Below are 131,246 nucleotides of genomic sequence, written 5' to 3'. Positions count from 1 at the left end.
TTCAGTGCTTGATGCAAATAATATTAATGGCATTCAAAACTAACAGGAACACGAAGGAGATCTTAGGAGTAACAGAGCAGAACACAACTATGCATTAACAATAACATAACCTTAAACAATACTGGTAATGAACTGAGGAAACTCGGGGCTTAAATACCAGAGGAACGAAATCAAGTTAGAAACAGATCGTCAGGTTTGTGGAATTAGGGACTATGGATAATAATTAGAAACTCAAGTAAATGCTAACACAGTGAAAACAAACTTAAAAAGAACATACACATTAAAATAATGGTAAATTATTCATTTATTTTGGTATTACAGTAGATTTTAAAGTGGATTTAGGGTAACTGCTAACTGTGCCGTTTTCTGCAGAATTATAGTTACAAGTTTTTAACGTTAAAGTTTTTGATGTTAAAGTTTACTTTTTCCAGTAAACCTCTTTATCTGCAGTCATCTACCATTTTTCACATCACAATGTTAAGTTGAAAGAACATGAATCTCTGAAAAGGGTTCTGAGGATTTAATTTAGAAAGACAATGTGCACCTACTTGATAAACAGCTAAATTAGCTAGCGTCTGTGTTCAGTCATGAATGTTTCAAAATACACTTCATTATGTGAAGCTATCAATTGCCATTAAGTATACCGACTGACTTGCTAAACACAAGCTGGCTCCATGAATATTTTAGGAGACTCTGCAATGGAGGATCTAACACTAAATGACCCGATCTCGAACAAGCTGATACGTCTTTAGACTTTGCAGGTGATGCATGAAAGAGAACACAGTGAAGAGAACAGGCGTAGCATACTTACTGAGCGCTAGTTTGTTGGATAAATCTTTTTGATGTGTGTTAACATGCGGGGCAGTACAGATACGAATGTGGACTTTCATTGATGGGTTCTACTAGCGCAGCACTGAGGACTCCTGGGAGATAAGGACAGTGGTAGATGAGTGTTGTTTTGTACCTACGTCGACTCTCAGCTGAATGCTAACAACAGGCACCGCAACAGAAGATGAAACGCAAACAATCAGCAGAGACCGGAAAATAACTCAAAGCACCACACAGCTACTCCTGGACCTCATCCACAAACAAGAATGCAAAGAAATTGAGCAAAAATCATGTCGCTGTAGTGTGGGTCGAAAAGTTGCATTTCCATATTTCGTCAGTTTTTTTTCATGAATAATTACTATTGGTCACCCTTTAAAGGTCACCTGACATGAAATTTTCACTTTCTGAGTTTTTTTTTAACATTAATATTATTTCCCCTAGCCTGTATTTGGTCCCCTCGTGTCTAGAAATTTCAGTCGGTGTAAACCGAGTTTTGGCTATCTTTCTCTGCTTGTGAGAAAATGAGATCTCAGACGGGCTGATCTTGAATCTCCCCTATATGACGTCATATAGTGGAAAGGTTACCTCCCCCCTCTCTGCTTTGCCCGCCCAGAGAATATGACCCGCCCATGAGAAAACGAGCTAGGAAGTACGAACGCGCGCGTGCGCGATCTTAGTTTATCCTCGAGAGATCATGGCGTGTGACCGATCGAAGCACACAAGTTGAATAGAGAGATATAATGGCTTGCAAAACGAGCGAAGCATGTCAGTTGATCAGTGTTCGGATGTACAAATGAACACGAAAGTATTTTTTAGTTCCTTCATCCGAGCCTCTGAAGAAACAATGGGTTCATTTTATTTTCTCTGGAAATGCGCCGATTCAACTTCCCAAAGTTTTGGATGGTCCAAACATTTCACCGACGACTGTTTCCTCAACTTGGGCCAATACAGAGCTGGCCTCGATCAACGTCTGAAAATAAATCGATCGAGCTACCAAGCAACAATTCAAGTTCAAGTTCAGAAAGGTAATCTTTCTCTCAAAATCGTTCAATACTGTTAATGCATCAGTAAGTCAAGCCAGTGACTAAAATATCACCTTCACATCGTTTGCTTGTGACCTTGTAACTCTATCTGATCTTGATTTTGGTAAAATGTTAAGATTATAATGACACATGCAAAAGAGTCTAACCAAAGCCACAATATCATCTTTGACATCACATTGTTTCGCCATTTCCTAAAAAGTATTAGTTTTGAACGTGATTTCCACCCAACAGCGAAGATTTGTGCTCATGTTTTGTTTTTATATAGAAGGAAAACAACTTAATGTAAAGAATAACATGTAAATATGGCAGATTTGTATATTTCCGTTAGAAATACGACTGTTTGTCCACAGAAAGCTTGCCACAATGATGCCGGAGCGTTATTGGTTGTTGCCATTCGTTACTATGTGGTTGATATGGTAATCTTGATGTTTGCTTACTGGCCAGGGTCAAAGAATACCCTGAAGTCTATATGATTTTCAGATTTTTTCCCCCTGGCAAAAATATAAAACGCAAATAAAAAGCGTTTTTTTGACGTGGACCAGTAAGCCACCTAGTAACGACCCTAGCAGCGGCTTAGTAAACACCTTTAACACCTTAGTATATCTCCTACAATCTAGTTAGACACCTTGGTAACTTCATACCTAAATCTTTCTTACCAACTTTTTTGGCCCATTTTATCTATTTTGAGTGAAAATATGATGGATTAAGAAAGCAATAGTGGAGTAAATGATGAAAGAACTTTCATTTTGGGTGAACTGTTAGGAGTCTGTTATATGAGTAATAGTGACGCTTGCATTGGCACCAGTAATTAACTTCTTTTAAGAGCAAAGTTGATGGGAAGTTCCAATTTTTACGTGCACATTACCCACATACGCTAATTTTTCAAGAGCAAGTGACTCATTAGAAGTGTGTTTGCTAATGAGGACACTTGACGAGTTCTCAGCACCAATAGCCCCCTGCTCTCCACAGTGAATGACATCAAAACTGCGGCCCACACGCTGACCTCCTGATGTCAAACTCTGAATGAGAGTGTGAGAACCAGAGAATGAGACAATCAATTGGCTTGTGTAACTGAATCCTCAGCTTAAGTGACTTAAACGGGGAGAATGGCTCAACAATTTAGCTCCTTCAAGTGTTTTCACACAAGTTTGAGTGTGCTTTTAGTACATAAGTGTGTGATATCTGCACACCAGACAAAATAAAGGTCACGCTCTCATGTAGCGATGTATTCACAGCTCACTGCACTTATCTTTTCATCTTCATGGGGGATGGGTTAAATGCAGAGGACAAATTCTGAGTATTGGTTACCATACTTGGCCTTTACATGTTGCTTATTTTTACAATTAATAGAATGCAGTAATTACAAAAAAGAGGGAACAAATTAGTAGAAAGGTGAATATAACAGGAGTAGGCCTATTTAAAGTAAAATAACATTCTGAAAATAAAAAGTACATCTGTGTCTACATCTGGACAGACTATCAAAAAAATCATTTTCCTGTAACATTGCTTGCTGAACTGTTAACTTACTTTTTGGTCTCATATTTGTAACCTTCTGTTGGGAACCATTTGTTCAAAGATGTTGACTTCCATGAGGGATGTGCAAAGTAGCAGTACATCAGACAGTCTTTCCTGTCCACAGAGACAATGACAAAACTTTGACAATGATCGATTTACTGTGGCTGTGGAAACTGGTAATGTAGCATATATTTTCACCAGCTGATATAAGGCTGGAAACACAAGATGAATGCTGTTGTCTTTGAAAATCTCCCACATTACCGTGGCACTTTTCACTGGGTATTTGTAGTTAGAATGAAACGCTCTGACTTTTGCTCAGCTTCTTACTCAACTCCATAAAAGCTGTAGAGAATATGAGCAGCTTCCTTGCCCTTATCATCCAACACACCTATCCATTTAGGTGCATCTGTCAGTGTATGGAGTGACGTCATGATCTTGCTAGTCTTCATCTGCATGTTTGGGTTCTCTTTCCCTTTAAAAAGAGGAGCTGGAGCTCTTGCAAACACACATCCAAGAATGTGAAGAAAAGTCTAACCCTGTAAAATTCATTGTGTGTGTAGCTCATGATCTTCAGTTGCTGATGTTGTGGATTGCATCAGCTTTGCAGGTATGTTTTGTCCATGCCCAGGAATGACATCAGGAACATCAATACCTGCTGCCTCAGCATACCTAGTGGCTCTTTCATCGATGCTCTTGAACTCCTCAGTCCTTAGACAATGCCACTCACTATGTCATATGCAGCTCCCAAATGAATCCTCCAAGTCTTCCCTTTGAAGGGCAATGGAGGCATATGCAGTTTCAAGGAATACAGGAGTTGTCATTTCCAAGCAAAGCAGAAAATCTAAGTGTATGGAATGCAGCAGTATCTTTGTTTCTCCAATTATCGCTGCATCAGGTGGATTTTGTTTTATTAATGTGGTCAGGAATTTCAGGAAGTTCTTCAAGGCTTTCTCCCTAGATCCCCACCAAATGTCAGAGAGCCTTTCTAGTTCCATTGGGAGCTGATCTGGATATGTTTCTTTCTGTCTTCACAAAAGAACATGCAGCTTTGCGGAGTTTGCAATGAAAGCATAAAGCTTTCCCACCAAAGAAAAAAAGGTTGCCAAAAGAATGCTTGACTGCAGATTCCACATGCCAAATTTAAGCAGTGTGCCTGGCAGTGGACATACAGTGCTTTATTTTTTTGTTGGATTCGCAACTGAAGTCCTTTTGTTGTGACCACTCAATTATCGGCACTGTGATATCGTTGGCCATTTATGTTTTCCACTTTGAGGTAGGCTTACTCTCGCTGTGAACTCTCATGACCCAGACAGCAACATAGTGTCGGCCCAGGTCCGGCCCACATCTGGGTCGTGTGGAATCCAAGTGTACCAGATGTGGGCTGGATCTGGGCCGACACTATGTTGATGTCTGGGGACCAATTTCTCAAGCTCTTCTCCTGTTGTGGAATCCACATGGCACAAGCCAATGAAGTGTTCTTTTATTTCCATATTATGGCAAATGATTCTTGTTCTGTATGGGAGATCAGTGGTTCCATCATATGAAATTGAATGATTGACGCATCTTAGATTTCACTGTGTATGACTTTTCAAAAGAATAAAGCAAGGGCTGATATGAAAGGAGAGACAGCTGTGGTTGTTTCTTTGACTTTTCTTCTTTGACTGACTCAAGATTGAGTTGTAATATGCTGTTATACTTCCCTAGTAGTTCAACCAACTCCAGAAAGTTTCCCTTACATAAATGACTTAAACTTTCATTGTCACCACGGAATGCAATTCCTTGGCTGCATCTGAAATAACATACTTCCCTTTTAAATAGTAGGCAAAAAAACAGTATGTGACAAAAGTATTTCCAAATTCGCAGTATGCAAAAAAGTACCCGGAAAACCTACTTCTTCCGGCGAGATTCTGAAGTGTGCATATGATGAACACTTTACTGTCTCATAGGGAGAGGATTGTGATTGGCAGTGAAGCGACAGTAACTGACGCTGGTGGGTCACATGATAATGACAACATGGTGAATGTAGTATGTCCAGATTACATTTATACTACACACATTCATACAATATAGAGCATACTTTTTTAGCGGTTGTGAAGTAATTACTTATTCGAAATAAGTACCTACTCAAGAGAGTATGCAATTTCAGACGCAGCCCTTGTCTTGCCAGCAACAGTGTTACATCAATTTAACGACACATTTACATTTAGTAATTTAGCAGACGCTTTTATCCAAAGCGACTTACAACTGAGGACTAAAGACAAGTCAAGTCAAGTCGTTGTGAAGAGGGAAAAACAACGGAAGAAGTGCTCAAAATACAAAGATCAGGCATTGCTCAGAGTAGCATAAGCCAGACAGAAGGGAAATATATATTTTTTTTTCACAACAGTCACCTGTTCATCTGGCTTTACTGTTCTCTGGAGACAAGCAGTTCTTGGTCTGCTCTTTCAAATGCTGCAATTAAAGCATTTCTCTCGAGTGCGTTCCATTTTATCATACTCAGCATATGAGACTCACTACCACTGTGCTCTTTGATCTTTTGTTTGGCATTCTTCCAGTTTTTAACACCAGCAGTCATCCATCCACTTTGGGGTTTGAACCTGTCTTCATGGCTTATAAATAATCGACAACTGAAACTGTGCATTCTGTTATTTTTCGGTGAATATTCAAGACAGGGATTGTCACTGTAACATTGCCCCCTTTCATCTTTTGGGAACTTGATGAGTTTACACTTACATCTAATTAAATAAAGGAAAGGTTATCCATATTTGGCGTGCTGTCCGGGGAGAGGGCTCCGAGCTCGAAATTTGGCCCGGACCCAGAGTACTACCCCAGGTTATGGTAGGAATAGTTAGAATTAGAAGTGTGGAGATTGGGTGGTGGAGGGATGCTGATAAATTGTCAATGAACAGAGGTAAGTCTGCTGTATGTATACCTCTTATCTCATTAATTGAGTTGATTAACTGAATGTGCTCCTCTTGTGTTAATTAGGTTAATTAATTATGTGCTCCTCCTAAACTTTGTTAATAAAACATCACTTCATATAAGGTCGCATGGTCCTTTTTTGATGGCAAACTTGATATAACCTTGTTTGGACTTGATGTCATTTTTCTGTAGTGAAACAGGATCTGTTGGATGTTTATGTTGTAAAAGACAAACCTATTCTGTGTTATTTGCTTCATCAAAGTCTGTATCTGATGCTTTCTTTTGAAATGTCCCATATCACATTTAGCCTATTCTCTTTCTCCCTCCTCCACATGCATCTCTGACTGTTTTCTGACTTCTGCCTCTTCTCTCTCCCTCCTCTACATGCATCTCTAGGTTTTGAAATTTGAAGGCAGGCGTCTATCAGCGGATCCCTAATATATCCACTGATAAACGGATCTGCCGATAGATGCCGCTTTCAAACGAACCTGTGGGTATCTGTGTAATTGCTCTATGAAGAGCGTCAAAGACATCATGTTTTTGAAGCGGTGATCATTGTAGCCAATCACAGATATACACTCACCTAAAGGATTATTAGGAACACCATACTAATACTGTGTTTGACCCCCTTTCGCCTTCAGAACTGCCTTAATTCTACGTGGCATTGATTCAACAAGGTGCTGAAAGCATTCTTTAGAAATGTTGGCCCATATTGATGGGATAGCAGCTTGCAGTTGATGGAGATTTGTGGGATGCACATCCAGGGCACGAAGCTCCCGTTCCACCACATCCCAAAGGTGCTCTATTGGGTTGAGATCTGTAGACTGTGGGGGCCATTTTAGTACAGTGAACTCATTGTCATGTTCAAGAAACCAATTAGAAGTGATTCGAGCTTTGTGAGATGGTGCATTATCCTTCTGGAAGTAGCCATCAGAGGATGGGTACATGCTGGCCATAAAGGGATGGACATGGTCAGAAACAACGCTCAGGTAGGCCGTGGCTTTTAAACAATGCCCAATTGGCACTAAGGAGCCTAAAGTGTGCCAAGAAAACATCCCCCACACCATTACACCACCACCACCAGCCTGCACAGTGGTAACAAGGCATGATGGATCCATGTTCTCATTCTGTTTACGCCAAATTCTGACTCTACCATCTGGATGTCTCAACAGAAATCAAGACTCATCAGATCAGGCAACATTTTTCCAATCTTCAACTGTCCAATTTTGGTGATTTTTTTCAAATTGTAGCCTCTTTTTCCTATTTTTAGTGGAGATGAGTGGTACCCGGTGGGGTCTTCTGCTGTTGTAGCCCACCCGCCTCAAGGTTGTGCATGTTGTGGCTTCACAAATGCTTTGCTGCATACCTCGGTTGTAACGAGTGGTTATTTCAGTCAAAGTTGCTCTTCTATCAGCTTGAATCAGTCGGCCCATTCTCCTCTGACCTCTAGCATCAACAAGGCATTTTCGCCCACAGGACTGCCGCATACTGGATGTTTTAAAATAAAAAAAACTTTTTTATCCATGCTGATAGAGAAACTGTCGCTTTCACTGTCCTTCATATTTTCTTTCATTTTCTGTCGTCTCTCTTTGTTTGGCATCTTGGCTTTACTCCCTTTATAGATTTTGCTTGCATGTAACAAGCATTTTCGTGTCTGGAAATGTAACAATTTGAAGTTGAAATGTGAAATGTACCATAAAAGTCCTATATTTTAAGTGTGATGGCAGAGGGGAAACGTCTCTAAGTCTAAATATTTCTTGAAGGGAGGCAGAAAAGAGCAGAAGAGATGAGAGAGAACAGACCTCAATGTGCTTTATTGATCTATTAATGCTATTAAATTTTAAAACATTTTCTCCCAAAGACGTCTGAGCCCTCTCGTGATTAAAATGGCATGTGGATAGCTTGAAAAACAAAAAAACAAAAAAACCTGTCACAAATGCAATATTGCTCAGTGGCGAATATGTAAAAGACATAATTAAAATACCTTTTTTATTAACTTCTCGATGTCGCCCTTTAAACACGGAGCCATGGTTCCGATTGCATGTGCTAATTGAACATAATATTGATCTCTCTTCTAGTAAACCTGTTCATAAATATTGAGAGCACAATAAAAGTAAAAATGCTCATCCAGCCCATCACACTCTCAATTTAGTATATTTAAAGGGTCACTCCACCCATTTGCATTAAGATTTCGATTGTTAGAAATCCAGTCATATTATTGAATGGTCGTGCAACACTCTTTCATTTTCCCCTGAGACGAGAGAAATCCTCTATTTACCTTTTTCACTTCCTCCTACAATGACGCAAAAATCGTCATTTTACGTCATTGTAGAAGGAAGTGTAAAAGGGGGGGATTTCTGTAAAGACTACAAGCACTAGTTTCCACCCTTTCTAACCCCCTCCATAGGGGGTTAGACCTAATACGCTAACAGACCTATCACAGATCAGTGCCAGTGCGTTTGATTTCACCGGCAGTTTTTGAAAATATGGACGAAGGTACTGAATACGCAGACGGATGCATTATGGAGGATCTGGATTTTGACGAAGTTATGGTGGAAACGGATGTTCGTGGCTACCTTTATGAGCCACAGTATAGCGACGAGCAGCTGAGGGCTATGGAGGAACCGGAGGCGGCTGAAACTACTGTCACCACAGCTGATGCAGACGATCTGCCTGCCGCGGACGAGGAGCCGGCAATGGGTCGAGCTGGGGCAGATTGGTGGTGCCTGTGCTCTCACTGTGCTCAAATGGACACAGAACAAGAGTCTGTCTGCTGCCGAGAATTCCAGCAGTGCCAATTTCTAATTGACGAAATTACGGAATCGGAGGGTGATACGGACGTGTGTGTTCTTGCTCACCCGAGTTTCGCACCCCATATGGATAGCGGCGTCCTGGAGACCTACTTTAGAATACCTAAGGTCAACTGGCAACGTCAGCCAAAGCTTACAGAGTCAAATGGTCGTCTTTCTGTAAAGTACGTTTATTTTCATTTTGTTAACACTCTAACGTGGCAGGTCCATTGCACAAATATCTTGCAGTTATCTTAGCTGCTGTGGCACGGAGTAGTGGGAGTGGCCTGCGGAGCTGAGCATTGCAATGCACTATGGGGATTGTTGTCTACAATCCACAAGCACTAAAAAGTCATTTTCTGCCTTTTATCGGCCAAGAAGGTCCCAAATTAGAAATTTATGATACTATTCTACTACATATATGACCCACTTTCAATACATATTCATGTCTCCACCGGTGGAATGACCCTTTAACAATGGAATCGATATTCACAAAAATAAGAAAAATACAGATACATCGCAAAATACACTGGTCATTCTCTTGAAATAGTGCCATTTGTGTACTGTCACCAACTAAGTTAATATTTTTTAATATTTTGCATTAAATTGATCATAAGTGACAGTAAAGACATTTATAATGTTACAAAAGATTTCTATTTATGAAAAATGCTGGTCTTTTTAATCAAAGAAAAAATGTATTGGTTTCCACAAAAATATTAATTAGCACAAGTGTTTTCAACCTTGATAATTCATAATTAACCTGATCAAATCAGCATATTAAAATGGTTTTGGAAGGATCATATGGCACTGAAGACTGGAGTAATGATGCTGAAAGTTTAGCTTTACATCACAGGAAGAAATTACATTTTAAAATATATTCAAATAGAAAGTAGTAGTACATAGGAAAGCACTATATAAATGCCCCATCCATCCATCCATCCATCGTTATTTAAAAAAAAAAATACAATGTGTAATTTAACTACCAGAAATGTATTGTATGGCTATGGTGCTTATACATTTAGCCTAAAGAAAATCTGAAATTTTTTAAATGATAAAAAGTTATTTTCTGGCACACATGACAGTAGATTAAGCCCCACACACACTAGTAGCCTACGGTTCCCAGCTGTGCTTGTCTCTGTCTCTAGTTATTACACCATACACACATCCGTCACTGCAGACTACCAGTCCTTTTTTCATTGGTTTTTGATAAGGTCTGGCTCATGCCTTTACTACTGTCCATCACTGGAGAGCATGATGGTGCAATACACACCCAAAAAATGAAAATTCTGTCATCATGTCGTTCCAAACACACACGACTTTTTTTTTTTCTTCAGTTGAACACAAAAAGTGATTTTATGACTGTTCTCGTCCATATCGTAGGCATTTGTCGGGTGGAAACGTATCTTCATATTTAGTCTTTTTTTTGTGCATTTTTGTGCATAAATCATTACAATTGGTCACCCTTTACGTCTCTCTGTGGGTTTTTGCAAATATTTAACCAAGGAAATCAAAAAGAGCTTTGACTAAACCCTGTAACTTTATTGGCTCCTAAAATAGGGTCAAACCTCATACCTCCAGCCACCTCGATCATGTATGAGGTGTCATTTTGTACCGTCTCTGCTTGTTTACAATGCAAGGGTAAATAAAGAACTGGTTGTTTGAATAAGTACAGCATTTTCTTTACTCAAGAAACACTATCTATGAAGACTTATGTTTATGGGCCTCATTTCTGAAATGTTGTGCGTAAACTGTCCTACATTTGATTACAATCATTTATTGCGAAGTGTGCATACGTGTGATTCAGAGAACAAACATACACATAAAAAACGTGCGTACACCTCTCTTCCAGAGATGTGAAATCTGTAAATCGCACATTCTAGAAATTGTGCGCAGCTACATGGTTTCAGATCTCCACCTTGTAAATGCCGCCTAAATTATGTCATTAACATACAGTATAATAGAGCACCAGTCAACATCCAAATCCTTTACTTGAGAATGGCGAGTGGCAAGAAATGCTTAGATTTTCAAATACCTGCAGTTCTCCGACTCTCTGCCACGAGGAAAAGTGTGTACGTCTACTTAGACCCTGATGTGGCGCTGAGCACTTTTCCACGTCAAAGACCTTTCTTATAAATATGAACATTGGCGTGGATTTAACTCTAAGTTCAAAGTTGTGCATACACAAGTTTTATAAGTGAGGCCCGAGGAGAGACTTAGTCTAGCATTTGTTATCGAGCCATAGCCAGTACTGTCTTAAATAGCCTGTGTGAAGCACTTCATCTTTAATAACATGAGGTTTTGGCATTACTTCAGTAAATGTTATAACCAGTGAGATGATGAACACGTAATGCAATGCAGTGACTGCCTCAGATGCGGCCGTTCTAGTGACGGACAAAAAAACAGCACAAAAACTCAGACATTCGCTGGTGAAAAACCTTATAACACCATTTGATCTTGATTTTGATCAAATGTTCATAATATAGTGAGTCATGCAAGTGTCTGACCAAAGCTACCCCAAACATCAACATAGTGTCGGCCCACATCTGGTACACTTGGATTCCACACGGCCCAGATGTGGGCCGGATCTGGGCCGACACTTTGTTGGTGTCTGGGACAATATCAACTTTGACAACATGGTGTTTAATTATTTAAAAATTACGGCATGTTTAACATTTCCTGAAAAGTAGCATTTTAGGAGATGCAAGGTTTCCTCCCAAAAGCAACGATTTAATGAAAATGATAAGCTCCAAAAATTTCAAAAAAATCACCAAGTTTTTGGGAGAGAAAGTTTCGTAAAAGACGTTTATTCACTGGAGATGCATCACATTTGGATCTTAAAGTGAAATCTTTGATATCTCAACTTGAAAAAGAGATATCAAAGATTGAGGATAAGAAGTGCATAGTTATATGTTATATAGTTATATAGAAAGAGCAGACCAAGAACTTCTTGCCTCCAGAGAAACAGTAAAGACAGACGAACACGTCACTGTTGTGTCGTTACGTTATATCGGCTGCTTTTATGAAACTTTTATAGTGTGTTTTTTGTGTCCTATTTCTTTTTTGTATGGAAAGAGAGTCCTGAATAACATGCCCCACAGAAGATAGAAAGTCATTTGGAACAACATGAGGGTAAATGAATATTGACAGTCCTTTCATTTTTGGCTGAGCTATTTCTTAACATCGACCACCCAATGTAAACACTTTGCCACGTTCCAGCAGGATCTTTAACTTTTGGCTCTGGAAGGAAAGCAGGCGTTATTATTTTTAACTGGAAGGTAATATCTATGTGTTTAGAGAGAGAGAGAGAGAGAGAGAGAGAGAGAGAGAGATAGCTGAAGTCAAAGAGGTCAATCATACAACTGTCTGAGACTGTAGTTCCAGCTGGCATTTGTGTCTCACACACACACACACACACACACACACACACACACACACACACACACACACACACACACACACACACACACACACACACACACACACACACACACACACACACACACACACACACACACACACACACACACACACACACACACACACAGTGTCACTAGGGTTCAGTAAGCCATCTGCCAAGACACTAGACTGATAAAGACACATCATCCAAACAAGTGTTACATCTCTCTCTGTCTGTCGCTCTCCCGCCAGTACACACACAACAAACAACTGCCATTTTTTGTCAGCTAAACACCAACGACAGTTTACGCAAAATAAATGTCCAATTATGTCTCCAAGTTGGAAGTAATGATTTTCTTTGTCAGCGTTTCCACATTGAATGATAGATCGGCACACTACGTTCAACGGGTTCATGCATTTGGTGGACTACAGCTCTCCGGACTGCTTTTCTGCATATAAAAGACATTACGCAAGACTAATGATGAACAAAAACTAGTGACTCCTTTCCTTTTTTTTTTTTTTTTTTGCAATGCAAACTATGTGTTTATTTACCGCTGTGAAGCCTGCAAAATGGAAAATCAAATAATCAATACATGAAACAAGAACAAATCTCCAGTTGCCGCATTAAAGGCAGACGTGCAGCTTAGTGCGGCTCTAGATTCAGTTGATCACAAAATCCTCTTTGACCGCGCGCAGTATTTTGCAGTCCGCCCTGGCACGGTTCCTAATTGCTTGCAGATTTACCTGTAGAACTGAGGAATTTCACCGCATGTGGGTATCTGCCTGAAGAATGAGCTGTTGAGGTGTTTCCTGAGGCTGCCTTCTGTCTGTGTCGGTCCTCTTTTATGTGACTGGTGGTGGAAGTGGAACAAGGGAGACTGAGCTCATCAAATATTTATTTGAAAGGAATGGAACATTAAAGTGTTAACTTATCTTATGGCTTAATCAATTTGCTCAGTAAAAATTGGTACTATTATTTTTATTTCATGCCCAGATGAGTTTTAATTTCTGAGGCAAAAAGCTCTAGATTACCTGCTAATAAGCTCATTTGTACTGATTTGCCGATGTCACCACAAGATATCACAGGCCCAGGATTCATTTTGGATTTTCTTTATCACTTTAGTGCATCATTATACCTGTTTGTGGTTAATAATGAAACGGGTTAAAAAAGACTTGAAAATTTAGCCCAAAAAATTTGAGGCAATATATATATATAAATCTGCCAAAATAAAAAGATGAAGAGCAGGGTTGTGTGCCATTCACAGTTGATTTGAGAAAACCATTTAAATTTCGAACAAATTCCTGAATTTTAATTGAGGTACCAAACATGATGCAGAATTGTAAATCTAATTTGAATGTAGGCTAAGTAGAACTAAAATTAGTTGAAATTTAAAGTAATTCATATAGCCTAATATATGCATTTTAAATAGAATAACTAAGCTTGTCAAAACATGGATGGATGGAACAGATATTAATAGATGGATGGATGGGAATCTATCTATTACTATCTGTTTCATCCATCCATTCATCAGAGTAATTCAGATAGATAGATAGAAAGATAGATAGATAGATAGATAGATAGATAGATAGATAGATAGATAGATAGATAGATAGATAGATAGATAGATAGATAGATAGATAGATAGATAGATAGATAGATAGATAGATAGATAGAGATAGATAGTGGATAGGTGGATAGGTAGATGGATGGATTGATAGCAATCATAGATGGATAGATATGTGGATGGATGGATATTTAGTAATCATTCAGATAGATTGATAGATGGATGGATGGACAGAGTAATCATTCAGATAGATAGATGGATGGATAGATTTTTGAGCTTCAATTATTAAAAAAAGACATCTGTGATTTGATGCACTAATTTGGGAGTGTGCATGATGTCTGCAGGTTTTAATAAAGAGTGTGCATCACAAGACACCCTGATGTTAATAATTATAACATAATGTATATAATTAAAGAAGGCACTTAGTTTTCTTAATTGATATAATTGTCTAAAGTGGCCACTCTCCTTTGATTGAATTCTCCTTGTATGTTGGATTTGATGCCAGCATTACTTAAACCACCAGCTGTTATTTTACCATAATGTTGGCAAAAAGGTCTAAATCCATATAATGAAGGTTCATCATGCAGAGTGATGGGAAATTTAGCATTAGTTTATGTATTTGACAAAAGTCAAAATAATTTAGGGCAAGCGTTGTGGAAAAAAATAATACAACAACCGCAGATAGTTCGCTCTTAATCTGCTCTGTACAAATATAGAGGTTATAGAGGTTTAAAAACATGATGTAGGAACAGTGGCGTGCACAGACCTCCGCAGGGGCAGAAGGACCAAAAAGAAAAAAAGAAGAGTTCCTTTGTTTTTCTTTTTATCCTTTATTTTCTTGACATTATATGAAAAGATGTTGATACAATTAGAATGCATAACACATCAAACGAAAATAGCGAAATTATTATTTAAAACACAGCTTTTATGAATTTTGAAGCGTATGAACAACCCCAGGGTTGCATGACGTTAACATCACCATCACTAAGCTTCCGACAACTCTTTCAGGGTACCTTTACATGACAACGATGTACTAAAAACAGAAGTTTCCGCAAACAGACAACATAAAAAAAGATCCCCTTTCACAAGGATTTGCGAAAATGCCTAAAAACGCTGTATATGCAAAGCAGGCCAGTAGTTGGCGATGTCACTTTGTGAAGAAACACTACACGCCTATAGATTGAACACGTAATACGCGTGTGCATAACGTCACAGTTTTCAAAATCCTGCACTTTGAAACCCGTTTTCAAAAGTTTGCATTTTCATGCCCCCAAAATGCCATTGTCATGTAAATGAACGGCCAAAACGCTTTAGTTGAAAACGGTGTCATGTAAACGCCCCCTCAGTCTTTGTTTAAAAACATTTTCCCTGAAAGTTAAAGTTAGAAATGTTTTCAAGAGCGTGATTATAAACACAACGAGGCTGTGAAAGCCAATTAGTGAGTAGATGAGTTTACCTGTTCGGCTAGTGACATTTAATGTCCACGACAACCTCTGGAGCCTTTTTTAGCAACTTGTTAGCAACCACCTTTTACAAGACAAGTGAAAGCTTAAAAAAAATCCCAAGAGAGTATTACTGATGTATTTTATAAGAAAAAGTGAAAATATCTTGAGCTTGTGCTCACCACAGACCTAATTTAAGGCATTTAACTAAAGACCCATTCAAAAAAAAACATTGACTTCAAGACAGTAGAACCAAAAGTACTAAAATGCTAACTCTTCTGTTTCTGGGTTTTGGACAACACGATTACGTCATCCCTGCACCACTCTATTGATTTTATTGAATTTCCTCAACAAGATTCTCTTCAAATTGTTGCAATCTCATCATGTACTTTACCAAACAAAACAGTAAGAATCAAGAAGGTAATTATGAGGAACTCATGTTTAGTTTTGTTGAGGTTTTAAATTTGATGTATGTATTATATGCATATAGTGTTAGCTATCATGAAATCAGTATCACTTTACAATAAGGTTTCATAGTTAAATTTGTTAACATGAACTAATAATGAACTGCACTTCCACAGCATTTATTAATCTTAGTTAATATTTATTTCAGCATTTACTAAAACATTATTAAAATCAAAAGTTGTATTTGTTAACATTAGTTAATGCACTGACTGTGACATAACATGGACAAACAATTAACAGGTGTATTATTATTAACTAAGATTAACAAATACAGTAACAAATGTGTTGCTCATGGTTAGTTCATGTTAGTTAATACATGAATAAACAAATTAACCTTATTGTCAAGTGTTACTATAAAATCAAAGATATAAATTCCCTACAATTTAGAGTTGGACATGGACTTAAGATTTCATTTCACTAGATGAAAGTGAGGTTAGGGTTAGGGTAGGTTAGGTTTAGGGTTACATGCATTTCCCCACCACTTTTTGAAACATTCCCCAAGCTAATAACACTTGCCTTGGATAAAAACGAATGACATTGTCAGACTCAGAATGCGGCTGAGATCGAGTTATACTTTTATTTTAGTTAAGCATAACTCGCATGCTGCTGCAACATTTACAGTAGCATTGTAGGATAAATGTAACTTTTCCATATTAGCTTACGTTACCTGCTGCTCCTGTAGTCTGAAGACTCGCGGCTGCTGATGCTGGAGCGCTGCAGAGGAAACTCCGCCTACTTCACCTCCGCCAAATGCCTCCACCAAAAAAATGTTTTATGTAATATTTTTTTAATTATTATTATTGTAAGTGCCAATAGTGTATAAGTGTATTGTTATTTATTATACTATTTATAATAATAATAATTATCAGAGAGGGGTACAATACTTTTTGAGAGTATGCGTTTTGAGAGTACCCCCGGTACTCTCAGTGGTTTGTTTCGAACATGCCACTGTGTAGGAATGCGAAACACATTTACCTGATTTACACTTGGCTGACTTGCGTTTTGTATGCGTTTCAAACCACCTCCTTCCGGATTGTCTTAAATGCTTTTTGGAGAGTGCGCTTGGTAACGATTTCAGAGATTTAAATTTTTGACTCCAACATTATTAACCAACTCTTTGAAACCAAATAATTAATTCTGTGCAATTCGAATGTAGCTCCCTAATTTGACAGTCAACAATTACATCTATTGTTTCTACTGTAGCCTATTTGGATTTGTCCTGAGGAATTTTAGGGGAAACATCTGAGATTGTTAACACTTAAATAAATCAATAATTCACTTTTCTGAGCTATGAAACAGCAACAGATTTTTTATTTGTGGGTATAAAAAGTGTCCTACTGAAGGCCTTTTTAACTGAGTACCAATTGAACATACCAGCAGGGCCGGATTAACATAAGGGCTAGGTGGGCCTGAAGCCCCAGGGCCCGCGGGATTAGGGCGCCCGTGATTGGCTGGAGGAAATGAGATTGTCAAATCATAGGTGGTTGAATTGTGTATAATAAAATAACAAGAAGTTATTGGAAAATGTGCCTGACTGATTTAATTCACCGCCCAATCAAATTAACTCTACAATCTGCGCCATGACGTTGGGAAACGCCTCTTTTCGATATGCTTTCATGTAGATAGAACATGGGTATAAATCACTCGCTAGAGTGCAAAAATGATGAAAAAAAGTGATAGTGGTGCACAAAAAAGGAAAAACAAACTCGAAAGACAGAAAAGGGATACAAAAATTCCTAAACTAACTAAATACTTTGGTTCACTTTCATCCGTGCCCGTGGAAGACCCCGAGTGCAGCGGCAGCAGCGACAGTTAGCTTCAGCCTCCTGCGTCGTCACCGATCTGCGTGTTTTATACGTCGAAGAAGGTAAGCAAGTAGCTGAAGTAAGTTAATGAGTTAAGCACTATTTGGATGGTAATTGTTTCTTGTGGAGTCGTAAGGTATTTTCAATATTTATAGGGGCTAGTCGGTGATTTTATTGTAGTCTGAATCCAGAATGTCAGTGTTTTTTCTCCCACCACTCACCCGTGTAAAAATCCCCGGGCGAATTACTGTTTTTTTGACGAACATCAAGGTCCAAAATCCAAGGTCTAACTTACAGAACAAATCGGTTGAATGAATGAATGACTCGCTTATTAAGACAGTGACTGGATTTTAATGATATCATAAAGGATTTCTGCTCTGCTAAAGCTAGAAAAAAATACTATTTAACTGTAAGACCCTATGTAAAAGGAAAGTTCACCCAAAAATAAAAAAAATCTGTCATTATTTACTCACCCTCGTGTTGTTCAAACTGAAATAATTTCTTTCTTATGCTGAACAAAAAAGATGATATTTTATATAGTGTTAGTAACCAGACAGTTAACGGTAGTCATTGACTTATATTTTTCCTACTATGGAATTCAATGGGTGTCGTCAACTGTCTGGTTACCAACACTATATAAAATATCTTCTTTTGTGTTCAGCAGAAGAAATACATTCATACAGGTTTTGAACAACATGAGGGTGATGTTGTTGAACTATCCCTTTAAATTATTCATGGTTAAGTACTTATTGAGGAAGTATGACTGAAGTATTAGTAATGTTTTTGCTGATTTTGGCAACCTTTATGTTTTTGAGTTCATATCTGGAGTAAATGCACTTATGGAAGGGGAGGGGGTAAAAATTGTTTCATCAATAAAATGTTCCCAAAATGAACCAAGAAATTATGTGGAGTAATTTTTATCATGATATTCCATATCAAAACTTTCCTGTCGTAAGATGTTTATATTATGTTATATTATAACACGTTTATACAGGGATTCTGTTCGTACAACGTTTATTTCATAGCACTATGATTGTTTTTTATTTACACATAATAAGATTTACTGCAATGCTTTTTTCCCCCTAAGTTAATTTTCCGTTGAAAATTTTAATATTGGTCATACTTCCAAAAAGTATAATGTGTGATTCTGAATGCCAGTATCCACACCGGCGCGGTAATTAACAGCCGCACACTCACCTCAAAACATTGGATTCATCCGCGCTGTTTCATGAGGATGTACAACCCACGTAAAGTTGATAATTCCGGACTGCAGCTTTAATAACAATAAAAAAAATATTTATTGCGGTAGAAGACTGTGGCAATCAGATGAAAGGGGGCCCTTGGTGTTGCTATAGCCCCAGGGCCCAAAGTCCTCTTAATCCGGGCTTGACTTATTTTGTCCAAACAGAAATGGAAGAGAAAAGCCTTAGATACTGAAATGACAAATTTGTAAAGAAAAATAAAAAAAAATACTTTGCAACATAACAGAAAACAAACATAAAAGATGTACAAGCATAATGTTAAAAAATAAAATAAGGAAAATCATGGTCCGTCCTTCTCACTGCAAAAGTTCACATACTGTATGCTTTAATTACCACCTGGCAAGAGCGCTAAAGCTCTTCTGAACCCAAAACATTATGCTTAATACAGAACTTAATACTCGCACCAGAGGCAAAAGTGAACCTCACACCAAATGCACTGGATTTCCAACTCAAAAACACTCATTTGCTTATTCGTCCCTGCATGACCTCAATCCTGGTATAATGTGGATGCAATATGGAGATTCATTCCCAGTTTCCCACAAGGTGTTCAAATTATCCATGTTCTCCCAAAACAAGATGAAATCATATGGTGAGGCAGCATTTCTTTTCTTTTTCTTTTTCTTTTTTACTTTGAAACTGTAAAAAGCCTCAGATTATCTGAGGACACCAGAATTGTTGAACACAGTGAATTTAGGTGAAAAGTAAAAGTCACAGAGGGATGTTTCACAAATACTTTAAATTCAAAAATGATTCTTAGTTTCTTAAATGTGATTATTGTGATTTTTATCTTGCCTTGTAAAGAAAATCATCAGGTAAGAACAAATGATCATATAAACTGAAAATATAAACGGATTTACACCCTAGACGTGCCATTTTTAGCTGGCACTTTCAATGCAACTTCCAAAACAAAATATATTGAATGTTAAAGGGGTACTCTACCACTAGCAAAATGGGCATTCAATAAAGCTTGTCTGCCAATGCAGTAGAAAGGAAAAAAAATAATTAAATCGGTGCTACCTGACTACAGAAAACAGAAAAATGCTTTTGTCTTCTTTTGCCAAATGGGTAGGAAAAACTTCAACATCCATAATGCACTGGGCATGTTGGTGTCCAAAGCCACTCCCACCAGTCTGCTATTGATACACTTGACCACAATCAAATATCACCTTGCTTTAGTAGGAAATACTTTTAGCAAACTTTGTCCTAATGGTATTGGCTTGTGTTGATTGTTTTTGGGTGCAAAAATTCAAAGAGTAAACGTTTAGCGGGAGTGAGTTACTTTCGGTTTCCAGTGAAGGATCCAGTGCGTTGTAGGCAGCGACTAAAGACTGCAAAGAGTCGCGAATAGGGAGAAAACAGTGGACGTCACGTATGTTTTATCTTTACAATGATACCAACATCATGTAGAAAGAAAGTTTTAATTGTAATGAACACATTGTGCAGGTTTTTCCCGAATTGACAAATCTGCAGCCGATCATTCACATCTGGTGCAAAGTCAAAGCCACTTGAAGGCAAGCCTGCAAAAAAAGCCTGCGAAAAACGCGTAACGCAACGCTGCTGTAAAGGAGACAAAAGGCCGGATAGGATTCAGTTTACGGCACTTCTCATTAATTTCTATGGTATCTATTAACAGTGATTGACTGTCGCACAACTCTGAACGAAATTCAATAATGTCAAGGCTGTAATGCGATTGGTTATCAAGCCACACGTTATCCAAGTTAGCTTTCTCCAATGCTAGAGCCATGGAACATCATATCTCCCAAAAATAAGACCATGTCTGATAAAGTCACCAGTTAAACAGTTCTGTCAGTTCTGCCTGAAGCAAAACGCCACCTTGTATAGGCTAGGTAAGAAAGCTGTTGCAATAGTGTTCCATTTTTACCATAATGCTGTTTAAAGAGGAGACATAGAGCTTACTGCAAATTGAAAATACAAATTTCAGTAATAAACCTACCCTTAAAATCATAGGTGCAATTTGCAGGTGGGACATGTCCCCATAGATATATACACGCATGTCCCCACCACTTTTTGAAACATCTCGAGGCACGGATGTACCTAATACAGCAATTCATAATTTGTGTTAAATAAGACGCATTCTGGTGCTGGAATGTGTGTTTTTAAAAAAAAATCATGCTGAGTGGCGGAAGGGCAACAATGTTCTCTTGGTGCTCGTGCACAGTCTCCACACAGATGAGTGCTTCAATCTATCGCTTAAGGCTGTTGTGGAGACTATTCGTTCCGGTGAAATCACAAAGCAAGATGTACACAAACATGTCCCTGCTCTAGATATGCAATGACTCATGAACATCTTTGGTTTTAAATTAATACAAAAAAATATATATAATTGAGGGTGGATTAGAACCCAGAACCTCTGGGATACTTAACAAAAAGTCTACCACCCATCCATTAAGACACAAAATTCTAATGCGGGTCTACGTATATATTCACTAATGTAAAAACTCTCAAGATTAACATTATATTAATTTGTGGAAGATGTAAGGATGAAACTATTCAATTAAACATTAGTTCAGTTTCCTTTAGTTCAGGACCACTTTTAAGAACAATAAAGTATTGACAATTCTTGGATTTGGCGAAAGGCTTAGGCTCTAAGGGGCTCAGCTGCCATACTAGACAGTTTGAGATACATTCTTGAGGCATAAATCCCCTAAACACAATAGCGTATTTCAAAGTCAAATAGTTGGGATCAATTTCATAACTGACTAGAGACTGTGTGTCTTAGAGGAGTGCGGCTCCTTAAAATCAACAGGGGTAGCATACCTCAACAGGGTAGTGAACACAGTTCCCTGAGCTAGTCTTCAGAGTCTGATTATGCGTGTTCAGAAAAACTATAGGAGCAAGACTGTACTGTAAATATGTAGGTTAACTCTGAAAATTTATTCAACAATCCCCCAACAAACTGAGTACATGGTTCATTAGGAGGAATTAAACCCTTATGCATCCTTATGGACATTTTTGTCCTTTTCAGTGTTTTTTATTTTTTTTAGCACTTTGCCTGTGTTAATGCTAACTGCATAAAATTTGGCACAGGTGTGTATTTTTATTGTATTGTTACTATTTCACCCCCATTTCCTTTAAAAAATCTATGTTGCACTAGGTACACAAAATAATCCCTCTCAGCGCCTTTTGGACAAAAATGTCCCCACTGAAACCCAAACTGCAAATTTTTTTTTTTATCCCAGGGCCATTTAACTATAAAATTATGCAATCTTTGTTAAGAGGCTTTCATTCTGTTGGCAAGGCTTCAAAATTTTAAAAAAAATTTTATCAGATGGTGCCATTTTTTTCAGGTTCGGCCTATAAAGTAAATACTCGCTTTATTCCTGTTTTCTGCTTCGGCATATTATAGAGCCAATTGGATAAATTATGCAACGATATTTGTGTGGGTGTGTTGGTATGGATGTCTAAGTGTGGTTAGTATGTGTGTGATAAAAAAAATATGTGTGTGTGTTTGTAATATTGAGAGAAAAACTCAACTGCAAATAACAAAACCAATTACTTTGTGCACCAGTGGAGTTTTGCTGGTAACCAATGGGGAAAATCTGTTACTGCGCCCAAACAAAATCTTACTGAAAGCTCATTTTTTGAGATATCAACCTCAAATTTGGAACACAACTTATTTAGATTTATGGCTTTGATTTTCTAGCCGTTTTAGAAAGTCATTTAGTCAAGGACAATTTGACTGAAAAGAGAGCAGTGGAGGCTTGTTGGGAAAGACCTGGGCATAACCGTCTGAATTACTGGAAATTGAATCGAGATAAGTAGTCAGCAATTTAATTGTCTGACCCTGGGTGTACTGCTCACATAGTGAAATTACCCAGTACGCATGAGCAGGTAAGACGTCTGATGAGTTTATTAATGAAAGGAACTGAAGAGCATCCTTTATTGATAATGTTCACTCTAGCTTTATCACAGCCACTGTTTTCCCCCAAAGAATCGTTGTGACTACAATAGGATTTAGTATATAGGATCTAGTTGTGCTGTACATCGGAGATCAGAAGGCAAATGTATTTCAATTTCAAGGCCAGGAATCAGCAAACCACTGGTCCTGAAATATGGCTCCGAAACCTATAGAGGGAGCCGCATCAGTGAAAAATCGTAGGTCAGGGGAAGTTTCGTAATGATCATGGTAGTAAAAGTAAATGCCATTCCAAGACTTGCATAGTTTAACCCAAAACACTAAGTCTGACATGCAGTCTTCATCTAAAAAGACTGAATCATGGTGATTACTGACTGATTTTGATATTTCTAGAAGTCTAGATATAAAAGAGTGACCCTGTAGAATAATTCTCTTAGCAAAATTAAAGGGTTAGTTCACCCAAAAATGAAAATTAAGTCATTAATTACTCACCCCCAAGCTGTACCAACCCCGTAAGACATTCGTTCATCTTCGGAACACAAATGAAGATATTTTTGATTAAATCTGAGAGGTGGATCACTGCTACATAGGCTGCCTAAGGGAATGAAACTTGACGGCCCAGAAAGTCATTAAAGGACATTGTAATGAAGGTTCAGTGTAGGGATGAAAGAAGACAAACGGAATCGGCGTAACGGGGACTCGTATACTTTATTAAAATGAAAACAAAATAAAGAAAAGGTGCGCCACATGCGCCTTCACCGTAGAAATACTACAGCACAGTTCAAAGACACTCTTTCCTGCTGGTTCAGCTCTCAGTCCACTTTTATCACACTCTTCCCGATGTGTAAACTCATTTCATTCATAAAAACTCTCTCCGTAGCACAAACTCAGTCCATTTGTCAGCCAGCAGGTCGCGAGTGTAAATACGAGTCCCCGGTCCTTCTCTCTCTCTCCTCTCATGCAGCAGCTGGCTTTTATGCAGTCTCCCCACACCAATTACTGCAATCAGACACAGGTGTTCGTTATTTTGCACTTGATCCACTTACTTACCGCTCGGCTCCTCCCTCACTCTCCCGCTGAAGACACCTCAAAACCACGCCCCCCTCACTACATACCCCCACCGCCCGACTCAGGCCGGGGAGCCATCCGGCCTGCAGCCTCCCCCCCCTCCCTCCTCCTCCTGGAGAGGAAGTCAGCTACAGCCATCTGCGCCCCCGGCCTGTGGACCACCTGAAATTTAAAAGGTTGTAACGCCAGATACCAACGGGTGATCCGCGCGTTGGTATCTTTCATGCGGTGGAGCCATTGGAGGGGAGCATGGTCCGAACAGAGGGTGAATTCCCGTCCCAAGAGATAATAGCGGAGGGTGAGAACGGCCCATCTGATTGCAAGACATTCTTTCTCAATGTTGCTGTACTTAGTCTCTCTCTTAGAGAGCTTGCGACTAATGTACAGCACCGGCCGCTCTTCACCCTCTATCTCCTGGGACAGGACTGCACCCATCCCCCTGTCCGACGCGTCCGTCTGCAGAATAAAAGGGAGAGAAAAGTTAGGAGCCTGTAAGAGCGGTCCGCCACATAGAGCAGCCTTTATCTGGGTAAAGGCCTGCTGGCACCGCTCCGTCCACTGGACGGTATCTGGTGCATCCTTTTTAGTTAGATCAGTCAGCGGGCTAGCGAGGTCCGAATAATTAGGGACAAACCTTCTGTAATATCCCGCTAGCCCCAGGAACTGTCTAACCTCCTTTTTGGTCTTAGGTCTCGGACAGGTCGCAACTGCTGCCGTCTTATCAATTTGGGGACGCACCTGTCCATGACCCAAGTGGAAGCCCAGATACCTAACCTCCACACGCCCAACCGCACATTTCTTTGGGTTGGCCGTGAGCCCGGCCCCTCGCAGCGCCCCGAGGACAGCCCGCAAATGCTGCATATGACGCTGCCAATCATTACTATAGATGATAATATCATCCAAGTAAGCAGCGGCATATGCAGCATGCAGCCGGAGAATTCTGTCCATCAGGCGCTGAAAGGTTGCCGGAGCCCCGAACAAGCCGAAAGGAAGAGTGACAAATTGGTGTAATCCAAACGGCGTTGTGAAGGCAGTTTTTTCTCTAGACATTGGAGTTAAGGGGATCTGCCAATATCCCTTCGTTAAATCCAGTGTCGAATAAAATCGAGCGGTGCCGAGCCGATCAAGCAACTCGTCAACCCGAGGCATTGGATACGCGTCTAATTTCGACACAGCATTCACCTTGCGATAATCCACTCAGAAGCGGACCGAGCCGTCAGGTTTTGGTACCAAAACTATCGGGCTTGCCCAGTCACTGTTGGATTCTTCTATTACCCCCATGTCCAGCATAGCCTTCAATTCCTCCTGAACTACTTTCTTTTTATGTTCAGGTAAGCGATATGGCCGGCTGCGCACTACTACACCCGGCTCTGTCTCAACGTGGTGCTGAATGAGGTCGGTTCGGCCGGGCAGGGGCGAGAACACATCAGCAAACTCCGTTTGTAAATTACGTATATCAGTGATTTGGAACGGCGAGAGGTGGTCTCCACCAGCGGCCAGAGCGAGTGATTGAGACTTTGAATTCGCCTCTGGACCAAGATCCTCCTCCCCACTCACTACCGTTGCCAACATCACTGACTCCGCCTCGCTCCATTTTTTAAGGAGATTGAGGTGGTAAACCTGAATTGCCCCTCCCCTGTCTGTACGAATGACCTCATAGTTGAGATCCCCAACTCGCCGTGTGACCTCAAAGGGTCCTTGCCACTTCGCGAGTAATTTCGAACTGGACGTGGGGAGTAATACAAGTACTTTATCTCCCGGTGCAAATTCGCATAGTCTAGCCCCCCTGTTGTACAGCCGACTTTGTTTGTCCTGGGCCTGTAACAAATTCTCCATAGAAAGCCGCCCCAAAGTGTGGAGTTTTGTTCTCAGGTCCATGACATATTGAATTTCATTTTTGCTATTCGTAGGTCCGTCCTCCCAAGTTTCTCTAAGCACGTCCAGCACCCCGCGGGGCTGACGCCCATAAAGAAGCTCGAAGGGGGAAAACCCCGTGGAGGCTTGGGGGACCTCGCTTACAGCGAACAAGAGGGGTTCTAGCCACTTATCCCAATTTTTGGCGTCTTCCTGTACGAACTTCCGAATCATTGACTTCAACGTGCGATTAAAGCGTTCGACCAGTCCGTCTGTTTGTGGGTGATAGAAGCTGGTGCGAACCGATTTAATGCCCAATAATTCGTAAAGTTCGCGAATAGTGCGGGACATAAACGCCGTGCCTTGGTCGGTGAGAATCTCCTTTGGGATTCCCACCCGGGAGATTAATTGAAACAGTGCGCTCGCTACGCTCTTGGCTGAAATATTGCGAAGCGGCACTGCTTCTGGGTATCGCGTTGCATAATCCACTAGGACTAATGCAAAGCGATGCCCTCGTGCGGATCGTTCTAATGGCCCGATGAGGTCCATACCAATTCTCTCGAAGGGGACCTCCATTAAAGGAAGGGGGCACAAGGGTGCTTTTGGGTTGGCCGGTGGGATTACCAACTGACATTCGCGACAAGACGCGCACCACCTGCGCACGTTCTTGTGAATGCCCGGCCAAAAAAATCGGGTCATTAGACGATTTAGTGTTGCTGTCTGCCCTAAATGCCCAGCCATCGGATTCCAATGAGCCGCCTGGAAAAGCATTTCCCGACGGCTCTTTGGAACTAATAACTGTGTTTTATCTTGTTTTGTCTGGGCCTCCTGGGTCACCCGATACAACTTATCTTTTATAATTGCGAAATAAGGATATGAAAGAGGTCGGTCTGGGTGGAGAGGCTCTCCGTCGATTGTGCGGACCTGAGCAAATGCATTTTTAAGCGTTTCATCTCGGGACTTCTCCAGAGGAAAGTCATCACGCTCGGAAAGATCCTGTCTTTCAATAGCGTTCCGATCCTCTGGTGCAGGATCCGATGGTCCCGGCACAGCCTCTCCCACCTGAGCGACCGCTCTCCTCCCCCGCCTCCTTTTAGTCCCAGAAACACCCGCACATAAATGTCCCAATAACACTTTAAACCCCGGCCAATTGGTCCCCAAAATTAGCGGGTGTCGGAGGTGCTGACTTACGGCTACCTCCACACTGTGCTTTTGGCCCCTAAATTGGATCGTGACTGGCATTAAGGGATAATCCACCACTTCCCCGTGCAAACACCTTACCTTAACCATGTGGCTCTTATCCAATGCCCCAGGTTGAATCAGACTTTGATGGATGGAGGTTTGGTTACAACCTGAATCCACCAAAGCCTGAAAAGTACCCCCCTTTATACTTACTGGTATTTGGTACAACCCAGCTTGATCGGGGGCGGCCTGTGGTGTGTCAGGGACCCTGACCAAGGTCCCCACCTCCATCACTGGACACTGATCGATAAAATGACTAGGTTCCCCGCAACGCCAAAAGGCCGGCCCAGTCCTTCCCGCCGCCCCAGTGGGTCAAGTGGTTGGCGTGGGGAGAGCGCGGGTGCAGTGAGAGGAGAGAAGCCAGAAACGGAGGCTGTTCTCCTAGGTGAGGGGACAGGCTCTGCCCCGGTGCCGGTCCTACAACGGGGTGCCGGTCTCGGCTGGAAACTCCCACGGGACCTAGGGAGAGGGACAGGACGGGAAGAAACAGAGGGATGGGGAGAGAGAGAAGCAGCTGGAAGGGGTTCGCCGACCCCTGGGCACGCCACCATCTGGTCCTCCGCCAACTGGATGGCCTGGTTCAGCGGCGTAGGGCGGTGGCAATGGACCCACTGCACGGTCCTCCGGGGGAGCCGCGCCACAAACTGCTCCAGTACCACCTGGTCGATGATTTCCTCGACGTCGCGATCTTCGGCCATCAGCCATTTGCGGCACGCGTCCCGGAGCGGTTGCGCGAAGACGAAGGGTCGACCAGACTCCCCAAGCTCGAGGGTCCGGAACCGCTGTTTGCTTTGCTCGGGGGTCCGGCCGACCCGCTGCAAGATGGCGCGCTTGAGGTCTTGATAGACCAGGAGGTTCGGGACTGGCAACTGCTGTGCGGCGATCTGTGCCTCTCCGGACAACAATGGGATCAACCGCACTGGCCAGTCCCCGGGCGGCCAGCCCCAAGCCTCGGCCGTCCTCTCGAAGTGGTCGAGGAACGCTTCCGGGTCGTCCTGCGGACCCATCTTGTGAAGCGGGATGGTCTGGGCCGAGGCTGAAGCTGGCATTGATGGTCCGGCCCGTCCCTCCTGGTCCATCCAGCTCCGGAACAGCTCGCGGTCCTCCTGCTGGGCGCGGAGGAGCGCCTCGAATCGGCACTCCTGTTCCTCCTTCACGGCCAGGAGGGCACGATGTTGCTGTTGATGTAGACCCGCGAGCGCGTGGATGACATCCGCAAATGGCGACGGAGGCTGTCTGGCAGCGGCTTCTTCTTCCATCCCGGGTTTCGGCACCAGTGTAACGAAGGTTCAGTGTAGGGATGAAAGAAGACAAGGGTCGGCGTAACGGGGACTTGTATACTTTATTAAAATGAAAACAAAATAAAGAAAAGGTGCGCCACATGCGCCACATGCGCCTTCACCGTAGAAATACTACAGCACAGTTCAAAGACACTCTTTCCTGCTGGTTCAGCTCTCAGTCCACTTTTATCACACTCTTCCCGATGTGTAAACTCGTTTCATTCATAAAAACTCTCTCCTTAGCACAAACTCAGTCCATTTGTCAGGCAGCAGGTCGCGAGTGTAAATACGAGTCCCCGGTCCTTCTCTCTCTCTCCTCTCATGCAGCAGCTGGCTTTTATGCAGTCTCCCCACACCAATTACAGCAATCAGACACAGGTGTTCGTTATTTTGCACTTGATCCACTTACTTACCGCTCGGCTCCTCCCTCACTCTCCCACTGCAGACACCGCAAAACCACGCCCCCCTCACTACAGACATGTTTAAATATTCAATGTGCCTACAGTGGCTCACCTATAAGTTTATCAAGCGACGAGACTACTTTCGGTGCGAAAAAAACAAAACATAAATAACAACTTTATTCGACTATTCCATTACTTCCTTGTGGGCCTTCAGACGAGAGTTGAAGAGATTTCCACGACGCATGCGCGAGAACTGAGAAGAGGACGTTCTTCTTCTACTTCTTGTTCAGTTCTCGCGCATCCGTCGTGGAAATCTCTTAACTAGGATATCGTCCAGCAGGGGGAGCACAAAAGGCAGTTTACAATTATTGGACAATATCCACCACAAGGCTTCAGATAAAGAGTAGAAGATGTGTTGGGCTACTTTTGCAACCAAAGGTGAAAATCTTGTTGCGCCACCTAATGCAAAAAGGTGCCACTGGGACGGGTGGAAGGGCATGGTTTTAAATGCATCAGTTAGGCTATATTAGCCTTACTTAACCAAGCACCTCTGCCGGCAGTTTTAATTAATTTAATGGCATGGTCGATAGTTGCATAATAAAGAGAAAAAGGCTTGTGATATTCATAAACCACAGTAAGACATCACTAGATCTGATATGATGGCGAGGTAGGTGTCCAGTCCACACATAACTTCTCTTTACACTCTGAAAGCGATGTCAAATTAGGCTATTGCTAGGCTGTTAGGGAGTATGGGGTCATTTTCTTTTAATACCACAGTCTACAACCCGTTTATTCTTAGATTCAGAGCCTAACAAGATCTTTACTAAATTAATGTTGTTACCTGCCAGGATTTGAGCCTTCAACTGAGGAGTGATTGCTGGTGGGACGAACGGCACTCCAGGTGAAGCTGTTAGGACGGCGAAACTGAGTGTTTCCCTGGGCTGGAAATTAAGGCTCTCGTGTGTTTGGGATGTACTGGTAAACGTCGCCTGTGGATAAATACCTGAATCGTCCAGGATGGGGTATAGACTGGAACTATGTTGCTGGTTCTCAAAGGCTTGTAACCTTTGTGGTGGCAAACAATTTTCTATTACTGAATAGGAGACAAACATGTACCAATAGTCTTTAAAGATTATTTATTCCCTTGCAAGGAAAGGTCAACAATCATACACGGTAGTCATACAGAGTGCATGCAGAGTGGGACAATTTACAGGAGGGCATCCTTCCTTCCTTCCTTCCTTCCTTTATATTGAAATAAATGTTGATAACCCATTTTTGTAAATGGGATACAAAAATGCGGAAGTATAATCTGTAGTTTTCACTAAAGCCCTGGAGCTGTCAAATGTGTTTTGCATCACCCAGTGGACTTTTTCTGACAAATAAACGTGAATTTCTCGGTCCAGGTAAGTATACTGTTATACTATTTACATATTATAACAATACAAAGTGGGTTCAAAATTAGCAAAATAAAAAAATTAAAATGGATGATCTGCACAACACAACCTATAGATAATTTATGCTTGTTAGTGATTTGAAAAGATTTGGAAAAAAACAGCAAGCCAGTCAGTGTCTGTGAAATCAACACATTTTCCACAAGCATCAAAAACCGACAGCCATCACCATATGCATAGTATATGTTGGCACAGTTTGATTTCTAGTACCCCAGAAATCAATAAGCACGTTAATCCGCTCTGGTCCTCTTAGCAACAACAAAAACAGATTTGAAACAAGATTTGTATCAAAGATGCACCATAAAAAGGAACATTAATCCACAAAATAGCGTGAAGTGACTCCCGTTTGCTAAACAATACTGTTTTACACAGTGCTATACTTAGCAAGCTAGCTATCTTGAATATTACCAAAGACTTTAGATATACAAAGCCGCTTGTAATTGGGGACGGAATTGAAAACGGAGCTGTCAAGTCGGATACTTTCTGCTTCCCATAGTGGTTACATGTAAAGCTTTTACTGTTATAACAAAAAATAAAAGCTTTTTCCAATCGTAGAGCCACGGACCCTTGTATCTCCCAATATTAAGACCATCTCTGTCTCAAGTCGGACAAAATTTCTAACCGCCATTCGCTGCTTCATGTCAGATGCTGTGAAGTGCCGCGTGAAGTCTAGAGCGTCACTGCAGCTGCCTTGAGAAACTCCAGTCTCTATAGAAAGTGTTTTGAGACACAAATGCATTTTTTTTTGTTCAAATTCTTTTTCATGAATTGAGCATTTAGAAAAAAAAATGTATACAGTTGTCAATTTCATTGATAATTTCAAATAGGTATGAAATTTAATCATAAGCTTGGTGAACAGATTTGGAGAATTTGATGTTTCCCCATTCAAAAAGATGAGAGCTGCACTTGCATGACTGAAATAACTGCCTGAGAGGCGTTTCAAAGATGGCTGCCGAGTGAAACGACTTGCCCTAAAGGGATTTGATATTACACTATTTTACAAAAGAATTGGATCATTGAATCTGTGGATGTTTCTCTTTAATTACTTTGTACAGATTATGCTTAGCCTATTTTTTCTGTTTTTGGCAACAGACTAAAAGGTGACACGCTCTGTTCCAAAACCTGCTTTCCATTTTATAAGGATACTTCCTATGTAGGTTTTGATGTTTAATGGTAGTTTGTGACAAGCACACTGCTGCATAATGTTTCAGTAGCCTGGACTCTTTGTTCACAAATCAAAATCCAGTCTTGTAATTTGATACGTGCCTCAAATTCTTTTCGATCATCATCTCAGATTTGACTTGCAAAACAAGGACTTGATGTCTGATAGGAAGATGCTTCTCTGATCCCTGAAGGGCAATTCAGGCATTTTCGTCTGCGTTTTCAGATCCAGATTTATAGAACGGTAAACAATCACATTTTGTTACACAAGCACAAATACATAAAGATTATGGATTGCAGTGATTTTGACGGAGGATGTGTAATGATGACACGGTCTGCTCATGGGAGCAACAGATGACCTGTCAGTTATCACAGACAGGCTCTGTCAAGCGTTTAGACAGGCTTGGCTATTCCCATCCATTACTCTGAACGTTTTTTTGGGGGGATGTATACTATAGTAGTACCATTATTTGTTGCATACAAAAAAAAGTACCACAGTAGATGACCTCATTGAATTCTTTGCATGCACACCTAAAAAGTCCAAAAAACTACAGTACACATGCCGCTTGCTACGTTCAATTTCATGCATTGTTGCGTCCTGAAATGTGTCAGATCACAATTCATCATGCAATACATAGGACATTATGTATATTAGCATAAACGCCATTAGAAAGACATAAAGACATTACTCTTCTTCTATAGTCAATTCTCAGCAATTTAACACGATACATGTTGTCCCATCCTTTAGCTTCCGAGTAATAGCTCACATGGGATTTACGGCTCAGATGATGTGCTCAAACATAACACATCAATGTGAAATCATTTACTTCCTTAATGCCAGTTATTGTGAACACAACTCTATTCTGGTACAAAACACATATTTTTCACAATGCAATCAAATCCAAGTGGATAAAATCAAGCACCACCCAATTCATCCTCATATTCTTCTTCACTTGGAAAATACGGAAGCTCAAATAAACAGCCGTTTTTGAACTAAAGAGCAGATATATTGATGAGCCAAAACATTGACCACTCATAGGTGAGGTCAAAAGTCAAGTTCTGTGAACAATTAGTCAATGTGTTGGATGCAGCAGAAATGGGCAGGAGTAAAGACATCAGATACTTTTACAACGGACACACTTTTATGGCAAGCCGACTAAGTCAGAGTATCTCTGAAACGGCAAGGCTTGTTGCTCTCGGTCAGCAGTGCTGAGAATTTACCAACTGGTCAGAGGAGGGACAAATCACAAACCACTGACTGAGTTTTGGGCGCCCAAGGCTCATTATTCATGAGGGCAACGTAGGCTATCCCATCTGGGCAGAGCCAACAGAAGGTCTACTGTGGTGGCACAAGTCTCACAAAATTTTAATCATGGTTATGGGAGGAATGGGTCACAACAAATAATATATCACACTTTGCTGCGTATTGGGCTGCATAGCTCCAGATTGTCCACCATCGAAAGTGCTTATAATGGGCACGCTAGCAGTGGAAGAAGGTCGTCCAGTCTGATGAGTCATGTTTTCTTTTACGTCACATTGGCGGCCGTGTACATGTGCGTCAATCACCTGGGGAAGTGATGGCACAAGGATGCACTGTGGGAGAATGACAAACCGTTGGAGGGATTGTGATGCTCTGATCAATGTTCTGCTGGGAAACCCTGGTCGGGCAATTCATGTGGATTTGACACGTGCCACCTACCTAAACATTGTTGCATTGCAGGTACACCCCTTCATAACTGTGGAGTTCCCTGGTGGAAGTGACCACTTTTAGCAGGATAATGCACCTTGGCACACTGCACACATTATTCAGGAATTGTGTGAATAACATGATGAAGTGTTCAAGGTGTTGCCCTGGCCTCCAAATTCCCCAGATCTCAATCCAATTGAGCATCTGTGGGAGGTGCTGGACCAATTAGTTAGATCCATGGTGGCTCCATCTCACAACCTACAGGATTTGAAGGAGAATGTATTTTGTGCCAGATACCACAGGACACCTTCAGAGCTCTTGTGTTCATGCCTCGGCGGGTCGGCGCTGTTTTGGCAGCACACAGAGGAGGACCAACAGCATATTAGGCAGGTTTTCATAATGTTTTGAATCATCTGACAGACACACACACACACACACACACACACACACACACACACACACACACACACACACACACACACACACACACACACACACACACACACACACACACACACACACACACACACACACACACACACACACACACACACACACACACACACACACACACACACACACACACACACTCACTCAAAAGTTTGGGGTCATTCAATTTCTTTTAAAGAAATTTAATACATCTTTCCTGAATAAAAGTATTAAAGTAACAGTAAAGACATGTCTTAAAGTTACACAAGATTTTTAATTCATATGAATGCTGTTCTTTCTAAGAATCCTGACAAAAGAATCACGATTCCACAAAAATAAGCAGCACAACTGGTTTCAACAATGATAATAATAAGTTTTTTTTTAAAGCAGCAAATCATCATATTAGAATTTCTGAAAAATCATGTGACACTGAAGTGGAATAGATGCTGACAATTCAGCTTTGCATCAAAAGAATTACATTTTACACTACATTAAAATAGAAAAGTTATTTTAAATTGCAATGATATGTCACAATATTCATTTTTTTATCAAATAAAAATATTTTAAAAACATTAAAGGAATCTTACACACCCCAAAAATGATTGAACGGTAGTGTATGCGATTTAACAATATAATCAAACTGGGTTGCCCAGATGTGGTGACAGTAAAGGAAGAGTTCAGTTCACAACTCAACCTTCAGTTTGGAAAAGCCAAAAATTGCAATTACAGTAATGCACATTTGGATTGGAATAAATGTAAAAACAATTACAACGCAATGTATAGCCAGAAGCCCTTGACCATGTGTATGCTTGTTAACACTAGACTAGTGTTAAATAATTTTGTGAATGATTTATTGGTGCACCTTCAAATTCTAAATGTGTGTCCGTTATTTTTTGCTCATCCTCTTGCAAATTGCACTTCACTTGCACTGTGTTCATGGGGACGAGCGCTCGTGCAATTCTTTAGTCAAGTGTTCATGTTTCTGGCCTTACAGACGAACGCATGACAGAACACCAAACGTGTCAGATCGACGAAAGAAAGAAACTCTAAATATATATTTTCGTAGGCTGTGCCTATAAATAGACATCACGTTGAGAGCCCTCCCTCTGAATAATGCACGTTTTAAAAGAGAGTCCTACTGCTCTCATTTGAATGATAGATGTTCAATTTCATGCAAGTCAAAAATAGATTTCCCGAAAAGGAGCCTGTGGATGGAGGAAGGGTGCACTCCTTCAGGAATCATTTCCAAAAGAGCGGGCGAGTCCTTTCTTGCTCACTCCATCTCGCTCGTTCTGTGATCTGCACTATATTTAGCTCGGAGAAGTCTATTTTTGTCCTCACGTGCCAGACACACTCCCCTCACGCACTCGGAGATCTCGTGCAAAATTCCCCCCGTTCTTCCTCCCTCCCTCCCTCCACGCCTCTCGCTTCGCTCTCCATCTCACTCTATTTTTCAGCTTCTAATTTGCTCCATCTCTCTCTGATCCGAGCGTTTTGCCCCTCGCTTTTCATATTCTATCAGCCCCTCTCTCTCTCTCGCGTGCCAGTTGTCAGGTGTCCAGCTTTCGGCAGAGAGAGGAGAAAACATGAGGAGAATATAAACAAGACCCAACTAATGATACAAAGCCTGAGAGAGAGAGAGAGAGAGAGAGAGAGAGAGAGAGAGAGAGAGAGAGAGAGAGAGAGAGAGAGAGAGAGAGAGAGAGAGAGAGTAAGAAAGGGCTGTCTGGTGTCACTGAGCTTTTTCCAGAACTATTTAATTAATCAGAAATAGGAGGGAAGGTGGCAGAACTGATCTTATTTCTATATAAAGTAACCGTATTAAACTGACATATTTCAATTCGGTCACAGATGACCATTATGATATGGACAATGAGCAATTTAATTAATTCATGTTGGCATTTAAGGAAGCTTGAATCTTTCTGAATATATTGCACGATTCATTTAAAGTCATTGTTAAATGGACCCGATTTACATTTTTAATACACATTCCGGGTCATATTGTGAACGATTTATCAGAGCATATTAATCCGAAGACTAAAATGTATTGTCTTTATAACCTTTGATCAAAATCTAATTACTTCCTCTGACATTGAAATTAATTTCCTTTTGGCTGGCATCACCAACCTCTTCATTTTTCAACCCCTCCCGTCCAAATAAACACTCATTTTTTACTATCCAATCTATTCCTGATGGTTAAAAGCAAGTACTGCCTTAGATTTATCCTCATTGATTATCCTGTTTCACTTGGAAATATGGCAAGAAGAACTTTCCTCCGCTTTTGAGGAACTTTAACACTATAAGTGGAAGTAAACTGGGTGGGTTGCATGAATGTGGAAAGGTTCAATACAAAATAGGGTCTATCTTTTCTAGTACTACAGAATATGGACTCATCCCTCAATTTGTAAAAGGGAAACATTTATTTTACAGTAATATATTTGCACTGCACTTGAATAAATGCAAAAATTACACCGTTCCGAAAGTATAGCCACAAAACATTTTGGCCCTGCATGTTTACACCTGGTATTAAGATTCGCTTTGGTCGTCCAGACAAGTAGGCTAGATGATGCAAAATACAGGTGTAAACAGTCTAAAACGTTTTAAGCTTTTCCACTTTCAACCACTTCCAGAGGTAGTCGAAAACGCATTCGACCGGATTGCTTTCGTAGTGTAAACGCTCATGTGGTCGCATGTGTTCGAACAACAACAAAAGACGCCTACTCTCCGCCTACTGACTTAATACGTAAAACATTATGAGAATTGCATTAGCCAGACGGGATTTAAACTTTGTCAGGTGAAGACCCAAGTTTGGTTTGAAGACGAAAAACTTAAGCACAATGTGAGGACAACTTTTCGCTTAAATCATAACACATTCATGAATTCATTTTCAAAATAATACAATTAAAATAAAATAAAAATAAAATTACTTTTTCAAAGTAAATAATTTTACACATTAATTTGTGCTTAACCTCTTTCGAATGTTGATGAATTCTAAATGAGCGACCACATACCCAAGACAAGTAATTTCTAATTTACATAAAACACGCCCAAACCATGTCCATATAAGGGCTTTCCACACACCCTTTTATTTCATCACTCTCGTCAAACATGCAATCTCTACAGACGCGTTCTCGCTATAACACCATTTCTAACTCTTTTACTGTTTGTCCTATATGATGAAATATAGCCTAAATAAGATCTATATCTGTTTACAAACTTTGATTTCAAGTAAAAAAGTTTTTGAAAATCGGACAAAAAGACAAAACGTTCAAGGCTGTGTACTTAACGGCTTTAGTGAGGGAAAGAAGTACAATCCCATGAAGCATTGCGAACAGCATAATTAAATTAAAAACAATGGAGAAATAAAAACTACAAATGTTTACAAATGTTGATTATATATATATATATATATATATATATATATATATATATATAAAAACATTTAAAAATTACTTCAAAATATGCATATACAGTGTGTTTGTGTATATATATAACAATCACGTCATTCGCAGTGCTTCATGGGAGAGGGCGGAGCTAAAGAGATATTTTTTTTAACTTTCTGATTGGTGTAATTCTCTGCACAGCATCATGGGTAATGTAGTTTTTCACCAGGAATTCCGCTGTTAAACATGATTATTTTAAAAATAAGCTGAAATAACAGGCTGATGGCTACAACAGAAGTGAATACCATCGATTAACAACCTCGTAGCTGACAGTAGGTCTGTCTTTAAAGGTGTATAAGGTTTATAACTCAAAATCAGTTTCCTTCTGGAACCCGACTGTTGCGCTCTATAACACTAGTGTGTGCTGGAAAAAATAATGCTGCATTTTTAGTAACACCAGTTAGCTTTGTCACTCACGAAATAATAAAACTACAATAAAAATGTAACTGAAAAATTAAAATAATTGATAGAATATGAATAAAAAACTGAAAATAAAATAGAAATAAGCATTTATTTCATAACCAACAGTCATGGCTTATAAACAGTAAATACAAAGAGGATTCTTGGTGACAATCAGAAATACACAACAGGATTATTTAGAAACGCACTTTCACATTGAAGAAATTAAGAGCTTTAACTAAAAAGCTTCTTCAACGCCTTCTAGTGCAAACAAGATTTTTGTGTGTCTTTACAAACTGAGGGACGAGTCGAATATGATTCCTGTGCCGATACGGCTTTGAATCCTGAATATTTCCAAAGAAAGGAGACTTGCTTGTTTTCTACTATCAGATTTGGATTCTTAAATTTCAATGTTTGTCGTTAATTAAGACCTATAATTCCCACTGAATATTGCTGCAGTCAAAAAAAAGAATTAAAATAATTAAATATCACAAGCCTCAGGAGAAAGGATTAGTTTATTAATAATACCTCTATTCAGCAAGAACATACATTCTTTACAGTGTGCAATATTTCTCTCCCGCTGTGTTAAATGCTGACATGCTATACGGTCCACTGACCTGATCGAGTAAAAGCCATTCCAGAACAGGGTGGAGTCATGGAAAGCCCATAAGGCTGTACGGAGAAAATATTTCCTACGCACGCCATCACTCACTCACTCACTCACACACACACACAAACACACACACAAGCACGCATCCACGCTACAGCAGCACACCCCGGGCATGTGCCTGTGGAATGACAAACAAATTGAGCTATAAAATAAACCTCAACCCCAATAAGACAAGTTCTTGATCCCAAAGCCACTATGAAGTTTCTGTACTGTCACCGTGTTAACAGTGGAACTGTGCCTTCATTGATTGGTCCATCATTTGTGGGCGTGGTCCTCAGGGTCGTGAGGTAGTGGGTGTGGTCCAGTTCCCATGGTCACGGAGATGGGTCTGTCCTTGGTCGTCGGAATAAATAATCTCCTCCATCGTCACGTAGGTTCCAGCCAGGAAGCCGATGAAGCCGAGGGTGGCGATGGAGAGATCTTTGAGGAGGAGGAGAGGAGGAGGCGGTTGACTGGGAAACGCCATGAGCTCCACCAGCGGAGGAAAGACAAGCGCCAATGCTGAGCTGCTCACCGCGCCGACCAATGAGATCACCAGGTCTAACCGCGGTATCATAACAGCGGTTACACCTGAGAGAGAGAGAGAGAGAGAAAAAGAGAGAGAGAGAGAGAGAGAGAGAGAGAGAAAAATTAGATGTTTTCATGTTCTGAAGAAAACATGAGTGGTGTTTGCTCATAGGAAACTCAATCCAATGATGTTGGCAGGTCTGAGTGGTTGCCAAGGTGTTGCTAGGGTGTTTTTGTTGTGAAAAACTAAAAATTATTAAACATAAAAAAGCTTAGTCAAAATATTAATCAATACAATAATAGTATATAAATAATATGAAAAAACCTGGTGTTCTGGGTGGTTGCTAGGTGTTCAATAGTGTGTTGGGATATAAATCAGGGTTTTGCTCTGGGTTGCTGGTGTGGTTAATAGGGCACTGTAAAATGTTCTCTTCGGCATGTTGACAAGACAGGCACATATCAGAAGAACTAAAACTTCTGTGATTGCTAGGGGTTCGTTAGGATGTGTTGGGATATATAAAGTGTTATAATGCCATTGTTAGGGTGTTCTTGTTGGTTGCTAGAGTGTTGGGATATACAAAGCATTGCAATGCAGCTGCTAATGTGTGGTACGTGGTTGCTAGGGTGTTGCTAAGTTGGTCTGGATGGTTGCTAGGGCAAAGATTGGTCGCAAAATTTGAGTTCATGTCAGTATTTATGTCTGTAGCACAAACGAGTTACATGTTAAAGTTTCATACGTATGGTCAAGAGTTTTGCAGAAACCACTATTTACAACAAAGAAAAATAGACAAATGGAAACCATTTTTTTTGTGCAATCATCCAAATTTGGCAAAAATCTACAAAGCAACTTTTTCTTCACAAATAATCCGGCTGTGGTTTTAAACTGCAGTGTGTGTGTGTGTGTCTTTAACTCTCTGACATCCTGACTGGTGTGTGGACGAGTGTAAGCAGAGAATTGTGGTTGAAGGACTTGCTGACGTGGAATTCGATTTTTTTCCCTGAAAACAAAGGCACAAGAATTTATCGTATACAGTTTTTAGTGGAATGTCTCCAAACGCTCTTCGCAGCATTTTATAAAAAGCACACACGGACAAACACACATACTCTCAGGCTGTACACATGTTTAATTCATGAGACTCTAGTGTGAAGTGTCACACACCTGCTCTCTAAGCTACATCTTCTCTCTTTCTCTCTCACTTTCCTTCCCTCTGTTGCAGAAAGAAACCAGTAACATATAACACACGCTCGATATTCTCTCTCTCTCTCCCCCTCCCTCTCTCCTCTCTCTCTCTCTCTCTCTCTCTCTCTCTCTCTCTCTCTCTCTCTCCCTCTCTCTCTCTCTCTCTCTCTCTCTCTCTCTCCTCTCTCAAACACGCATGAATGCTTCAGTTTCTCGTCTCTGTGTGCTACTGCCACCCTCAGTTTTGACAGTTTGGTACATGATATGAGAGATAAACCAATACCATCACATGGACCCACGTTCAAAAAATGATTGAAAATGAAAATCTAAAAATAATTATTATAAATAATAATAATAGAGGAATGTGAATGAGTTATTTTACTTGTTTTAGAGTCAATCCAAGCTCATGTTATTAACTAAAACCATACATTTTCAGCACTTGAAGTAAACGTTAACTAATTAAAATAATTGCTTACTAAAAGAAAATGGAAATTTCAAAACGTATATTAGAATATAAATACAAAAATTATTTAGGAAAATTAAACACCAAAGCAACAATGATCTACAGAAGTGGCCAAACGTGATGTCTGGAGGGGATATTTGCTTTTAACGACTATCAAAATATAAGGGATAATATGTTTTTTAATATGAGGGAAGAACAAAAGACTAAGCTTAAGGTATTCATCTGACAAAATTATTTGTCAAAAAAAATAAATAAACTACAGCTACTGGTTTTATTTTACTATGAAACTTTTACTATTTACAACATTATCAGTTATTATTATTTATTTGGTTCTCATTTGTATGACAGCCTGGCCACAAATTATGTACGCACAATTTGGCATGTTTTATTGCATTATCACAAATAAAACAATTGACTCCAGCACAACTACGAAATATAGGTGCATTTCACGCTATGTCTTTATTACCGTAATTATTCTGAAATGTAAAAAGCCTTCACGTTCTCGTAGAACTTGTAATTACAATGTGTAAACTCGTAATTTTCTGAGAGCTACGACTTGTACCATGTGGCCGCTGTACCACCTGACTGCATTGTGACATGCAACTGGGCCAACTTAGGTGTGTTTGACTTGAAACGGCTAATAAATGAATCGGTGTATGACACAAAAGTACCGCGAGTGCGATTCAAACGCATAAATAAAGGGCGTCACCTATACGCCACACCGGTCTCGAATCCCACGGAGAACTCCAGAAAGATTGAAGGAGTGACGACAGTGAAGGATGAGAGAGGTATAGTCCTGATTTTATGTTGTTATATTGTTTAAGTTTGTGCGGCAGTTGTTCGTGAGGGACTGCTGCTTTACGTTTACTGTTTCCCAGTTCCTCCTTCCCAAAGCCTTTAATATTGTTACATTGGTGCGGAAACCCGGGAGGAAGAAGGTGACTGGAACCGGCGAAGAGTAAACGTAAATCACAAAATAAACAAACAACAAAACGGAAAGCAAAGCAGCAACTGCCTCAGGGACAACTGCCACATAAACAAAAACAACAACATAAAGTCCCAGGCAGGGTCCTCTCACATTGATTTAAAGCCAATATATAATTTTTATTTATTTTACTTAATATTTATTAAATGAAATGATTTAAATTAAATAAATTAAATTTTACTACCTTTTTTTTATTCATTCACTTGTGAAAAATAAAGTAAACCCCGTAACCAACAGGGAATCTTTTTTTTTTCCAAATAAAGAGAAGGTAACACTCATTTTACATGGAGCACAGTGAAAATGACATGAACATTACATACTGGGCAACTGGATATAGCGCAGCTATATTTTAAAATCAAGGGTTTAAAGTTTGTCGATTGTGTGTGACCGCTATCCGCATCCAATTTGTACGGACCGAACGTCACAGAGTACACGCGATCACGCAGGCTAAAAGTGCGCACTTCAGAAGATCTGGATTCGACTTAGTATGCAAGGTTTGTGAAATTAAATGTTTATTAGATATTTTTTAAAGATGGTTTAAATAATATAAATACATATTGCTGATTGCTGACGGTAAATGAGAAAGTATTAGTGTTTGCTAATTTGTCAAACATAAAAACCTATCGGCCAATACCGAGAAAAATACCAAAAATCGGGCGATATATCAGCCATGGCAATATATAAGTAGACCACTACTTTTATCCTTCTGGAGCTCCTCCGTGAGACTCAAGACCGGTGTGGTGTGCAGCTGATGCTCAACTCTTTCCCAGGCATTGACGAAATTTTACAGCTTTCTGTGTAATCACGGTTATAAGGTAGGGGGCGCTATTACACATCTCCTGAATGAGTACAGTATCTCCAGATCAAAACACCGGCAAAGCAGCAGAAATGAGCGATCTCACATGTAAGCAGATGCATTTGAAAAATAATGCGACAATCAACAATAAACGGTATATAAATCAAAACGGCCTGATGTTTCCAAGTGAAATGTCGACCCAGGACGAGCTATGTGCAAACTTTGGGGGTGTTGATGGACTCGATCTACTCCATCTTTGTTTTGATCATCGCACTGAACCTGATCCAGACATAGTCTTAGACAAAAACCCGATTTTTGCTCAAAATGTACACTTCCACATTTCCAGTGTTGATAAAAGGACCAAAAATGCTGGCGGTGACTGGCAACTATTTTTAAAAAACACTGGCGGGGAAAGAGTTAACCCTCGCGCCACTGGCCTTGCTCCATTCCCTTGTTTCTCGGCCCCACCCTGCTTGTCACAATACTTATATAATCTTTCACAAACTTTTAATACTGTTTGGGTGAAGGTGTAAATATTCCTAGGCTGGACATCACTTTTGGCCACAACTGTCAGTGCAGCCTGGGGTTACGTGACTTGATTCTTGTATGGATCGAACCAGAAATGTTTGTGTTACCAGTGAACCAAAATGGTCGAGTCAGAGGCGTCTTGCAGGTGCGTGATAAGCCCCATCACGGAGCTCCACGACAGGCCTCAGCGGAGAGCTCCATGATGGGCCCGTCTCCGTAGGGCAGGAAGGTAATAATTCACAGAGTTTCAGGAAGAGGGAGATAAATGACCAGACACTGAATGAGTCCCTCAACTCTGCCCCAGCTCTCACACACACCACAAAATACATCAACAGCCACAAACACACTCAATACATACAATGCACCCTTAATCTATCACGGTGCTCAGGGGGGTGACGGCCTTGAGCCAGAAAAAGGGGGAGGAAGCACATCAGGTAGAAAGAACACAGAGAGAGATAAAAGACAGCATAGGTGAGTGACAGAATGAGAACTTCATCTTTTTATCTACGGACCGGCAACCTTCAGAGCTCATTACCTCTCTGTCCAACAGCACTTCTACGGGTCTCTTCTAAAACTTCCTCAGAAGAGATCAGCTCGAACTACACCAGACTCCGCTGTTTAAAATAACTCATCCAGCCGCCTGTCACCGGACCCTAGGATTTTTTTCTGATTTTGATATTGTCACATTACAATTATTCTAATTCTGTTTCACTGAAGTAGGCGGTTTGAAAAGTAAAATTACAATTCCTTAATAACCTAAACACAGGCTTTACTCCCTTCAAACTTAAATGGGAATGTCACTGTTTCCATCACTGAAACTTCCTGAATGCATAAAAAATTAAATCCGATAAGCCCACGCAAAGGCTGGATATAGGCTTTTAAGTTTACTGTCATAAATGCTTCACAGCAGTTGCATATCATAAACCCAGCATTTGATTGATCCTGGTTAACTACTTCATTTTGCTTTGTTCTTAATTCTGCTTTTTGAAATGTCTCTCCGATCTGTTTTGCCTCCATAGTTGCCTGAAAAAGTGGACCCTGCAACTGCGTTGCTTAGAATCTTGAAATTACTGCCTGACGAAATATTTTCATCATTAATGATTTTTCTCATCCACCCACCCATAATTAATCAGTTTGTTACTTTTTATTATTCGGCCCAACCAACCCGCAGATTATCTGCAGCATCACTAATGTGCAGCATAAAAGTGTCCAACGGAACCGAAAAAAGCAGCTGATGCATGTGATATGACTAATAGTGGTATATAACTTATGGATATACCATTTAAAGAGAAAATAAATAAAAAAATATATATAAATATACCCATTTATTTATTTACATTTGTTGTTAATTTAAATCTATTTTTATCCTTAACTCTATATCCATAAACTTTATATCATTATTAGTCTTATATATATATATATATATATATATATATATATATATATATAAATACAATTATATGACTCTAATACGCCACTACTTTTTGTATCCATAAATTATGTATTATTATTAAAGAAATATGTAAATTAAAATTAATAAAATAAACGATTGACCCCATTTCTGGCTTCCTATTGCCTTTTGACCAACTATTTATATACTTTTCAAGTTTTGCACTGAAAAACAGCAATTTGGAGGCAAATAAATAATTTAGAGCTGTGCATAACTAGAAACATTTATATTTATTTTAGAAATTTCTAAGACGTGAAGGATTTCAAAATTGTATTTATTCAGATGACTTTTCCAGGCCTTTTAAATATTTGTTTTACTTTTGTTTCCATTTCTAATTTAAATAATTAAAATAATTTCCAAGAAAGTAAGAACCCTGATTTTTTTCTTTCCTAATAAATGTCCATAATCTCATTGTACACGCCTCACCGGCACACTTCATATTTTTTCATAAACTTTCATTAAAATTTAATGACTTTCTTAACCAATAATATCGTGGCCAACAAACCAATCAAACCCTAAAGGAGGAAATCAAGTCAGACCCAACATCATTTCCCACCGACAATTGCTTTACTCAGAAATCCATAATTCGGAAATATAAATGTAGTTAAGCAATGAATTAACTCAGTGGCGTTTCTTAAAAACTTTTAAGTTCTGTTCTTTAAAAATTCATGTTTCTTTCATGAAGGCATATTGCAACTTAAACCTTTGAACAGAGAGAGGAAAAGAGAGACGGAGAGTGGCGAATGACTGAAAGGTCAGGACAAAAGAAAAAGAGTCATGGATGCAATAAAAGAAATCGTATAAGTGGAGAACGTGATATGTCCTAGGAGACTAGAGAGATGGATAGAACAAAAGACTGACAAATGAATAGTGAACTGAGACACTGGAGAGGGAAGGAGGATTGTATTTTCATAGAATGATAGATGGATACAACAATATAAATTCCTGGAATGGTAGATTGCAAGAAAGATAGATCCCTAGAAAATAGCTAGAATAATAAAGAGCAAAAACAAATCATAAAACAATAGGTGGTTAGAACAACTGGTGGAATGATGGTTACTATTAACAACAGGTAAAATCATAGATTAATTGCTGATATGATAGCAATAGATACAACAATGGAGAGTTAGCTAGAATGATTTAGATAGCTAAAATGTTGACGCTGAAAAGAGATAAAGATGAAAATGGAACGATAGATAGATAAATGGAACGATAAATAAATGGAACGATAGAATTTAGCTATTAGCTAGATTGGTAGGTAGATAGATATTAGAAAAACTGATAGAAAGATAATTGTAAACTAAATTAAATAGAATTAAATATATACATAGCATGAAATCGGCTTGCGTTTCACACAGTCTCACTCCATTTTCCTCCTTTTCGAATACAAAAACACACCATCACTCACTTCTCCATTCACTCTCCGGCATGCGAACACAATTCTTGCAACGTGCACTCTTCCTCTTTCCTTCTTGTCCCTTGTTCCTTCTCTCTCACTTGTCCCTGCATGACTGCCAGTGTTAAACAAATATTTATTTTCATATTTTAGGTCTCTGGGTAGTTCACGGTTCAGTGGCAGACTCAATTTTTCCAAAGATAAAAACATATATCAAGGTAATCCAAAAACCTTCAGGTTTACAATGGTTCACAGGATCCATCCATCATTTTTGGGAGGGGTACAAACCTCCACTATCTCGCCTCTCATCACAAATGAATACTAGATGGATGATTAAGACGAGAAGATAGGAATAGGGGGGAAAAGTTGTTGTTGAAACAACAACAACTAAAGGATGGATGGGTGGAGCGAGTGCAAATAATATAGGAGGGAAACAAAGCGGATGATGAAGATGGAGAAGCATAACACAAGATGAGTTTCCTACATAGGCAGAACAAACTCATATACACCATATTGGATGTTTTTGTTGTCATTGAGCTCGGCACAATGCACTCTGGGACTGCTTTCATTATGAAAGATGTGACTATAACTAGTCACCAGTCCCCTATTTTATGCAGATGTTACGTTATCTCATAAAAAATTATGGAAACGCCTTGATGCAAATTCATTTAAAAAACTTATGCGCTCAATTGGGGAGGATAATTTTTTTACTCAATGAGACTACATACGCATAAACAACAATAGAAACACGTTTATGAAATAAATCCCTCGATGCGCAACAAAAAAAGTCACATGACTTTGCCTCAAAAGTGGATGATTGGATAACTGGACTAACCAGTGGAGCGATTTCAACACAGCATCTCAAATGTCGTTCTGAAACGCCTGAGCCAAAGTCTGTCATCTGAATGATTTGGTTTAATTCCCTCCCAGAACAAATATTTATTTTCATGCTGGATAACATGACAGTGTTTGTTGGGTTTTGTCACATGACGGAGGAAAAAAGAGCAAGTTTCTTCTCCGACTGCAGGAACTTCCATGTTTATTACAGATGTTTTATGGCAATTTCTCAAGAAGTGACGATTTTGTTGTCTTTAACACATTATGTGTGCATGTGCGTGTTTGTGTGTCTGTGTGCGAGTCTATATGTGAGATTGTGTGTGCATGTGCTTGTCTGTGCGTGTGTGCATGTCTGTGTGTGTGCATGTCTGTGTGTGTGTGCGTGAGTCTGTCTGTCTGTGTGTGTGTGTGTGCGCATGTCTATCTGTGTGTGTCTGTGTGTGTGTGTGTGTGTGTGTGTGTACACTCACAGGTGAGGCAGACGAGCACCGCTCTAAGGCTGAAATCAGCCGCCCGTCTCCAGCTCTTTCTGATGCGCTCACACACAGGCGGAACCAGGATCTCTGCCGGCACGAAAAACTGCACCGCAAAACTCACAAACACGCCGAACGAGTACAAGACCTTCACCAGCTGATTGGACCTGCAACACACAGACACACACACACATCAGAAATCACATAATGTGCAATTACGGGTTGAGGAATGTCAGTGATGCAATGCACCATTTCAACACATGACTTCAAAAGGAAACAACACAGAAACTGAGACTTTTTGAAAAACCATTAACCCACAACATGCTTTATTTTATCCAAAATATATTAAAACAGTAACGTTGTGAAATATTATTATAATTTAAAATATCTGAATATATAGTCAATGTAATTTATACCTGTGATCAAAGCTGAATTTTCAGCATCATTACCCCAGTCTTCAGTGTCACATGATCCTTCAGAAACAGTTGTGCTGCTTCATATTCTTCTTCTTTTATTATGCAAATATGCATTCAATTGATCAGAATTAGTTTCTTTCAAAAAACAACGTTTAACAGTGTCAGAAGCATGTCACTGCTTTAAATGGCAGCAGCCGATTGGCTGAATCAGATATTGGCTCTGGTGACAGACTGTCCTCGGCTGACAGGATACTAATGAGATCTAGAAATACGTTAACTGCTAATAAAAGTCTCGAAGGAAGTTAGTTGGAAATGGCAGCCTTTAGTTAAAGCTAAACTTGAAAGCAGCTGGTTTTGACTTCTTGGTAATTTGATCTTAAGTCGCTCCGAGCTGCGATTAATCACTCGAGACGTTTCTGACAGTGAAACGCAGGGGAGAGCGGAGGACGAGAGATGAGGAGTTTCACATTACTTCTCTGAATTTAACGGCACTATGGAAGAGTGCTGCGATAACTACATTGATTCGAATCAGGCACTCAGATTTGACGGATGGGACGCTTTACATTCTGATTTTTCAGCATTTGCCACTTTTAGTGGCAGGTAGCTGAAAGAGGACGGAAAAGCATGAGAAGGGAGTCAAATGGGAACAATAATCCAGGCCAGACTTGAACCCGTTTTTCCCGCATCAGCACTAACGTGCCATAGCATGTGCATATAATTATACTTTCACCCACACCACCACTTCGATGACTTTTTAAGCAAGTTTGAGCGCATGTTACCAGGAATCATGCGGGAGGTTGAGTGTGATGCTTCCTTTGATGTCATCTCTGAAGCAGAGGTAGCCCAGCGTCGCCAGGGTCACATAAAGCACAATGATGACGCCCATGCCGATGTTGAGGGCTTGAGGGAATCGTTTCGGTTCGCTCATTTGATTCTCTAACGGAAGAACCTACACAAACAAAACAGGACATACAGAAGACCGATTGGTAGATGAAGCATTGTTCCCGGCATCACATGCATCCTCCAGAAACCATAGCAAATATCATTTTTGCATTACCGTTTGCTCTAATTGTGAAAAAAAAAAAATCCACTAATGTCTTTGATGACTTTTCAATAGAAATGGATGAAATTTAATGGTCAGAAGAGCGTAAGATGTCAAATTTACCATCACCTACTTACAGCAGAGTTTACTTTTTTGTAAAAAAATATACATTATAATAAATGTATATTAAATGGGATATATGTAGAATTCAGAAACGCTTGTTATTAGCAACTTGCATGTTTTGTGAGCACGAACAATAAGAGGCTGAACGTGATTCAAGGTTTCCCTCTCAATAACAAAATAAACGCACAACAAAAATGACAGCAGTTAAGAGCATCTGATCTGTTTATAGTGATGTGGATGTTAGCAGCAGCTCTGTGATTCACCGCCATCGACGTCATTAAAATTACTGTTATGATAATTTGATTAATAAGTATATTTGAGGCTATAGACTACATAGATCTGTCTGTGAGACTATAGTTTGAATTATCGCTTTTCTAAGCATGACACATTAACATTACAGTACAGAATGGCTTTTTCTTTATTATCCTGAACATTGTATAAGCATTCGTTTCACGTGTCACTGAACAGTAGAGAGGCCTGCGAGAGCATGTAAACGTCACATCCTTTTGTTTTTCCTGGGAAAAAACGTCCCGAGTCCTTCACATAAAAATCGGTCTACAGGCTTTCAAAGACGACCTAGGAAGTTTTTAAGTTTCGTTACAAACCGTTCACACTCGCAATAAAAAAAAGTGATTAATACACGAATATTCTTACATATAGCCCCTTTAAGTTGTTCTAAAGAATAAAATATTCAAAAAACTGTTTTGTAATATTAATACTGCACTGAAAATAAGCAAGTCGCTATGGATAAAGGCATGTGCCAAAATATATTTATGGAAATGCAACCTTTGCAGAGGAAATCCCATACTACATTGCAACAAGCTCAGTGAAAAAAAAAAAAAAAACATGAAATGACTGGACGAAGCAATACAATTTTCAATTATTATTATCCCTTATTCGATACCAATAAAAAATACTAGATCTAGCGAAATCAAATAAATAAAACCTGAATCATAAACTCACCACTCCAATTCCCTCAAAAGCAAATATGGCTGTTCCAAAGAAGAAGGGAAACTTCCGCCATGTGGAGGCATATGGCAGGCTTCTGGGATCGGCCACATCCTACAGACAGAGTTGGAGATGTTAAAAGACATGATATGGTTTCACATGACTATAATTGCAGTCTTTCTATCTAGTATAAAGGCTGAAAGATGCACACACACTTACAGGAACAATATATTTAAAGATCAAGAGTCAGGCTCAGACGTACCGGCCAACCACAGCCTTCACAATTTGATACATAGAAAAATGACTCAAATCTGATTTGGTGGCTTCATGCAATTTGTGAGCGTTTGTATGCACAGGCTCGTATCAGTCGTGCTCCCAGGCTGCACAATGAGCATTTCGGACTACAAAAGTGGATATATGAGACTGAAATAATATCAGAGTATGAAATAAAACCGAAATCGCGATATGGCTTATTATTATTATCAAATCACAAAGACTGATTTATTTAAATGAAATGTATTTGCTTGAACTGTGTTCATTTACACATGAGCAGCTTATGAACTGGGCCCGTATTTATCAAGCCTCAGAGGATTACTCGCAAGAACACTGCTAAGAACTAACTTAAGAGTAAAACAATTGTTGGCTCAAATCTGCTCTTAAAAATTAGTTATCAAGCATCTCAGTCGTAATTTAAGTGAAGTGTAGGACTAAATCTTAAGTGTCAGTCTTAGAGATGATTCGACTGCGCTCGAGGGAGGGAGGGAGACCGGCGTGTCAGAGATCGCGTGCGCGCCAGGGAGGGAGACCGGGCGTGTCGGAGATCGCGAGGGAGGGAGGAACGAGTGGATCTCTGAGCTGGTGTGAGTGAGTGGAGGCGGGGCTCATTTGCATAATCATAGAACCGCGTATACTAAATGAGGCAAGGGTGTAGAGCAGGGATCACCAACCCTGCTCCTGGAGAGCTACTGTCCTGCAGACTTCAGTTTCAACCCTGTTCCAACACACATGCATGTAATTATCAAGTAACCCTGAACAGCTTGATTAGCGTGTCCAGGTGTGTTTGATTGAGGTTGGAGCTAAAATCTGCAGGACAGTAGCTCTCCAGGAGCAGGGTTGGTGACCCCTGGTGTAGAGTTACATTCAAGCTATTTTAAGGCAGCAATAATATTTTTTCAAGGAAAAAACGTTTTGGTGATCATAGATGAGTTAAGGCATAAAATGATTGACTACAGGGGACTTTAAATATCTTACTGTAAAATAAAGTATTACAATATTAATATTTCTTATTTAATAATAATACATTTTTATTTAATAGTAATATTGCTATATAATAACAAACCTGCAGCTTTAAAAAAAAAAAAAATTGCAATTATCAAAAATCACTATTAGATTTTTCCCCCCACAATCATGCAGCCTCAACACACACGCACACTTACGTGGAGTATATAAGTGAAGATCAGGATGAGGCTGATGGCCATACAAATGTTAGCGATGGCGGAGAGCACGGCCATGTTCCGCAGGTCCCTGATGAAGGTCAGCACGATGATGAAGGGAAGGAGGAAGACCATGTAGAGCCGCAGATCCAGCCCTGCAGCAGAAAGACTGTCCTCCTCTGAGCTATTGGAGTATAACGGCACAGTCTCCACGGAGGAGTTAAGACGAGCTCCTTCCATCACCTATACAAGAACACACTGAGCTTTGAGTTCATTCCAAACAAAAATTTGATTGGCTGTTATGTTTAAAGCCAGATTCTGTTTGGCTGCTGATGGTCTTCATTCTGGAAATGTGTTTTTCCGTTCGTTTTCATTGGCTCTGGCTCGATCATATAGTGAAAATCTGCTTATCTATGGAGAAAATGAAACTTTGGAGCACTACTGTCGCACATACCTGTTTAATGTTCTCAGCCAGGAACACAAAATAAACGCTACAGAAGCCCAGCTGGGTCAAAACCAGGAAGAAATTCACCAGGTGCCTGTAAAGGATATTAATGATGTGATAAGAGACATGAATCAGGTGCAACAATGGTCAATTATACAGTTTAGCGGGTTATAGAAAAAATATTTGACTGAAGTAACTGACCAATAAGAATCAAGTATTCCAGAGAGAGACATGAACTTAATTTTTGTTAATTTTAGTTAAAGGGATAGTTAGTTCATCTAAAAATGGAAATATTAAAATACCTTTTTTTGAATCAAAATAAAGGAGAAATGAGACGAAATATAAATATTAGATTTAAATGAGAAAGATTGTCTTGGCAGATAATTGTCAAGTTGAAGTGCTAAAATTACTTACTAAAATAAAAATGAATGAAATGAAATTTTTAACAATTTAATTAAATTCAAATAAAATATAAAAGTTAAATGGTTAATGGTATATAAAAATAAAAAAAAACACTAAATGAAAATTGTCATAATTTACTCAACCTCATGCTGTTCGAAACCCATATGACTGCCTTTTTTCAAAATAACAAAGGTGAACATTTAAAAACTACTCTTTTCCGTACAATTGCCATGAATAAAACCTGAAGCTTTCAAGCTTCGAAAAAGATGCAAAAGCACCATTAAAGTGTCCTAAAAAATAGTGAGGCGATTTCAAGCTGTTCCAAAAAAACAATCATATGGGTTTGTAAATATTATTATTGTATTATTCTTCTTTTTTTATTAGCAGTAGTATTGTTAGTTTTATTTTTCAGTATGCATATTATCTTTCAACGATGACAATATGAGGCAACATTTCCTGGTAAGACAGATCTTTTTAAGATTCAGGGCACGAGGTTTCTGTGTGTGTGTGGGACATCAGATCTGAAAACACCACTGCAGGCACCGTCCTGTCTCTCTCTGCACTCTAATGAATATATTCATTCCAGCACAGACGTTTGCCCTCCCTCTATCACATAAGCACACAAGTGGGGTGTAAGGCTGCCATGCCAATCAACTTCATGATGGGATAGCTCACCTCCCAAAATGAGCACCTTTCCTGAGGCACTGGGAGGAACTGGTCTCCATGGCAACGGCAACCGTTTCGCTGTAACCGAGGGGGGAACGCTTCAACCTGTGAGAGAACATGCGGGAATGAGACAGACAGAGACACAAAGAGGGGAAAACAGGAAAATACTCTTGAAGAGCAAAGTAGTGCAGAAAAAAAAGCTTTTTGTGTAATTCTAGGGTGCAAAATAATGAGGTCAAAACACTGATCATCACACGTGATTTTTATATGTTATGTGGTTGTTGTTGGAGTTACTTGACTCAACTTTGGGGACAAAATTGACCCCCAAAGCACAATATTTCACTGGTGATGTCCTCAAAAAGAAAGAAAGATTACTTTTTTGTTTCTCAAAAAAGCTAACATTTCTTTTTAGTTTCTTAAATATTTTTAAGAAAAAATTTGAGATTTTATATTGTATTATTTGTGTTTTCCTGTCTTTTAAAAGCACATTATAATTAAAAAGTATTATTATTATTTTAAAGAAATTAATAATGTGACAAAAGAACTTTTGAACTTTTTATTTATCAAAAATACTGAAAAAAATGTATCATGGTTTCAACATTGATAAGAATTAGAAACCTTTCTTAATCATATTAGAATGATTTCTCGAGGATCATGTGACACTAGAGACTGGAGTAATGATGCTGAAAATTCAGCTTTGATCAGAGGAATAAATTACATTTTAAAATATATTTAGAAAAGGATTAGTTTAGATTGTAATAATATCGCTTACAAAAAAATAAACACATTATTCTGTAGACTTTATGTAACTCAATATAATAATATATTTATGTAATTTATGTAATTTAAGACTATGCTTACAAGGATACTCGACAAAGCGGGCAATTTGGCTTAATTTTGTGTTTTTGTCCGTTCAAGTGCGAAAGAGAAAATGCGGTCGGCACGTTGTCTGAACTGGCTTTCTGTGCGCGCGAGTCGTGTGTGTGTGTCACACAGACAGGAGATACACAGACAGAGTGCCAGTACAGATTTAAGATTTTTTTTTTTCATCTTATCGTGCTTGAATGGTTTAATAGCAATTGAATGAATGATAGTGTGATTATATACTGTAGTAAAAAAAAAAAGAGTTTAATATGATGGTAAAAAACAAAGTGATATTTATAAAAAAATTATTTATACCGCCAGTAGGTGTCGGTCTTAATGAATGATTATTAATTCAGTAACAACGCAAGTGGCTGTATTTATGAATTCATTGAATCATTGACTCTCCTGATTCGTTCAAAGCCATAGATTCGTTCACGAAATAATTTCATTGCAAAATAAAGCAAAAATGACTGACAATACGGATTAAAATGATTGTCACTTAATATTACCTTTTTGTTTGTTGAACTGTTGTATAAAATCAGTCACATTTGCAATCGTGTGGATATTTGGGAAAAATTCTTGATTGTATAATACATTATCGAGAACTGCAATATTGTAGTGTGATTTGCTGAGGCAGCAGACTCTGTCTGCATATAAACTATCATATGCACGCTGCTTGTGTGGATGCAGTCAGTCATTTGATTGGATGTCATGTTTTTGACCTTATACGGCACTACCATTTTCCCGTTTTTTACACTAGAGGCAGCATTTTACCTGTTGGAAATACATGCTCAGAGGCAAAACTCAGCATTTTGTTCGCGTACCCCAGTTTAGGAACCACTGACATACACCTTTTAAATCATACCAGGACTGAGTGTTCATTTTAAAAAAGTGAGCTGAAATGTGATTGGCTGTGTAGACTGAGACGGTGGGCTGTGATTGGTGGATTCTTACCGCTCACTGAGCTGATGGCTGCAGTTGACCAGGATGTGCATGCAGTGAAGACACACCACACCCATCAGTACCAGACTAACCGGACCAAGCTTGAGGAAAAACAGACAACCATGTTCAGTCTAATGCGTTTTAGACACTTTTAAAACACATCAACCGTTTAAAAAGATAATATCTGTAATTAGTGACCAAATGTAATGTCTTCCAAAGCAATAAAGCCTTATCGCTCTCGTTCTCTCTCAACATGAACTTTGCCTACATACTGGGCGAAAGCTTTATGACAGCACTAAAATGTGTGGACTGACATTCTTACAAACCAATCTGGCAGTCAGCACACAATACAGTCACACAGTTTAGTTTGCAAACCAGTCTGACTAGTTTTTAACCCGTCCACCCATTAAACAGTCAGTATCTGGAGATCAGGATATGATGGTGAAAACAAACAAATCTAATTACAGGGGCAATAAAGCCAAAATTGTATTTTTCTTGGCAACAACAAATGCTTTTAAATGCTCCCCTAAAGCATTTCATGTTTTTACAGTCTGCAGGTCAGTTTTCATGGCGTACTTTGAATAATCTGGTGTTACTAACAGTCTGAAGCTTCGGATTCAGGCTCAGTTTGAGAAGCGGCAAAGAAATGGTCTGTATGTAACAGAAACGGGTTCACAGAAGAAGCGGAGAAGCTACGTACCATTATCCCAGCATTCTTCACTGCCAGAGGAAGCCCAAGCAACCCTGTGCCGATGTTCCCCTTTAAAAGATGCAGCAGGGTTTGAGTAAACCTGAAGAATAGAGAAAACACATCCACACCAATGTGCTTATTTCAGGAATTAAAGTATAACACACTTGATGTAATATGAGAGTACAGTATGCTGTTTATATATATACACACATACATTTTTTGTTACAGACAAAATTACTGTTTGCAAACAAACACCTGATGAGCGTCAACCCAAAACTACAAAAGAAACCCTGACTGTGTGACTCACGTGATTCCTCGCGGCAGATGCTCTGAGTCTTCATCTCGGTCTACATCCTCTTCCTCACCTCCTGCTTCCTCCATCAGAGGAGTCATCACCTCCATGTCTGCTCAGGATCATATTTAATACAACCACAGAGTTATCAAATGCACTGGGAAGATCTTGTGCAGTAATAATAATGATCATACGTTTTATTTATAAAGTGCCTTTCCCAAGCTCTAGGTCACTGCACTGGGAATTCATAAAGTAGACATGGAAATGACATTTAAAAAAAAGCATTTATACATGCATACAGTGCTGTAGTCTATTACTGAATAAAATTACATGATAAAAGTTGTAGTTTGTAATGTAATCTACACATTTTAGGTAATGTAATCTGACTACTTTTTTAAAGAGAAAGATTTTTTTTGTTAACATGAAGTTGATTAAACATTAGGTTTTAGGAAGGAACTGCAGAGGTTAATAAATTGATGAAAAGCTATTAACTAATTAAATCTTAATAATTTTAAATAAATGTAGTGATTTTGTCAAAATAAAACACTAACAAAAAGATAAAACCCTGGACTACAAAACCAGTCAACTTTTTAATCGAGATGTATACATAATCTGAAAGCTGAATAAATACGCTTTCCATTAATGTATGGTTTGTTAGGATAGGACAATATTTGGTCGAGATACAACTATTTAAAAATCTGGAATTTGAGGCTGCCGAAAAAATCGAAATATTGAGAAAATCACCTTTAAAGTTGTCCATTTATATTCGCGATTGTGCTGCATTCACTCACAAAAATAAATGTTTTATTTATTTACGGTAGGAAATTTACAAAATATCTTCATGGAACATGATCTTTACTTAATATCCTAATGATTTTTGGCATAAAAGAAAAATCGATGTTTTGTTGACCATTGCCACAAATATACCCGTGCGACCTGTGACTTGTTTTGTGATCCAGGGTCACAAATATTTTAATTTGTTCATGCCGTGTGGCCTCTCAATTTCCCATGTAATTATAGTCACCTAACTAGTGGCCTTTCAGTGTGTGTAATTCCACAAAACTGAAAGACTTTCTGAACATATATAAGCAATAGGATATATAATATTCAGAACTTAAAATGTAAAAGATAAAAAACTATAACTAGGCAGAATCAATTAATAATTTACTGCCATTTTGTGAATATTAAGTAAATAATAAAAAAGTAACTGACTGTAGTCTGTTACTATCCAGCAATACATAATACATATTCATAATAAATTTATACACACACAAAAAAAATGTAATTAACGGCCTAATTAAAATGGATCTAGTTCATGCGTTTAAAATAGGCCTGCTTTAAAAAACAGCAGCTTGATGCTTTATTCAAGTAATAAAGAAACACACGAACAGCATAAAATAATCAATCTATCTATCTATCTATCTATCTATCTATCTATCTGTGCTGTGCTTAACGGACCCTAAAACTGTGACAAAAACCGAACCGTGAGTAATTTGAACCATTACACCCCTTCTGTCTATCTATCTATCTATGATATTTTTAAAAAGTTCTATTAATTTATATTTTTATATAAAATGAAGACCAAATTTGTGGTGTGTCTGTTTGAGTTTCTCTTCTGGATGGTATGGATTTAAATGCACTAACATAAAAAGTATAACAATCTCACACACACACACACACACACACAGACACACAGAGACACACACACACACACACACACACACACACACACACACACACACACACAGAGAGAGAGATAGAGAGAGAAAGGTACTACAAGGGTTACTTTTACTTGATAGTGGTACGTTTCTGTTGAGATTAGATTAAACCAATGCATCAAGCAGAGACAGAAAGAGACGGCGACACACAGATTGGTTCAGTGTCATCTGTGGTGTAAAACACACATCATTACCTAGTTGTTCAGCTGATAGCATCCTCTGCTGCTCATCTGGAGGATGTTTATCCACACACACTGAAGCTGATTATCTTACGGCCACGTGTCGTTCGCTCTGATGAGCTGGCACATGGGGATTCAGCTGTAGACCCAATAAAAATGCAATGACAGACATTCATTTGACTCAAAAGAAGATTGAGTGATAGACAAAAACTCAAAATACTACATTTGTCTGTTGTTACACACTATTGTGACCTTTGTTAATTCCATGCTGTAATTATATTAAAAACTATAATGTCTAAACAATTTGTAATTGTTAAGCAGCAAAGAGCATATAAATATTTAGCATACTGTTGCAAATACCATGCAGACTTCCAGACTTATGTGTGCACACACCTATTATTTTATAGATAAGTATTACACAAACAATAATAGGCAACATGCAAAATATGAAATACATACAGGTCCTTCTCAAAAAATTTGCATATTGTGATAAAGTTCATAATTTTCCATAATGTAATGATAAAAATTAAACTTTCATATATTTTAGATTCATTGAAACTGAAATATTTCAGGTCTTTTATTGTTTTAATACTGATGATTTTGGCATACAGCTCATGAAAACCCAAAATTCCTATCTCAAAAAATTAGCATATTTCATCCGACCAATAAAAGAAGTGTTTTTAATTTTAAAAAAAGTCAACCTTCAAATAATTATGTTCAGTTATGCACTCAATACTTGGTCGGGAATCCTTTTGCAGAAATGACTGCTTCAATGCGGCGTGGCATGGAGGCAATCAGCCTGTGGCACTGCTGAGGTGTTATGGAGGCCCAGGATGCTTCGATAGCGGCCTTAAGCTCATCCAGAGTGTTGGGTCTTGCGTCTCTCAACTTTCTCTTCACAATATCACACAGATTCTCTATGGGGTTCAGGTCAGGAGAGATGGCAGGCCAATTGAGCACAGTAATACCATGGTCAGTAAACCATTTACCAGTGGTTTTGGCACTGTGAGCAGGTGCCAGGTCGTGCTGAAAAATGAAATCTTCATCTCCATAAAGCTTTTCAGCAGATGGTAGCATGAAGTACTGCAAAATCTCCTGATAGCTAGCTGCATTGACCCTGCCCTTGATAAAACACAGTGGACCAACACCAGCAGCAGCTTTCTGTGTCTTACCCTCTGGCTTGAGGGTGTCAATGATGGCCTTCTGGACAGCAGTCAGGTCGGCAGTCTTACCCATGATTGCGGTTTTGAGTAATGAAACAGGCTGGGAGTTTTTAAAAGCCTCAGGAATCTTTTGCAGGTGTTTAGAGTTAATTAGTTGATTCAGATGATTAGGTTAATAGCTCGTTTAGAGACCCTTTTCATAATATGCTAATTTTTTGAGATAGGAATTTTGGGTTTTCATGAGCTGTATGCCAAAATCATCAGTATTAAAACAATAAAAGACCTGAAATATTTCAGTTTCAATGAATCTAAAATATATGAAAGTTTAATTTTTATCATTACATTATGGAAAATAATGAACTTTATCACAATATGCTAATTTTTGGAGAAGGACCTGTATATTTGTAACATTTGTTTACAGAATCTTTTTAATAGAATAAATGTGCTGACTAATAATTAATTTTTAAAATTAGTTTTCAATTGATATATATATATAGAAAACTAATTTTAAATATTAATTATATATATATATATATATATATATATATATATATACACACACACACACACACACACACATAACGTTATGTGTTCTTTTTTTCTCTCTCTCTTTATATATATATATATATATATATATATATATATATATATGACACACACACACACACACATATTAAACCCCTACTTTATAACGATATACAATAATATATCTGCTCATCAATAACTTTACATCTTAAAAATAAAGCAATATAAAGAGCTAAGTGTTGATGATGTCGTGCATTTTAAGCAGTTTAAAGTGATGAGTTGTGAAGTGGAAGTGGAGGCGACTCACCGAAAGAGCGCAGAAATCTCAGCCGCTCCTCTGTTGCTCTCTCCGGCTTCAAACGCGACCATCACCGGCCCTGTGCTGGATCCGGGATCCCGGTATCCAATCCGAAAAACCCGCGACACGACGACTCAAGCCAACACTGATGACATGCCATTGGAAAAGAGCTACCCGTCAGTGAAGATGAGCGCTGCTGGAGATTTCTTCCACACGGACGGAGAACATCATCACAGGATCTCATACACAACCATAGAAACTGTGCGGTGAACGTCAGCGTAGTCACGAGACTGTGCAACTCCTTAAAGGGGCCGCGACACAAATTACAGACTCGAGGGCCAGGACTCGAGCTCGACTAGTAGTTAGCTTTAGCAGTTATACACAATAATACAGTCTACATTTCTACCCCAAAATACAAACTTTAAATATTTAATTATGATATATATTATTGTAGATGTTTCACTAGAGGTTGATTTTTAGTTCTATTTCTAATCAAGGATGCCTGTTGAGAGCTATTTGTGTTACATTCACATAACAAAATCATAAATAGCTAGATACAAAAATAATATACAGCAGTGATCTTTACATTTTTGTATGCATAATAATACAACACTTGCTGCTTTCTTTTGATAGGCTACTTTTACTCATGAATATGGGCCAGCTACATAATTTAGATTTCATATGAGCAAATTCCAAAAGGTGCATTTGTCTTTAAATCAAATTGTTATAAACTCTGTGTTAAATTTGGTACTACTTCAGGCAAGCAGAGAATTTATTTTTTGTTTGTTTAATGTAGCCAGTAGACATGGCCTGGGCTACGTCCAAAATCGCATACTTTGCGACCGCTAAAACAGTATGTTCGAGTATAGATGTGTGTAGTATGAATGTAATGTGGACGTACTACATTCGCCATGTTGTCATTATCATGTGACCTACCAGGGTCAGTTACTGTCGCTTCACTCACGTCATTCACAAATTCTGTCCAGTGGCCTCATGGGATTGTAAAGTGTCCATAGTATGCACACTTCAGAATCTCACCGGAAGTAGGTCATCTGTGTAATTTTCGGCTAATCTTTTATGAGTAGGCTACTGTGAATTTGACGTACTTCTATTGTCATAAACAGTTTTTTAGCTAGTTAAGCATGCAATTTCAGATGTAGCCATAGTTCAGTGCAGTTTACTGTCTACAGAGCATTTTTTTGCAAAAAATGCAAAGTTTTGTGGGGAAAACCAATACTTTTGGGTTAGAACACTACAGGTTTTGAGAGCGGATGCAAAGTTTCTTATGTTAAAGATCTTAAAGTTGCATGACCAATATTTTTGAAAAGGATTTCCTAGGGTCATTGGTGCAATAGATTTGCACACATATTGCAATTTCTGCAGCCCTATAGTGAGCATGAGGCTGATTTTGTAAATAGAAAATCCACTCACTCTCTCAATGTTCAGGTAGAGTCCAAGATGCCCTCTCATTTCTCTTTAACTGATTACACTCTAATCAAATCCTATGACTTTATTTCTGTGGTCATATCACCCGTTATACTACACATTACTCCAGAATTTTACAGGAGTATGTGTTAGGTCTGCACTTTGAGGAAGTTTTGGGAAGATGGGGGGGGGGGGGGGGGGGGGGCACACAATTACAATGGAACTATATTATACTTCAATAATTTATTTTATGATTATTGACAGGGATGTTTGATGGCATGTTGGTTGGAGACAGAGGTTATCCTTGTCAGCGATTTGTAATGACCCCCTACCCTGACCCTGACACAAGGCTTCAGCAGCAATTCAACATGTCCCACAGCAAAACCAGGGTCAGAATCGAGAATACCTTTGGCATTCTGAAGGCTCGATTTAATTGCCTGCGTGCCCGAGTGCATCAACAGAGAGAGCATCCCAGATAGTGGCTGCATGTGCAATACTCCACAATATAGCTGCTATAAGAAAAGAGCAAGTGCCACCATCTCCCCCCTGATGAAATCGACCCCATTGCGATGGACTTTCCGGCTGGCAGAGCACTCAGAGACGCAATAACAGCACAGTATTTCAGTTGATTTCTAATATAAAAAGAACAGTAAACAAACAAACTTGGGAGTCACAGTGTTTTGATTTTTCATGACTTCACATCTTCCGCTATTCCAACTCCTCAAGCTGTAGTTTCAGCTTCTTTTTTTTTTTTTTTGTAGTTTTATCTTATAGTCCAGCTCCAGAGTTCTTTGTATAGGGCTCTGATGGTGTCTGTTTCCACCTAAAGTAGTAATAGACTGGTCATAATTTTATTGTATACAGTTTTGCATTACCCTTTTTCTGTGGCCTTGGAAGCTGTGGTGAAGAGGGTTCATGTAGAGAATACAGTTGTGAGAAATCCTCAATAGACATTGAAAACTTCTTCATTAAAATTTGTTCTAACAAAGCACATTTACCTCTGCAGCTGTCTCTGAGCAAACTGATCTCCTCATCACAAGCTTCCCCCTATTAACCAAATAAGGCCATGCAATAAATACAATGGCAATACCATGTTTTCATGGTGTGCTTAACCTCTGTATGAGACTCTGTAGGTGTGTTACCTCCGACAAGGTAATTGAACTTCACCCAGCTGTAAAACACATTAAGTCATTATTGCTTGCATTTTAGAATTAAGTTTTAAAAAGGTTTACACATTTATGTACACATACGTACCCTGTATAAATGTAGCCTGTTTGGTGGAGCCAGCACCTGGATCTGAAGATGCACTTCCTTCGATGCCATCCATGATGGGTCGACCCTGGTTACTGGCCAGGGCTGACTCCTCTGCAAGTGTATTTTTATTATTTTATTAAATATATATTCAAGTACATGTAATATGTTGGTGTTATGAGTTTTCAATCTGTTTTTTCCTCCTTGTGAGCCTACTTTGGACGTACGCATCTACAAAATTTCTCCTGAGCTTTGGCTGCTGCAATGGTGTTGCTTTTTGTGGTTAAAATGGACTTAAATTCGTCATATTTCCTCATAATCATTTCTTGGTCTTTTACTGAGAAATAGACACACCTGCTTTTTCCACGTTGAATTGGCTGTGTGCAGCAAAGGTGTTGCCTTTATGTGCACGCACATGATAATTAATCATTGAATCAGGGTTTAAACCTGGGTTGAGAGAGAAAGGTGAACCAGCATCAGAAAACATATTAACCAAGTTTGGAATTGTTTGGTGTTGTCAACATGAAACTTACTCTGTAACCTTTTCTTCAATTCGTTTTGTGCAACAGTCCACTGGCCTGTGATTTGTCAAATGATCCCGAAGACCTTGATTAGCAGGTTCAGGTATGTTAGATTAGGGTTGGAGCTAAACTCTGCAGGACATTGGGTCCCCAGTAAAATGGTTGAAGACCTATGACCTTCCTCGAGGGCCAACGTCCAGCAAAGTTTAGCTCCAACCCCAATTAAACTCACCGGAACCAGCTAATCAAGGGCTGAATCCGAAATCTCCCCCTAAACCCTCAATCACTATAGAGAGCCTAAGAGTCCCTCCCCTCCGCTTCCGGCTCAAAAAAATTTGTATGGTAGTCAATGGCGAGAGACAACTTATCTTTTTATTCCGTCTGAACTGTGGCCTGAATTACACATATGATGTTTGTCAATTTAAAAGATAATTATGAAAGTAAAGAAAGTCACAGTTTGTCATAAAACAGAAGAGTAACATTTAGTTTTATGTGAAAATCGCTCAATGAACTACATCTCTCGTCTCGCAGTATGTACGTCACCAAGCTTGTGTGTGTGCAGTCTGGTACAAAACACACACAGGCATGACAGCGTACCATTACGATTATAACGTTAGACTATAGCAAAAATGACAGACGTTAGCTTCAGTAAAGTTTGCTTCATCCATTGAGAGAAAAGGTATGACGTCACACGCAGTTTGTAGTTTTGGGTTTGAAGTCTTTGTAATTACGTATTTTCACAGTGTTATACCTCAACAGTTTTACATCAAACTGCGACTTTCTTGACGTTAAAATGTATCTTTTAAATTGACAAACATCATATGTGTAATTCAGGGCACAATTCAAACGGGATCCAAATATTTGTTGTCTCTCGCCATTGACTACCATACAATATTTTTCCGAAATAAGGTCCCATGGTGGTCCACCAGAAGGGGAGGGACTTAGGCTCTCTATTCCCTACGTTAGTCCACTAATACAGTTCACTAGAAGGAGTGAATGAAAACTAGTTAGCGAATTCGGACAGCCGCTGAGCGTACATCGATTGTACACTCGTTATTGCAGTGCAATGTGGGATTGAAAGAGTGCACTCGATAACGTCCACCACTACAAATAGCTGTCCTCTCATATAATGCCTTATTTGATGGTATAGGCCGGGGGTGATTTTGGATTACTAAGGATTTTTGATTTTTGGACTGACTAAGCATACTAGAAACTTCCAAGCAGGTGTATTGAGGCAATTGGTAGCTAAACACTGCAGGACAGTGACCCTCCAGGACCGAGTTTAGACACCCCTGCCATACACCGTTCATCTCTTTGAAGGGATTACTAGGGCATGGGGTTTGAGCCCCCTAAAATGAAACACGGGATAATTCAGTGCCTCAGGCTGTAGCACTCTTGAGCAAAAACTTCATGAGAAGGATTTGAACTTGGAACTTCTCAAAAAGTGTAAAACATCACAACACGGACTCTTATTAAAAGCATTGAAGCAGTCAGTGTGTCTTTTAACCTCTTTATTAATACTTTAACTGCGGTTACATCATTAAAAGTTTTAAGGCACATTCTTAGATCCAAGTCCTGCATATTTTAAAATAATATATGCAGGAATACATTTTAAAATAAAAGTATGTTTGCCGCTGGGATTGTATATCACAGATGTGTCATAAAAACATGCACTCGATGGTGCATTTGCTCGCACACACACATGGTTTAACCAAAACACATCAGCAACTGACTATTAAAAGAGGCATTCGGTAATAAGCATTCAGAAGTATAAACATTCATTTCTGTCATTGGTTTCATGTGACATCCATCAAAGTTAATTTGTGACACGTCCACAGGATCTCTCTCTCTGTGTGTGTGTGTGTGTGTGTGTGTGTGTGTGTGTGTGTGTGTGTGTGTATACGCGTGCATGCTACAGATGTGCAATTCTAGTCACTTCTCATTTGTACTGACTTGTAACTCTGAGCACAGAGGCATCAGATCTGACCCTGTTCCTGGGTCAGTCCGAGTCTGCTGCGTCTCAGGTGCTTTGGCATGACACTGGAACCCTGTAAATGCATTTGGAGCCAACGTGGCCCCCACAGACACGACTGCTGGTGGCTGGGAGAGGCGCTCTTGCTGGAAGCCAAAACGGAAGACTCCATTAATACACTCTAAACATGGCACTGAAAACCTCTCCTTTATCAATCCATTCATCCTTATGATTGTGTCCAATTCATGGCATTGGAAAAGAACAAGGGAAAACGAAAGAGACAAGACAAGGACGGGGGGATTTGGCTATTTGGAGTCTTTTTACTCGATGGCTCCGGGTCTGGTCGCCACGTAGACGAAGAGGACGATGAGCAGCACGAGCACGACGAGCGTTGGCAGAACGATGGTCGTCACCTGCTCCCTGGCCTCATGCATGGCCTGCTTGCGCTCCTTTTTGTCTTTCCACGACTCCTTCTTCGGCTTGCCCTTCAACTGCCGCATGGCTCAGCGCGTATCCACACAGCGGGTTACCGGCGATCCCAGATGAAAACCCAAAAGATGCCCTCCTGTGAAAACATGTACAATAGGCTTTATGTCAAACGTCACATGAATCTCATTGCATCCGCTTGTCAGAGAAACCGTTAATGGTCGTCAGTTTAGGCATGTGTAAACACGGCAATCGCACCGAGAAAAATCGCTCCCGGATATCCCAAAGTTCCCAAATGAGGCGGTTCGGTTGAGGTCAAAAAAGCAACATGATCCAATGGACCAACGAACCAAGCGGTATCATAATTCACAACGGGAAATGTATTATAAAAATCAGCAGTGTCTGATTCTGTGCGTGAGCACATTAGTTATCGCAGTTGAAAACCAAACCATCTTAAAGGTATGGTCGGAAAGAAGCTAGCAATAGCTAGCTAGCTTTTAAAGCATGAGATCCCACCCTCACTTCAGAGCGTCTCCTAAGCTACGCCTCCCTTAAAACACATGAACGCGCAGGTAAAGCAAAGCCAGAGCAGATAAGCGTCATAAGAATAATAATGAATAGAGCTGCAGTTGTACCAAAGACTATAGAATAACACAATATTCACGTCACTAATATTGTTTTGAATGGGGAAAAGTGCAATGCGCAATATGGCGGAATAAGTCCCGCCTTCTAAATAAGAGCCAATCGCCGGTTGGTAAAGTCATCGCGTCACTGCAGCTGCAGTTTGTGGCACTCAGTGGCTGACGTCTGTCTACAACTCTGCATAGCACTACAGAACGTGGTGATGACGTGTGATGTCTGCGTGGAGGTATGGAAATACATATGTTACCGGCAGGTAGCACACTGTTATCATTGAATTTGGACCGAATGCAATGATTGGACGAAAAATTTTTTGGCCCTGAGACTTCCACAGAAGATATATGTACATTTTAATATTTAGACCACTTCTATAATTGGTTGCTATCAAGATGTGAAGAGTTTCAACCAGTATAACAAAAAGTGTTAATGAAAGAAATTGCCTACTCTACCTTTAAAATGTTGTTTAATTGCTCTTCTCCATGCATTGCAAGAATGCTGTCCTGACAAAGCCTTGATTCCCGCTCTAACTGCATTAGAAGTGTTTGCGTGTAGCCGCAGCAATAAATAAAGCCACAATAATAAAGTGAACTTGTTAATCCATCTTGGAACATCCAGGAACGTAAATAGTTGAAATCTGACCAATAAGGGGACATTTTTACTCACTTGCATAATCAAATTATGGAACACTTTCAAACGTTGCTGTGTGAAAGCGATCTGAACCAAGAAGAAAATGACACATTAAATCCCTGTTTCGGAACAAAGCAATCAATTCACAGGTCTGAAAATGCCCTTAATAGTCAAATGTTAGTAAGAATAATAAAACAAACAACTTTTAGATATCAATCTGCCTATGTGATGGACATCTGTTATGCTCATCTTTGCTCATTCATACGAAGGTATATAGAGTAAAATAGCTCTATTTAACGAAGCACATACAAAAGACCTGAACCGGAAGCAATGCAACTGTTAAATAAATTATTTTTTTCTAGTAAAATACACGAATAACCCTTTGTAAAATTGTAGCAATGTAGTTTTAAAACATTTGATGGCTTTTACTTAAATATAGCTAAAAAATAACAACAACAAATATTTTAGGGTGAACTCAACAATAAGGTGTCATTAGTTAACACTGAACAATACTTCTACAGCATTTCATAGTATTAGTCCATGTTAATGTTGATTTCATTCATTGGTGGGAGTTGACTAAAAATCTGATGCACAGTAAGTTGATATGTTTTGATAAAATATTGCGAAGATTTCTTATAATAATGTATCATGGTGAACTGTGCACAATAAAAAAACTATGACTATACTATCAATAAGTAATAATATTATTATTAATAACAATTTTGAGAATTTTTAAAATCTTTAAAGTTGTTTTTGTTAAATTATTCTGCAGTGAGAATTTAATTTTGTAGTATGTCAAATGAGTGAATGCATGACAATTATTTAAAAAAACTTGAAAAATGCTTAATATGGAGTATAGCATATCACACTTAATACACTGCTGTCTATAAAAAAAATAATACATTATTAATAAACGCACCATTGGTGCTCAGGTCCTAAATATTGCTCCATATCTGTGGCTTCACACCTTTAGTAAGTTTTTTCACCAGTAGTCATGGAAACTGAGCAAAGGCCAGGACTAAGAAATCTGAATGTGAAAATGCAGTAGTGCGCACACACACACACAGAACCGCAGCCACAATTCCCACCCAGGCAAACAGGAACTGGGTGTTGTATCCTGAATCTTAAGATTGTGTGATTTTGTGCACATGTTTCATGTGTGTCATAATGAACTACACACTTGAATAAAACCACATATTCAATTAAATAGAACATTTTCATAAATCAACACACAAGCCGATTTTCATAGTATTTGCAGACCACTTCAGGTGAATTAGGGTAATCTGGGACATGAAGCTCTGATGTGTAACTTTACAAGCAGTCGACAGGTTTTTCAGTGACTGATGTTGATACTTCTATATAATATAAATGCTGATATATTCAATTTAATTAGTGCAAATGACATGTAAACTGATATGAAGAATTGTTCAAATCTACTGACAAAACCATTGGCAGATTCTGGAACTGAAACAGGGTTTCATTTGTGATTCATGGATAAGGATTTTAAATCTAAGGACTTTGAATATGACTGATGAATCAATCAGGCCAATTTGTTGGGAGTGATTCATTGAAATGAACCAATTTGAAAAAAAGTGTATATTCAATTATTCAGAAAATGTTCATGACTTTAAAGCCTTTATTAATAGCGGCAAAATTATGTAATATACCTGCCCATCAATAAACAATCGCTATATTTGATCTGGGTTGTCATCTCATAATTTGTTGGTGGACAACCAGTACATAATGTCCTAGATTACCTTGAAGGGATTGTCATGTTCACCCAAAAATTTCACCCTCATGTCATTCCAAACCCATAAGACTTGAAATCTGAGAGCTTTCTGTCCCTCCATTGACAGTCTACGCAACTACCACTTTCAAGGCCCAGAAAGCAAGTAAAGACATCATTTAAGTAATCCATGTGACTCCAAAGGTTTAATCTCAACTTTATGAAGTGCTATGAATGCTTTGTTTTCACAGAAAAACATAGTTTACACTTTATTTACAAAATATTAATCTCCGACGGACATTCACGTAACATCTCTCGTGTCAAAACTACATGAATGCGTCTTGGTGCTCTCGTGAAAGCAAGCTGGAGATAATTTTTTGCAAATAAAGTGGTGAATTATGTTTTTTTCTGCGAAAACAAAGCATTCATGTCACTTCATAAAATTGAGATTAAACCACTGGAGTCACAAGGATTACTTTAATGAAGTATTTACCATTTTCAAGCCTCAGAAAGCTTGCGTAGACTGTCAATGGAGGGACAGAAAGCACCCCGATTTCATCAAAAATATCTTTATTTTTGTTACGAAGATGAATGGAAGTCTTACGGGTTTCGAATGACATGGAGGTGAGTAATTTATAATGACATAATTTTTGGCTGAACAAACCCTATAACTCACTTTATAACACACATACACAACATCCCAAACCCACCAAGCACAATACAGCATTACATGAACACGACATGCGCCATACTGTGAATAAATGCTGTTGCAAGTCACATTATAAATCAGCACTACAGGTGGTGTAGGCTATGTGACATCTTGTGATGAACTTTTCTGAATATAAAAACTAAAAAGTTACAATTCTCAGTATCACAAAACACATGAAAGTTGGCCGTGAGAAAAGCTAAGGCGTCCCGGTCAAGCTCACAGACCAGGCTGCTATTGAACATACTAGAAAACTACTGCATTGACAGCGTGAGCCGCATAGTTTCTCTTCTGCGCCGAAGTTGCTTGTCAGTGTTTACAATGAAACGAGTTGCTACAGACAACAAATCAACGACCTGTTGCATGCAAATGACTCGAAAAGTATCCGATCCCACTTCACACACATGGATCGCCCTGTTGCTTGTGCTCGCGCTTTAAAAATGCACTAAATGTGGACTGCGTCTCGTGCACTCGCGCCGCGCGCGTGGGGACACTTCCACGCACTTTTCGCTTACCGCCACAGTGTGTGTTCCGCTACACCCGCGCGCACCGCCCGGAGGTGTTTCGTACAATGTGTTTGAGTGTTCCGCAGTCGTTGTCACGGTTCCCGGAGGTTTCGAGTGAGTGAGCGGGGGCTCGACCGAGATTACGTGGCAGAGCTGGAGTCTCGCGCGCAGGAGGAGGAGCACGCACGCGCGCGCTCTCCTTCTGCGGGGGCACGAGAGACGGGAAAGAGGTTGAAAGAAAAAAGAAAACATCTGTAGTGACAGTGGCTCCTCGCTGCCGACAGGGGGAAACACGGAGACGATCAACAGATCAGAATACTCAATGGCCCAAAAAGGGCTGTCAACTTATTTTTTTTAATAAACATAAAACGCCCCCACTACTTTACTTGCATCAATACAATTTGATTCTTGAGAAATCACACCTAGGCTATCTCTATAACTATGGAAGCTTGTTTCCACCACTGAATAAAAAGTAGAAAATGTAATTGCAACATTTTATCTATTTAATTGGACTTTGCTCTAAATTTTCACGCAGCCCACATATTTTTTAGCCAATCAGAGTAAGTATGCTCTTTTGCCTTTTAAGTGTGCTGGTTGGCTGACATATAAGTGTTGGGCGGGGTTTAAAAAAGGCCAGTGGTTGTACAGATTGGAGCTGTTCAGTTTGTGCTATATACAGTATATATATATACACACACACACGTATATAATAATTTTATTACAGTATTGTCTTTTCAAATTCAAACAGCTTTACTGACATTACAAAAAGTGATATAGCAATAAAAACTATTAAATAAATATAACACCTAAATATACACATATACAAAACAGGTTGCCCCTTTCTAACAGCAAGACTTCATTTACACTTGTAGTTATTTTTGCTCTTTCTGGGGTTTCTGGGGTCTCACTTTTCAGGTGTAGGAGTTTGACCTTGTATTATTGTGATGGAACAACACTGTTGCGGGCTGCAGGGAAATAACATGTTTAACATGAGTCATTTGTGAGCAGTTAGGTAATTTGTGGTCATTTATTTTATGAGCAGCATGACTATCTTTTGCTGGTTGTCACAACTCTCAGTCTTTCTACATCCATCCACACATACTGTTTTTTTGCTAGTGCACTTTTTGTTCAAGTAATGACAAAATAATTAATATACGTTTCAATGGATTTGTTAAACATGCTTGATATTTCCCAGAATATACAAACACAGCTACTGTAGATATTTCATTTCAAGCAGATCACATACTGAAGCCTTTCTCCTTGATCTATGAGTTGTTGATGCACTTCTCCATGAGCCCTGGAGGCTGTTATCAGCTGGTCAGTGTGCGTACGCGTCTTGTGTGTTTGTAACTGCTGCCGGCGATGCTTCCCAGCTCCTTCTTCATCTCCCAGCGCTGTAATGCTGAGGCCCAGGGCTCCAGTTTAGGGTCATAAAAGCAAATGTGGGTCTAATAACAAAGTACAACCTTCAGGTCAGGAATAAAACAGACAAACCTGGCAATTGAGATAAAATAATCTCCCTCAGGACCAGAGACGAGGTCGGGACCAAATTGTGAGATATAAATGTACACACACGTACACTTAAATATATGTTAAATATATATGAATTAAATGTATATTTGATTTACACTACTGTTCAAAAGTTTTCAGTCAGTCAATTTTTTGAAAACATTTTCTCCAAGGCTGCATTTATGTGATAAAAAAGACAGTAAAAAAACTAATATTGTAAAATATATTTACAATTTAAGGTAACTAATTAATTTTTATTTTAAATTATTTCAAATATGTAATTTATTCCCGTGATCAGAGCTGATTTTTCAGCATCATTACTCCAGTCTTCAGTGTCACATGATCCTTCAGAAATCATTCTAATATGATGATTTAAAACATTTCTGATTATTATCAATGTTGAAAACAGTTTTGTAATAGTTTTGTGGAAAGTGTGATAAATCTTTTCAGGATTCTTTGATAAATAGAAAGTTAAAAAGAACAGCATTTATTTAAAATATAAATATTTTTAACACGCGTATGATCGATTCAATGCATCCTTGCTGAATAAAAGTTAATCCATGCATACAAATGTAGTAAAATGTATCATCAAAATAATAATTTCATTTTTAAAGACATTTTTAAATGCAATTTTATTTGAACTGTTGGATGCAACTGGACAGTTAATCACACATGGATCACTAGGACCCTCATAAATGGATTTTCAACTAATATATTATAGTTTATCTTATTTCACATGCGTCTCATTTGCTACCTGATCAGGAGGGGACAGTGTGCCGTCTTTCCCCGTCCTCCATAAGCTTTCTCCGAGTTTCTGTGGCTCATCCTCACAGTTAAAGCTCTCTGATCTCGAGCGGAGCCCTCTGTGGTCCTGAACCATGTTCTCTGTGATCTGAGGAACACAGAAGCGGGATAGAAACAGAGCAATCAAATCAAAGGCAGAAGAAATGTCCATCCTCTGGAGAGCTTGCATGATTTCAACACTGGCTGTGATCAGAGGAGGAGGCGGAAATCTAAATTCAGACATGGTCTTGAGCATCAATTTCAGGACTTTGGAAAAAGGGATAGATGATCATTACTGGAAACACCACAGCATGCAGATTCAGTTAGTTTACTTTCCTCAAAAAGGTAAAATTCGGTCATTATATGTCCCTATTATTATTATTATTGCTGATGGACAAATGGATGGAAATGGGGTTGGTTTACCTGCTGTGACTCCTGACAAACTTCCCGGAGTCTCAGTTCTGCCTCATCCCTCTCGTCCCGGAGCCGTTTCAAACTCTCTTCCAGGTGCTGTACACAAACACATTAACAGCACCATTCAGGACACAAAACCCCTGATCTCTTATTTACATACTGGCATTTCTCCAGCACTTTTTTGGTCTTGCAGTATTGATGCCCCGAAGAGAGTAACAGACAGGAAGAAGAAGGGAACAGTAGCTTGCTGAGACTGCACAGAGGAAGGAAGAACAGAGACATGGAGAGAGAATCACAAGGCAAACAGAAAACGATAAAAAAAGATGAAAGAAGAAAGGAGTATTTATGGCTCCTGATCCTCCAAGTTAACACGTGAAGTAATATCACATGGACTGAGAGCACAATTTGAGACAGTACCACATGCTTAAATGCCCCGGTATAATTAAAGTCCCCCTGTAGTCAATCATTTTATACCTTAAAACTCGCCTTTGATCACCAAAATGACATATTTAGACGTTTTTTCCTGTGAATTTTTCCCCCGTCATGCCTTAAAATAGCTTAAATGTGACTCTACTCCCTTGCCTCATTTAGTATACGCGGTTTTATGAATATGCAAATGAGTCCCGCCTCCACTCACTCACACCAGCTCAGAGATCCACTCGTTGACGATCACATGTTGACCTAATTGGTTACGAGCTGTGTTGTGCCTGAACGCGTTCATTGAACGATAGTTCATGAACTCGTTCATATTTTGAGCGAACGTGAACTGAACGTAGCTACTGTATTACTGCCTTATGAACGTTACTGTGAACTCGTTCATTCTGGTGTCTGTGAACTAGGGCTGTCACTTTTGTGAAAAAATCCTGTTCGATTTTTGAGACATATGTGTTCATTGAATCGATTGTAAAATCGATTTTTCCATGTCTAAAGACGTTTCCATTTTCAACACCGAATATTGGCAAATCCACGGACAACTAACAGGCATTAGGACGAACGTAAAGAGGGCGCTTGAGACGCGCACAAGTCAGCAATATTTCTGATGATTTATTGGCGTGAAGTTTTTTGCACAATGACAAACAGGAGTGCAACATTCAAGGATTGAAATTAACACCCGCAAAATTCGGATAAAAATGAACTTTGCCGGGTAACGCTGTCATATCACGAGCCAATTTGGCGTGTTTTTATGTTTACTCACTTTGCTGGTGAAGTTCGTGTAAGCCAAATCTGCGTGGATTTAGCGCAAATACGCAACTCGTGAGTCCTCATGATATATCATACAGCGTATTGCGCAGAATCTGCGCATTTCTGGCTTGCTTGAACACACACGTCACTAAGCAACACATAACGGCGCGCTTGTTCACCTGCACTGAAGTAATAGCGAATATTAAAAAGCATTTGGTTAACAGAAAAGACATTGTTATTTTCCAACATCCTACATGTTCTGTGTACTGTATTGATCTGTCTACCTAAAACACATTTTTGGTTAAAAAAAAAAAAAGGCAGTTAAAATCGATTCCCTATTTTCGTTTTCGAAACTTGTGTTGGTTGGTCCAATCGATTGTGCAATCGATTTTCGAACGTAAAGTGACAGCCCTACTGTGAACGCATGCTCTCTCAGTTTAACTTCGTTCAATAGGGTGCCAGAGTCTTTCTAGAGTCTTTCCGGGGAAAATCCGGATAAAACACACCGTAAACAGCCTTAATATGTAACGTAAAAAACACCCAATCTGGCAACACCAGCCACCAGCGTCGCACCGCCGCATGCGTCATCAAAACAAGAACCAGCATGGAGGCGACCGCAGCAAGGAGGCATCTTATGATAGTATAAAAGAGTTTTTATGACAAGGTCGGTGAGGATGGAACAAATATTACATTTCAGTGCAATGCTAATGTAAAACCTGGTTGAATAAGGATTCAAAATTTGATATGAAGATGAAACCTGACACATAGTTGCAGTGTTAAAACTGATAAAATTGCTGTCTGTGGTTCTGTATGGGCTGTGTCAATCATTTGGAAAATAATAGATTGCAGCAACATATGGAAAAAAACTATGAACTATGAACTGAACTAGTTCATTTTAAAATGTGTGAACTGAACTTTGAACTAGTTCATGTAGAAAGTGAACTTTCCCAACACTGGTTACGATGTAGTTTGTGACGTCAGAAACACCAGCGATTTCAAACCTTGTTTTTGAGATTGTCTTTGGTTCACTGCAGTTTTAAGGAGAAAATACTCAGCAATGGTGTTGAATTTATGAATTTACACATGGTTTGTCTTAAAGCACATTAAAAACACCAAATAGACGTATAAACAACATTAAAAACTTGATTTTCACCACAAGCGATATCAAAGAACGAACTGGTGTGACGTAATTCTGAACAAAATCAGGCCCAAACAAAGTTAATTTTGTGTTCGTTTCGGGAGTTTGAAAGCTTCCCAAAAGCGAACTTCCTGGAAAAGTTTGCTCTGGCTGGTAAACACCCCTGAACTACCATTGGTCAGTGGTGATGATGTAATATGTAGGTGTGCACGGAGGCTCCACCTTCTTTGACGTGGAAATCTTCTCCGGTTCATTTCTTCTGTTCAGTCCCTCGTGGTCCCTGTTTTTTACACCGCTGTCATTTATGCTGTTGTTTATTTTGTTATTGAGAAGAAAATGTGCAGCACATATTTACATATTCATCTAAACGTCACTCTCAGCAGCGTGGACAGCATCTGGATGTTCGCTAACAGTATATCGCTGCTCACGTATTACAAACTACTTTTTACCCCAAAGCGAAGAGCGAAAAAGAACGTCGTGAGGAAATGGGGGCCGTGAGGTGAAAAAGAGAGTGCTGACCGGACATTGCTCCTGTAGGGTGTGATTGAGATCTCTTTCGGCCTGTAGCGCCCCCTGCTGTGTGGAGGACAGACACTGCAGCTCAGACTGGAGAGAAACCATCTCAGAGCGCATCTGCAGCAGACACTGAGACTGAAACACACACATGACACACTGTGAGATGACATCTTTAGTAAAGAGGGGTTAGGGGGAAAAAAGTATGCATTTTGGCCGTTCATTTACACAACAAGGGGGTTTTGGGGGCCAGAAAATGCAAACTTTTGAAACCATTTGGATGCACACCTGCTTATAACTCCTCCTCTTATATTCATCCTTAGCTTCTTCAAGACTTTCAATTTCTGCTTCCAAATCCTGTTGGGAGAAGCAAGACGATGCAATAGACTGTGTTTATACATGTTCTGGGGTGTTTGTATTACAGTGAGAGGGCTTGTATCCTGCACAGATATGAGGTAAACCATGGGTAAAGTGACACACCTTGATTTTCAGAGAGTGGTTCAGAGCTGTTCTGTTGTCCAGAGACTGACTCAACTGAGACACCAGCTTCTCCAGCTCAGACACCTTCTCTTGTAGCATCTGATTGGCTTGTGAGAGGTCACCTGACTTTGCTGATGCATCATTTAGTGCCTTCTTCAGCTATATAGAAAACAGGAGTCAGTCAGAGTCATTCTTATTTGTAAAGTAGGTAGTTAAAAGTGCTATACATTGAAAACTACATCACAAGACAACTAATTTACATGAAAATAAAAACATATTTAATATTACCCTCTGTGCTGACTTCCTCCTAGAGTCTTTTTCTCTGTTGAGCCGGTTCTTGAGGGAATCTACACATTCCGTCAATCGACGAATCTCTGCCCTTGTCTCTTTAAGCTCCGCCTCCCTGATGATGCAGTCATGTATAATTTGAACTCAAGAAAACACGAAGGAAAAAACCAACGGAGTCCCTTTGATTTGAACATAGCTAGATCCTGGTTAATGCATAAATAACCAAACACAAATGGATAATCCATGCAAAAATGTAAGGATGCAGGATAAATCTGCACTATATCAGTTATCGACCAATATTAGAGATTTTTACATTTTAATTAGTTGATATTGCCTCTATATGAGTCAGTATTAGATATTTAATTGTGCATACTCTTTTACTCTTTTTTTACAAATATTATATTGAATATTACATTGATATGATGTTATATTGAATTTTACATATTTATATTGAATGAACAACCATTTAAAGTTAATCTTTAAAACACTAATAATTTAATATCATTAAGTGTATCTTAAACTAATTATTTTATTATCCATTTTTCATACTGTACTTCATAATGTTGTGATGCCTAAATTTGTAGCAATCTTGTTTTTAATCTTTATTTTTTATTTAGATAAAACAATTCAGAACTTTATTATTGGCCATTACATGAAAATAATTAACTGCTTATCAGTAACGGCCAGAATTTTTATTTCGTTGCATCTCTAAATACAGTATAACACACATCCTAATATGAAGTGAAATTAATAAGTCATCCTCATTTATATATAGCGCTTTTAACAATGTAGATTGTTATCTACATTGATAAGTAGACCAAAAAATGATGAATAAGTAACCAAAATGAACAATGTAGAATCGAGTTTGTGGTTTTAAATGACAAGCAGTACTGCTGATAAAACATATATTCCCTCACCTTTCGCTGAGGGCGTTTAGTTTCTCCTCTGTGTTTTGGTTGTCCCGTAAGGCCTGCTCTAAACTTTGAGCAAGAGTCCTGTTGTCCAGCTGAGCTTCATCAAGTGCTTTTTGAAAAGACTCCCCCTTCAATGTGAGCGTGAAAACATTTAAACGCCTTGATCGCATCTCTTGTTTATTGGGTCATCAGTGTGTTTGTGTGCGTTATACCTTCTCATTATTGGTTGCGTTGTGATTCTCTACTTCAGCTTCAAGCCTCTGAATCTCTTTTAAAGCCTGCAGTCTGACACACACACACACACACACACACACACACACACACACACACACACACACACACACACACACACACACACACACACACACACACACACACACACACACACACAATGCTGATTACCAAAGACAAACACTGACTTAGTAAAAACAAACAACAAATATTTACAGTAATGCACTTATAATTGAAGTCAATGCAGCAAGACATTCCCCAGAAATGAATAAATGTTAAAGCACTTTATTAATAGTTCTATACAAAAATGTGTTATTTGAGCTGTAAAGTTCAAAAACTGAAAACTTTTGTGATACTGTATCCATGCCACACGGCTGCCATGATTGGCTAGCACAGCATAAAAAATTATCCCTTTCCTTTAATCATACGTGTCACACACACAATCTTATAGTCACACACACACAGACAGACACACACACACACACACACACACACACACACACACACACACACACACACACACACACACACACACACACACACACACACACACACACACACACACACACACACACACACACACACACACACCTTTGTCTCCTGAGTATGTGTAGCTCCTGTGCTCTTTCTCTCAGCTCTGCATGCAGTGTTTGGGTGTTCTGCTGCAGACGAGCATGAGACGACAGGACGTTCTCCAGAGTCTGCACTATTTCATTCTGTTACACACAAAAACACACACACGGTCATCAAAATGTGATCTTTTAATGCAATTCATTGCTTTCAATTTTCATTCTTTTGAAAGACTCACCGTGTCTCTGTGCTGTTGCTGTAGTGCACCGAGTTGCTCTTTCAGTGTCTGATTTTCTTTCTGCATCTGAGAACGAGAGCGTTAAATTCAGCTGTCCACTTTATAATTTTAGCTATAATTTTGTTTTATATCACCATTTTATTTTTATTTGCTCCATCATTCAATAACAGCCTCTACAAAGCCCCATTTCATTGTGACACATGCATAAAACAATCAGCACTGAAACGTCCTGCTTTTATTACTTTATTGTGACTCGGCAAGCCAAGATTATGAACACAGAATGGATGTTGTTAAATGTGGGCCGTCATGTATATATATATATATGTATATGTATATATATATATATATATATATATATATACACACACTCACCTAAAGGATTATTAGGAACACCTGTTCAATTTCTCATTAATGCAATTATCTAATCAATCAATCACATGGCAGTTGCTTCAATGCATTTAGGGGTGTGGTCCTGGTCAAGACAATCTCATGAACTCCAAACTGAATGTCAGAATGGGAAAGAAAGGGGATTTAAGCAATTTTGAGCGTGGGATGGTTGTTGGTGCCAGGCGGGCTGGTCTGAGTATTTCACAATCTGCTCAGTTACTGGGATTTTCACGCACAACCATTTCTAGGGTTTACAAAGAATGATGTGAAAAGGGAAAAACATCCAGTATGCGGCAGTCCTGTGGGCGAAAATGCCTTGTTGATGCTAGAGGTCAGAGGAGAATGGGCCGACTGATTCAAGCTGATAGAAGAGCAACTTTGACTGAAATAACCACTCGTTACAACCGAGGTATACAGCAAAGCATTTGTGAAGCCACAACACGCACAACCTTGAGGCGGATGGGCTACAACAGCAGAATACCCCACCGGGTACCACTCATCTCCACTACAAATAGGAAAAAGAGGCTACAATTTGCAAGAGCTCACCAAAATTGGACAGTTGAAGACTGGAAAAATGTTGCCTGGTCTAATGAGTCTCGATTTCTGTTGAGACATTCAGATGAGAACATGGATCCATCATGCCTTGTTACCACTGTGCATGCTGGTGGTGGTGGTGTAATGGTGTGGGGGATGTTTTCTTGGCACACTTTAGGCCCCTTAGTGCCAATTGGGCATCGTTTAAATGCCACGGCCTACCTGAGCATTGTTTCTGACCATGTCCATCCCTTTATGGCCACCATGTACCCATCCTCTGATGGCTACTTCCAGCAGGATCATGCACCATGTCTGCATCCCACAAATCTCCATCAACTGCAAGATGCTATCCTATCAATATGGGCCAACATTTCTAAAGAATGCTTTCAGCACCGTGTTGAATCAATGCCACGTAGAATTAAGGCAGTTCTGAAGGCGAAAGGGGGTCAAACACAGTATTAGTATGGTGTTCCTAATAATCCTTTAGGTGAGTGTTCAGTATATTAGGAAACTTATAATAGAGATATATACATCACATAATTACATGTAATTCCTACTTTCGGTTTTATGTGTTTTATATTGATGGTATCGTCTAACTGTGTTTTGTCTTATGTTCTGCTTTAAAAAAAAATGTTGTCATATGATAATGTTTTCTTTTCTGATGTCAGGAATCTAGCGGTCACATTCTAGTGATTTTCAAATGAGGCAAGTTTGCTGCTTAGATAATATTTATAAATATTAGTCTTTTTGGATGAGGATGAAGTACAGTATATGAGCCTTTTATTAATTGAGCAGTCTGAGAGTTTTAATTAGCAAATCTATTTGTTCTTCGTCTCAGAAGTAGCGCGAGCGTTTGGACTACGTCACAAATAGACCTGGGCTTTGTTGTATCACGTCGCACCGTATCCAGTGTAGACAGCATCACTGATTATAAAGGGTTTGATCTGCTTTTGTGGCTTTTTGTTGTTGCGGCTCGCGTCTGGTGTAAACACGGTGTCACACACCTGAGCGACTGAGGTTGTGAAACAGCAGTGGTTTGTTAGACAGACGAGTGTTTGTGTTTACCTGTGTGTAACTGTACTGCAGTTTAGTGTTAGTCTGACAGTGTTCGGTACAGTCTGCTTTCAATGTCTTCAGTTCAGCGGCCATCTGCTGCACTCGTGCCTGTGTACGCACACACACACACACACACACACAATTAGAAGCCTGGTGCGTGTTTCTGCTATATAATGTGCTATATAAATCTGCTATATTCATCATACGATTGTTTGAGCATTATTGTGTCACACTGTGCAAAATGTGTGCAATAAATCCATATACATATGAATGTGTGTGTGTGTGTGAGTGTGTGTGTGAGTGTGTGTGTGTGTGTGTTTGTGTGTGTGTGTGTGTGTGTGTGTGTGTGTGTGTGTGTGTGTGTGTGTGTGTGTTTGTGTGTGACAGACCTGCAACTTGCCCTTCTCGTAGGCCAGTTTGTTCTTGCTGTCTGTCAAGTCCCACAGCATCTGTTCTACCTGACGATGAGTTACCTGGGAGAGAAAGTGTGTTACAAGCACATTTTCTTTTGACGTGCATCTGACTCTGTGATCTTTTGATCTCAAACCTGCTGATGCTCCACGACTGCCAGGCTCTCCATCAGCTCCTCGTTCTCCTCCTTCTGTTTCTGCAGTGCTGAGTTCACTGTGGTCAGCTCCACCTGTCCATCACAAGAGAGAAGATGATGTTTATGGTAATAGCTGGTGCAATATTACCCTGATCTGTAGAATAGGTGAAATGAGCTCTATTTTTGCATCAAGCAAACAAAGAGTAAAAAAAAAAGTTGATCTCCTGAATGAGATAAAGAAATACTGGAAGTGACCTCACATTTGGTCAGCAGTACCTTGATCTCTGACAGCTGTTTTTCTAGAATGTTCTTCTCATTTTTCAGCAAAAAGATTGCAGAGTTCATCTGAGATTTGGAAATTAAGAGTTCATTAAAGCAACGGGCCACAAGTGGTTGTGCGGTACAGTTTTTTCAAAGGTTAAGGGCTGTTGTTAGCAGGCATAATGTGAAAAAAAAACAGAATCATAATGGAGATAATGCACATCCACATTGGTTTATTGCAGATTTTGAATAATTAAAAGTGTTAATAATAATAATAATTATTATTATTTGTATATACAAATTACATAATGTATTATGATTATTATAATGATTAACTATTAAACATGATTTACTACTTTGATGATCGAAATAATAATAATCTTAAAATAATGATAAATTACTAATGTGTATATATATATATATATATATATTTTATCAAGTATAATTAATAAAAAAATATTATTATTAATATTATTTTTTGTTGTTGTCATAGTTTTTATTAATATAATTAATAATAATAAAACTCTTTTATTTAATACAATTAATAACAATATTACTAAAATTAATACAATATTAATAACAATATATTAGTACTAATACCACCACCACTGATAGTATTAATAGTAATAAGAATAAATAATAGTAATAAGAATTAATACAATATTAATAACAATATATACTAGTACTACTAATACCACCACCACCACCACCAATAATAATATAAATAATGATAATTGTGATATTTATGACAATAATAACAATCATAATAATAATTATTATTATTATTGTTGTTGTTTTTATAGCTTCAAATGTACCTCATCCAATTATAATTTAGTGCCAGAACTATCAGTTTAATTCATACCCATTTAAACATCAGTGCTTGTGTCCTTTCCTTTTAGCTTGAGAAATGACACCAACAAAAAATAACAACCATTCAACTCACTTCACTCTTCATGTGATCCCTCTCTTCTCTCAGGGTCTCTCCATCTCTCCCAGCACAACTAAGCTCCCCCTGAAGCCTCTGAATGGTCCGTTCCAACATCTGCTGATGACTGACAGCTGTCACCTGGGAAACGGTGGAACTCTGCTGCAGCTCGGAATGATCCATCTTCAGTGCCTCCCTTGTAGACAAAATAAAAGAGCTTATTTCCAGTCATATTTTTGTAGTTTTGTTCATGGTTTTCAAAGATGATGGCATTTCATGCAACACGTTGCCATCTGCCTAATCTGACTGAATTAAAGATTCAGCCAAATTCTTACAGCCAAAATATGGTAGCGTTTGCTAGGATACAGCTTTTGACGTCAACAACAAAATATGCCTTTGCTTTTGCCATAGTAGTGAATGTGTGTGTAACTCACAGTTCTTTCTGCAGGACGAGTTTCTCTGATATCGTGCCCTGTAGTTCAGCCTGGATGTTCCTCCTGGCTGTGTCTAAAAGCAGATCCTGCTCCTTGAGGTGTTTAGACACACGATCTCGCTCCGCCTGAACAAACAGTGTGTGAGAGAAATATAATCTCGATCAGCAAACTTTTGTTCAGTATTACTATTACTGCCATATTGACTCATTTTCATTTTTATCCTTCTTAATGAGTATAAACTGAACTAATGTTATTTTACTGGTTAAATAGAACTTATTTTGCACTTATTCAAGCACTAATTCAGTTGTATGCAACTGAGATGAAAACGAACTGGCAATAGAATGTGAATTATTTTTCATGCCAATGACAGTAAAACTTGAACTGAACTGAAATACCTTGATGTTGTTCTGATATTCTGTCTGTAGTCGAGTGTTTTCCAGTGTTAATGAGTGAAGTGCAGTGCTCAGCTCTGAACACTGAACCTCTAACTTCTCATTCAACACCTGAGAGAAAAAGAGAGGATGACTTTTAAGCTTTATTCATAACATGCACAAACATTTTTACACCAGAACAGGAAAGTTCATCAATAAAAACAGCTAAATAAATAAATGTATATAAACCTACATTTCAATCGTTTTTCCACACAAATTATTCAAATAACTTCAGAAGATTATAGAAGATAGCTAATAAACCATACACACTACTAATACTTTTTTATGTGCTTTTTTTGGCTTAACTGTTACAATCACCATCCTCTCATCCTTCACAGATGATAAAGTCATATGGTTTTGCAGTAAATTAAAGGATTTGTATTTCTTTTATATTGCTACTACAACATAGTGTCACGATTTAGTGTTGGGTGTAACGTATTACAAGTAACGGGATATATGTAATCAGATTACTTTTTTCAAGAAACTAATAAAGTAAATCAATTTTACATGTACAACAAAATATCTGTTGTAGTTATATAGTGAAATATAGTTCCCTTTCGTAGTCACTCCGAGTTACGTCGGATGACGACGAATGGGGGTTTCGCTTAGAACACCTATCGACTTCGAGTATTACAAAACGAGCCAATGGCGATGAAATGCCATGGGTCTGCGGAATTTGCATAGCGTATCTCCGCCCCACCGCGTGGGTATAAAGGAGGACGCCGGCAACATGCAGGTATGTTTTCGCTTCGGAGCCAAGAATATTTCTTCACTCCACAATCATCTCTGACTTCGCTCTATGAGACGAGCTTCTCTCTCCGGTGTTGGTGTGACGGCAATCTGCAGCGAGCTCACAGTGCCTGCTGATCTGTGCAGTGATCTGCCAGTGTGTGTGTGTCTCCCTGTGCGCTTCAACATCGCGGAGTTTTTTTCTCCTCTCAAAAAAGAGCTTGCACGCGGTACGTCTTTTTAAAGACGGCTCGCCCGTGCATTTCTGGTTGCAGCGGACTGGTATCGGACTCTGAGGGGCACGAGCGCTGTCTAGTGTGTTTGGGCTTTGATCATGCTTGAACAGCGCTCGTGGATGACTCATGTTCTCTCTGGGAACGTGATCATCGCGTCATATATAGGTCGAGACTCGGTGAACTCGCAAGAGTGAGAGTCCCCTCATCCACTACCCGATCTTCGGCTGGTGGACAGGGTGACCTGAGGGTGTTGGTCTGGAACAAGGCGCCGACTCTGTGTCCACGCCCCAGCCCCCCCTCTTTAATGACGGTGCCCGCTAGCGAACTGATGATTCCACGAGTCTACCCTCGGGTGGCCCGTGTGTTTTCATTTGAAGCTACAGAGGATGATGCTGTGTCTGTAGCAGCATCACTAGGTGGGCTTGATTCTTCTGGAAATGACGACTCTTCACAGCTGCCACCCTTTGGTGTGCATACGGCTGTGCCTGAGTCTGATCCGGAGATGATGGCCATGCTTTCCCGGGACGATTGGTTTTTGGGTGAGGCCGCCGACGCGTCCACGGCAAACCCCAATTCTTTCCTCCCGGAAGTGCATGATGAGTTCACGGGTCCCCTTGTTGGTCTCATCCGCCTTTCCTCCCCTCAGGGGCCGCTGCCCATGGGTACACTGGGGTTCCCCCGGTTGAACGCTCTGTTGCCATGCTACTGTGTCCTCAGAGTGCTTCCCGGCGCAATCCTAAGCACCCGTCCAAGCCTGTAGTTCTTTTCGTCACAGTAATCTGTGGCGAAATCCTATAGTGCCACAGGCAGCTGCCTCACTGCATCCCATGACCGTTCTGCTGGTCTACCTGACCCAGACGCTCATGGACATGCAGGAGGGCGGGACTGACCCGAGGCTCTTCAGTGAGCTGCGCGCCGCCACTGACCTTGCTCTCCGAGCGACGAAAGTGGCCGTACGCTCTCGGAGTCAGGTGATGTTCACCAGTTTGGGGCTGACCGGTCTGATGTGCAAGATGTCGGGCGGACCCGTCTGCTCGACACCCCCATCTCCCAGGTCGGCCTCTTCGGCGGTGCGGTTGAGTGCTTCTGCCCAACAGTTCTCAACCGCCCGTGAGCAGATTGAGGTTATTCTGCCCGACGGCCCCGCCGTCCGCTCAGATCCCTCAGTCTGCCCACCGCCGAAGGCTCCCTCCCACGGTTCCAACCCCGCCCGTTCACCCGGGCCTGGCTCTGGAAGACCGTAGGGGGATGCCACAGCCCTCTCCAGCCCCGCACCCCGCTAAACGCCGGGTTAAGCGGCACTTTTGAGATGGGCTGCTCAGAGATGAGACTCAGTTCTTTCCAGGAGTTGGTAGCAGGGCCACTCCTTTCCCCGGTGGAGGGCTGGGGAAGAATCCTTATTCAGGAAGAACTGACTCTCTCCTCTCTGAGCATACAGAGTTCTCGGACGACACAGAGCGCCGCCCACAAGCCGTGCTCTCCTCTTCCCCCTCTGCCCCAGAGGTGGTTGACACGGCGTGCCGTCCACGGACCGTTTCGCCCCTGTCCCCCTCTGTCGCCAGATCCCTGACAGAGCAGGCCCCCGTGGAACGCTGGTCCTTCCCTGGCCTCCTCTGTCAGGGTGCGGTTATGACCTTGCCCCCACACCGGGCCGCTATGCCGCCCTCGTCTGGGCTGGTCATTTCCGCTTCGCTGCACCACCGGGGGGACGTCTATGGTTCTTCACTCCGCTGGCACAGTTGGGAGCCTGCACTAGAGCTCCCTATCTGTTCCGCTGGGTCGTGCGAACCATCGGCTCGGCTATGCGATTCAGTTCGCACGGTCTCCTCCCGGCTTCACGGGAGTCCGCTCCACTTTGGTCGGTGGCTATGCCCCTATCATGAGAGCGGAGGTTGCTCCCTACTGGCGAAGGGTGCGATTGAGACTGTCCCTCCAGCCGAGATGAGGTCCGGGTTAACATTCCCTACCTCATTGTCCCGGAGAAGTCTGGTGGGTTACGGCCAATCCTGGACCTATGCATCTGAACCGCTCCCTTCTCAGGCTGCCGTTCAAGATGCTCCTGGCCAAACGCATTTCTGGATGTGTGCGGCCACAGGATTGGTTTGCAGCGATCGACCTGAAGGACGCCTACTCTTATGTCTCCGTTCTCCTTCGACTCAGACCGTACCTACGTTCTGCTGTCAGGGCGCGCGCATGTCAGTACGCTGTTCTCCCATTCGGGCTAGCCCTGTCTCCTCGCGCCTTCACAAGGTTGTTGAGGCAGCCCTTGTTCCTCCATGGGAACACGGGGTTCGCATCCTGAACTATCTCGGTGACTGGCTGTCTTAAGCTCACTCCTGAGACCAGGTTTGTGAATACAGGGACCCAGTGCTCCGGCACCTAGCTCGTCTGGGCCTTCGGGTCAACTGGGAAAGGAGTAAACTTTGCCCCGTGCAGGGGAGCTCTTTTCTCGGCATGGACTTGGTCGCCTTCTCCACTCAGCCATTAAACAAGAGTGCGGTCCCACTGAAATTGTTTCAGAGGCTCCTGGGGCATATGGCATCTGCAGCTGCGGCAACGCCGCTCGGATTGCTTCATATGAGACCGCTTCAGCTGTGGCTTCGCGATCGAGTCCCGAGGTGGGCATCATGGCACGCTCCGAGTTAAAGTAACTCCGACCTGTCGTCAGACCTTCACCCCGTGGTGGAACCTCAGTTTCTACGGGCCGGTGTTCCCCTAGAACGAGTTTCCAGGCATGTTGTTGTTTCCACAGATGCCTCTTCCACGGGCTGAGGCGCCATGTGCAACGGACATGCTGCCGCGGGCTCCTGGACAGGACCCCAGCCCCTTCTGCTTGTCAATTGCCTCGAGTTGCTGGCAGTATGCCTTGCCCTGCACCGTTTCCTCACGTTGCTCAGGGGTCATCACGTACTAGTCCGTTCAGACAATACCGCGACTGTAGCGTACATCAACCGTCAGGGTGGTCTACGCTCCCGCCGTATGTCGCAACTCGCACGCCACCTCCTCTTATGGAGTCAGAAGCACCTGAGGTCCCTTCGTGCTATCTACATTCCGGGAGATCGGAACTTTGCAGCCGACGAGCTGTCACGATTTCGGCCCATCTCCGGCGAATGGAGACTCCATCCCCAGTCGGTTCAGCTGATTTGGGACCAGTTCGGGGACGCACAGATAGATCTGTTTGCCTCTCACGACTCGACCCATTGCGCCCTGTTCTATTCCCTGACCGAGGGCTCTCTCGGCACGGATGCACTGGCGCACAGCTGGCCGCGGGGCCTACGCAAATATGCGTTTCCCCCAGTGAGCCTTCTCGCACAGACCTTGTGCAAGATCAAGGAGGACGAGGAGCAGCTCATTCTGGTTGCGCCGTATTGGCCCACCCGGACCTGGTTCTCCGAACTGGTACTCCTCGAAACAGCACCTCCTTGGCCAATTCCTCTGAGGAAGGATCTCCTTTCTCAGAGACGGGGCACCCTTTGGCACCCTCGACCCGATCTCTGGAGGCTCCACATGTGGCTCCTGGACGGGACGAGGCAGGTTTGAGTACCCTGCCACCAGCGGTGGCGGCTACCATCACTTCCGCTAGAGCATCGTCCACGAGACATGTCTATGCGTTGAAGTGGAACCTCTTCGTCAATTGGTGCTCTTCTCGTCGAGAAGACCCCAGGAGATGCTCGATCTCTGTCGTGCTTTCCTTCCTGCAAGATGGGTTGGAGCGAAGGCTGTCTCCCTCCACCCTGAAGGTGTATGTGGCCGCTATCGCCGCATATCACGAAGCAGTTCAAGGTAAGTCTCTGGGGAAGCACGACCTGATCGTCAGGTTCCTGAGAGGAGCGAGGAGACTGAATCCTCCTCGCCCTCCTCTCGTTCCCTCTTGGGACCTCTCAGTGGTCTTAAATGCCCTGCAGAGGGCTCCCTTTGAGCCTCTGCAATCAGTTGAGCTTAAGTTCCTGTCTATGAAGACAGCGCTCCTGGTTGCATTGGCCTCCATCAAGAGGGTAGGGGACCTGCACGCATTCTCCGTTGACGAAGCGTGCCTGGAATTCGGGCCCGGTCACTCTCACGTGATCCTGAGACCCCGGCCTGGATATGTGCCCAAGGTTCCCACCACTCCCTTCCGGGACCAGGTGGTGAACCTGCAAGCGCTGCCCCGGGAGGAGGCAGACCCAGCCTTGGCACTGCTCTGTCCAGTACGCGCTCTCCGCGCTTACGTAGACAGAACGCAGTGTTTCAGGACCTCAGACCAGCTCTTTGTCTGTTATGGTGGGAGACTGAAGGGAAAGGCTCTCTCAAAGCAGAGGTTGTCTCACTGGATAGTGGACGCCATTGCTTTGGCTTACCAACAGCAAGGCCGACCGTGCCCCCTTGGTGTGACAGCCCACTCCACCCGGAGTGTGGCTTCCTCTTGGGCTCTAGCACATGGTGCCTCGCTGGCAGACATTTGTAGAGCTGCAGGCTGGGCGACACCCAACACATTCGCCAGATTCTATCATCTCCGAGTGGAGCCTGTGTCCTCTCGTGTACTCGCTTCAGTTAGCTAGTACTGGACCCGCTCAGGTGTCTTCGCTTGCTCGCCGTTCCACTCCATGGACTGGATACGTGCGATTATTCCTCAGGTGAGCCTTCCTCTTTGAAGCCCCGAGTTCCTCCAGCACTGTTGACGCTGGCGCCAGTGTCTATTGCCTGGGCGTCGGCTAGGTGCCTCCGTGTGCATGGTTCCTCCCTGAGTAACCCACACATGTGTATTTCCACTGTAAGCCTCCTTGAGCATGTGTCTTTCCCTTGGCAAGCCATCTTGCCCTCCTGGAGTTGAAAGTTGCCACCCCTCGGGCTGGTCACTCCAGTGTTCCTCCATATGTAGCCCTCCGGCCATATGTGTATCTTAAGTCCTCCCTACGGGTAGGCTTGCTGCGGCATATCTCCTCTGAGATATGCTTCCCAGTGTACCTTGGTATTCCTGTGTTAAGTAGGACTTTCGCAGGGCACTGGAAGACAGCTGTGAAGGTGGCGTGATTTCACGGGGACCCCCATTCGTCGTCATCCGACGTAACTCGGAGTGACTACGAAAGGGAACGTCTCGGTTACGTATGTAACCCTCGTTCCCTGAGTAGGGAACGGAGACGTTACGTCTCCCTGCCACTTCCGCTGTACCGCTGGGCAGACGCCTGAGTTCAGTCTCGGCTCCTCAGCGAAGACATACCTGCATGTTGCCGGCGTCCTCCTTTATACCCACGCGGTGGGGCGGAGATACGCTATGCAAATTCCGCAGACCCATGGCATTTCATCGCCATTGGCTCGTTTTGTAATACTCGAAGTTGATAGGTGTTCTAAGCGAAACCCCCATTCGTCGTCATCCGACGTAACGTCGCCGTTCCCTACTCAGGGAACGAGGGTTACATACGTAACCGAGACGTTACTATTTCAAATAAGTAACGCAAGTTTTCCCATGCATTGACTGACAGCTCTCCTGTCCTCATGTTGAGGAAATCATAAGTGCAGAGGCGTTGTAAAATAATAAAATGTAATTAATTGTAAAATAATACAGAACCAGAACAGCAGCACAGCTGAGAGGTTTATTGAGTTGCGCCCTCTACTGCACAGGAGTCAATTTACATTTCCTTCAGCCTGAGGATTATTCATTTCACTTTTGGTGTGAAAGGGCCTTTACATTTGCCAAAAATACAACTTTTGTTTTGTTTTTTTGTTATTAGAAAAACAAGACCAGCTAAAGTGAGAAAAAGTAACACAAAAGTAAAATAATGTATTACTTTCTGTAAAAAGTAACTAAGTAACGCAATAAGTTGCTTTTAGCGAGTATCGCAAAATTGCAATGCATTACATTTAAAAGTAACTTTCCCCAACACTGTCACGATTTAGTTATTTATTTTTAATAATTGAAACGTTCTATGTACATTTTTGCAACAAAGAGTAAACAAAAAAATGAATGTAAGCTGTTTCACATACAAGTTAATTCAGTTTTATTTTCCAATAAAGTGTGTAACTTCATTATTCAAACAAAACAGTGAACGAAAATATTTTTTTGTTGTTGTTTGTCACAGCAATTTTTCAATTAAAACATTTAACATAACTGCTAATATTGAAGCTCAGTATTTCCCCTAATGTCATAATATATACTATATAAATAATTTAAAGGTTTTATGTACATTTTGCAACACAGAATGGTCAAACATTATTATTCAAAACAGTCGAAAAATAAATAACATATTAAGTTTCAATTGTTCATCTTTTGTTTATGTCAACAAAAATGTTAGTTGCCAGAAAAAACTTAAAAAACTAAGCAAACCACATAATTTTGTTTTTCATAACAATTTTACAATAAAAAACTTTTAACATAACTGGTAATATTGTAGCCCACTTTTTTACCCTTTATTAATATTATAATACACAATATAATATTTTAAACATATTCAGATTATGGGGGGAGGGGGTGGACAAAACTTTTTCTACTATCAAATGGGGACATCACTATACAAAATTGGGAACCACAGCTCTAATCCATATTTGTACAATGAATGCATGTTGGCTTTGTGGAGCTAACATAATTATATAATGCTAAACAGATTGTGTGTGTGTGTCTGTGTGTGTGTGTGTGTGTGTGTGTGTGTGTGTGTGTGTGTGTGTGCATACCTGAACTTGATCTGCAGCTGCTCTGAGGTCTCGTCCATCTCTGAAGAGTCTGCTGTTGTCCTGCTGCTGCTTCTGCAGATCTGTCTTCACACTCTAAACACACACACCGACATCATGAGACGTGTCATTACTGCTATCAGTGTCTCTAACACACACATGTGCTAGTACCTTGATCTCTTTGCTCAGCTGTAATATCAGAGTCTCTTTCACTCCTGAGAGGAAACAAAACATTTTAGTTTCACAATACAGTAGCATAAACCAAGATTAAATGTCCCATAATTCAGTGTTTCTGACTGGAATGGTCTCGGAGCTGCTGACACTCTCTCTCGAGGTTCAGGATTTGCTCCTCCCTCTTCTTTAGCTCCGCCCTGTTTGCCTGTCCGTCAGTACGTAAGATGTGGCAATATCCTTGAAGAACCTCTACCTGACAAGACACCAGCAAATAGTGAATAGAAAGATTAAATTAGGCGTTTTATGACTATAAAACACATCCAGGGTGTTGTGGGTGGTTGCTAAGGTGTTGCTATGGTGTTCTGAATGGTTGCTCTGGGCATTGCTTGGTGTAATGAGGTATTCTACAGTAGTCAACATTTGAAGTGGATCAAAAAGGTTAATCAAAGTTATCCTAAGACAAGAACAGGTATTGTTCAAAATGCATTTATAACTTTGATGAAAGGTTTTGATCCACTTCAAATGTTGAATACTGTAGTTTCTCCAAGAATATTTATCAATCAGAAAAGTCTTTTTTTTTTTTAAATATGCAAGAAAGATCGCAGTAAACGAGGATATACTGTGAACCTGTTCTAATCCTTTCCTTCAGTTTACCTGGCCTCTCTCCCTCTCCACCGCTCTCTCCATCTCCTGCACTCTCAGCAGCAGTGCATTGTGGGATTGCTCCGCCTCCAAGTGTGCTGCGGTCTCTTGTGCCATCTGCTCCTCCTTCTGTGAACAGATTCAGAGGTCAAGAAGAACTATCAAATGAGATTGAAATTACCATATTTATGACATTGTTTAGATTAATCCGTTTAACCAAGAAAAATATTAAAACATTCTGCAGAAAGATAATGGATATCCATTTTTAAATTAATACTTTTATTTAGCAAGGACACATTTAATTGATCAAAAGTGACAGTAAAGACATTTATAATGTTATAAAAAATTTCATATAAGATCTCAAATAAATGCTGTTCTTTTAACACTGATAATATCTGAAATGTTTATTGAGCATCAAATCAGCATATTAGACTGATTTCTGAAGGATCATGGGACTGAAAACTTGAGGTAATAATGCTGAAAATTCAGCTTTACCATCATAGGAATAAATTGTATTTTAAACTAAATTTAAATTGAAACGAGTTATTTTAAATTGTAATAATATTTCATAATATTACTGTTTTTATTATATTTTTGATCAAATAAATGCAGCCTTGGTGAAAATAAGTTGTTTTTTGAACGCCAGGTAACTATTAACTAAAAGGATGTTTTAACACATTTTAGCATTTTTTCATTGTGTGACAAATTAATTATTAAAAGCACAAATATCTCATGTAGTCAGTCATTAATTAATGAATGAGCCCATAGCTATTTTACTTTAGTGGAGTTGATATTCTCCAGCTCCTCTCTGAGTCTGAGCACCTCCCGCTGCGCCTCCTGCCTCTCCTCACAGGCCTGCGTCAGCTCGTCCCGTACATGCAGCAGGTCCCGATGTGAAGAACGCTGCTCCTCCTCATGCTGCTCCTGCAGGGCGGTTAATCGCGCTACACACAGAGGGGAAATTACAGACTCATCTCCTGCAGGGCCCACGGATGAATGCAGACAAAACAAGTGCAAAAATCACTCTCTCTCACACACACACCCACACACATACACATACACATACAAATAAATAATTATTCCATAGACTATTGCTGGATGGTTACACGGTTAAATGACTCACTGAGTGATGAAGCAAATAATAAGAATGTGTTAGGCAAGAGTTGATTTGATATTGCAATGTTGAGAAATCACTCTTTAAAAGTGATTTCTATAAATCCAGTGATCAAATGCTATGGGTCTTGGTTTTCAATGATAGTCACTTGACTAGTGGCTGGTTAGATTTTTGGAATCTAACTACATAATCCAGATTACATGTAATCAGTTACTACCCAGCATTTTGTGTGTGTTATATATATATAGCCGGACCCCCCAAAAAGTTGCTGTTTGGATTTAAATTGGCAAATGCTTAAGAGTCAATGACTGGATCATTATTGCAGTAACTTATGTTGTGATGTTATTTTCATCAAGAGGTGCAGCAATTTTCAGTGCAAGAGTCCAGCACTCTGTAAAGTCTCCTCAAGCACATCCCAAAGATTTAAGGACTCAGAAGTGCCAATGCATGTGTGAAAATGATTCTTCATATGCAGGGTTTGAAATTAAAAAACGCCAACCCGCCAGATGTGGGTAAAAATCAACTGTGGCGGATAACGCTGTCAAATCACTAGCCAATTCGGCGAGTTACTTATTATGTTTACTCACTTTGCTGGGAAAAGTTTGTGTAGCCAAATCTGCACAGATTTAGCGCAAATACTCAACTCGTGAGTTGTCATGATATATTAAATACAGCGTATTGCGCAGAATCTGGGCATATCTGGCTTACTTGAACATGCCCGTCACTACGCAACAAATAACGGCACGCATGTTCATTTGCATTGAAGCAATAGCGAATATTAAAAAGCATTTGGTTAACAGAAAAGACATTGTTATTTTCCAACATCCTAAAATGTTTTTGATGTTCTTTGTAATGTATTGATCTGTCCACCTAAAACTCATTTTTGGTGATGAGGATGAAAGATGAAGGGAGGAGATGGCTGGATGACAAGATGTTGTTTGAATAAGAAATTAATGCATGAAATTCAAATTGTATTTTGTATAAATGTCTATCTATCTATCTATCTATCTATATATATATATATATATGCTGTTACTTAGTTAATCTGGTTCATTTATTTATTTACTTTTTGTCTAGTAGAAATTCTGAATAGCCGGTAACTTAAAAATGTAGTAGCCAGATTGGCTGGTGAGTGGAAAAGTTAATTTCAAACCCTGTTCATATGGTCCTTCCAACCATTAATACACAATCTGATCCTGATGAATCTTGACATTGTCATGCTGGAATATGGCCATTATCTGTCTTCTCAAATGGTTGTTTAAGAAATGAAAAGCTACACACTTAAGGTGTGGGTTGGAAGAACTGTTCCCAAACATATAACATGCTTTTGGTCATCAGTGTGTGAGTGAGTGTGTGTGTGTGTGTGTGTGTGTGTGTGTGTGTGTGTGTGTGTGTGTGTGTGTGTGTGTGTGTGTGTGTGTGTGTGTGTATATATTATTATTATTTTTTTTCATACATTAAGCGTGCTGACCTGTGTGAGATGGATTGAGTTCTCTGTTCATCTCCAAACGGAAGATGGTAAGTTTCAGAGTGTGTAAAACACTTTCTAATCTGCACACACGTGCGACGAGCGTTTCAATCTGGCTCCATAGCAAACCCTCTCCTGTGGCACTCAGGGGCCCGTGGATGTTCACAGGACTGACCGGACGCTGCTTAGAGGAGTTGGAAGAGTTCATGAGCAGCTGATCTGCTGACGCTCCCAAAGAGCCCAGACTCTTCCTCAACTCCTCCGTCTGCTCCTCCGCTTTCTGAAGACGCCTCTGTAATATTGAGAGAGACCCAGGTGCCGTGGCCCCCACAGTCAGGGGACAGATCACCGGCCTGGACATTACTAGATAGATAGATAGATAGATAGAGAGAGGGAGGGAAAGAGAGAGACAGACAGACAGACAGACAGACAGAGAGAGACAGACAGACAAATAGATAGACACGAGAGAGAGACAGACAGAGACATACATACAGATAGATAGACGAGAGAGGGAAAGAGAGAGACAGACAGAGAGAGACAGACAGACAGATAAATAAACACGAGAGAGAGAGACAGACAGACATACAGATAGACATGAAAGAGAGACAGACAGAGACAGACAGACATAGATACAGATAGATAGACGAGAGAAGAGAGACAGACAGATAGATGTTAGACAGATAGCATTGTTTAATGTTACCATGTAAATATATATATATTACATAATTGAATGTAAATGTCGTTGGTTAGCTGAAAACCCTTCTCAAATAATATAATGGTATTATGGGATTTAAATCAGTGCAACCGCACAAACACGCACCGGCGATAAGTGACATCGGCGAATCTTATCAACAAAACATCTACATTTTAGTCACACTCCGAGAAATTAAATAAATTTTTCGTTTTTATTAACTGAAGGCGGAGTAGATTTCATTTGTTTGTATCTGTTATTGTTGCTTACCTTTAGAGAGCCCGGTACTTCCGGTTTAGACAGTTACCCTGGAGACCGCTCCCTCTCGAGCTCAGTTCTAAACTCCCGCCATAGCGAAAACACACACAAAACTAGAGTGGCAAATGCACTGGGCCGATTAGGTACTGGCCCGGAAATTCTCATTGAATTTGCATAACAACAGACCTGACCAATTATAGTTCAATATTTACTCTTCACTGACTGTTTTCAACTTAAGTAGCTTTAAATATTTCTTATTGTGGTGTAAATTATTGCTCGTACTACTCTTGAGATAACGGCCTTTTCACGTGGTTTCTTTACGATTTAAGGACACTGGCGTTTTGTTTTGTTGTCGTCAATGATTTTGCAGCGACTGATACTCAGATTTTTAAAATGTACAACAGAAGTCAACCCTTTCTTTTATTAGATTTAAAAGTTCATACTTTTATGCAGACAAAAAGACTGACCTTCTCGAGCCGTCACGCGCCCCCTCGAGGAAAGATATTTTATTAACAGAAAAATAGTATTAGCTAGTAGTGCCGCCCAATATAATTTACCGTCTATGAACTTCTCTTGTTTGTAAGTTTCAAGAGACGCTTCGACGCTCGTTTTGAACACCTGGCAGAAGATAAAATTGTCCATTTTATTTTCCTTTTTTAGATTTTAGCTTCTTAAAATGTTAGAAAACAAACAAAAAACAGTTTATTTGAAGGTAGTCATTTATTTTGAGCTTCAGTGCTCTGAGGTTGGTTTTATTTTGGAAAAATTCCTAAATAAAACAAACAATTATGAAAACCAAGTCTTCAGAATCTGTTCATATTTTGACATTTCATGTTGAAGTTGACTCTTGAATGCCATTATATTTGAGTGCAGGAAGGCATTTAATGTAATATAAAATTGTACCAATATATAGGCTATTTCTGAACCAATATATATTTCTGTTTTACAGGTGTCAAAATGGTATGAATCTTTACAGTTGTCAAAATGGTATGAATCTCATGCTGTAAAGTCACATCGTGGTAATATTTTTAGTTCTTATTTCACCCCAAAAAATGTATTATTTTGAATGAAGAAAATGAAACCTATTTCTAAGACCATTATTTACTTACTTATTCGTATAGCTCTATGTTTACATCATATTATTTGAAAGTACTGAATTTAATAGGCACTGACTAAATTTTTAAAATGTTTCCATGATCATTAAGTGCATTGCATCATTAAAAATGGCTTTAAATAAAAGTAATGAGAATTGTAGGGGTATGTACTTAATTGTCAGGGGTAAATATATATTTGCCCCTGACAATTAAGTACATATCCCTACAATTATCATTACTATCCCTACAATATATATTTTGTATGTATATACGCTTCGCGTCGGGGTCCTGATCAGCCTGTCGGGGTTGTATTCGCTATAACAACAACCTCTCTCTACATTATACCTTATACCTGTGGTTTTAGGGTAAAATATGACTTTCATGAGTTCACTCGAAATGATTATTTCTCTTGGCAGCAGAGTCCTGGAAGATTGTGTAGGACAATCCGATACTTTGAGAAAATGCTGTATGAGGCAATTGACCACTTCAAAACCATGATCTAGAGGTTACAAAAACATTTCATCACTATTCAATCCCCACTGAGCATTATTAACTTCAATTAAAAAAAACAGAAATGATCACAAGTAAGTTCTGCATCATGTTTGCATGAATCAAAACTTTCCCCCTGAACAGCAGCTGATAATGCAGAGAAAAAAAAAACATAAAAGAAGATGCTCATACAAACAACTTTGATTCAAAGTTTTCAATCCATTTGCATTGTGTTTTAACAGGACGTCCCAGCAGTCGGAAAGAAGCACCACCAGCCGTTTGTTTTGAAGCTCAGTCCTCTTGTGGGTTATGAGATCTTCTCGTAGAACAGGAGGTAGGCTTGGGAACTCTGCACTTTGGCCTCCGGAACCGGATGGACGCTGCTGTCGCTGATGTGGAACCATGATCCTTTACTGGCCTCAGCGTTACCTGCGACAAGAGGATGATTATAAAATAATAATAATAATAAATGTCACTTGGTTTCCAGCTAAATGCATGCAATGTATTGATTTTTCAGTCTCCAACATTGTTGGATGTTCATATATTTACAGGTCCTTCTAAAAAAATTAGCATATTGTGATAAAGTTCATTATTTTCCATAATGTAATGATAAAAATTAAACTTTCATATATTTTAGATTCATTGCACACCAACTGAAATATTTCAGTTCTTTTATTGTTTTAATACTGATGATTTTGGCATACAGCTCATGAAAACCCAAAATTCCTATCTCAAAAAATTAGCATATTTCATCCGACCAATAAAAGCGGTTTTAATACAAAAAAAGTCAACCTTCAAATAATTATGTTCAGTTATAGACCTCAATACTTGGTCGGGAATCCTTTTGCAGAAATGACTGCTTCAATGCGGCGTGGCATGGAGGCAATCAGCCTGTGGCACTGCTGAGGTGTTATGGAGGCCCAGGATGCTTCGATAGCGGCCTTAAGCTCATCCAGAGTGTTGGGTCTTGCGTCTCTCAACTTTCTCTTCACAATATCCCACAGATTCTCTATGGGGTTCAGGGCAGGAGAGTTGGCAGGCCAATTGAGCACAGTAATACCATGGTCAGTAAACCATTTACCAGTGGTTTTGGCACTGTGAGCAGGTGACAGGTCGTGCTGAAAAATGAAATCTTCATCTCCATAAAGCTTTTCAGCAGATGGAAGCATGAAGTGCTCCAAAATCTCCTGATAGCTAGCTGCATTGACCCTGCCCTTGATAAAACACAGTGGACCAACACCAGCAGCTGACATGGCACCCCAGACCATCACTGACTGTGGGTACGTGACACTGGACTTCAGGCATTTTGGCATTTCCTTCTCCCCAGTCTTCCTCCAGACTCTGGCACCTTGATTTCCGAATGACATGCAAAATTTGCTTTCATCTGAAAAAAGTACTTTGGACCACTGAGCAACAGTCCAGTGCTGCTTCTCTGTAGCCCAGGTCCGTCCGCTTCTGCCGCTGTTTCTGGTTCAAAAGTGGCTTGACCTGGGGAATGCGGCACCTGTAGCCCATTTCCTGCACACGCCTGTGCACGGTGACTCTGGATGTTTCTACTCCAGACTCAGTCCACTGCTTCCGCAGGTCCCCCAAGGTCTGGAATCGGTCCTTCTCCACAATCTTCCTCAGGGTCCAGTCACCTCTTCTCGTTGTGCAGCGTTTTTTGCCACACTTTTTCCTTCCCACAGACTTCCCACTGAGGTGCCTTGATACAGCACTCTGGGAACAGCCTATTTGTTCAGAAATTTCTTTCTGTGTCTTACCCTCTGGCTTGAGGGTGTCAATGATGGCCTTCTGGACAGCAGTCAGGTCGGCAGTCTTACCCATGATTGCGGTTTTGAGTAATGAAACAGGCTGGGAGTTTTTAAAAGCCTCAGGAATCTTTTGCAGGTGTTTAGAGTTAATTAGTTGATTCAGATGATTAGATTAATAGCTCGTTTAGAGACCCTTTTCATGATATGCTATTTTTTAGAGATAGGAATTTTGGGTTTTCATGAGCTGTATGCCAAAATCATCAGTATTAAAACAATAAAAGACCTGAAATATTTCAGTTTCAATGAATCTAAACTATATGAAAGTTTAATTTATCATTACATTATGGAAAATAATGAACTTTATCACAATATGCTAATTTTTTGAGAAGGACCTGTATGTATAAAGCTCATTGAAATCACAGACTCAACAGCGCTGATACTCACAACCAGCAGCCGAACCGTTTTCTACGTAGTTGTGCGTGGAGGGTCGTGATTTAACGTAGGCCGTGTAGTGTCCGGACCGCATGGTGCCGCTGTGCTCCACTATGCCATAAAGACTATACAGCACTCGCGTTTCTCCCTCCTTCACACCCTAAAAACACAAACAGAGTTTGATGCACTGCTCATACAGGAGCATGATTTATCGTTAAAAGATCACAATCTCGATTCAAACACCCACACGATCTCATTCCTAAAGGACAACGATTCAGCCATGTCTATTAAACCGTCGACAAGTAGCCTGTGATCACAGTGAACATTCAGATCTGCATTCGCGCTGCCGCAGTTGTCATATGCAGATATGAAACAGCTCTTTTCAACATCACAATAACATTATTTCCGTGTTACACATTACAATAATCACAAATAGAACTGAGATAAAAGTTTATGCTAAAAAGAAAGATGTTAATGCTGGTCTGTGTGTACGATTACGCAAACCTGGAAGACCTTCTGAAGCAGTAGACTTTCAAAGAAAAGGAAATTTTAAATCATGGAATTTTGACTACTTAACTGTCTTTCTTTTGATTACATCATTACATGTTATTTATTGTGAGAATAACATGTAATCATAAGAAAAGTAACTGTAGTCTGATTACAAGTATTTGTAGCACTGTCGTTACACCAGTAAGTGGCGACGGTTAAAAATGTATTTGTCATTGAATCATTCATTCAGGAGATTCAAAAAATTGATTAATCTAGTAATGAAACATGTGAAATCTTTATGAGTGAGTCATTGAATCATTCATTCAAACTGAATTAAAAAAAAACAATTTATTCAAATTTAATATTTTTTAAATAGACTGCAGCAATTAATATTTTGTCAGAACCTCAAGTAAATTATTATTTTGTTCAGTAGTCCATTCAAAATTGGAGAACCAGGATCTCTATTTTAAACAAACAAAAAAAAATCTTGATTCTCAGTTATTCCAGAATCGTGTAGCTCTACGTGAAATATGATCATTTGCTCACCTTGCAGTTTAAAGAGCAGAAAGGAGCAAGATCCAGGATTTGAGGAAACTGCACATGTCTGTTCACCTTACAAACACTGTATCCAACCTGCAGGCAAATAAATGACAAAACAAGGGTCTAAATGGAGATTCCTTTGAGTGTATCAGTGTGGTGAGGTCTGGGACAGGAGGAACCAGGTGTTTTACCTGCTGGAATCTCTTAAGGTGAAGCGTGAGCACTGCTGGAGGATGAGAGATCAGCATCTGCTTCAGTGCATCTCTGTAAACACCTTTCTTACCACCTGTAACAAATTCAGTTTATAAACACTGCTGTCACAATTGAGCTTTATGATAAACTAAGTTTTGTGTTCAATAACTAAAAAAAAGGTTTACCTTAGGTAAGGAGATCCAAACAAACTAGAGTGTCAAACAGGTAAACAATGTGCAATGCTTATTTATGATTGATCTATCTATCTATCTATCTATACTCTTTTATATATATATATATATATATTTATATATACACATACACACTCACCTAAAGGATTATTAGGAACACCTGTTCAATTTCTCATTAATGCAATTATCTAACCAACCAATCACATGGCAGTTGCTTCAATGCATTTAGGGGTGTGGTCCTGGTCCAGACAAACTCCTGGGGCCTCATTTATAACCGTTGCATATGCACAAAACAGGCCCTGAAAGAGGCGTACGCTACTTCCGACGCTCAAGTTGTGATTTATAAAAACAAACTTGACGTAAAAATTTGCGAACCTGCACGCAAACTCTGACCAAGGCGTACAAACATTTTGGAGATGGAGCAGTTTGGCGACAGCGAGGGTGAGCTGGAGTTAAATGTCTTTTTGGTCACTTTTAAGAAAATTCTACAGAAAGATAATACAAATATAATTTCACTCACCAAGCCTATCACATGAAGCAAACATCCATCCCTTGAATGTCCGCGCCAGCGAGCGCGTTGGGCCGTTTAGTGAAACTGACGCATATAAAGCCGTAAATCTTCATTATAAGTCCTAATCATAAATACAGTGAATGTTCACAATAGCAGTTTAAATAAATAAAAGAATGATTTAAACTATGTTTTACTTCTGATGTAAACATTTAGATTAAATATGCCATTCTGATAAATGGAGTTAAACATTTAAATTACATGAAATCATTACTGAGAAGTAACACATTTTTTTATATAATTTGTAAATTTAATAAATAGAAATATTTGTTGTGGATGCAATGCTTTCGAACATTTTTCCTCTGGCATGCGGTGTTTTAATGTTTTAAGAGATAATTGCTTATGATAATAGCAGATTGTCTGAGGAAAAAGTTTCGTGCAAATAATGCACAACAAGATTTGTTTCCATTAAAAACATAAATCAATTAAAAATACTCTTTGGCCAGTGGAAAAGATGGTGTAAAATACATTTCAGAGAGTTTTTTTCAATTTGATTTATTTATTCAAAAACAAGGCAAGGATAGGCTACTAAATTATTTTTTAAATTAATGTAACTAATGTGACAGCACATCCGCATTCCATATTTTCCTAATGATTGTACCTAAACAAGTTATCACGTGGATGAATAATCATATGCAAATAATATGCAGATGAGGATATGGATATAAAAACTAGGCTTTGTAAGCTCCATATATGGTTGTTTCGGGGAGAGTGCGCACAATCTTCCGCTAACTGGGATTTATAAAGTGAATTCTGCGCAGGTTCTGGCTTTCTGACGCACGTCCACTTTTAGTAAGGATCCTACGCACAGTTTTATAAATGAGGCCCCTGAACTCCAAACTGAATGTCAGAATGGGAAAGAAAGGTGATTTAAGCAATTTTGAGCGTGGCATGGTTGTTGGTGCCAGACGGGCCGGTCTGAGTATTTCACAATCTGCTCAGTTACTGGGATTTTCACCCACAACCATTTCTAGGGTTTACAAAGAATGGTGTGAAAAGGGAAAAACATCCAGTATGCGGCAGTCCTGTGGGCGAAAATGCCTTGTTGATGCTAGAGGTCAGAGGAGAATGGGCCGACTGATTCAAGCTGATAGAAGAGCAACTTTGACTGAAATAACCACTCGTTACAACCGAGGTATGCAGCAAAGCATTTGTAAAGCCACAACATGCACAACCTTGAGGCGGATGGGCTACAACAGCAGAAAAACCAACCGGGTACCACTCATCTCCACTACAAATAGGAAAAAGAGGCTACAATTTGCAAGAGCTCACCAAAATTGGACAGTTGAAGACTGCAAAAATGTTGCCTGGTCTAATGAGTCTCGATTTCTGTTGAGACATTCAGATGAGAACATGGATCCATCATGCCTTGTTACCACTGTGCATGCTGGTGGTGGTGGTGTAATGGTGTGGGGGATGTTTTCTTGGCACACTTTAGGCCCCTTAGTGCCAATTGGGCATCGTTTAAATGCCACGGCCTACCTGAGCATTGTTTCTGACCATGTCCATCCCTTTATGGCCACCATGTACCCATCCTCTGATGGCTACTTCCAGCAGGATAATGCACAGTGTCACAAAGCTCGAATCATTTCAAATTGGTTTCTTGAACACTACAATGAGTTCACTGTACTAAAATGGCCCCCACAGTCACCAGATCTCAACCCAATAGAGCATCTTTGGGATGTGGTGGAACGGGAGCTTCGTGCCCTGGATGTGCATCCCACAAATCTCCATCAACTGCAAGATGCTATCCTATCAATATGGGCCAACATTTCTAAAGAATGCTTTCAGCACCGTGTTGAATCAATGCTACGTAGAATTAAGGCAGTTCTGAAGGCGAAAGGGGGTCCAACACAGTATTAGTATGGTGTTCCTAATAATCCTTTAGGTGAGTGTGTGTGTATGTATATATATATATATATATATATAGCCACAATAGTCCTAGATATTTTATTTTTATGATTATTAGCATATCACGTGGCCATTAACTGACACATCTAAGGGATTCGACTGACAAAAAAAAACGAGTCTAAGTCTGTTAAGATAGTAAATATTGTAAAAGGTGAGCACAGTACCGTCTGAGGCTTTATGTCCAGGCTGGCGTTTTGTACAGGTAAAACACATCAGTCTGTTGTTCTCTGTGAGATGTTCCACCTCAGTGAACTGATACAGGCAGGACTCCACCGAACACTCCTTCTCTGGCGCCTTCCTGGTGGTCAGTGCGTGAAAGGCGAGCTCAGGGTCCTGATTCACCACAGTGTATTCTTTAACATCACCTGAGTCATCATCTCCATTCTCCATTTCACCGTCTGAAGATGTTTTCAATGACATAATATTCAGTTCTTCGACTAATTGATCCTCTTCAGCACAAAGCTGGTCAGCACCGTCCTCCTCCTCAATTTCATTCACCTCTTCCACTTTGTCTCCCTCTATAGACACATCTTCAGAGGTCTGGTCTCCGGATAAAGCAGTGAAACGGTTCTTGCCAGCAGCAGCATGTTCTTGCTCGGGTTCCACATCATCTTCATCCTCATTTTGTGAGATTGCGGAAGGTTTCTCAAGGATCAAATGCTCCTGGCTGTTTTTAACTGGTTCCACATCAGAACTGCCATTAACTGGCGCACTGTGAATGGAGCCATCGGCTGGATCAGTGCTGCTAGCTGTGCTCTGATTGGGCAGATGTTCCAGAGTGATTTTACTGCCCACTTTCTGCTGCCGTCTCTGATTCTATAGATACAAAAGCCAAAAAAATAAGCATATCACTGACTGTCGGTATTCTACTTGATACTGTGAAAAATAAGTAACTGGAAAACATGGAGGGAGAGAAAAAAAACACATATACATATCCATCTATATCTATCTATCTATCTATATATATATATATATATATAGATAGATAGATAGATAGTGTGTATATATATACACTGTATATATATATACACTAGGGGTGTGACGATACACAAAACTGACGGTTCGGTTTTCCCAAGGTTTTGACGTCTCGGTTCGGTTCGGTTTAGAAAGCTAAAAAAAAATTTAAACCGTGGTTTAATGAAAAAATGGTGTCTTTGTCTTTAAATTAATTCAATTACAATTAAACGTTTTGCAAAGATTAAAAATCTGCTAATGCTGTAAACTATATAGGGAGCCACACATTACTATAACATTAAAGGTTAACAACAGAGCCTAAATTCAGATGCTATTTATTTTTCAGATATAATAATCAACACCCAACACATTGTATGAAAACATGTAAACTGAACATAAGGCAGTTTTTGCATTAACTTTACTCTAATTTGTTGAAATATAATATTTTACACAGTTGCTGTCATTTTCATGAAAGATATTTTAAACGTACATTAAATAATCAAGATATAATTAACAGGTTAAGTAAAATATAATATATAGGATAATATAGTGCATTTATTTAGTGCAAGAATTAATTTCTCTAGGAACCAACAAGTTGTGGACACTGAATCACTTGCCTGCTGAGGTAAATATAATGCTAGTGACAAGCTATGCAGTTTTATTGACGTCTTTACGCTGCTAAAACACTGATTGAGCGATTACACGAGTTATGATGCCTTTCAGTAAGAATACTGTATTTTTCAACATACCTTCAGGTGTCCATTCATGTTTATTCTGTAACTGAGGAAGAGATGATCGCGTTTACTCGCGCTCCGCGCTGCCACTTGAAATGAGGAGCTAGTACAGTGATCTGTCACGCCACATCAAAGAGCGCCAAAACGGCATTTATTGTTTGATTTTTGTGATCAAATAGTCAGAATTTGAAGATTACACCTTGCTTATTATCAAAAGTAACAAAACACGGAGCTTGCTATTTGGTGTTAATGGTGGTTAGGCTACAAAACTGAATTTGTTGTGTACACATTCCAGGTCCAATGAGCCGGGCTGGGCGGGGCCGGGGTAGCAGGGGGCGGGGCGGGGCGTGTTCGGTTCGCCATGAGAGTATCGCGAATATCGATACAGTTCGAATATCGTTACACCCCTAATATACACATACATACCGGTGTGTGTGCATATACATATATATATATATATATATATATATACACATTAGTTCAGTCATGAAACTCTAGAGGGCAGAGGCTGATCCTTTACATGCAATCACATCATCACCGCCTGGCACAAGCTGATTGACCTCTACTGATCCTGCAGCCAGTGAGATTGCTTGCTTAACATTTAAATAGTCTGCTTCATTGTTTGCTATAAGCTAGTCCTGTAGCGCACTATCAGAGTTCCTCTGAAACCCTCCACCTCCCCCAGCCTAGATCTGCTTTGGGATATATGCATGTCTCTTCATGCAGCAGCAGCATATCTTACATGCTCACAGTAAAATGTCTGTGTATCTATTGGCAGTAGCAAGTTTATATTTACTCTGCAGCAGGAGAAATAATCAACAGAAGAAGCAGCGAAGAAGATCCAAGCTGCCGAAACCAAATACATTAACATTGCCCTATTCAATAACATGCTTAAATATAGCAATGCTTTTTCATACATATATAAAATTTGAAATGTTGACACTGTCTTTACCTTGGCTTGTTTCTTGGCCTGTTTCTTGGCTTTCTTCTGCTGGTACTTGCTTCCTGTTCCTGTAGGCATGTCTTCATTCCCATTGGCCAGAGATGTTGTGCTGTCTTGATCTCCATCGTCACTGACGCTGCTGCGATACGGAGCAACTTTCTTCTGATTCTTCTTCCTGTAGGCCTGGAGGAGAGACTCAAACCAGTTCACTTCCCCAAAACAGGCTCACGCTTTACAACAGCAACTATGCAGATGTTCCCAGAAGCAAGAGCCAAAGTGTTTGAGGGATAAAGCAGCTGTATGAATCTTACCTCATCAGCTACAGGAAGAGACAGATCCAGAAACATCTCTGTCACCAGAGACACAGTTCTGCACTCTTTACACATCACCGTGCTGCTCATCTCTCCACCAAACACTCGGTCCACAAAGTTCTTGGGTGCGCCGTTTTTCTCATACTCTGGTGAAAACGTTTGAGAGAAAGTCAAAGTTATTCATTTAATAATACTCATGTAATGATAAACAAGAGTTGGGTTAAATCTTGCCTTAAAGTGCAACTTCAACCAGCTTTGCATTGTTACAATGTCGGTAATATATGTAAATGAACTATGTTTACTCGTTCTCCATGTTACCTGGACTAATAAATTCACATTTATTTGTCAGCAAAAGTCCACCGGATAGTGCAAAATGTGTCATCCGGCTCACTGTTAACAGCTCCAAGCCTTTCATGAAAACTACAGAAGATAATTCTGCATTTGTATATCCCCGCCCATGTACAGTCGGATCCACAGAGGGTTATTAAACAAACAGTTTTTGCAAGGGTTTATCACTGAAAACTGTATCGTATTTTGTCTACTCTTTAAACGAGACAGAGTTTTGCTTCGGTGAGAACTGATGGATCAGTTCTTTCTCACGCTCTTTGTAGTTATCCAGTTTAAAATGTTGACTACAAACACAGGTATTTCAAATTGTCTGTTCTCTCTGCATTTACGACTCTTTGAAGCCTTTAGCCGCTGCCTACATCACACTGGATCCTTCACTGGAAACCGAAGGTAACTCACTCCCGCTAAACGTTTACTCTATGAATTCTTGCACCGGGAACAATTCAAGTCAACACCATTAAGACTAAAAGTTTGCTAAGAAGTATTTCCTATTAAAGCAAGGCGGTATCTGACTCTAGTAAGTGTATCCATAGCAGACTGGTGGGAGGGGCCTTGCACGACAACATTACCAGTGCATTATGGGTGTTGAAGTTTTTAGCAAAAGGAATGACAACAGCCTTTTAACTGTTTTCTCTAGTCAAGTAGCACTGATTTCAAAACATTTAACAGCCTTCTACTGCATAGGCAGCCAAGTTTTATTGAAAGCCCATTTTGACAGCGGAGAAGTACCCCTTTAATCATTCTATTATAATATATAATTGGTCACTCTGGTAATCTGATAGTGACTTGTACCTTTAGTAACCTTCTTCATCTGCTCAGCCTCTAAGCTTTTGCTCGAGTTTTTCAAAGCCCCCAGAATTCCAGAATTTACTCTCTGAAAAATACAGAAAATAAACAACCAGGGAACAGTTAAACTAAAATGTCTCAAGCATTCCTTATAATCAAATGAAATGGCAAAGGAAGACACAAGCAGAGACGAGTTCATCTGGCCTGTGTTTGTTCTGTTAGAGGTTAATACTTTCACTTCTTCAGCCCTCATGCCGTCCAGAAGGTACCGCAGCAGCTCCTGACTGTCCTGCTGCTGAAAGCCTTTAAACCGTGGAGCTCTGTGAACAACAACAGATAATAGAATCGTTAAAAGATCGCGATCTCGATTCAAACACCCACGCAAACTTGTTCCTAAATGACAATGACATTCAGTGTTGGCGCTGCCGCTGATCTAGAGAGCAGTTGTCATGTGCAGATATGAAACAGCTTCACAAACAGTCTTTTCGACATCACAGTATCATTATTTCTGTTACAATAATATCACAGAAGTTCTGGGATAAAAGTTTGTTTATAGATTGTATCAATTGCATTTTTACACCACTAGGTGGTGACAAGTGACTATTAATAAATGCATTTTTCATTGAATCATTAATTCGAGAGATTTGTTAAAAAATGCCATCATTTAACATTTTGTCAGAACCTCTAGTATATTACATGTTATTTTGTTTAGTTGTCTATTCAGAATCATGGGAGAATCGTAATCTCTATTTTATACACAAAAAAAAATGGTGGTTCACAATTTATCAGTGGTTCACAATTTAAGTCTCTTATGCTCACCAAAGCTGTATTTATTTGATAAAAAATACAGTAAAAACAGTAATACTTCGAAATATTGATACTATTTAAATACATATTTTCTATTTTAATATATTACCAAATGCAATTTATTCCTCTGATCAAAGATAACAGTTTAAAGTTTCTCGCATGATCATGACTAAACTTTATCAAACAAGAGATATATATATATATATATATATATATGCAATATATTTCTTTTGAATATGCAGGTGTCAAATACATCAGTAAAACAGCACTTTCCTCTTAATAAATGAGGTAGCTGCACTGGGTACATTTTTGTGCGGATACTTACTTTTTACACACTTGTGTGAAGAGTTCTCTAGGGGTCACAACACCTTTCTTGGTATCCTGAACTTCATTCAGTACCTGACACATAGCCAGCGTGAGCGACCCGGGTCTTTCCAGCTGGATCTGGAGAGGTTCCTGAAAACATAATGTGAAAATATGCAGTTAGATGAAGTTTTATGCATTAACTGAACATAATGAGGGTCAGCATTAGTACCAGCTCAGATGATGGAGTGATGGTGAAGCAGCTCTTCTCATCTGAAATCTGACTCAGCAGTTCTCGCAAAAACTGCGTCTGTGATAAATTCTGAGAGGGAGACGGGAACATCAGACTTTGCAGAGCTTGTTTACATGCAGCAATGTGTAGCATGACTCTCTACCTGCACGACTGCATTGAAGAAACACGTGTTGCCCAGATTACTGAGACCCCTGACACACACGACACCAGAGCTTCCTGCTGCCGCTGCCTTCTGTCTTTTGGGACTGTCATCATGTTTGGAGTTGCTCTTCTGGTTCTTCTTGTTCTCTTTCTCTTCTTCTGGTGTTTGCTCTGCAGGTTTCTCTTCCTTCTTATATTCTACAGAGTATGCAGGCAAATTTATACTTTTTTTAACTGAAACCATGTGCTTTTGGCAAAACAAATTTCAAAATAGCCAAAATAAAGTGTCTAAAATATATTGTTTTTTAAATATTGCATAGTATATTCTGTTAAAGTCCCCCTGTAGTCAATCATTGTATCCCTTAAAACTCACCTTTGATCACCAAAATTACATTTAAAAAATGTTTTCCTTTAAATATACGTTTACATGGTTCTTTGAATATGCAAATGAGCCCCGCCTCCACTCACTCACACCAGCTCAGAGATTCACTCGTTGACCTGATTGGTTACAAGGTAGTTTGTGACGTCAGAAACACCAGCGATTTCAAACTGCGTTTTTGAGACTGTCTTTTGTTCACTGCAGTTTTAAGGAGAAAATACTCAGCAATGGTGCTGACTTATGAATTTACCCATGGTTTCTCTTAAAGCATATTAAAAACACCACACAGACAATAACATTAAAAGCTTGATTTTCACCACAGGAGGACTTTTATATTATAAACATAAAGACATGTTTGTTTAAATCATGACTAAAAAAGACATATTGGTCAACTGCTACCAGTATTATATAAGCGGACGTGGCTCTGAAAAACTGTCTGGCACCTACTTTTGTTTGAGGTGCTCTTGCCAGGATCCATCAACACTTGTTTTCTTATGTTTGTGATCAGCTGTGCCAGCTGTCCCGTGCTGGAATACTCAACTTCTTCATCACAGATGTAACACCTTGACGGCACATCAAGCAGAAGGTAAGAGGTCTGAACACACAAATCCTGCCACATTTCAGTGAGGATGAGGATGTGTGTGTCTTACCAGACGCTCCAGACGTCCAGGCTGAGCACTAAACAGTGCGGCTCGGATCGAGGCGTCTCATAGTGCTTGATCGCATGCTGATTCTCCAATCTCCCGCAGCCCTGACGAGGATCACAACATTGTGTTTATGTGAGGCTGGCCAATAGCAACGTGTCATAACTAAGTCACCTGATCACTTACTCTGTGGCCACATTTCAGACACATCCACACAGCTGGACTTTCTATGTCAATTTCATCATCCGAGATCTGGTCTTCAACAGGCTTGTTTGAATCACAGTCTTGGCACGAGCTCAGATTTAAACCCGCTTTCTTCAGGAAGCTGTTATCTATTCCTTTGCGGATGTGAGTGCAGGAAACCCCTTATAAAGAAACAGGAGAATCATGTTAGGGGTTTCATGATTATAATCACTTAATTTACAGCCAGCTGTCACACATATACCTGGTGTCTCAGTGCTAGGACTTCTGTCTTTCCCTTTCTTTTTACCCATTTTGGTTTATAGAGGAGCACCTGGGAGGGGTTTAATACATGCATATTAACACAACATACCGTCATATCAGTACATCATAATCCTTTTATAATAACACAAACATCAGTGATTCACTGATGCTATGATGACACGAGGTCGTTTATGAGTGTGTCAGCAAATACAGCTCTCTGATACAAAACCGTTTTGAGAAAAGTAACGTTAAGTCACATCAATTTAAAGATCAAGTCACGAAGAATAAGTCATGAATGTTTCCGTTTAAACCACTGAAAATAGAAATAAACCACGACAGCTGTTATTAACAGATTAAGTAAACTCACGAGGCCAGCAAAAACATTTAAAAATATGTAAAAGGAATTACATCCATCCAAATGTCCGTATTCAAATAATTTGTAGCGGAATAAACCGCATGAATACACCAGTGTAAAGCATGCTGTCCAGCGGCTGCTTAGAGTATTTCCGGGTGACGATCGCATTTCAAAGTAAGAGTCTGACTGAAACAATAAAATAAGAAATGACAAGGACACATATTTCAGTTTTTTTCCTTGTCAAAACGGACCCATCACCTAGTGACTACACATATTAGGCTATAGAGGACAATAAACAAATATATATATATATATATTTTCTGTGATTGAACACCACACGATCTGTTTGTTCCAAAATCCAAAAGGAAAGTGAATGTAAACAAAACAGGAGCCAAAGCTGTGTTCTATTAAATAATCTTCTAGTAAATAAAATAAAACACATATAGTCCAGTCATTTTAAGCCAAAATGGGGGTCAACCTACAACAAATTGCAACAGAAGCAAACTCAACTGATTTTGTACCCTCAATGTCCTGAGTAAGGGGGAAAAAAGCCCAGAAGAATCCCATTAGGGGAAAATTTAGAAAAAGACCCAAATAGCTTATTCATACGCCTATTCATTCTTTTTCTCACGTGAATAGGGTAAACATTTTAACCTTTAGATATAATCATGAAAATTACTGAGTTGATTACTTACATCAAGACAAACAAAAATTTATTAAAAGTTTTTTGTAACATGGACAACGTGGATTGTTTGTTAACATGGACAAACCGTGCATAATCTAATTACGTATGTGCTAATTTGCATACATACCCAAACAGATCTAAACATTGGGTATAGCCAGGTGAAAATGCTTGTTGAATCTTGTTGACATATAACAGTAAAAGACTTAATGTTAAAGGGATAGTTCACCCAAAAATCTCCCACTCTCCCTCATGTTGTTCAACCGCGTAAGACCTTCGTTCATCTTCGGAACACATATATTATTGATAAAATCTGAGAGCTGGATCACTCCTCCATAGGCTTGTTGAGGGATTGAAACTTGCCGGCCTCGAAAAGTTATTAAATACACCGTTAAAATAGTCCAAGTGACTACAGTGGCTCAATATTAAGTTTATCAAGCGACGAGAATACTTTTTGTACGCAAAAACAAAAATAAATAACGACTTTATTTCAACTATTCATTTCCTTCTCTCTGGGCCTCTAGTCAGTTAAACTTGTGTAATTGCGTAGTGCTACATCACACGTAGGCTCACTATTGGCCGACGCTGGTCATGTGGGTGATGCGTGTGACGTACAACAACAGATCATACGCTGTTAAACAAGTAACCTGACTCAAGGCCAAGAGAGAAGGAAATGAATAGTTAAAATAAAGTCGTTATTTTGGGGGTTTTTTGCGCACAAAAATTATTCTTGTCGTTTGATAAACTTAAGATTGAGCCACTGTAGTCACTTGGACTATTTTAACGATGTCTTTAATAACTTTTCGAGGCAGGCAAGTTCAATCCCTCAAGAAGCCTATGGACTAGTATGAAGGAGTGATCCAGCTCTCAGATTTCATCAAAAATATCTTAATTCGTGTTCCGAAGATGAACGAAGGTCTTACGGGGTTGGAACAACATGAGGGTGAGTAAATACTGACAGAATTTTCATTTTTGGGTGAACTATCCCTTTAAGGTCTAAATAGAACCCATGAACAATAATACATAGAGGCAGGAAGAAGTAGGCCTACTTTAGAAACCAGCCTTTATTAATTATTACTGCATAGATGGGGTTTGGGACTGGGTCCGTGGGACAGTTTCTGGGGGATGACTCTGAGGGAAGAACAGGAGACAAGGGTAAGGAGAATGCAGAAGACAAAAGGTAGGTAAAATAAAAAGCGGCTGGATCAAAAAATTAAATTACGTACACAATGCACTCAATGTCCATCTCTGCAATAATAATTAATAAAGGCTGGTTTCTAAAGTAATTTTTCCTGCCTCTATGTATTAATGCTCATGGGTAGCCTAAATGGGTTCCATTCAGACCTTAACATTAAATCTTTTATGTGTTATATGTCAACAAGATTCAACAAGACATTTTCACCTGGCTATACCCAATGTTTAGATTTGTTTGGGTATTTATGGAAATTAGCACATACGTAATTATATTATGCACCGTTTGTCCATGTTAACAAACAATGAAAAAAAAACGTAGTAATCAAATCAAATCACGAGTAAGTAATCAAAATTAATCAAATCAAAAAATGTTACCCTATTCACTTTTGTTTTCCTTACTCAGGACATACTGAGGGTACAAAATCAGTTGAGTTTGCTTCTGTTGCAATTTGTTCGACCTTTTTTCATAAAATGACTGGAAGAACAACATAGAAGAAAAAAAAGAAGAACATATTCTAAAATCTTGGAAATGGCTTAAAAACCTGTCGAAATTGCACCTACATGCCGTTTAATTAGAAATATTAACATATGAACAAACTTTTAATATACATAAGTACTTTGTCAAATTGTTTCTAATGACACTGAAAGTTGTACCTTCTTAACTATCTCTAGTACTCTCTCCATTCAGTCTCTAAAAAGTGATTTTATTCTAAAAGAAACAAAGCTGTTGTTCCAAACAGCTGTATTATGTTAAGTAAAGTTGGTCATACAATAACTAACAGTGCGTAAAAACCAGATCAGTTTTGTGGAGAGAAAAATCACACCACAAAACAAAATCAATACCACCTACATTTTTCAAAATTTCCCTGTTAACACAAAACCAAAGACTGCACCAGTTTACAAAAAGATAGTTTAGTAAACAGTATTCGGTGAAATATGGAAATATGTATTTGCAGCCATCTTTCCAATCTGGCCTTAAAATCATCTAATCTTCAGAAAAAAAAAACTGACATTTTTTTCATTCAACTCGTTCAAGTTATCCTTAGATGTTTAACACTAGATTTCATTAAGGACACCAGATGGCAGTCATGTAAGCCATTCATTCACATTTATCCAGGCATGAACCAGAAGAGGAGCTTTAGAAGAAGAATAAACAAACCTGTATAGAGCTTTTGGAATCTGATCGCATATTTATTCTTATTAATTATATGTTTTCTTAATTTTTATAAAGCAGTTGACAGATTGAGCTTTATTGTTAAAGTAGGCAGTTTAGGAAATAATTAATACCCTCTATCAGCATAATTCATGTTCATTTTCATTGAAATAATTACCTCGTTTTAATATAAAGTTTGGAATTAAGCATGAGCAACTGTCTCATCACTGCTTTTTGTTGTTGGCTTCAGAAATGCTTTCCATCAAGAGCAATATAGAAATTAGTAACTAACTGTGTTCAAAGGCAGGAGGAAAACAAATAAATAAACAGTAAAAGAATGTGAAGATTTAGGTGGAAACCTACATAACTATACAAAACAGGTAAATAATAATAATATTTTAAAGAAGAAAAAAATTCGGTGAAATTATTTGCTAAATATTTGTCTCCCTCTGCTTGTAGACACATTTACAGCATCTATCTCTTGTGGTGTAGCAGGCTCTTGTTTTCTCAAAATAAAACTTGTAAAAACTCTTTCTACATTTATATGAAAGTAAAAACAAAATGTTAAAAATGCTACATTGATAAAGGAATCACATTCTCCCTACCCAGATAAACACTTTATTTGTACTAATAAATATCCGTTAGGCACTTTATTTCCACTTTTCGAATATTTTCTTAATTTTTATATAAAATCAACATCTCTCCAGAGCTGATCTGTAATTGGAAAAGGGAGAACAATTTGTTTGGGAAAAGGCGGATTTGAACTTGGGTCAAAAGTTAACGCCACTCATCCTGTTGTCAGCGGGATTTCGTGTGTAGTTTTGTCTGGCTCAATCAGACAATGCTGGGCAGAGTTAGTGTAAATAACATCAACAAGGCAGGCTATTTGCACTATTTGGTGTAAATAGACACTCTGTTATAGGAAACACTGCTGTCAGTATTGCGCAATAAATAATTGTTTTACACTGTCAATGGCTTGTTGCTTAAAATTTGAGTTTAACTTTTGTCACTTTGCTTTAATTTTTTGCCATGTATATTGAGTTTAACACTATCTACATTGTTTCAAATTTGATACAATTCAAAGTATTTATTTTAGCACTCATTTTCATGGGCCTTACAAATAAAAGGAACTGGTGTGAAATCACACACACTGTGTCTTCAGTCTTTGTAGAAGCTCCTTATTCACCCTCAGCTGATCCTGAGGAAACTAGACTGACGGCCAAATACTGAGAGTCTTACAATAAAACACAGTCACAAACTGAGTATGAGACATTGTTGCTAATAGACTAATAACAGTAAATTACAGACAACTCTCTCTTAATCACTTACACACAGAGACACTGTAAGTGAGAAAATATTCATATGTTCATTAGAATTCAACTCTTATTAAACACAATTTAAAGTCCAAAGACTAAAGTGAAGCTAAATTATCTTATATTCTTAAGTTACACACATACAGTGTGAGGCGTGTTACTGAATTTGGACTAATTTAAAAGCTTTAAATAAAAACGTACTATGTAGGGCTATAATTTGAATCATCCCTCAGATCAGAGAGCAACTTCACTCCTGAATTCCCTACACTGCAAAAACAAACTAGCTGATTCAATTTAAAATAATTTGTAACCTGGCTGCATTAAAATGTTGTATATAGTTTATTCTCAGATCCAGTACTCTAAGCTGTGATGGGGTTTGATCTCAGAGCTGAAGCCAGAGCAACACAGCCTTCATCTGTGATGAATTGTGACACAATGTGAATTGTAATTCAAGTGTTTGTAGTTTGTTATTCACTTTGTTCTCAGAGCAGATATTCACCTCATGCTCATTACTGATCTCTCCACTCTCACTCTCTGTGATGTAGAGCTCTGTGTAGATCTCATTCAGGAGAGTCTGGTTTCCCTGGTTTGCTGCTCCTTAATACAGACACTGAAACTTCATTGAAACTTCAACTGCATCAGTTTGATCTAAATGTGTTAAAGACCTGTCACTCCTGATAGACACACAATGAATTACCGCATCTGACCTGAAGATGGCGCTCACAACTGAATCATCCGATGCACTCAGTGTCCTAATTCACTCAATCGTTTTACATTCACTCCTTCAAGTGGACTATATTAGTGGACTAATAAAGGGAATAGCGAATGAGGGTATGGGGGGAAAGTAACTGGATCACAAGACTGTGGCGTTCTCTCAAATAATGTTAGTCATATGTCACTCATCGTCTAAATCATACACTAGATTTAATTATATCATATGGAACCAATCCAACCGATATAGATATTGTACCGCAAAGTGATGATGTCACTGATCACTACATGATAACTTTCATAATACGTACTGCTGAAATTTGTCATGTTGGGCCACGTTATCGACCAGGCAGAACAATCCTTCCAACCACTAAAGATAGATTCTCAAATAGCTTACCTGATCTACCTCAGCTGCTCAGTGAACCCAAACAAACAGATGAACTAGAGGAAATGACTAGCAGTTTGAGCACCATTTTCTCTAGTACACTAGAAATTGTTCCACCAATTAGATTAAAAAAGGTTAGAGAGAAAACTAAAGCACCATGGTACAACAGTGCTACGCATGTTATCAAGAGAGAAACTCGTAACTTAGAGCGTAAATGGAAACAAACTAATTTAGAGGTCTTTAGAATCCCGTGGAAAGACAGTATGTCACGTTATAAAAAGGCTCTAAAAGCAGCCAGGGCTGAGCATCTCCGCAAACTAATAGAAAATAACCAAAATAATCCAAGGTTTTTATTCAACACCGTAGCTAGACTAACAAATAAACAAACATCACCAGAGCAAAATATTCCGTTACAGTATAGTAGTAATGATTTTATGAATTACTTCAATGAGAAAATAGAAAGCATCAGAAACACAATTATAAATGTACAATCTTTTATGGTGTCTTATGATTCAGCCTCAATTATCGGCCCTCAAGAACAACTACACCGCTTTACAACTATAGGACAGGAAGAGTTAAATAAACTTATCATTGCATCTAAACCAACAACATTTTTATTAGATTCAATACCCACTAAAACAACTGAAAGAAGTGTTACCTGTAGTGGAAGAGCCTCTTCTCAATATTATTAACTCGTCTTTATCTTTAGGTCAAGTTCCAAGAATATTCAAACTGGCAGTAATAAAACCTCTCATTAAGAAACCGCAATTAGATCCAAATAACCTAGCAAATTACAGACCCATTTCAAATCTTCCATTTATGTCTAAAATTCTAGAAAAAGTTGTGTCCGCTCAATTGTGCTCTTTCTTGCAAGAAAATGAAATCTATGAAAAATTTCAGTCAGGATTCAGACCGCATCATAGCACAGAAACTGCGCTAGTTAAAATTACAAATGATTTACTGTTAGCTTCTGACCAAGGCTGTATCTCAATACTAGTTCTACTAGATCTTAGCGCTGTGTTCGACACTATAGATCATAAAATACTCTTGGATCGACTACAAAACTACACTGTGTTCAGGGACAGGCATTAAGCTGGTTTAGATCGTATTTATCTGACCGTTATCATTTTGTCTGTTTAAATGGGGAAAAATCGAAAATAACGTCAGTAGACTATGGAGTGCCGCAAGGATCGGTGTTAGGCCCTCTGCTATTCTCAATATATATGCTGCCATTTGGTAATATTATCATTGACACAATTGACACTCAATTATATATTTCATCACGACCAGATGAAAACACTAACTCATCTAAATTGACAGAGTGTCTCAAAGATATAAAATGCTGGATGACGTGTAATTTCCTGCTATTAAATTCAGATAAAACGGAGGTATTACTTATTGGTCCAAAAAACTAACCCCAAAACCTTGTACAATACAACTTTAATTTAGAAGGATGTCCTGTTACTTTATCAACTACAGTAAAAGACCTGGGTGTTATACTAGACCGCAACTTGTCTTTCGAAAATCATATTTCATATGTTACAAGAACAGCCTTTTTCCACCTTAGAAACATTGCTAAGCTACGTAACATGCTATCTGTTTCTGATGCAGAAAAGTTAGTTCATGCATTCATGACCTCGAGACTAGATTACTGTAATGCTTTATTAGCTGGCTGTCCTGCATCCTCAATAAACAAGCTACAGTTAGTGCAAAATACAGCTGCTAGATTTCTTACTAGGTCAAGAAAATTTAATCATATAACACCAATTTTATCATCTCTACACTGGTTACCTATTAAGTTCCGTATCAATTACAAAGTACTACTACTGACCCATAAAGCCCTAAATGGTTTAGCTCCTGTGTATTTAATGGACCTTCTATCGCCCTACAATCCATCGCGTTCTTTAAGATCACTAAATTCGAGGCTTCTGGTCATTCCTAGGATATCTAAGTCCACTAAAGGAGGGAGGGCGTTCTCGCATTTAGCTCCTAAACTCTGGAACAGCCTTCCTGATATTGGTCGAGGCTCAGACTCGCTGTCCCACTTTAAAACAAGATTAAAAACGCATCTCTTTAGCCAAGCATTCACATAATGCTTACCTTTTACACCACTGTTGAATCAGATCGAATGCATTAATATTATGAACAGCAGCTATGCTAATTATTTCCCATCTGCTCTTCTGCTGTTATAGCATAAATAGCGTTCGTCAGCTCTAGTTTGTATCCAGCCTCTCACGGAGACTTCAGATCCCCCAACACCTGCGATGAGATGACTAAACGCCTGTGAAGAGACGACTCAACGCCGGCGATATATTATGCCCTAAATTACTACATGATTAACTAACTGTATTTTTTTTCTATGTACATTTCTGAAATGCACTTTCTGTAAAGCTGCTTTGAAACAATATGTATTGTGAAAAGCGCTATACAAATAAATTTGAATTGAATTGAATATGTTAAAACAAATGCTGAAATAAACCACAGGCATCACGTAGTGTAACAGCGTAGTACTTCTGTGTTGTATGTCACACATAGGCTCACTATTGGCTGACGCTGGTCATGTGTGTGATGCGTGTGACGTACAACACAGAAGCTTACGCTATTACACTACGTTAACTTACTCGAGGCCCACAGAGAAGGAAATTAATAGTTGAAATAAAATGTGCACAAAAAGTATTCTCGTCGCTTGATAAACTTAAGATTGAGCCACTGTAGTCACTTGGACTATTTTAACGATGTCTTTAACAACTTTTCAGGGCCGGCAAGTTTCAATCCCTTAAGAAGCCTATGGAGGAGTGATCCAGCTCTCAGATTTAATAAAAAATATCCTAATTTGTGTTCCGAAGAACGGAGGTCTTCCGGGGTTGGAACAACCAAATTTTGAAATAGTTTCCAAGGTGTAAGCCTTGACATTTTTTGAAAAAAGGTTATCTCTGTGCAAACTTCAAAAATGCAAACCTGTAAAAACGCTGACGAATGCACATGCGTATTACCTGTTTAGTCTATAGGTATGCACGTTTGAATATATATGTGCGGAAGCGTGTAGTCTGTCTTTACAAATTGACCTCAACAAATTACTTGTCTGGCCTTAAAAATGTATAATATAGAATTATTTATTGCTTCCGCATAGCCATGTGAACCATAATTATCCCGACAAAGTTTTATCTGTACAGAGGTAAAGGGAAGGAGGCCTTCACAGGGGAGAGACTAGTTGACAGTTCAGGACTGCGTTGTCGTCGTGTCCAGGCGCAGGTCCTTCATCAGATCTGGATACGGCCTGGATCCGGCGGGCTGCGGTAAACCTCAGGATAAACAGAGAGACTTATATTAGCGTAGACGCCATTCTTCTTATGATGTAGCAAGTACATCAGAATTTGTGGGATTTGAGTGTTTCCATTTCTGGCTGACCTAATCTATGCAACCTAACATTGAATTATAGAAATTTATAATGTGTTATGTGTATGCTAAGCCAAAGAGATGTGTTTTTAGTCTAGGTGTGTGGGATGAGTCCTGGATCTTCTCAGGCAACGCGGCATGCTCCATGCTGATGACTGAAAATCATAGTAGATGACTACTATTTACTTCTCAAATAGTAGAGTTGTAAAGAGTTTGAAGCGCATGTGATCAGGCTTCGAGGCTTCAGGGACAGTTGTGTTGATTTCAGATATCAACTCAAGCTGCTGGACTGTCAGAATGTTGAGGCTCATTTAAATGTAAACAACACTTGATATCAGCAGTGAGTCAACTAGAGCAGCATAAACTCTATATGTTACATGTACTATATGCTTCTCTATCATCATTATCATCTTCATTTACAGTTTATGTATATATATATACATATTCCTCTCTGTGTGTGTGTGTGTGTGTGTGTGTGTGTGTGTGTTTGTGTGTTTGTGTGTGTGTGTGTGTGTGTTAACTATGTGGTTGTTGTTTTTTTTCTTTTAACTTCTTACGAAATTGTTTAATGCAGCATTCTATATAAAGGTGTGTTTGAGTTGTTTAAATTTTTTAAAATAATTAATATATCATAGAGTTGTTTGTGGTGGGGTAAATTAACGTCTGCGTTGACGTCACAATCGTGTTGCATTGATGTATATGGAGCTGCCTGAAGTGTACATATGAAGTAGACTCGCTCCCTCTGTCAAAATCGAGGGAACGATGGTCTGTCCATATAAACTTGCCTTGTCCAATTCCCGAAGTGGAACACACTTCAAAATGGCGGGAGGAATTCCCCTGAGGGGAAGTGCTTCGGGAAGTTCGCAAGTGCGTGTCTAAAAGTGGACTGGAACGCAGCCATAGTGCTGGTGATGTGTGCTGGATGAGTTTCAGGTGTGCATGGTTAGACACAGTTATTATTATCATTAATCCACTTCCTGGAAATAAACCTGGAGTCTTAACTTAACTTGCCAAGTCCCTTTTTGAGTGTTGACCACAACACATTGTAATGCATGAATGCTTGGGAATACAGGCCTTATATTGGCTTTTTAAAGAAAGCATTTTTGAAATGAAAGAAAAAAAGCTGTTTCTTATGCTCAAAAAGCCGGTATTTATTTAATCCAAAATATAGTAAAACCAATACTAGACATGTAAATTCGGCACTGGGCGTGTTGCTAGGGTGTTCTGCATGATTGCAAGTGAGGCAACCAGCATGTCTGTACGTTGTTGTGGAGCTGAGATATGGCATCTTTATGTTGCTATACAGTTGCTAGGGTGCTCCAAATGGTTGCTAGGGTGTGGTTATACAGTTTTCAGCAGGATATTTAAATATTACTTTCCAGTCTTAGTCAAAAGAGCCCACCCACTTGTCTCCACAATCTTCTGATCCACAAATATCCCTCTCATCTTTTTTCAATGGATGTCATTGGGGTGGTTGCTATGTAAGTGGTAAGTGGTATGTAAGTGGTAAGTGGTCGCTAGGGCATAGCTAGGAAGTTTAAATGTCACAATAGCTGTGTCCCAATGTGAAGGCTGCATCCTCCGAAGGCCGTTTTTTAAGGCCGATTGGCTGCATTTGAACTCCGATTGCGTCACAGCGGCGTGACGAAGGATGTCCCAATTCAAAGGGTGCACCCTTCGAAGGACGATTGCGTCACCATGGCTCGATGAAGGCAGTCCCAATTCAATTCTATACTCTTCAAAGGCCGTATTCTAAGGCCGGTTGCGTCATCGCGGAACGACGAAGGCTACCCTGATTTAAAAGCGACGCCAAATGCACCCTTCGTTTCCCTGTGAAAGAAAGGATACATGAATGGATCCTTAGCGGCCTATCCTACCCCATAAGTCATTGCGCGCCGATGACGACAGCATTTTTATTTAAAAAAATTACGGCACATTTGAACTGCACTTTTTTATATTCAACTGGGTTGTATATTCAAATAGGATTGAAAACCTGTGTACATATATTCACCATGGTCCATTTATGTACATAATAAAAAGAATACACTGGCCTACAAAATCGCATCAAGGTAAGATAAGGGAACATTTGAACCATATATATATATATGCTTATGTATGTATGTTTTCTTTTAATATTTCATAACATTATTTATGTAAGTTAACACCCAATACTTGAACAATTTAAAGTGTAATCCGTCAATTCAGGAGTCAGGACGCAGCAAACCAGCTCTGGCCATGGTCTTGGCTAAGCCGAAAATACATGACCCGGCGGCACCGGGGGTGAAACATCCTCACCATGTCCTCCAGTAAAATATAAAACATAAAAATGATAATAGGCAATTCTGGCTCCATAGCTGTTTACTCAATTATATCAAATGAATTATCAGGATGGCAGCTGTACTCTCGCACCGCTGCTTGGCGCCAGGAGCGGTAAACGGGAACACCTGGTTGCGCAATTAGGACATCCTACGAAGGCTACATGGTGCCTCCTTCGAAGGATGCAACCTTCACATTGGGACACAGCTATTGGCTGCTTGCTGAGAAGAGTCAAATCAGCCCACTCTCAAGACTCTTTGTGAGATATGAAGTCACAAAGTTCTGTCAAATGTTAAGTTTATAGGATTTTTCACCCGTTCTGCAAACATTGTATATCCGATCGTTTATAAAAGTATGAAAGTCACATGACACCTCAGTCAAAGACAATCGGTGCGGGATGAGTTACGTGCCGAAGTTTGTACGGAAGAATTATAAGCATGTAAGATTCGCTTGCTTCGCAAGCACTAGAGCTGCCCTATTCTGGATAAATTAAGAATTGTTTTTAATACATTTTTTTGTTGTTGTTTCAAATAGAGATCATGACTCTCCAATGATTCTGAACAGACAACTAACCAAAAAAATCGGTTTGATTGAATGATTCAATGACACACTCATAAATACTACATAAATACTCAGCATTTGTGAACAGATCACTCGAATGAATGATTCAATGACCAATAAATTTTTAACAGTCACTTGTCGCCACCTACTGGTGTAACAATGTAATCGATACCTTTTTTGAAGTTTCTTTTTTAGACAGTGATTTTCTCTATTTTAATTGCTACGATAAACATCAGTGTTTATATCTGAACTATATACTTTTATCCTAGTACTTCTGTGATGATTTGAATATGTGTAACACAGAAATAATGATACAGTGTGGTTGGAAAGACTGTTTGTGTTCAAATCAAGATTGCGATCTTTAAATGATTAATCGTGCAGCTCTTGCACGCATCTCTAATTACTGTGAAATGTGTAAACACCAATGATGCCCAGAGTGTTTCCCTCTCTTAGCCTGAGATTCTGGAATAGACTCCAGCGATCTTACATAGGAGAAGAGAGCAGTGCTGTTGCTAGGTAATCTGGGGCCTCTTGAAAGAATGGTGTCCAGTATTTTTCAAACTGGTGTGTGGTTTGAGCAGAAGTTTTATACCATCATCACTGTCCTCATCAGAGCTCATTTCCCAGAACATTCAACATCCGACTCATATTCACCATCTCAAACATATACTCACAACTATAATTTTCAACATCTTCAGAATCAATGTTTTGATCACTGACAGCTTATTCGCCAGATCCATCATCAAGTGACATTTACACTAATATTTGATTGCGTTCAGAACTTGCTCTGCAGTAAATCCCTGAGGCATTTCAAGTTTTGCTGATGATTCTTCCTATTCATTTGTTTTCTGCCTGCGGTAACTATTTGTGAAATGTCACTTCATCATTATGTATCAGACATTAAATTAATTGCACTTATTCAGTCATCAAATATTAAATTATTGTTGTGCAGAAAATAATGTACTTTATATTTATACTTTGTTTATATACTTTTTATTTATACTTTGTTTATATTTATACTTTGTTACACACCTCTGGTCGTTAGAGACCCTATAAAATCTTTACAAAAAATGAATGGGAAAACAGGCATTCTTTTATAATTTGTTTTTTTCTTGTTATATTGTTTATAATGAATTGCTTGAGGAATACTAAGAAGGTTGATGTCCAACTTGAACGAGGAGGAGTGTAGTGTTGCCCGGGTCACTAAAGACCCGAGATATGCGTTTCATGGGGCCACACTAAAAGATATTTAAAATCTTATAAGATTTTCAAAATGTGAGAGACCACAAACATGAGGGGGAAAAAATCCTAGATTTAACAGTTTTGCTCCTAGGGTGTCGTGTGTTGTGAAGAAGACAACAACACACAAACAGAGTTTTTTATCCATTTTACAGAGTACATGCGCGTTTGTCCTCGGGGTTCACCCACACATCAGCATTTCTGATCGGAAGAACTGTCCATCCATCCATCCATCCATTCATCCATCCATCCATCCATTCATCCAACTACTTCTTCTAAATGACCAACAAATCTGGCATAAATCTGCCTAAAACTCCTGTAGTGTAAACCAGGCATTAAATCCCGATTATCTTGATGGTTTAGATTATCTTATCAGAATTTCCTGTGGAACTAGGTGTGTTAAGAGTGACCGAAACTGCCCGGAAGAACGTCGGAGCAGCCCCGATTGAGAATCGTAAATATTCAACATCTATTCAATATTCAACAACAGGAAAATCTGATAAGATAATCTAAACCATCAAGATAATCGGGATTTAATGCCTGGCTTACACTACAGGAGTTTCGGGCAGATTTGCCCTATTTGATGGTCATTTAGAAGAAGTAGATGTATGGATGGATAGCATCAAATCAATTTTTTTTGTGATAATCTTTCACTTAACCCCTTAACTGCCCCCCATCCCTTTTGATAATTGACATTAAAATGCACTATACAAACCTAAATGGTTGTAATTCAAGAATGCTTAGGAATATAGACCTAAGTTTGGTCTTGTTTTAAAGAACACAATCAGCAGATTATTACTGAAGTGAAAGCACTTCAAATTTAAGTATGAAAAAGTTATGGAAGTTCAAATTTACAGTAAATCAAATATACTTTATTAATATATTTTTTTAATATAAAATAAATATTTTACAAAATATTTTTTACTATAAAATGACTATAAAATGAAAGCTAAATATCTAACCAAGTTTTGTTCCAAATTTAAAGATGATATCACAAAAATTGAAGTTCCCATGATATTTTGTTTAGGCGTTATACCAAAAATAGCCACCGGCTGCCATTGTATTCCATTGAATTTAATTGTATGCATTCTGCCATAACAAATTAATAAATTCCTATCCAAATATCACTTCTGTCACTCAATGGGGAACCTTGAGACTCAGACCTTTCTGACAATATGTGTTTTGTCAAGATTAGAACATTTCTAATAATAAATGATGAAAGATGATGCCCAAAAGGGGAGGGGCCTAATAAAAATACCGTTTCTATGGTAACGCAACGTCCAATTTCAAAACGGTTTATACAGGAGGAATTCTGAGTTCGTAAGCTTTCAAATGATACCTAATTTATGATAACTACTAAAATATGTGACATAATAATAATAAAAAAATTATATATATATATTATACTGTTTAGAGGACTTTTTACTTTACTTTTTAAAATATAATTTTATCTTTTGTTATTGACAAATACTAGATTAAGTTTTATTATGAACTTTTAGCATTAAAAACCAAAGTTTCAATTATTAAAAGTGTGTGCTTCAACTTTTTGTGACAAAGGTCAGAAACTCCTGTAATGACGTTGATTTTTTGAGGTGCACTCTTGTCATAAATTCATATATTACTGTTTATACAAAATTTGTAAGAAAAAAAACAGCGCTAAAATATCTATTAAGGAGCCTTAGACCTTTCCAACGATATATAGTTTGTCATGATTAAATTAGGATTTAATAGTAATATTTTGAAGTAAATTTAGGTTGCCCGTAGACGGCTGAAGTTTGACTTTTTTTTTTTACTTTTTTTGACTTATGCTTTTCCATAATTTTCATAAAACAAGCTTTTAACACATTAGACATTTATTATACTTTGCACTAATGCTTTATCCTGGAAACCAAAATGATTAAATAAATAATTAGGTGTAAATGCCTTATACAAGAAAACGTTGACAAGAGTTTTTACAGACACTTAATAAATTCAGATCATTAAAATAAGTTGATAGGGTCAAACTCTCAAATTTTTTAAATAAACTTTATATTATAAAAGTATGCCTTTTACGTATAGATGGTTAATGTCTCATCATAATAAAACTAAACACCCATAATACTGTGGGTTTATTTTCATTCAAGTAGGACTACTTTAATATCAGCAGAACCTTTCGCTTTTGAATTTGAGTGAATTTTACATCATAATAAAAAATTTTAAAAAATCCCAAATCTTCATGTCCAGGTTTAAATTACAAAAAAATTATCTCTGATTTCCAGAGCTTTTTTGCGCCTCATTGTGTTACATCTAGATGGCAGTATATCACACGTAAGCACACATCAGACCGATAAGTGCACTGTAAAATCCAGTTGTCACAGATTACACTGTTACTCAATATTAAGGTCTGCCTGTGTCTCACTCACACGGCAGAGAGAATGGAATTAGAAGGAGCACAATCGTCAAGTTCCGGCTTGTTAGAGCTTTCTGAGAAAAACACATGACCCAACATATCCAAGACTTGCACAAGACCTCACAGTAAACATGAGTTTGGGTTTGACTTTCCAAACAACATGAACTTTATTGAATTGTGTGGTATCTTAAAGGGTTAGTTCACCCCAAATTTTAAATTATCCCATGAATTACTCACCCTCAAGTGTATATGGTGTATATGACATTCTTTTTCCAGCTGAACACAATTTGAGTTATATTAAAAAATATCCTGGCTCTTCCAAGCTTTATAATGTCAGTGAATAGAGATTTTGAAGCCCAAAAAAGTGCATCCATCTAATCAATTGATTACATCCAGTAGTCAATATAGCTCCAGTGGGTTAATAAAGGCCTTCTGAGCCAGGACATTTTTTTAATATAATCTGATTTTGTTCTCTGAACTCTGAAAGTCATACGCACTTAGGATGGCTTGAGGGTGAGTAAATTATGGGATTATTTTTATTTTTGGGTCAACTAACCCTTTTAAGTGCGTGTAGACCTACTGTATATTTACCATGACCAAATCTGTGGGTGTCTGGAAATCTTCACTGCCTCTTATCTGTCTAGTTTTTAGATTTCCCTGCCTGTCATGGTTTTTCCATTTTACTAGTAACACGCAATGTTTTCCCCATTTGTTATTCTCATCACATTCATCAGGTATCATATGCCAAAAAAATGGCCATCCTGCATTTGAAATTATCAAAGGTTATTATAATTTTGTTCATAGGAAGCGGTCTTTGAAAAGACAGTAGAGACATTTTGTAACTCTACTTCACCAACTAGATTTACAGTAAACAAATGCATAGTCCAAACCTGCTGGTTTGGTTCTGTTCTGTTCCTGTTTGCCAGTGTTCCTGATCCTTGTTTGTTTCTGTGGTTTACTGATTATGTTAATGCGAACATTCAATGTTTCTCAAATAGGTGGTTGCAACCCAAAAATGGGTTCAAAGTAGCAACAACAAAGAACGTAATTCTCAGGGTACGTTTACACAATAACTAACGTTTTTCCTTTACGTTTTTCGTGTACACATGACAATGTTGTCGAAACGTTCCTCTGTGTTATTGTCACTATGTAAAGAAAAACTACGTTCATATACAGTAGACTGAACACATAATATGCATGAGCATGACCTCACCGCTTTCACAAATTCACGTTTTTGTAGTTTACACAGAGACAATAACGGTATCATTTTTACAAAGTTTGTTTTAAAAAAAAGAATTTTATGATAAAAAAAAATAGTGGGATCCAAAATTCTGTAACCAAGTTTAGTGAAAAATTTAATGTAATTTAATTTATCCCAAAAGTTATTAAAAAATATTGAAAAAAGAGACAAAACAAATATATCAATGTACAGTATATTACATTACATAATTATTATAGACAAAAATTGCAAAATGCAAAACAGAAGCAATTTCACTAGAGGTGAAAGGCTTTGAAAAATGTTTTTTTTTTTTTTTTTTTGTCAGTTCAACTTAAATTACAAATTAAATGAAATAAATTATTTAAGATTATTGATTATAACTGAATTCAACCAACCTGAAAAACAAGGTTTTACTGAAACAAAACTGATTTATCCTGCTAGGTAAAATTATTTAATTAATTTGATATAATCTTTTTTGTTTTATATGATGAAAGTCCTTTTCCACATTGATGTAAATACATTCAAAAATATGAATTACCCTTACTTAATTTAATTGAACACATTTTTAATCACAACTTAATTTAATTCAAAATAAATCAGTTTAGTTTGGTTAACACTATTTAGTTGGTTTATCAAATTAAATTACTCTTGTATGTTTAACTTAACTTAATTATATAATTCATTATATTTTTGGTTTTATTTTACAATCAATTTGCTAAGGATTCATTTTCAATCAAATAGTGTCTCATCATTACATGCAAAGTATACAATGAAAAAATAAGATAAGACTTGTCACTACTGATAGCATTGAGTGCCCACAGCACAATGGTAACCACAAAGTTCAATAACCCTAAATGTCCAACATAACTGAACATTAAACATTAACAAACATAACCCACCAATATATTTCCCTTTACTGTAAAGCACATCAAATAACACTAAATCCCTAAATTGAGTCTCCTAATGCAGTTCTATGCTAAGCATGCTGGGAGCTACAGATCCACTGTCCAGTTAATGTCATCCAGTTAAAGGGATAGTTCACCCAAAAATGAAAATTAGTCCATGATTTACTCACCCTGAAGCCGTAGATGTATATGACATTCTTCTTTCAGACGAATACAATCATAGTTATATATAAAAAAAAAATGTGCTGGCTCTTCCAAGCTTTATAATGAGAGTGAATGGCTTGTTGACTTTGGAAGTCCATTAAAGCGCATTCATGATTAAAGTGCTCGACACGGCTCTGCGAGGGTTAATAAATATCTTCTGAAGTGAAGCTATATGCGTTCGTGTAAGAAAAATATCCATATGTATCGACTTATGCCAAAAGAGTAACACTTGAACTTGATGCAAAACGTAATGACGAAAGCGGTTGCTGTTTGTTTGAACCGCGAGAGGCGTCAAATTGCCGTCATTACGTTGTGCGTCAAGTTCAAGTGACGAATGTCATATACACCTAGGATGGCTTGAGGGTGAGTAAATCATGGGCTAATTTTATTTTCGAACTATCCCTTTAATGTCAACTATTCATGTAGTTTTAACACAAATTAATGTCAACTTCACTTTTAAATATATTAGGTGGATTGAACACAATTAAATTAAGTTAAGACGAAATGTTAAATTGTGTTACTTTAGCTCATTGTAATTAAACCTGAACAAGATACAAAAAAAATATATTTGTGAGTGTATTTTATTTTTTACAATTGCGATTTTTACTTTGATGCAACATAATTTGTATAAATAACCTCAAATCACCATTTTTTCACTGAAGCAGAATTCGCAGTGTTCTGCAGAATTCTGCATACGCAGAATCAGCAAAAAGCAGCCAAACACAACCCTTTTCTTCTTCTTTGTCCTTCACAGCAGATGTCCTGTGTATAGCGGACACAAGTCATGACTATACTGCCTCTATAGGTGTGTTGCAGTCGTAGTGCGCATGTGTCGAATGTGTCCATCCTGAGCTTTATTGGAAATTGTATATTGGGCCAATTTAACTCAAACCCAAATAAATTAGGTTACAACAACAAAATTAGAATTTAAAGGTAAAAAAATAGAAATACCCCCTTAAAGCAACATGTTCACTTTTTACAGTGAACATCAATGTATATACTTCACTTCCTCTAACATCTCTTCCTTTCAGAAGATGTCACTTTGTGCATTTTGCATCACTACATGAACTTAACATTCACTTTTCCTTCCTGCCAGTGCCCACAGTTTTGCAAGAATGGGCAATGGTGCAATCATGACGCAGTATCTTTTCAGCTCGTACACGTTGCCACACATTCTTTCAATATGACAAAAACCAACCACTCTTTTGAAATTGTGAATTGCAACATCAAATAAACACCTAGAGACATCCGTAAATTGAGGCTGTGTGCCATACACACCAGCAAATACAAGTGCTGGGAAAAAGCCACCAGTTGGGAAATACTTTCTTTCTTCAGCTGAACACAAAAGCAGATGTTTAGCAAAATGTTCAGGCTACTATTTTCTATATAATGGAAAAATATGATTAAGTGCACTTTTTTGTCCACAAGGGAAGATTGGGATAAGTCCAGTCTACTATTGACTACTTTAGAGAACCAGTAAATGATTTTAATTTTTGGATGAACTATTCCTGCAAAAACTATAAGTGCAATTACAATCCTCTTAAGTTAGATTCGGAAATAATAACAAACATCTGGTAAACATTAATGTGTTTCTATTTGCAAAAAGCAAATATGTCAGCTATAGATTGTACACAGGTTGGACCACATAATGGCCAAGTAGCCATCAGTAATACGCCCACACTATATAAATATACCCACTCAATAGTCAACAGTCAAAGAGCCATGACATTGATTTTTTTGTCCATTATGCACAGACATAATCTCTTGTAAGGCTAAATATTTTATGCGTTTCGACCACGGAAGCTATTAGCTGTACACTGATAAAGTATTATGACCAAAAGGAAGTGGGAAGAGCAAACATACTTGATTTCCCCTAAAATCGCTTTTCCCTAATGAACCGATACAGATAAGTGCAGCATGTAGGCCTATACAATTTGTGAAAAATTCTAATGCAGCTTTCATTGATGGTATAAATGCTTTTCACATGCCACATAGATCTGATTTGGTTTTCAAAACCCAATTATCTGTCCGTATCATTTCGTAAGTAACGTTATCTGATCTTTTTACTCAGATGTTGTGTAGTCAATACATTAGTTGGTAATTATGTAAGCATCAACACAATGCCAAAAGACTTATAACAACTAACACTTTAGAAAAAGAAGTAATTGTGTTGAACGTGCACTTGTACTTCATATCATAAAAGTATATATTTAAAATACTTGCAGATATTATTAATTACTGAAATAAAAGGCAATTTAAATGTACTTAAAGAGAGTACAATTATATGACAGTTTCTTAAATCACTTAAGTATGCTCTTAAATAGTAAATATATAACATGCAAGTGTCTAAAAACATTACATTAAGTATGCATATGTATACAAGTACAGTATATTATGTTACAGTATAGTATTTCCATTAAGTTCTCTTTTTAATAGTATGCTAAAGTGTACTTTTCACAATAGCTGTAGTGTAAAGAATGGACAAACAACTGTATGTTCTGCTGGAAATATGTCTTTAATGAAATTTCACTGCTAGGCTGAGCAATTTGTTTTTAGCAAGTGTAATTTGTAAACAAAATGATTGGAATGCGTGAACACATATATATTATTCAAGGACAAGGCTGTCTGTAGATGTTCGAACTGACACAAAGGACAGCTAACTAACACTTCTGTTGATCCCCAGTCGAGCGTGCCTTGGCCATTGCACAGTTTCCTGCCATTGAAATGAGATGCTTTGCGTTCCTGAGACATGTGTTTCATCTAGTAGCTGTGCACAAATGCGAGTCTTGTTTTTATGTGTTCAGTGCAATGGTTTTGTTGGAGGTCTTGCGTGCAGCAGACAATGACATGTCTGTTTTTCACCGAAAATGTCTCCCTGACCTTGTGGGTGTTTGTTTTAAAGGAGCCCCATGGGGAAAACAGAACAATGGCCATAAAACATCTTACATGTTTCACATGGTCAGCACAGACTTTCAGAGCTATATATTCATGCCAGTTTGCTGGGTATTTTCGCTTCTTAATAAAATCTCTAACACTAACATTGCTGATGTTTGCTTTGGTAACGTTATGTCACGCATACATAATACATTAGGCATGAATATACATGTCAGCACGTCACAATGTCAAATCTCAGCCTCAAATGCCACACCAGCAAAACATTTGCTGACCAGGCTAGAACTTACCAAAAGCGTCAGGTAACGTCATTTAGGGAGTGTGTTTACTTATTCTTTTTGTACGTCTGTACAAAGAAAAACATTTGAAATATCCCAATGTTTGCAAGCAGGGAAACATCAAATTTTGAAATCATCAAAAAAGTTTTTGCCTGTTTTATCACCTACCAGTCTAAACACATATTCCAAGTACAGCATATTGCATAAGTAAAGTGATACCTTGCATAATATCTCACAATCTCTCCATTTTGAGGTATTATTTATGTCCTTAGCCATGTCCATCAATCCAAGTCCTATGTGCTATCAGCATTGATTTTTCCCTAAAATAAACAAACAATGATTTTTATTCTATTACATTAAATTGTCATATTAATAGAGCGCAACAGGTTTGGCAATAAAACTCCCTTTCACTTTTTCTATGGAGAAATTGATTTATAATAATAAAATAGAATAACTTCTAATATTCTTCACCATCTATACTGTAAAAAAAAGTTTTTGCCTTAAATTAAGTACAATCAACTTGGATGTTTATGTAATTTCAACTTAAACTTATTTTGATGAGTTAAAGCAATGTAAAAACATATGTTCTTATAACTTATAGATCATATAATTGTTTACAGTGTATATATGAATGATATGAATGACTTCAAATATATTGCATTTAATACTTATAATAAAATCAATATTTCATTTTATAATGTGCTGCAGTTTTTTAGTTTATTAATATTTTCTGTACTTCATGGTTATTCATGGTCATTGAGGACTTTAAAATCCCCGTGGAGAAAATGAATGAGAAAATACTTCCAGAATTACTATCCCTCTATTATTTAATCAAAGACTGATTCCTCACAGTATTGCATAATACATTGCATGTTGTTGTTGCAAGTTACGTACAATGTGTCATGGGGTGTGGTGTATAATCCAGAACGCCTTGCCGAACCCTAACATAACGTCTCTAAAACTATGCTCCATGCTCTAAACTGACAGACGGTTTGCTGAGGTAGCTGGTTGCACTTCCGCTTATTTTAGCTTTGTTATAGTGTGGAAAAGCACAGAAATGCAGTTTCTATGTTCATGCAATAAAATCACAATTGAGAACTCTAATATTAAAAGTCCCCCTGTGGGGAAAATCAAGCTTTTATTGTTGTTTATATGTCTATGTGGTGTTTTTGATATGCTTTAAGACAAACCATGTGCAAATTCATAAGTCAACACCATTGCATATGTATTTTCTCCATAAAACTGCAGTGAACCAAAGACAGTCTTAACAACGCGGTTTGAAATCGCTGGTATATGTACCTTGTAACCAATCACGTCAACAAAGTGATCGTCAACGAGTGGATCTCTGAGCTGGTGTGAGTGAGTTGAGGCGGGGCTAATTTACAGATTCATAGAACCGTGTATATTAACTGAGGTAAGGGTGTAGAGTTACATTCAAGCTATTTTAAGGCACAAATATTTTCAAGGAAAAAACGTTTAAATATGTCATTTTGGTGATCAGAGGTGAGTTTTAAGGAATACAATTATTGACTACAAGGGGACTTTAAATGGCTTCTCCCAGACAATTTTTCTACAAGTCTTTCGCTTCTAAAATAAAATAAAACACAAGGAGCTCTGTAATACGTGGAGAAAGCTATTGGTTAGCCTTCCCATTCACCTCAATGGCACTTGATCCAAGCACATTATGTCATGTGACTAATGATGCTAGAACCGCATGACAACATTGATTGGATAATGGCATAACCTTATCTTAAGGTAGCAGAAAAGAACAATATACGTCCATGGCTCTGGTAAAACATCTAATATATGACAAGCAAGCAAATATATGTTTTATATACATAATCTCAGAAATATAGTCAGAATAAATGGATAATCTGAATGACTGTCTGAACTGTCAATGCTCTTTGCAGTCAGATGGTGTAATTAAGGCATCTACCAGCAGGGGCTAACTGGACCGTGCTAAAGTTAAACTGTGACTGCCTAGCAATCTCACAAGTGTCTCC

The 131,246-nt window shown here is 39.1% G+C and overlaps 3 protein-coding genes and 1 long non-coding RNA gene across 11 annotated transcripts; all 4 read right to left on the bottom strand.

The window, feature by feature from the left end:
- Window positions 1-37,417: 37,417 nt before the first annotated feature.
- Window positions 37,418-60,276, bottom strand: slc36a4 (solute carrier family 36 member 4). The gene is made up of 12 exons (XM_077207806.1): window positions 58,766-60,276; window positions 56,786-56,909; window positions 54,889-54,985; window positions 54,591-54,681; window positions 53,903-53,991; window positions 52,094-52,189; window positions 51,026-51,110; window positions 50,575-50,814; window positions 49,154-49,252; window positions 47,805-47,974; window positions 46,607-46,776; window positions 37,418-38,564 (listed from the first exon to the last, which is right to left on the bottom strand). The coding sequence occupies exons 2-12, from the start codon at window positions 56,805-56,807 to the stop codon at window positions 38,269-38,271; spliced, it is 1,455 nt and encodes a 484-aa protein (XP_077063921.1). The 5' UTR covers window positions 56,808-56,909; window positions 58,766-60,276; the 3' UTR covers window positions 37,418-38,268.
- A 662-nt stretch (window positions 60,277-60,938) lies between these two features.
- On the bottom strand, window positions 60,939-61,546 carry LOC143715577 (uncharacterized). Its single transcript, XR_013195817.1, has 3 exons — window positions 61,436-61,546; window positions 61,180-61,352; window positions 60,939-61,004 (listed from the first exon to the last, which is right to left on the bottom strand). It is a non-coding gene; the product is annotated as an uncharacterized LOC143715577 (long non-coding RNA).
- A 1,903-nt stretch (window positions 61,547-63,449) lies between these two features.
- ccdc150 (coiled-coil domain containing 150) lies at window positions 63,450-93,437 on the bottom strand. 4 transcript variants are annotated; one of them, XM_077207712.1, is made up of 25 exons: window positions 93,216-93,317; window positions 92,399-92,758; window positions 90,591-90,757; window positions 89,826-89,942; window positions 89,295-89,424; window positions 89,169-89,212; window positions 89,001-89,093; window positions 81,355-81,462; window positions 80,960-81,084; window positions 80,544-80,721; window positions 79,616-79,684; window positions 79,340-79,432; window positions 79,182-79,265; window positions 78,802-78,900; window positions 76,816-76,881; window positions 76,599-76,723; window positions 75,989-76,061; window positions 75,780-75,904; window positions 74,863-74,977; window positions 74,575-74,733; window positions 74,383-74,451; window positions 74,101-74,232; window positions 71,271-71,357; window positions 70,819-70,956; window positions 63,450-64,490 (listed from the first exon to the last, which is right to left on the bottom strand). In XM_077207712.1, the coding sequence occupies exons 1-25, from the start codon at window positions 93,229-93,231 to the stop codon at window positions 64,452-64,454; spliced, it is 2,811 nt and encodes a 936-aa protein (XP_077063827.1). In that variant the 5' UTR covers window positions 93,232-93,317; the 3' UTR covers window positions 63,450-64,451. The 4 variants fall into 4 exon arrangements, with proteins under 4 accessions (XP_077063827.1, XP_077063826.1, XP_077063825.1 ...); XM_077207711.1 differs by lacking the exons at window positions 63,450-64,490; window positions 93,216-93,317 and adding exons at window positions 69,255-70,003; window positions 93,357-93,437; XM_077207710.1 differs by lacking the exon at window positions 63,450-64,490 and adding an exon at window positions 69,255-70,003.
- A 608-nt stretch (window positions 93,438-94,045) lies between these two features.
- usp16 (ubiquitin specific peptidase 16) lies at window positions 94,046-108,582 on the bottom strand. 5 transcript variants are annotated; one of them, XR_013195907.1, is made up of 18 exons: window positions 108,419-108,570; window positions 108,053-108,121; window positions 107,794-107,972; window positions 107,614-107,714; window positions 107,411-107,526; window positions 106,586-106,782; window positions 106,423-106,512; window positions 106,213-106,343; window positions 105,313-105,400; window positions 105,087-105,168; window positions 103,947-104,092; window positions 103,645-103,818; window positions 101,169-101,820; window positions 98,334-98,428; window positions 98,149-98,235; window positions 97,126-97,273; window positions 94,666-95,356; window positions 94,046-94,608 (listed from the first exon to the last, which is right to left on the bottom strand). XR_013195907.1 is itself a non-coding variant. In XM_077207709.1 (17 exons), exons 2-17 carry the CDS (start codon window positions 108,099-108,101, stop codon window positions 95,235-95,237), a joined length of 2,457 nt encoding a protein of 818 aa, XP_077063824.1. In that variant the 5' UTR covers window positions 108,102-108,121; window positions 108,419-108,582; the 3' UTR covers window positions 94,046-95,234. The 5 variants fall into 5 exon arrangements, 2 of the variants coding, with proteins under 2 accessions (XP_077063824.1, XP_077063823.1); XR_013195908.1 differs by having other exon boundaries at window positions 108,460-108,563; XR_013195909.1 differs by having other exon boundaries at window positions 94,711-95,356; window positions 108,460-108,563.
- Window positions 108,583-131,246: the final 22,664 nt, after the last annotated feature.

This window comes from Siphateles boraxobius, unplaced genomic scaffold, assembly GCF_051911475.1.
Source record: "Siphateles boraxobius isolate OS27281-9 unplaced genomic scaffold, OSU_SipBor_1 6, whole genome shotgun sequence".
NCBI lineage: Eukaryota > Metazoa > Chordata > Actinopteri > Cypriniformes > Leuciscidae > Siphateles > Siphateles boraxobius.
The sequence above is the reverse complement of the archived record's forward strand: the minus strand, read 5'-3'. Positions and strand labels throughout refer to the sequence as shown.

Coding starts and splice junctions, on each gene's coding strand:
- slc36a4 (XM_077207806.1), bottom strand. CDS start 56,807: ATGCTATCAGCTGAACAACTAG. Junction 50,815..51,025: donor TGGCTGAGAACATTAAACAG/GTATGTGCGACA, acceptor GTTCTTGTATAG/GTGATGGAAGGAGCTCGTCT. Junction 46,777..47,804: donor AACCTCCCGCATGATTCCTG/GTAACATGCGCT, acceptor TGTGTGTTGCAG/GTCCAATCAGCTGGTGAAGG.
- ccdc150 (XM_077207710.1), bottom strand. Junction 89,425..89,825: donor TGGAGAGGGAGAGAGGCCAG/GTAAACTGAAGG, acceptor GTGTCTTGTCAG/GTAGAGGTTCTTCAAGGATA. Junction 79,685..80,543: donor GGGATCACATGAAGAGTGAA/GTGAGTTGAATG, acceptor TCCAAATCTCAG/ATGAACTCTGCAATCTTTTT.
- usp16 (XM_077207709.1), bottom strand. CDS start 108,101: ATGGGTAAAAAGAAAGGGAAAGACAGAAGTCCTAGCACTGAGACACCA. Junction 98,429..101,168: donor TGGACATAAAGCCTCAGACG/GTACTGTGCTCA, acceptor AATTTGTTACAG/GTGGTAAGAAAGGTGTTTAC. Junction 97,274..98,148: donor TCTGCTCTTTAAACTGCAAG/GTGAGCAAATGA, acceptor TTGTGTTTTTAG/GGTGTGAAGGAGGGAGAAAC.